At 41.3% G+C, this 121,896-nt stretch overlaps 2 protein-coding genes across 2 annotated transcripts; one reads left to right on the forward strand and one right to left on the reverse strand.

The window, feature by feature from the left end:
* Positions 1 to 32,368: 32,368 nt before the first annotated feature.
* Positions 32,369 to 59,425, forward strand: LOC124623083 (ribonuclease P protein subunit p14). The gene is made up of 3 exons (XM_047148878.1): positions 32,369 to 32,509; positions 32,709 to 32,796; positions 59,077 to 59,425. The coding sequence occupies exons 1-3, from the start codon at positions 32,478 to 32,480 to the stop codon at positions 59,287 to 59,289; spliced, it is 333 nt and encodes a 110-aa protein (XP_047004834.1). The 5' UTR covers positions 32,369 to 32,477; the 3' UTR covers positions 59,290 to 59,425.
* A 6,299-nt stretch (positions 59,426 to 65,724) lies between these two features.
* On the reverse strand, positions 65,725 to 113,544 carry LOC124548134 (tetraspanin-3-like). The gene is made up of 4 exons (XM_047125156.1): positions 113,426 to 113,544; positions 101,994 to 102,074; positions 85,313 to 85,426; positions 65,725 to 65,891 (listed from the first exon to the last, which is right to left on the reverse strand). The coding sequence occupies exons 1-4, from the start codon at positions 113,501 to 113,503 to the stop codon at positions 65,811 to 65,813; spliced, it is 354 nt and encodes a 117-aa protein (XP_046981112.1). The 5' UTR covers positions 113,504 to 113,544; the 3' UTR covers positions 65,725 to 65,810.
* Between the last annotated feature and the right edge of the window lie 8,352 nt (positions 113,545 to 121,896).

The raw sequence follows: 121,896 nt of genomic DNA on the forward strand, positions 1-121,896 counted from the left end.
TCAGGAGAAACAATAATTTCAAGTATTTTCTCTACCTTCTGCTGTGTACGCTGACTTATGATGTCTTCTCATCCTGTGACGAATGACACGTACATTTCGCGGCAATGTAACCCAGTCATAACCGTTTTAATTTGTACATTGTTGATAATCCTGTGGGATTTTTGCTTGCTTAATGCGAAGACCTTGCAAGGAGAGTTGATGAGATTTATAGCATCAACATTCCTATGACCAAAATGCAGGAAGAGAAATTACTGTACAAGAGAGGAGTTCGTTGTTATATTTGGGGACAGCTATTAAGTAAAAAAAAGCAGAAACACTGGATGGGTATCGTTGCCATATAACTGGCAAATTCTGCAGTGCTGAACACAATGCCTACAGTTGAATTACCAACTCCCATGACAACTACCCATTTTCGGCCACAGTTTAAGTGAGTATGATACTTAATTCCTAGTTGTGCTTCCATCTGATTGTGGTCTGAGCAAAGATCAGGTTAGTGTCCCACCCAACAGCACAGAGGTATGCATTAATTCGTTTTCGAGGAGAATCATCAAAAAAATTATGTTGTCCTTCTTGGACTCACCGAGATTCATACACGCACCACTACACAAACTTGGTGAAATGATGGGTGAAGTAGATTTACAACTAACTCGAGCTGCTTTTCCCAGTGATGCTAAGTTCCAGTTTGTAACGGAAAAGTGAGTTTTCCCATACGAATATCTAGACTGGAGGGAGAAATTCAAAGAAAACCACATTGCTCGACATAACCGCATTCTCCAGAAAACTTTCAGGCACTGAAATACTGGAAAGAGAGTAGGGGAATGCACTGAGTGTACGGCAGGAATTCAACGTATCTAATTTAGGGGAACGAGCAAAGCTTTATAAGGCCCCTGGCGTACGCTTCCATGCAGACATTTTCGAAAATTTCTAAAATGTATAACTGGAAACATATCAAGTGGATCTTGCCAATTACTATGCCTTTCCAGAGTTTTCATGGGACGGCCTGATAAAAAAGACATCTGACAACATTAAATTCTTGACAAATGTCGACTTGCTGTTGTTGTTATATGAATCTGAGACTTGCGGGTGGCTTTGCCTATGTATCCACAAGCACACCGAAGCAAATAACCCACCAATACATCAGCAAGTCAGTGAGTCTGGCAATGTAACTTACATCATGTACTTAGTTGTAAACAACGTATAAAGGCATCCTGTGCAGCAGCCTTTACCTGTTGAATGGTTTCTATAGCTGACAGGTATGGAATTCATTTGACTGAATCAAGTCAAAGATGTACCAGAAGATTCTGAAAAGGTAGATGTATGCTCATGAAGCAATGAGTGCAATGGAGAGGAAATGTCCAATTGATTCGTATTTTTGGATTTCTAGGAAACTTTTAATACTGTTCCTCAGAAGTTCAAATTGAGTGCCTACGCAGTAATCGTCTCAGTTGTGCTGCTACATTCGTGATTTCCTTTCAGAAAGGTTACAGTTCATAATAATTGACAGAAAATCATCGAGTAAAATGGAAGTGATATCTGCCGATCCCAATCTGTAAAAATGATTTAGTTGACATTCTGAGCAGCTACCTTAGATCGTTTGCAAATGATGCTCTCTTCTACAATCTAGTAAGTAGCTCAGAATATCAAACCAATTGCAAAGTGATTTAGACGAACTATCTACATTGTGCGAACAAAAAAGAAAACAACTTTATGAAGTAAGACATTTGTCGCATGGTTTCCGCGCTTGTAACTGCCTATTTTACAACCCTGACCTCTCTCGCTACGTTATGCCAACACCATCTGGGGACAACGTTGTGGTGGTGTTAGCTACGCATCGCCCTCTTCCCACAGCAATGAGAAAGCTGATTCGCTCAGTGAAAGTCATCGTAATGTAATTAAACATACGTTGACGAGTACAACTGATATGTAATCTACAGCATTATTTCCAAACTGCTATGGAGTAGACACAAATAAATATACGGTTTGGAAAACGAGAAAATTAATTTTATTTCTTGCGACTACCGCAAAAACGCGAAATATCGACGCATTGCTCCAAACATACATTTTGCATGCACCAAGAACATGCACGGAAAGACGACATATGATAGCCCTGCGAGACACTGACGTTATTAGACGCCCTTAAACAAAATTGAGCTGGTATTAGAAATGAATCGGGCCTAACATTAGTATATTTCGAAAAATGTCACGCATTTTTAATCAAATTTTGAAACCGCGGAGAGGAAGACTGATAATGTACTGCTGACTGCAGCTTGAGAGTATTGTCACGGAAGTAGACTGGAAGCTGCAGTGACCTGCACACAATAATTTTCTCTGTTGTTTTTCTGTGAAATACCTTCCTCTGATGGAAAAATTCTGTCTAATAGTTGAATTACGTTCGTCTTGCCGGGTGGAATCTGAAGTATCTTCACTTCTTTGTTAGGGTGGTTTAATGAACCAGAACGTTTATAACCTGACCACGACTCTGGAAGGAAAAAAGATTTGTTCCCGCAGAACTGAACAAAAGCATGATGCATGAAAACTGTAAGGTTTTCATTTCCCATTTTTCCGACTTCGTTGCGTCTACCACAAGATCATTTGTGTAGAACATTATTCTTTTGACACGTGGTCCAAACGTCCTATTGATTCTTGAAGACATACATCTAGTTTAGGCAGTAATGAACCATCCAGACTAATTATGGGCATTCTAGTTTATGAATGCAGTCGTGGACTGCACAGTCGCTTCTATATATTTTTCCCCTTTGAATGAAAGTGTTCTTTTAGCACACTTTTTTTTAAACCTGACTAGTCTACATTATAAACGTTAAGATTCACTAAAACTAGGGATCTTATGCTTTGCATTCGTAATAAAAGCGTCAATCTTTTCGGCTTGAATACTTCGTGTTCCGACCTGTTTCTCGAAACAAATTTTGTTATTTTTCTTGGAGCAGTTTTATGTGATCTTTTGAAGCGACTGATCTAACTCTGAGAAGCTGTAAATTCTTTAGCGTCTATCGCGTTGGCAATATCTAACGGCCAATCACGTAATGTCGTATCGCTGACACTACATGACTTTTATCTGGCTTCGGTAAATAGCTCAAAAAGTTGCGCAGTTAACTCCATCGCAATTTGCAGTCGACTCTTACGACGGCCAGACTTCGTTTTTCCATCTATCAACAGAACGGATAAAGCGATATTTACTCTGAGCAGTACTGATACGTAGGCGTGTCTTACCACTGTCGTTCAACCGACACATCACCGGTTTTTCTTTGTCTGATAACGTAATTTTAGTTCCAGGTGTTGCTTTCGGAGACAGTTGATGATTATAAGTGGGACTGTCACTCAAAACGTCTCATGAGTACAACTTTCTTCAGTTTCTTCATCGTCTGAGGATTCGTAGTCTAGAATATCAAGTGTTTCAGCCGTTTCTAGCCACATGTGTGCAATGTTTACATGCTCGTTTAGAAGTTGAATTTTCATTTCGTACATCACATCGTCTTAACGCATGTTTTGCTGATGCCTCATTTGGCGTTTGTTGTATGTCTCCAGAGCAAGCAATAAAACATTGACAGGATTCGACAACCCCTGTGAAGGGAGACTTCATTTCGTACATCACATCGTCTTAACGCATGTTTTGTTGATGCCTCATTTGGCGTTTGTTGTATGTCTCCAGAGCAAGCAATAAAACGTTGACAGGATTCGACAACCCCTGTGAAGGGAGACTGAATGTTCAGCGTAAAGTAACTTGAGGGATATAGATGTAAATGTACAGAATATGTTTTACAAATCGAACCAGCATCAGGACGAAATGTTTCGAAATTCAAAGAAAGTGCATCCCAAAGAAAGGAATATTAGTTTCCCTTTTTCACCAAACGTTTGCAGCGATATTCTTCTTTAGTGAACGGTCCGATAACACGCGAACAATGTTCGTCAGACCAACAGCTGGCGACTCGCGGATTCCAGGGCTGGCCAGCCTTCACTTGCTAGCACCAAGCAAGAAAAACAACCGTTTTCGTGTAGGTGACTTTCAGTTCATGTCAGCAGCTACAATTCTGCGCACAGACCTTTTTCACAGTTAACTAACAACGGTAAAAAAAAACGATACTGTTTCATCATGACAAACCCGACCACTCCCTTGTAGGAGGAACAAGTTAAATTTCAGTTACACAATAAAGAACATAAATCTAAAGATTGTCATTTCATCTAAAATCCTAGGAACTACAAATACGTTCAGCTTAAATCGGAATGATCACTTAGGTAATGTTGTGTTGTTGTTGTTGTGGTCTTCAGTCCTGAGACTGGTTTGATGCAGCTCTCCATGCTACTCTATCCTGTGCAAGCTTCTTCATCTCCCAGTACTTAATGCAACCTACATCCTTCTGAATCTGCTTAGTGCATTCATCTCTTGGTCTCCCTCTACGATTTTTACCCTCCACGCTGCCCTCCAATGCTAAATTTGTGATCCCTTGATGCCTCAGAACATGTCCTACCAACCGGTCCCTTCTTCTTGTCAAGTTGTGCCACAAACTTCTCTTCTCCCCAATTCTATACAATACCTCCCCATTAGTTATGTGATCTACCCATCTAATCTTCAGAATTCTTCTGTAGCGCCACATTTCGAAAGCTTCTATTCTCTTCTTGTCCAAACTATTTATCGTCCATGTTTCACTTCCATACATGGCTACACTCCATACAAATACTTTCAGAAACGACTTCCTAACACTTAAATCTATGCTCGATGTTAACAAATTTCTCTTCTTCAGAAACGCTTTCCTTGCCATTGTCAGTCTACATTTATATCCTCTCTACTTCGACCATCATCAGTTATTTTGCTCCCCAAATAGCAAAACTCCTTTACTACTTTAAGTGTCTCATTTCCTAATCTAATTCCCTCAGCATCACCCGACTTAATTCGACTACATTCCATTATCCTCGTTTTGCTTTTGTTGATGTTCATCTTATATCCTCCTTTCAAGACACTGTCCATTCCGTTCAACTGCTCTTCCAAGTCCTTTGCTGTCTCTGACAGAATTACAATGTCATCGGCGAACCTCAAATTTTTATTTCTTCTCCATGGATTGTAATACCTATTCCGAATTTTTCTTTTGTTTCCTTCACTGCTTGCTCAGTATACAGATTGAATAACATTGGGGCGAGGCTACAACCCTGTCTCACTCCCTTCCCAACCACTGCTTCCCTTTCATACCCCTCGACTCTTATAAGTGCCATCTGGTTTCTATACAAATTGTAAATAGCCTTTCGCTCCCTGTATTTTACCCCTGCCACCTTTAGAATTTGAAAGAGAGTATTCCAGTCAACATTGTCAAAAGCTTTCTCTAAGTCTACAAATGCTAGAAACGTAGGTTTGCCTTTCCTTAATCTTTCTTCTAAGATAAGTCGTAAGGTCAGTATTGCCTCACGTGTTCCAATATTTCTACGGAATCCAAACTGATCTTCCACAAGGTCGGCTTCTACTAGTTTTTCCATTTGTCTGTAAAGAATTCGCGTTAGTATTTTGCAGCTGTGGCTTACTAAACTGATTGTTCGGTAATTTTCACATCTGTCAACACCTTCTTTCTTTGGGATTGGAATTACTATATTCTTCTTGAAGTCTGAGAGTATTTCGCCTGTCTCATACATCTTGCTCACCAGATGGTAGAGTTTTGTCAGAACTGGCTCTCCCAAGGCCGTCAGTAGTTCTAATGGAATGTTGTCTATTCCCGGGGCCTTGTTTCGACTCAGGTCTTTCAGTGCTCTGTCAAACTCTTCACGCAGTATCGTATCTCCCATTTCATCTTCATCTACATCCTTTTCCATTTCCATAATATTGTCCTCAAGTACATCGCCCTTGTATAGACCCTCTATACACTCCTTCCACCTTTCTGCTTTCCCTTCTTTGCTTAGAACTGGGTTTCCGTCTGAGCTCTTGATATTCATACAAGTGGCTCTCTTTTCTGCAAAGGTCTCTTTAATTTTCCTGTAGGCAGTATCTATCTTACCCCTAGTGAGATTAGCCTTTACATCCTTACATTTGCCCTCTAGCGATCCCTCAAAATGTTTCAAATGGCTCTGAGCACTATGGGACTTAACATCTGTGGTCATCAGTTCCCTAGAACTTAGAACTACTTAAACCTAACTAACCTAAGGACATCACACACATCCATGCCCGAGGCAGGATTCGAATCTGCGACCGTAGCAGTCGCGCCTAGCGATCCCTGCTTAGTCATTTTGCACTTCCTGTCAATCTCATTTTTGAGGCGTTTGTATTCCTTTTTGCCTGCTTCATTTACTGCATTTTTATATTTTCTCCTTTCATCAATTAAATTAAATATTTCTTCTGTTACCCGAGGATTTCTACTAGCCCTCGTCTTTTTACCTACTTGATCCTCTGCTGCCTTCACTACTTCATCCCTCAGAGCTACCCACTCTTCTTCTACTGTATTTCTTTCCCCCATTTGTGACAATTGTTCCCTTATGCTCTCCTTGAATCTCTGTACAACCTCTGGTTCTTTCAGTTTATCCAGGTCGCATCTCCTTAAATTCCCACCTTTTTGCAGTTTCTTCAGTTTTAATCTACCAGTTTATAACCAATCGATTGTGGTCAGAATCCACATCTGCCCCTGGAAATGTCTTACAATTTAATACCTGATTCCTAAATCTCTGTCTTACCATTATATAATCTATCTGATACCTTCTAGTATTTCCAGGATTCTTCCATGTGTACAACCTTCTTTTATGATTCTTGAACCAAGTGTTAGCTATGATTAAGTTATGCTCTGGGCAAAATTCTACCAGACAGCTTCCTCTTTCATTTCTTTCCCCCAATCCATATTCACCTACTACACTCCTGGAAATTGAAATAAGAACACCGTGAATTCATTGTCCCAGGAAGGGGAAACTTTATTGACTCATTCCTGGGGTCGGATACATCACATGATCACACTGACAGAACCACAGGCACATAGACACAGGCAACAGAGCATGCACAATGTCGGCACTAGTACAGTGTATATCCACCTTTCGCAGCAATGCAGGCTGCTATTCTCCCATGGAGACGATCGTAGAGATGCTGGATGTAGTCCTGTGGAACGGCTTGCCATGCCATTTCCACCTGGCGCCTCAGTTGGACCAGCGTTCGTGCTGGACGTGCAGACCGCGTGAGACGACGCTTCATCCAGTCCCAAACATGCTCAATGGGGGACAGATCCGGAGATTTTGCTGGCCAGGGTAGTTGACTTACACCTTCTAGAGTACGTTGGGTGGCACGGGATACATGCGGGCGTGCATTGTCCTGTTGGAACAGCAAGTTCCCTTGCCTGTCTAGGAATGGTAGAACGATGGGTTCGATGACGGTTTGGATGTACCATGCACTATTCAGTGTCCCCTCGACGATCACCAGTGGTGTACGGCCAGTGTAGGAGATCGCTCCCCACACCATGATGCCGGGTGTTGGCCCTGTGTGCCTCGGTCGTATGCAGTCCTGATTGTGGCGCTCACCTGCACGGCGCCAAACACGCATACGACCATCATTGGCACCAAGGCAGAAGCGACTCTCATCGCTGAAGACGACACGTCTCCATTCGTCCCTCCATTCACGCCTGTCGCGACACCACTGGAGGCGGGCTGCACGATGTTGGGGCGTGAGCGGAAGACGGCCTAACGGTGTGCGGGACCGTAGCCCAGCTTCATGGAGACGGTTGCGAATGGTCCTCGCCGATACCCCAGGAGCAACAGTGTCCCTAATTTGCTGGGAAGTGGCGGTGCGGTCCCCTACGGCACTGCGTAGGATCCTACGGTCTTGGCGTGCATCCGTGCGTCGCTGCGGTCCGGTCCCAGGTCGACGGGCACGTGCACCTTCCGCCGACCACTGGCGACAATATCGATGTACTGTGGAGACCTCACGCCCCACGTGTTGAGCAATTCGGCGGTACGTCCACCCGGCCTCCCGCATGCCCACTATACGCCCTCGCTCAAAGTCCGTCAACTGCACATACGGTTCACGTCCACGCTGTCGCGGCATGCTACCAGTGTTAAAGACTGCGATGGAGCTCCGTATGCCACGGCAAACTGGCTGACACTGACGGCGGCGGTGCACAAATGCTGCGCAGCTAGCGCCATTCGACGGCCAACACCGCGGTTCTTGGTGTGTCCGCTGTGCCGTGCGTGTGATCATTGCTTGTACAGCCCTCTCGCAGTGTCCGGAGCAAGTATGGTGGGTCTGACACACCGGTGTCAATGTGTTCGTTTTTCCTTTTCCAGGAGTGTATGTTTCCTTCTCTCCCTTTTCTTACTCTCGAATTCCAGTCACCCACCACTATTAAATTTTCGTCTCCCTTCACTACCTGAATAATTTCTTTTATCTCATCATACATTTCATCAATTTCTTCATCATCTGCAGAGCTAGTTGGCATATAAACTTGTACAACTGTGGTAGGTGTGGGCTATGTGTCTATCTTAGCCACAATAATGCGTTCACTATGCTGTTTGTAGTAGCTTGCCCGCACTCCCGTTTTTTTTATTCATTATTAAACCTACTCCTGCATTACCCCTATTTGATTTTGTATTTATAACCCTGTATTCACCTGACCAAAAGTCTTGTTCCTCCTGCCACCGAACTTCGCTAATTCCCACTATACCTAACTTTAACCTATCCATTTCCCTTTTTAAGTTTTCTAGCCTACCTGCCCTATTAAGGGATCTGACATTCCACGCTCCGATCCGCAGAATGCCAGTTTTCTTTCTCCTGATAACGACGTCCTCTTGAGTAGTCCCCGCCCGGAGATCCGAATGGGAAGGGGAAGGTGAATCAAAGACTGCGTTTTATCGGCAAAACACTTACAGGACGCAATAGATCCATTAAAGAGACAGCCAACACTACGCTTCCCCATACTCTGATAGAGTACTCGTATTGCTGTGGCATATAGTATCTTCACCAGATAGGACTGAAGGAGGACATTTCACCGAAAAAGTTCAAAGAATGGCAGCTCGTTTCGTGCCATCGCGTAATAGGGGAGAGAGTGAATTTGGAAGGCAACTATTAAAACCAAGGCGTTTTCGTTACAGCGAAATCTTTTCACGATATTTCAGTCTCTAACGTCCTCCACCAAATGCGACTCCCAATAACATAGGGAGGGAAGCTCATCATAGTAAAATAACAGAAATCAGAGCTCGCAACGAGAGACTTAAGCATTATTTATTCCCATGCACTGTTCGAGAGTGGAACGGAAGGGTAATTGTGTGAATATGGCTCAATGAACCCTCTGCCAGGCACTCAAACGTAATTGCACAGTATTCATTTATATAATGAGATTTTCATTCTACAGCGGAGTGAGCGCTGATGTGAAACTTCCTAACAGATTAAAACTGTGTACCGGACCGAGGCTCGAACGCGGGACCTTGGCCTTTCGCGGTCGAGCACTCTACCGACTCTTTTCTTTCTTTTTTTCAATTTGTTCGTTATTGTTCGTTGCGTTTGGTCTGGGCGGACGCCATATGACATCCGTTCAATTTGATTCGTTTATTCCTTTACTCAGTTTTTATTATTATTATTATTATTACAGACGTCAACCGGCCCTCTGAACACGCTGAGCTACTGTGCCGTCTGTCAACTGAGCTACCCAGGCACAATTTACGACCCGTCATCACAGCTTCAATTCCGCCAGTACCTTGTCTCCTACCTCCTAAACTTTACGGAAGGTCTTCTGCGAAACTTGCAGACTAGCTGTCCCGGAAGAAAGGATATTGCGGAGACACGGCTTAGCCACAGCCTGGAGGATGTTTCCAGAATGAGATTTTCACTCTGGAGCGGAGTGTGCGCTGATATATGACATTTACATGTCGGGTAAATGTAGATTTTATGTGAATGCACATACCACTAGTCCGTGTGACGTGCACAGCAATTTACCGCTATGTCCAGAGTGCTGATTTCTGCGAAACAGTTCCCACCCCAAGCTGTTAACAATGCTGTTACGAAAAATAGGGTACATATTACATTATCGTAATTTCCAGCAGCGACTCAAGTTGGGGTTGAATTTCCTACAAGCAGCATTTCTGGTTCAAGGAATGTATTCATATGCACATCAGAGGGAAGTGTTTACAAACCTTCGAATGATGCAGTTTTCAGCAAAACTATAGAAAATTTTAGAGAACATCACGAAATTCACTTACACTATGTCATCAAAAGTATCCGGACACCTGGCTGAAAATGATTTACAAGTTCGTGGTGCCCTCAATCGGTAATGCCGGAATTCAATATGGTGTTGGCCCTTAATGACAGCTTCCGCTCTCGCAGGCACACGTTCAATCAGGTGCTGGAAGGTTTCTTGGGGAATGGCAGCCCATTCTTCACGGAGTGCTGCACTGAGGAGAGGTATCGATGTCGTTTGGTGAGGCCTGGCACGAAGTCGGCGTTCCAAAACATCCCAAAGGTTTTCTGCAGGATTCTTCAGGACTCTGTGCAGGCCAGTCCACTACAGGGATGTTATTGTCGTGTAACCACTCCGCCACAGGCTGCGCATTATAAATAGGTGCTCGATCGTATTTAAAGACGCAATCGCCATCCCCGAATTGCTCTTCAACAGTGGGAAGCAAGAAGGTGCTTGAAACATGAATGTAGGCCTGTGCTGTGTAAGTGCCACACAAAACAACAAGGGGTGCACCCCTCCTCCATGAAAAGCATGACCACACCATAATACCAACGCCTCCGAATTTTACTGTTGGCACTACACATGCTGGCAGATGACGTTCACTGGGTATACGCCATACCCACACCCTGCGATCAGATCGCCACATTGTATACCGTGACTCGTCACTCCACACAACGTTATTCCACTGTCCAGTCGTCCAATGTTTACGCTCCTTACACCAAGCGAGGCGTCGTTTGGCATTCACCGGCGAGATGTGTGGCTTATGAGCAGCCGCTCGACCACGAAATCCAAGTTTTCTCACCTCCCGCCTAACTGTCGTAGTAACTGCAGTGGAGCCTGATGCATGTTGGAATTTCTGTGTGATGGTCTGGATAGACGTCTGCCTATTACACATTACGAACCTCTTCAACTGTTGGCGGTTTCTGTCGGTCAACAGACGAGATCAGCCTGTGCGCTTTTGTGATGTACGTGTCCCTTCAACGTTTCCACTTTACTATCACATCGGAAACAGTGGACCTAGGATGTTTAGGAGTGTGGAAATCTCGCGTACAGACGTATGACGCAAGTGACACGCAATCACCTGACCACATTCGAAGTCCGTGATTTCCACGGAGCCCCCCAAGCTACTCTCTCACTATGTCTAATTTCTACTGAGGTCGTTGATATGGAGTACCTGGCAGTAATGGCAGCACATTTTTAATGGGGCACAATATTCAGTAAAGATTTTGACGGTTTGGAGACGACTGAGTTTTTGATAGAGATCACGAAACCTGTTTATGTGAATATGTGTATATTACACCCGTCTAAACTCCACATCTATCAGTTCCATCATGAGTTGCGAAAACTCATTTCATGGATCCAAAGTTACTGTATAGAGATGCAGACAGCTTCATCTGTTGGGTGAAGTAGTAAAGAGAAGCAATAAAACTGCACCCTGATGCCTTTGATACGTTTGGATATGCAGCGAGTAATCCTTATGGCATGACGCCAGCTAACAATAGTGTTATAAGCTTGATGAAAGATGAATTTGAAGTCTGTATGCACCTACTAGAAAATGTATGCATGCCGTACAGACACAGGTGCTCTCTCTTGGTTAAAGACTACTTGAAGTGTCTGCACAGTGGTGTTGGTGGTGCTGGTGGTGCTTCATATGCCCCTCTACATATGGTGACCAAGTCAGCATTCAGTCACGAAGACATGAGGTGCACACTGTATTACAGCTGAAAATTGGTCTGTTGCGACATGACAACAAGCATACATTTGAGCTGATGAGACCAGAATCCTACCATGACACACTACTCATTTGAGTATGCACGAGTGTTGTATATATGGTGAAAATGTGTGTGTGTGTGTGTGTGTGTGAAGCAGCATGATCTACTTACCATGTTATGCATATATCTGTATTTATGTATATATCTGTGATTTCTGTGATTGTATGTGAGAGTGCATGTACAAGTGTGAAGTGTACTGTTTTGCACACCGTGTGTATGGGTACACAGGGTTATTTGGTAAGCGTGATAGCGTTACGGAGATGTTTAGCAAACTCAAGTGGCAGACTGTGCAAGAGAGGCGCTCTGCATCGTGGTGTAGCTTGCTGTCCAGGTTTCGAGAGGATGCGTTTCTGGATGGGGTATCGAATATATTGCTTCTCCCTACTTATACCTCCCAAGGAGATCACGACTGTACAATTACAGAGATTCGAGTGTGCATGGAGGCTTTCCGGCAGTCGTTCTTCCCACAAACCATATGCGACTGGAACAGGAAAGGGAGGTAATGACGACTGGAACAGGAAAGGGAGGTAATGACAGTGGCATGTAAAGTGGCCTCCACCACATACCGTTGGGTGGCTTGCGGAGTATAAATGTAGATGTAGTTAGATGTACATACTGTGTTTGTGAAACAGGGGGCGCACTATGCTTGTATTGTATGTATTGTTTGCACACTGATTAAGTTTCACTGCTTCTGGCCATAACAAAATGAGATCATATTTAGTTTAATGTTGTGTCTCACAAGGGGACTTGGTTAAAGTGCATAATCTGCATTCCAAAAAACATCTGTCAACTGTGATACAACATTATAAATTGTGCTAGTACTATACTAAACTGTTGGAAGAGGAAAACATAAAAAGGCTTCAACTGTAGAAAACACGTTAACCTGTGAGATATATTTTGTATATATTTCTTTCTGGACATTCTTAAAGTATTTTTTGTAAATATTTTGTATACAGCTTTTTGTATCTTGTTTTTTCTGTGTATGAAGTAGTCCTACTTGTGCTGAAGAACATATTATGTGAAACATAAAGTGAATTAACTACTCCAACATGGGGTACAGATATTCTCTGTAAAAAACATATTATCTGAAATGTTAAATCTATTTTGAAAAAAAGAGATGAAGCAAATAAATACATCTGCACTGCACATCTCTTTTTCTATAAGAATGGGCACATGTACACTATTGAGTGTGTTCAGTTTTACAGTATGCAAACAAACATATGCACAAAATATTCAAGTATACAGTAGGCAGGTACATCTGAATTGCATGTGTCCAAGAAGAGATGCATTTACACTTCATTAAAAGTGTTGAAATATGAACACCTACACTTAGCACCAAACACCTAGGTGAGCAGCAAAGTGGCCTGGCAGGTCTCAGTGCTGTACATGGCTGGCTGACGGCGGAGGTTCTGCCCAGGCCTCTCTTCTGACATGGCACATGACCCAGTAGTGGTCCAGTGGCGAACTATATGCATGGAGACTGCAGATGAGATGATCCCCGATGTGCTATTTGTTTAAATAAACACACAAACTTTCTCACTCTATTCCCTATAGTTTTAAACTTAGGGAAAGTCAGCTCCAAACTTACAGTGAGAACCATGTCAGCTGTTTCAGTGACATAGAGGTGTGAGGGAAACGGTTTAAACACTGAATAACTTGGCTAGCAAGATTTGAAACTTTTGACAAGTGGACCTTAACATCAAGGAAAAACCGATGATTTTTTTGAATTTGCCAACAGTTCTTATGTTTAGGAGAGAATTCTTAACTTGAAGCAATTGACATCTGACAACCATGCAGGCTGCACCAGTATCCCAAATCTGTCATCTTTAGTTCTAACGTCAGATGGTTAGGGAAAACCCAGGAAAATCGACAGCTATGCAGGCTGCACCAGTATCCCACTGAGCACCACCTTGGATTTTCAACTAATAAGAATAGTAGCTTATCTCAGATTTTTTAAATTTCCTATCTCTTTTTTAATTTCCCACATTTTACATATAAGAAAATTTGGCTACTTTGAATTTCTCACCAACTTTGAATTACCCACCAATTTATACAAGGGGCAGTTTGCCTGTGTTAGAGGGGCATAGGGAAATAGGAAATATAGCAACAATGCACTACATCATTGATGAGAAAGGGAGGGGAGAAGAGGGGGGGAGGAAAGGTCGAGACTCTTGTCAATGACGCACCTAGGGCATGAACCGGCTTTGTTCTTGCTCTTTTTCTGTGAGGTGCGCATATTAATTCCTGGATTGCCATTCATGGTCTTTCTTGATCATGGATTTGAAATCAGTATGAAGAAATAGTGTTGAATGGAATTGTCCTTCAGTAATGCTCCTCTTTGCTAGGTAGTCGACTATTTCATTACCTAAAATTCTGTGAAGACCTTTTATCCAGTAACAAGTAGATGTCTATATCATTTTTCCTTGGTTCTTTGATGGTCTCCAATCTTCGATATATCCTAAATATATCTGCCAGACGGCCTGTCGAATTTTGGATTTTGCAATTTCTCCATAACGTTTTGGGAGCTCATGACTATCAGCATGAGCGTAAATGTCTGTGCACCATAGCAAACAGCCACCCTTATGGTCAACAGCCCCTGTATAGAAGGAAGTGCAATCATTTTACAGATGCCATTAGAGTGCTGAAGAAGACATATCCCAATTCCTCTTCTGTTTTAGAACAAGCATATGTTACTCTAGTTCATAACTGATGTGCTTCCCGTTTCTTAAAATGAATGACAAATATACCACTAGCGCTGCATTACAGAAGATTTCATGCCAAGAGCAAGGTAATTTCCAGTCCTGTAGAATTATTGTCAAGGAATTTCGCCATTTCTTGCACTTTCTTACCAGCAGAGCAGTTCAGTTTGTTCTTTTTATGTGAGATTTTTGTGTTCGCCCTGAGAATATAGTCACTGTCTTTATGGAGTTATAAAAAATGTTCAAATGTGTGTGAGATCTGATGGGACTTAACTGCTAAGGTCATCAGTCCCTAAGCTTACACACTACTTAACCTTAATTATCCTAAGGACAAACACACACACCCATGCCCGAGGGAGGACTCGAACCTCCGCCGGGACCAGCCGCACAGTCCAGGACTGCAGTGCCTTAGACCGCTCGGCTAATCCCTCGCGGCTTATGGAGTTAAAATCAGAGATATGATACACAAGGCCATCAATTTGCTTACATCTTAGTCTAAACAACAACAAAATATCAGAAAACACCTATTATCTTAACTTTTACTTCATGTACTGAAGCAATTAAATGGAAATATATATTCATTGAACTGAAAGCTAATTTTGTTTTCAATAGTTCCCCTGACATGTGTTATGCTGTACATAAAATAGAGATTTTTCTCAAAATGCAAATGAAATCGATTTACTAGAGGAATGTCAATAAGATAAAGGAGAAAACAAGGCCCAAGAACCATTTTCTACTCTAACTCAGTACTTCTAAACAAACAGAAGGACTAATTTTAGTACGTATTTCCACTTCTAATGACACACAGGAAAGGGTAAACACCAGCTGTCACCCTCTTATTTTTCGTCACAATCCTCTTCGATGACGGTCCGTCACGATCACTCAACTTACATACTTTCGTCCACGTTGTGAGTTAGTGGATGATGTTTTCCTCTTCCCCTGTACAAAGTATAAATCTTAGATATGATGCGTTTTGAAACAACATATGCTTTGGCCACCTTGGTTAGGGGAGCACCCACCATACGAGCGCCAACAATTTGCCCACGTTCGAAGTCACTTGGCTGCGACATAATGCCCTCACAACCGCACAGAACGCTGTTCTAACCTTACAATTGACGGAATACTTCCAAGCTTATTTTAATCACATCAGCTGACAGTTCATATAATTTTTGGTGCTAAGGTGCATACGATCGTTCTATGTGAAACCCAGACAACGTCTCTGTCCTCAAATTCAGGTGCGTGGTGGGCATTGCTTGTGCATTGTCAAACGTAGTAGCCAGACACGACCCTGTCGGAAAAAGGCGCGCTCAGCTCCTAAACGTTCTAGAGAACCAGCGACACACAAGGAATACGATTTGCTATGTCATATCACTATTGATGGGCGTATCCCTTACAAGATGTAAAAATGATTTGGAAAGTGTTACCCAAAAAACCACAAGTGCATCATCAAAATATAAGTGTATTGATTACAAAACAATAAGGATGTGCAAAGATAAGTCTTACTAAGAAACGACAATTTGCAGCCATATTTATACGATATAAAACACGAAAAATCAGCTGCCAATAAAGAGTTTGAACAAATTCATAGCATCAGATCAGTAAAATATCATCTTTTGACTTAGCCAGATCAGTATATAAGTATGTATGTGCTGTATATGTAATGTGCTGTCCAATAAAGGAATTACAGTAAAAGGTCTCCATATAAATAAATGGTTAGATCTGATTACAGAGTGTGCAAAGGGCGTTCAAAAAGTTTTGCACATTCGGCTCTAATTTTTTTATTTTTTGCAGGAGAAGAATGAATTTTTTGGCGAACATACTGGGAACATTTAGCCATGCATTGAGCCTACTGAATGTAGCCTCCATCAGCTGTGACACATCTGGCCCAATGTGCTTTCCATGACGTAAATGCACTTTGGTAAAATTCTGGGGGTTGCCTACACCATCGCTTGACACAGGAAATAAGGTCTTTCTCACTATCAAATGTTTTACCGCGCAGGTGGGCCTTCAGACGACCAAAGAGGTAAAAATCTGATGGAGCCAGGTCCGGACTGTAGGGTGGACAAGGAGCAATTTTCCAACCCATTTTCCTGATCTTCTCCTGCGTCATAAGGGCTGTATGGATTTGGCATTGTCATGGTGTAGTCTGATGAGCTGATGCTGAATCTGTGGTCTGTGGGTCTTGATGCCACGTTGCAGCTTGTCCAATGTCAAACAGTAACGGTCCTGGTTAATTGTGGAGCCAGGTTCCAAAAAGTCAATGAAACTGATACTACACTGATCCCAGAAGAAGGAGCCATCACCTTTCGGCCTGCTGTTCGTGAAAGTCTTGGTTTCTTCTTCTGAGGGGAACCCGGATGACACCACTCCATGAATTGGGTTTTGCTCTCAGGCTCGGGCAAAAGCAATGATGTTTTATCCTGGGTAATGATGCCATCAAAGCACTGTTTCCACTCTTCACTAAAGGTCTTCATGACACCCTGGCACACATTCTTCCTCATCGTTTTCATTTCTCTTGTCAATAATCTGGGCACCCAACGTGTACAGATTTTTCTGTACCCTAGTGACAGTACCAGTGATACCACACTATCCAATGACAAACGAGTGACTTCAGCAAGCTGACGTGTCGTCACACATCTATCATTTTGTATGATTTGACCAATGGTCTCATTCACATCACTCACTGTCGTTGGAGGTCTGCCACATTGTGGATTGTCCAGTAGAGAGAAATCACCTTCTTTAAACCTCTGCAACCACCACTGGATACTGCTGCGATCCAATTGTAATTTTCATACTTCTGATGTAGTACAGCCACATCTTAAGAACTGTAACACTACCCTTCATTCTATATTCGAATACATGTTTTCTGCAATATCAGTCAAGATCATGTGTGTTGTCTTGTGCAGCTAGTACGCTTGCTTAGTGCTGTCACAGATTAAAAAGATCGAGAGAAGCGTCTTATACTAGGCTTAATGAATGCTACTGTGTTTCGATAATTTCTATTAACTGGAAAACAAAAATAATTCCCAGTCCATAACCACATGTCCTAGTGCAAATTGCTTGGTAATCAGCGAGTATGTTACTCTTCATTTGCACAAGGATCATGATCAAATCTCTGATCTGCTATGCATGTTCTATTCTAATTTCTCACCTACATTCACCATTTGGCTTTACTACTCTTGCATTTGCAAATTATTGGATATGAGGACTGAACGTTATGCTAAACACTGTTTTTCATATGATTCAAACATGATTGAACACCTTTGTTCCATCATAAGTGGGTTTTCTTCAATTCTGTGAGATGTGAACATATTTTAAGAGATGACTGACCTACCGAAATTAGGCTTAAAGATAGTTTTTTATTGTTTTTGTTATTATCTTAATTTTAAATTATATGGTTATGCAGGACCATTTCTACATTGTCATGTACTGGTAGCTTGTCAGCTGCAACCAACGATGTAAATGTGAGCTTGGTTGGCGAGTTAACACATCACTTCATGTTTGCGTAGAGATATTTTGTGCATATATTTGCTATTAGTTACATTTTGCTTTACAAATACTTGTTTCTGCATTCTTATGAGTTATTGTGGACCCACAAAAATTCTACAAAATATGAGTAGTATTTGTGCATGGTTCTCAATAACTCATGAGATCGTGAAAGAAAGAGGATCTGCCAAAGCAAAACATAACATCGCTAGGCAATGAAAACCTTAGAACTCAAATTGGTCAAATTTTACAGGAGAAACAAAAAACTAATTATTGAAATCACATGGGGACCTGATTAGTAAAATGTAGTGGTGTCTGCTACACAATATGGGTCCGATCATTGGTACATAAGACTTTATTGTGCACTTCAAATTATCTGCCTGTTTTTGAAGTTACGAGGTTTTCACAGTTATTTTTTTGGTAGTGATGGAGATCAGAGGCATGTAACGAGTACACAGTTAAAAATTGAAATGAATGAATGTTTAATTTGTTTTAAAAAGTACTCACTTAAACTTTGCATTATTTGTGTATTATGAAACATCTGTAAGGTTATATTATTACAGATATAAAGTGAAATGAATAATTTCACATTGATCAAAATATTGGAATCTGGATGTTAATAAATTACAGTGTTTAAAAAACATAGAAACGATGTTCTTAGCTTTAATTAAACTTTTGTTACTGTAAACATTTGTGCAGTTTATTAACATTTATTATTTTTACTATTACTGCTACTGTCACAATCAGTCGTAAGTGGCTGTAAACAAGTTTATTTTCGGCTGCATTTTTTTAGGCATGGACATGTTCTCTCATTACAAATGTGAGGCAGTGTGTCATAAAATGAACGCACATCCTTAGGAAGGACTAGCTTTAATTGTTGCAAATGCGTAAACTTTTCTGCACTGATCTTTAGTGGTGAACTGTAGAGAGAGGAGGAGGAGGAGGAGATTAGTGTTTAACGTCCCGTCGACAACGAGGTCATTAGAGACGGAGCGCAAGCTCGGGTTAGGAAAGGATGGGGAAGGAAATCGGCCGTGCCCTTTCAAAGGAACCATCCCGGCATTTGCCTGAAGCGGAACTGTAGAGAGGGGCACTGTAAATGAGCTGGGTATGTTTGACATCCTTCTTGTAAGTGGTTCCCACGTATCGCTGAATTTCAATTTATATTCCATTTTTCTGGAGGGATCATACTTGAGACAATGGTTATCAGTCACTGTTGGATCCCCAATCTTGGATCCTGGCCGAATAGACGAATACAACGAGAGTTTATCACAGGACTTGAAAAACGTGTGGTCCAAATAATTGACAACGTAAGGTCTAGGACCTTGTCTTGCGGTAGTACAAACTTCTACATACCAGGATTATAAATGTGTCTGTTTTTTAACTTCCTTTCTATGGTGGAGTGCATAGAATCACATTTCATTTGAATGTGACTTTTCTCCAGAAATTTTTGCACTATTGTAATGACTGGCGAGATGAGCCAGTGCATTACTCATGACTGAGTTTCGATTCTAGTACGTGCATTCGTTGCTATAGAAAAAAGCTTCTGAAACTTTTTGGATGTACGTTTCTATAAAATGCACGAGTGTATTGGTAAATTCTGAAGCTGTTAGTCCACCCTCACTCTAGTGCCAAAGGTAACAATAACCATTGTTACTTTTTAAATCATAGATGGTAAAGTTGTGGACCTTTAGTTTCATCGAATACCTATCAGAACTGTTTGTAAGCAGCTGGGATTTGTCCTCTTTTCTTGCAAAATTCTATATATACCCTATGTAGTTCTGATTTACTCTACCAATTAGGTTCGAAGTAGAGTTTTGTGGAAGAACGACGGCAGTAATGCGATTCCAGTTTTGGCAACTCTGCAAAAAAATCTGACGCTGATTGTCGTCCACCAGAAACTTTCGTAGGTCTGTCCTGCATTTGAGGCCCTTCTCCAAGCGTTCTTCCTGATGCACTAGATGCCTATGTTCTGACACTCCATTCGCCTGAGCACAGAGTATTCAGAAACATAGTCTTGCAGACAGTTTTTCTCTGTCCTTCTATTACAAAATTGTAATATAGTGTGTTAGAACGGTGAGATTTATTAGATTCTAAATTATTTCTGTCTTTTAACTGGAACAGGGTAGAAATGGCTTCACCCCAAGATATATACTGCCAGAAATGATTAAATATTAGCTGTGTCTGCTCTTCTGTAATATCCTTGCAATTCCTGTTCCGATTTAAGGAAGAATGTTTACAAGTACATCGTGGTTTCATTTCCCTCCTACTTCTGCTAATTGTTGGTTTCTTTTTGCCAAACTCATATTTTTGCATTCCTAAATAATCCTGTCCCCTATTACGTTTTTCTTTCCGCAAGCTTTGAAGCGATTGATTGCTTTTCCTTTTACGGCGCTGCTTAGTACTTTTTACTCCCACATCAACTTCGTCATCGTCGTCTTCCGTGCTGTTGTTACTGCTATGGTCATTTTTGTTTTTATCTGGATCATACACATCACTACTGCCACTGGAGATGTCATCCTCGCTGCTGTGTTCGGAAAGACTTTCAAACTCAGAAGTGGAATTCGCCTCTGTATTGGCTTCTTTTTCCGCATTATCTGTAGTGTAAACAATAATGTCATCAATAATATTTAAATAATTTAATCACCTTAACTTTCAAACAAGGATTTTACTTGAAGTTACAGCAATATAAACTACAGTTTACCTTCATTTTGTAGGTCTACTCTTTCTTTTGGTGGAGGTCAAGGAGGAACCTGACTAGAATCTTCCTCCAGTGATTTTGTACGATATGACCCGTTGTCGACTTGTTTCACAAGGTGAAGGGTGCATTTATTCTTTTTACCCATAGCTGAAAACAAAGTAGTTACTGTAGAATGTATAGGATTCTGTTAAGTTCTCGTATGTACCGAGTGCAGTTTGCTTTACGCACGATGAAAAACTCGTAAATCAAAATTGTATTTAACGAGGTCATTATTAATTCTTATATTAAAATACAACACGTAACTATACCTAGAAATACTAACTCATACCTGTTGCAATAAAGCAGTGTTCGGTCTGTCAGTCAAAAATGTTACTATCACATCAAAAAACTTTTAATCTAGGAGAATGTGTTCGCCCTGCACTCTAACAATGGCGATTACCGGAGATGCGAGGTTTACACCACAAACTACATATCGCTGGAGTTGTGAGTTTTTCATTATTGCCGCCCGATGGCGACACCGTACAACTCGAAGAAGGAAGGTTTCAACAGGCTATGTGGCATAATTGTCTACATTTGGTAATGGAGTTACGTGGATTTAATTGTCAGGTGGAGTTATGAGGTTTTCATTGCCTAGCGACGATAAGTAAACGCAAATATGTGCATGAAATGAACAGTGTTCAGCAAAGGCGTTCCTGATTTCAAAAATAAAATCTCAATAACTAAGAGTGACAGACAAGTGCACCAAAATGTATGTTAATTGTGAAAGCTGCAAAAACTTTGCGTAGAAGTTTCGAAATAGTTTGAAAAGCTGCTAACATGTGGCACTGTATGCTTACTGCTTTAGTGGGCATAATTAAACTCCTCATCTGCAAACAGTCCTTGCAGTCATATCACAATATTTTCGAAATGTCCATCAGTAACGTTACGGAAGCGGTGCAAACGAACAATGAAAGTTGCCATCACATCCTGCAGTGTCTTAACGGAAATGGATTCAGATGCCACACAGCTCACCAATTCAATACCGTCCAGCGTGGCAGAATTTATTTATTTATTTATTCCAAGTGATCTGTTGGTACACAGTGTGTTGCAGATGCCGGAAAATATCATTTAACATTGTTAACATATATTAACATAGGCCTACAGTATCCTGATGTATTATATTGCTCAATGTTTTCAATTTAACACAAACAGCAAGATTACTGTTCTAAGTATTCATTTACAGAGTAAAAACAGTGACACAATAAATATGACTTCATGGCTTTGCTAAATTTTATGTTGTCTTCGATGGACTTAATACTAGTGAGAAGATTGTTGAACAGTTGGAGGCCCATGTGGAAAGCTCCTTTTTGTACACAGTTGAGTGTTTGTACAACATGCAGGTTTGAGTTTTTCCTGGTGTTGTGTTCATGTATTTCATTGTTTTTTACAACTCTGGTGTCAGGTGGCACTATGTGGTTTCCGAAAAATTTTAGAGTCTCAAGAATGTAGAGGCAAGGCAGTGTAAGGATTTCCAACTTTCTGAAGATGGGTTTGCAGGAGTCTCTGGGTTTGCTCCCAGTAATAATCCTCATTGCTCTCTCCTGGATTCTGAATGTGCTCAGAGCAGTTGGAGAATTTCCCCAGAATATTACACCATATTTTAGGTGGGCTTTTTATGTAAGCGTAGTATGCACAGGTTAATGTTTTCAGGCTAGCACATGTTTTCAGTACTCTCAATGCATAACAGCCAGTACAGATCCTGGCATTTACCTTTCCTGTATGTGTATTCCATTTCAGGTTATCTTGAACCCACAGACCCAGAAATTTGAAAACAGTGTCGGTATCTATTGACTGGTTATTTACAGTGACAAGTGGCTGAGAGGAATTTGCAATTTGTGTTGTGTGAAAGTTCATAGAAGCTGTCTTTTTGGTGTTGATAGTTAATCTGTTGATTTTAGCCCAGTTGCTGAGTTGTTCAGTGGCCAAGTTCACAGCTTTTTGCACAGCCTCTGTATTGTCCCCTTTGAGGAGTACAGTCCTGTCATCAGCAAATATTATTGTTTTGTGTGCATCAACATTCAGACTCAAGTCATTAATATACAGGAGGAAAGAGTAGGGGTCCCAATACTGAGCCCTGTGGAACACCTTGCATTAGTTTTATTACTTGATAGTTTCTCGGTTAATGAGTTGCTTTGTCTATTAGTATATTTCATGCTGACTCTCTGCATCCGATTGATTAGGAATGTAGCAATCCAGTTGTTTGCAATTCCTTTGATACCATAGTGTTCTAATTTTCCCAGTAATATATTGTGGTCAATAGTGTCAAAAGCCTTTGGCAGATCCAGAAATATTCATGTTATGGGTTGTTTTCTATCTAACAAATCTAATAGCGTATTTATGCAATCATATACTGCAGTTTCAGTAGATTTGTTGCTTCTGAACCCATGTTGTGCTAAACATAGTAAAGCTTTTTTTCTATTAAGTCCATCATTTTTTTGTACATTATTTTTTCAAAAACTTTAGAAAAGCAGGATGAGATTGAGATAGGCCTGTAGTTATTCATACATTTATTATCACCTTTTTTGAAGACAGGAATTACTTTAGAAAGTTTCAGAGCTTCAGGGAAGATACCTGCCTGGAAAGAACAGTCACCGAGGTGAGTTAATGGTTCAACAATTGTGTGTTAACAATTTTTGATTACAGCTGCTGGGATACCATCAATTCCAGCTGAATATGGATTTTTTAACTCTCTGAGGGCTTTTGCAACATCATTTTCAGTGACTTTGGTAATAAAAATTGACTCTGCACATATGTGATATTTTTGGTTTGCTGGTTGGTAATTTGTGTTAGGAATATTTTGGACCAACTTTTCAGCTATGCTCGTAAAGAAATTGTTGAAGGAGTTCACAACAACTTCGGGATTAGATATAGATTCATTGTTGAGTTTGATTTCTATGTTCGTGTGTGAAGCTTTCATTTCCCCTCTTTCCCTTTTTGTGATATTCCACATTGCTTTTACTTTATTGCTAGATTTTGATCAATGTACTCATCATTCTGCACCCTTTTTGCTTGTCTTATCACTCTTCTTAGGATACATGTGTAGTTTTTATAGTATTCTGTTACTTGGGGGGAGTCACCACTTTGTGACTTGACTCCGGGAAACAGTGTCTTTCAATATTCCCCACAAAAAGTAGTCACAAGGACCACGTAGGGCGAATATGTAGGCCACTCAATCATATCGCCAGTAAGCTTACAATCATCCAACGCAATGACTATATTCCTGGAGTATTAATAAAAAAAAAGTTCAAATGTGTGTGAAATCTTATGGGACTTAATTGCTAAGGTCATCAGTCCCTAAGCTTACACACTACTTAACCTAAATTATCCTAAGGACAAACACACACACCTATGCCCGACGGAGGAGTCGAACCTCCAGCGGGACCAGCCGCACTGTCCATGACAGAAGCGCCTTAGACCGGCCGGCTAATCCCGCGCGCGCGTATTCATCAAGAAAGGGAAATACCTGTTCGATGTGATGTGTTCTAGCACCATCCTGCATGACCACTCTGTGACTGGTCAATCCTCCGACACCAGATGTGTGTCGACAAACTGTTCCAAAATTGCACCGTAACGTTCACTGAAAGTTTCTTGCATGAAAAACGGGCCACTAATGCTCTACTGCATATTCCAACCCAAACAATGACCTTGGGAGAATACAGTTGTTTTGCCGGCCGCTGTGGACGAGCGGTTCTAGGCGCTTCAGTCCAGAATCGCACTGCTGCTACAGTCGCAGGTTCGAATCCTGCCTCGAGCATGGATGTGTGTGATGTCCTTAGGTTAGTTAGGTTTAATTAGTTCTAAGTCTAGGGGACTGATGACCTCAGATGTTAAGTCTCATAGTGCTTAGAGCCATTCGAACCATTTTGAAATACAGTTGTTTTGCTTCACGCAAATGGGGATTTTTGGAACCCCAAAATCGCCAGTTTTGTTTACACGACTCCACTGCAGTGCAAATGTTCTTCATCTGTGAACCAGCCCACATCAAATCCTTCATGATCAATCATAGTGAGAATGTAGTAAGCTAAGTCAGCCCTCTGTCGTGCAGCTCGCATAGGTGTGAATGTAAACATGTGTCAGCTTTGTCTCAGTATTTTCTGCATGCTGAAACGCTTCAAACCAGTCTCTGCTGGAGTTCCTCAGATGGGTTTCCTTGGATTTGCTGAATAATTCCAGAAACTGTGGCGACATTTTCAGGAGTAACTACACTTTGCCTGGGGCCAACATTCCTCGACAGATCAACAGTCACACTCCTTGTACATTGGAGTCTGGTGAAGAGCCTGCGTATAGTTTTTGCATCATGTCATTTTGGAACATTAAATCGTATTTGAAAACTACACCTCATTGCCATGTGGCTGTATGCTACACTGTGGTATTCTAGCACTAGAAAACATGTTGCTCAATGGAATACATGAGTTCTACCTCTTCCTTTGGAATGCTAACCATCTTTCAGGTTCAATGGTGTAACTGTTCGTTCTGAGCTGCTGTGCGCTATTTATAGGCACTATGCATTGCGATTACAGTGCCATCTGTTAGCAGCTTTTGGAACTATTTCGAAACTTATGTATAAAATTCTAGGAGCTTTCACAACAAACATGCCATTTATTGTAATTGTCTATCGGTCTTAGTTTTCAGGATATTTCATTTTGAAATTAGGAACACCTTCACTGAACACACCATAGGTATTGTGACCAAACAATTACGTTTAAACGTGGAATGATAAGTTAACTCACCAATCAAATTAACATAAACGTGATTTGTGTATGGATGAAAACGTAACAGTACATGATAATGTACAAATGGTCCTGCAAAACTGTATAATGTAAAATTAAGGTAATACCAAATACAATTTTCATAGATCAGTTATTATTTAAAACATGTTCACATTTCACAGAACACAATCCAGGAAACCATAATACTACTGCTAATGTATAGAGAGAGAATTATTGACTGAAATTCTTTTACAGTAACTTAAAATGTGCTTTCTCACAGTAACACATAGTTTCATATATACTTAGCCAGTAACTATCGAGAATTAAGCATATATTTCTATGGACTTTAACTACTAACATTTCAGTACTACCATTTCAAACTAAAAATAAAGCAGTTGGAAGGGAATATCCATATCTTCCTTGAAGAGGTACATTTAGCAATCTAACATATAGCTGTGACAACTAACTGAAATAATGTACCATACTGTTAATTTTCAAATATAAATTGTCTCAAAAAAGTGCAAGTGATTCATGAACGAGAATATTCTAATTAATGCCTGATGTGGCCTTATAGGCAACATATGAAAATAGATCTAATTGTGCACAGCTCATAGTTAAAGACTCTGAGACAGAGCCACCTGAAAATATACACTGTGAATCATAATTCCACCAACAAACTTTCTGAAACTTTAAGGGAGGCCTTCTGATTTTTTTGATGTAAGGGGCCCATGATCTCTAGTGGCTCATTAGAAAGTAATAATTAATTATGATTAATTCAGTTTGCTATAGCAATCACCCTTGTTTCTGTGAAAATATTTTCACAATAGTGAAGAAGCCTTTAATCCACACATATTATAAAAAAGTATATACAGGGTGTTTCAAAAATGACCGGTATATTTGAAACGGCAATAAAAACTAAACGAGCAGCGATAGAAATACACCGTTTGGTGCAATATGCTTGGGACAACAGTACATTTTCAGGCAGACAAACTTTCGAAATTACAGTAGTTACAATTTTCAACAACAGATGGCGCTGCGGTCTGGGAAACTCTATAGTACGATATTTTCCACATATCCACCATGCGTAGCAATAATAGTCTCTGAATGAAATTACCCGAAACCTTTGACAACGTGTCTGGCGGAATGGCTTCACATGCAGATGAGATGTACTGCTTCAGCTGTTCAATTGTTTCTGGATTCTGGCGGTACACCTGGTCTTTCAAGTGTCCCCACAGAAAGAAGTCACAGGGGTTCATGTCTGGCGAATAGGGAGGCCAATCCACGCCGCCTCCTGTATGTTTCGGATAGCCCAAAGCAATCACACGATCATCGAAATATTCATTCAGGAAATTAAAGATGTCGGCCGTGCGATGTGGCCGGGCACCTTCTTGCATAAACCACGAGGTGTTTGCAGTGTCGTCTAAGGCAGTTTGTACCGCCACAAATTCACGAAGAATGTCCAGATAGCGTGATGCAGTAATCTTTCGGATCTGAAAAATGGGCCAATGATTCCTTTGGAAGAAATGGCGGCCCAGACCAGTACTTTCTGAGGATGCAGGGACGATGGGACTGCAACATCGGGCTTTTCGGTTTCCCGTATGCGCCAGTTCTGTTTATTGACGAAGCCGTCCAGGTAAAAATAAGCTTCGTCAGTAAACCAAATGCTGCCCACATGCATATCGCCGTCATAAATCCTGTGCACTATATCGTTAGCGAATGTCTCTCGTGCAGCAATGGTAGCGGCGCTGAGGGGTTGCCGCGTTTGAATTTTGTATGGATAGAGGTGTAAACTCTGGCGCATGAGATGATACGTGGACGTTGGCGTCATTTGGACCGCAGCTGCAACACGGCGAACGGAAACCCGAGGCCGCTGTTGGATCACCTGCTGCACTAGCTGCGCGTTGCCCTCTGTGGTTGCCGTACGCGGACGCCCTACCTTTCCAGCACGTTCATCCGTCACGTTCCCAGTCCGTTGAAATTTTTCAAACAGATCCTATATAGTATCGCTTTTCAGTCCTTTGGTTACATTAACCCTCCGTTGAAAACTTCGTCTTGTTGCAACAACACTGTGTTCTAGGCAGTGGAATTCCAACACCAGAAAAATCCTCTGTTCTAAGGAATAAACTATGTTGTCTACAGCACACTTGCGCGTTGTGAACAGCACACGCTTACAGCAGAAAGACGACGTACAGAATGGCGCACCCACAGACTGCGTTGTCTTCTATATCTTTCACATCACTTGCAGCGCCATCTGTTGTTGAAAATTGTAACTACTGTAATTTCGAAAGTTTGTCCGCCTGAAAATGTACTATTGTCCCAAGCATATTGCAACAAACTGTGTATTTCTATCGCTGCTCGTTTAGTTTTTATTGCTGTTTCAAATATACCGGTCATTTTTGAAACACCCTGTATGTGTGTGCATGTTTGTGTGTGTGTGTGTGTGTGTGGGTGTGTGTGTGTGTTTCCCATATCCCCTCCTAAACCACTCGATCAATTTCAACCAAACATGATACACATATACCTCACTGTCAGGCGATAATCGCTGTGGGGGTGGAAGCAAAGAAGAATTGTGGCCCATGATGGTTGAATTCCCAGATTTTATTCATCTGGTATTTGAGAATGAGAACATTTAGCGACTTGAAACAAACTTTATGTTCTATCCTCTAGAAGAGGAGGGAGACTAGCTGAAGTGAAACATACACTTTGCAAAAGCAACCATTTATTACAAGAACTAAGCTAAACAGAGCCTCTGAGAGTAACGTCTACGAAACTTGAGAATAGCAATGTACGGAGGAGCAGCGAAGATCAACAACGACACAGTCCCATGAGGCTCCTAACTCATAGGCGGGCTCCTAATGAGCTGTAACGACACAGTCCTATGAGGCTGAGAGCTCGTTGGTAGTCCCAATAAGGAAACCTCAAACCATGCCTTTGTCTAATGTATGACCATAGCAGCAAATTTCTTGTTTAATCATTATTTCATTATCATCATCAATCTATATAAGGTGTTCATTTTAACTGAAGACATTGAAATATCTCGAAAACTACACATTGGAACAAAAAAAGGCTACAATCCGAATTTGTCTCAGAGGAGGTATCCAACGATAGCACACTCGATCCCCCATCCCATCTATGGATTATAAGTGGCCAACCTGTCCATGAAAGTAAGTGTCATGTATCTGCCTGCATGTATATGTGTATTTGAATTTACAGTGTCAAGTTAGTTATTCTGTTTTTTAAAAACTTGGTATTGTATTTTTATTGTCAATATCACATGCAATTTTCTCCTCAAATTTTATATCTATTAATTCACAATTATGTCACAATTGAAACATTAACAAAACTACATAAAATCGATAAGCTGCAGCAGAAGAATAATACCTGCTCTACATACTGCGTTTTTAGCCTGGAGGTAATTAAAGCTGTGCTTCACATTCTGCAACATGAAAAATTTAAATATATTCGTAACTGTTTACACTCAATGAATAAATCTAATTTCCCCTTTATATCTGAGTAACTTACCCACTGTTTTACAAGAAGTATTCAATATCTTCCTGCAGTAGAAACAACAATGTCAAAATAGTAGAATTAAATTTATAGAAGTAAATTAACTAAAGGATTAATTTAATTGAATGAAATGAAAATATTTCTTGTTAGTAAAAACATAGTTTTCATATCTGAGTTATTTATGGATTAATATAACGTAAATATTGAACAGGATAGCATGTAAATGTACTTGCAAATAAGGACATTTGAATTAATGCTGTTAGCTATTATAGCTGTTACTGGATGTACTGTGATTAGTGTCACCAGGAACATTTAATTTAATGTTGTTTTGTGCTTCATGTCAAGACTGTAAATAAACTGTACAGCTGATATGGAATCAACCAAAAGTTGCACAGCTGTTATAGCAGATGCAACTAGATTTCCTTTACAGACATTGAGGCCTTGTAGTGAGAACCAAGACAGTTACATTTAGCATAGGAACTCATGTTTGGAAACGTACTGTTTTCCTGCTACATGCAAAATACCCCAGTACATTTTCAAATCTTCAGCATTTCGGCGCCACTGTGTAGAATACTGATCATCTAATGCCTTGCATCTACTACAGGTTTATTTACATGCCACTCAGTTGAGTCTTCGATCTGCTCAGAGTAGTTTGTACCTGCTATTGTGCTTGTGCTCTTTGTTCATGTGCATAACTGTGAAGTAGTAATCATCCACTACAGTACAGAATGCAAGGTGTATGTACAGTTCATCTCTAGGGTGTTGCTGTTGACTGTGGTGAACTACCTATTTGCAGAAGACGCCAACACAATGTTTTTATATGGCGAAGCTCAGTGCAAACGGAGGGCTGCTCATCAATTGTATGTGGAACAATTTCCACACTGCCAAACACTTCTACAATCCATCTTTTCTAAGGTTCACTAGGTGGGCCTCAGAGACAGTTGCATTCATCACCAGCTTGGCTGACTGTTGTGCTCCATGGTGATGCTGCACACCCAAGTTTGAAGAGGCCATACTCGATGGAGTGGAAGGAGACATGACAATGAGTACCAGAAAAATAGCAAATAGACTGAATGTGGACCACTGCTCTGTCTGGCCTGTTCTGCATGAGCACCAGCTACACCCATACCACCCCAAGAAGGTACATGCAATGCAGCCATGGGATTTTACATCCCAAACCCATTTCTGCAGGTGGTTCTTGCACTGCTGTGTATATGAACCCAACCTCCCATGGCAGATCCTTTTCAAGCATGAAACCAAGTTCATCAGGGAAGGTGACCTCAGTTCCCACAACAGCCAGTTTTAGATGATGGAAACGCTATGCTGTGTGTCCCCATAAGTTTCAGAAATGATGTGGCCTGAACATTTGGCACGATTCATGGATGCATATGTGGTTGGGCCGTACATTTTTCCATTACATCTCACAGGTGCTGCATTCTTGCAGTTCTTTGATGATGTACTGCAAGGGCTCTTGGAAGGTATGCCACTGCGTGTGTGTCAAAACATGTAATTGCAGCATGGTAGTACGCCACCTGTTTTTTTTTTTTTTTTTCAAATGCAGTATGATATCATCTGAACCAATGGTTTGGGCTACAATGGATTGACCATGGTGGCCCAATTGCATGGCCTGCATGGTCTCCCAACCTGAACCCACTATATAAGTACCTGTGGGATCTTGTGAAATCCTTGACTCCTATGGCATACACCTACTCGTATGGGTTACAACTCTGTTAAATTGGGGAGCATATGTACCAGAACATGACACAGAGATATTGTATTTGTGGTGAGGTCAGTGGTCGTTACATCAAGCCCTACTTGTACAACATGCAGTAAGTGTCAGAGAGAAACATATATTGTGGTATTTTGCGTGTAGCAAGAAAGCTGTGGTTCTGTATGTGGTAAATAACCTCAAAGTCTGTAAAGGGAATTTAATCACCCCCTGTGAATCAAACTTAAAAAATATGCATATCTGAATGGTGGCTGGTTGTCAGAATTAATAGACACACAGAAAAATTACAGACCAGTAATAAGTAAACCTGTGATTAAAATATGTGAGCATCTGAATGATAATATGTCAGTCTCAATCATTATGCATAAAGTATAAGATTACACAATAATTTCACACAATGAATTATCTTGTCTAGAAACAGAATAGGAGCAATGAATTAAGAAATGATGTGTCAGTTTGGATTTTAATTTTTTTTCAGTGATTCACTTAGGTTGGATCTACTGAAATGTGATTTTATATTCCTATTTCCATATACTTGAAGCTGATTGCATAAATTTTTTGCTGATTATTTTTCCTTATTGTAACGTTAGCGACCATATTACGTTTGACTGACAATTCCAAATATTATTTTGAAATGTGTAAACGTTAAAAAGAATGTTTGGTACTGGATTTTAAGCTATTTGGATGTCAGTTTACAGACTGAAATCCCTCATGTAAATTCAGTTCGCCTTGATATTGCAGATGGCTTACATATTACTAATTTTTCAAAGAAAGAAAATAAAATATTAACTAGCAACCCACACTAAAACTAAAGTTCGCAGTGTTGTAAACAAAGAGGAAAACGTCACTCAACTCCAAACAAACGTGCAATGATGGAGGTACCGGTACCGTATATGACTTTCCTAAGCATTGACACAGTTCTTATGGTGCATCTATTCCGTCACTTGTTGTTAATATACGTTTTATAATATCAATACTGACCCTTAGACCACCGATTTTGAAGGTTATACAAATTAAATGCTAGATACCATGAACATCCATAATCAGATTTTGAAAATCTCAGTCACTGGCCGTGAATGATTGGTACGTAAAATTGTGCGTAAAAACTGTACCTGCTATATGACTGATTACAAACGGCATATTTTACTGCATTACATCTCTGAATTAAAACAGCAGAGAGGACCTCAGTTAAATTTAATAAAATGGCATGTAAATCCCGTATTAATTATATGAATTAAGATTTACATAAACTGGCCACAGAATCGACTCAAGTGGGACCAACCACATCTGCATGCAAAAGCATCGATTTCTTAGTTTGCTGGGTATGACGCAACTTCATCAAATAATTGTCGATGAATAAGAGACGGCCATGGCTGCAAATACTTTCATCTGTGTGTACCATTAATGCACTAGCGTTAACTGATTCTGGCAGCAGAAGCTTACGCACTTAACAGTTTTTTCTTTCATGAGTTTTTAAAAATGGCGGCGTTTATTTCATCGGTCATCAATTTAAAGAATCGATGAGTGAGAGTATATCGATAGCGTCTTAATTTCACCCTCTGCCCGAAGATCACCACGCTTCCCGCAGTTGGTTAGGAGGAGCGTGAGGTCGGTGAGGGTGGGTGTCAGTTTATAGTTCGTTTCTTTTTTGTTCTGCAATGAAGGAGCGTAGCACCTTTAAAGTAATCTGTTTATAATGAGCGATTATTACTATCTGGATGTTTCATTGTTAGTAAAGTTTCTGTTTTTAGCGTTTGTATGATTCAGAGTTTGGTTACGTTTTGTTAAACCGGCGATGCTCACCGAGCGCGCTTAGAAATTGTTTATACTCTTCTTCTTGTGTATTAATGCTACAATATTCATAAATCTGAAGTTTACAACTTTTGCTATAAATAAAAAAACTTTTTAAACGTCGTTTCTTGCACAGGGAAGTGATACCGGCAGAGAAGGAGAAGGTGTCAGCTGTATATTTTAAAAACCATGTTATGCAGTCCATGAAAATTTTATTTGGAGAGGTACGTATGTGTAACTTGTTTTACTATTTAATGACAGCTAGCAGACTTTCAAGAAGTGCTTCGCCCAAAGCTAGAGTGGTGATTAATTTATTATTCGTTGATAAAATCAAACAGACAGAAATAACTGGCTTCGTTTTTGTCGACTCATTATGAGGATAACGTTATGCTTTTTAGATGATGCAATCGTGTGCGTAACTTAAGACATAGTTCGGAGTGGTGCACAGTGTCGTGCTTTTATAGAAATGACTCGTAACCGGTCTTAATATTTTGCAGTGCATAGAAAAAAAACTTTAATGAAAGCGGTGTTCTTGCTTTTCTGAACATTTACACGTAGGAAACCCATCTGTAATTCAGAGATGTAGTAACAGATCAGTCTACCTGAGCAATGTTTGTTTTCTTTTTCTTTTCTGTATTTTTAGCGGCCGCATACAGGCCAAGTATCATTGAACTCCGCGTTCTTTAAAACACCTAGTGAAGTTGTTTATATCTAAGATAGGAAACCAGTCACTTGATCACATTGCCTGCGAAAACAATTTTTATCTTTTTTTGTCTTATTAGTGCCAGAAAATGATCCGCATTGCCTCTTACGCCTTACCCCAGAAATTAATTTTTTGTTGAAATAATGTGTTGCGAATAATGTTTTCATTAAATATTGCACGAAACCATTCCCTAAACGTTTGCTATGAAAACACTGCTGGTATGTTTATAAACAAGCTGAATTGTAAAGATAATTTCCTCTGAGGGAAGGGGTGGAGGGGCAGTCAAGTAACAAGTTTTTTCATGTTCAGTGTTAACTATGGGAAAGTGTTGTACACTCTTCAGTCAGAAAGCTTGTAGTAAAGAAGGGCTACTCAAGTGTGGAATGATATGACGTGAGAAGTTGCATCAGAAAATATTTTAAAAGGAAATAGAAATGTTGAGGCTTTTTTTATTGACTTGATTTTAAATTATTGTGCTCTAACTTGTGTAATTAACTATAATGTTCTTTGTTTTCAAATCATTATTTTTATAACAGAGGTAATCAGTTTTATACACAGCTAATTCCTTCTCCACCCACTTTTGGTGTTGGCTATCTCATGCCCACCAACCAGCTTCCACCCAAGTGAATGGCCACATCAAACTGTGGTCAAGAGCTCTCTAATGAAGAGCACAGATGAGTTGTCTGTGCAACACAGCCTTCATTCTTGTAATCGTTCTGACATCACTGTCTGCTAGCTCACTGCTCTACCTCCACCCTGCACCAGCAGTTTGGCTTCACTCGTCCAGCACTCATTACCCTCTTCCCTCCATTCTTCCCATTCTCTGGTCTATCAAAAGTATTGATCTGAAAGATATCAAAATTTTCAGTTTTGTTTATTTGCCTGAGCAGCTCAACACCTCTACTGTTCGGCGAGTTATTACATTTATTTCTAAATATTTGCATTCTGCCAATACTTTCCACCACATTTAATCAGTTGTCATGGCTGATTCTTTTATTTCAGTCCATGGTGAGAGTGGCTCATAGTTTGGAATATCTGTGCATTACCTTTCTATAATAGGGACACAACTCATGTGTGCCTTCTGCACCTAAAGAATATTTTGTTACATCTTCTCGGTGATCCTTGAAAAAGATAGTCATTCACAAAATTTGTTAGTTCTTGTTCCTTTGCTGTTATTTTTGTGTTGTTGTAATTGTTTGCCTTTTTGGTTTCTTGTTTTATGACATTCCATGCTGCTTTACTTTTATTTATTGCATTATGTATCATTTTATATCCATAGACAGTACCCTGTAAGCTTTATGTAGGTGTGATGATAATTTGGAAACTTTAGATCAGTACAGTGCTTTTCTTTAGAATGGAGGCACAATATTAGTGTCCATGGGCTATCTAATACCTGCAATTATTGATTTACTTTCTTTAGTCGCTGCTGCTGCAGAATTGGTCTCCGCAACACATAGTTTGAACATTGTGCAGAATTTAGAAAAGTATGTAATTTAGGCTTGCAGAGCATTCCTTTAATTTCCATAGTATTGTCGCATTTTCTGAGCCTACCTGTAGACTTATTATGTTATCTTAATGATTTGAGAAGGCAAGGTCTTTTATATGGGCCGTGATTCACTAAGGACTTAACGCCTCTTTTAATTTGTGAAAAAAGATTTTTTTTTTTTTTTTTTTTTTGCAAATGATAGCATCCTAGGGGGCACATACTTTTGTTACATTATGGAGTCTCAACTCTGGTATCGGTAGAGATATTGAAGCAAGTATGATTTTTTAAATAGAATGGTGTCTCTTGTATCCATTCCAAAAGCACTTGAAAAGGCTAGTACAGTGATATAATGCTTATTAATTTTGAGGTTGAAACTTTGCAAAAACACCAGAAATATCCTAAAATTAAAAGGTAGGTTGGCCAGGGTGGCTGTTGTTATAAACACATTCATGCTATGCTACTTCACTGTATCAAGCCGTTCGACTATTTTCTTGCCTGCACGGCAAAATTAGCAATAAGTGTGGCTTATATTAGCAAGTCATTTCTGCTTAAACATTCCTTGCATGCAGACATGTGCACCAATGAGGAGAAGTATGGCATGCTGGATTTTTACAGCAAATGTCAAAAAAATCCAGTCGAAATGGTATGATGGGGTATTGGAATCTCTATTCTGATCATTGCAGTCCATTGGACCAGACACTGCACAAATTATTAGGTCACTAATATGAGCAAGCAGCTTCAACATCAAACAGAGGATGAGGATGAATACTGCAAATGAAGAAGCTGCTCTGGCTATGACATTCATCAGTCTGCATAGAAACACAAGGCATATTGCCAAGGAATGTGGGATCAGACGGACAAGTGTTATTCACATCTTGCATTGACATAAATTTCATCCTTATCTGTCACTACATTAGGCACTTGGAGGATTGATTTGAAATAACAAATGGAATTTCGTTGATTTCCTCTGGGGTGCCTGGGAGCTGACACCACGTTTTTCCAGTGTGTGGTTTTTACTGACAAAGCAGTGTTTATGCACCATGGTAATGGAAATATACGTAATATGCACTACAAGGCAGCTGAAAACCTATGGTGGCTCCATCAGGCTCAGCTCAACTACTAAAGAACGGAAATATATGGTGCGGCATCATAAAAAATTCAGGATTACAGAAGCGTCTGATTCCACTTGTCTACTTTGACCCATGACATCACCAATATGGTGGAAACAACCATTCTCAACATCTCCAATATGGCACCTATGACATCATTACATAAACAAGACATCAAACACGAAAATACATACAAAACCAACAAACACATCTCCCTCCAAAGATATAATCAAACTAACGGGACCAGCGTGGGAAATTGGGAGGTTTTCAGTGGGGACAAAATAAATATGAAAACACACCCCAAACCACACAAAACGACAACCTAAAACCACCACAAAATTCCCAAAATCCGCTACACTTACAATATCGACAGGAATAGCTCACTTCCCTTCACCTACATAGCTCAACCGCAATTGTTGATACCACAAAATAAAAACCAACTATTCCAAAAATTATAATCACACCACAACTTTCGATACCGTAAAACCAACATCTAAAACAACAATAATTGGAATGGGGTACTTGCCTTGACCTATATAGGTCAGCAGCAGCTCATGATACTGAAACATAACTATGACGACTCACTGGAATTGGACACTTCCCGTGACCTATGTAGGTCAACAGCAGCTCGTGATAGCAAAACACACAGCTACGATGACACATTGAAATCGGTCACTTCCAATTACCTATATAGCTCAAATACAATTGACGATACAAAAAAAATTGAAATCGAGTACTTCCCCTAAGATACACAAATCAACCACAAGTGCCGATGCCAAAATATCAACCACCAACACGTGCAGTAAATAACACTGACCCAACAACACATAAAAACCCTGCGAACAGTAGATCCAAGAAAAGACTACTTACCCCAAAAAAAGTTCCGGTACCACACACACAAACAAACAAAAACCCCAACTCGCATATTCTGCTTGCATACACCGCATTTTACTATCTCCGCGACAAGCCCAAGAAATTGCAGAAACTTAATGACGGACAACATGTCGTCCCCCATTTCAGCCTGCAGATGTGCACTATTAAACTTAGAAGTCATATCCATACCTAACAAAAGAAGCCACAAATTGAATTAAATGACTTGCCGTGCAACAAACAGCAAACCAGTAACATCAAATGACACCACAATAACATAAATACAATGGAAACTTAATTCTTAACTCACTGAAACTAATTTCTGTTCTTCTATAACAGTCACAACCAATAAATGCACACTTCAAGCACCGACACCCAAATGAACCCACACACTACACAATGTGCAGACCATACACACACCACCAGAGAACGCCACAAACCACAAGAAGACGAAATCTACAAACACAACACACTCGTAAACTAAACTCGGCGCCGTCGTGACCACCACACCCTTATGTCACTGGTCAATGCCGACTGGTGGGATTGGGCGCCTCAGTTGACCCAAAAATTCTACTGAGATATCTTGGAAATACGTATGCAAACTTTCTTATGAATGATGCCCCAACTACGCAAGACTATATGCACCATTAAATCGCCACAGCATGCAACGTGATATCATCCAGTGTTCTTTCATCTGTTCGTCTATCTCTCGAACAGTTATTGCAAATATGTATGAAGTTGATGCTGAACAATTTGGGCACATGCTTAAGTAAGAAAAGTATTTATTTTATGGGTGACATGTTGCCAGTCATTCTGAATAAAATGTTAAGTTTATTTCAAGTGTAGTCTGCATAGTTACAATTTCGAATAATTTGTCCAACATCATGTGTTTTGGCTTTTAAGAAGCATTCAGGTGTCTCCAGGCAGAGACAGGTCAGGATGTTTTTCCTCCAAATTTGAGGAAGTTTATACAGCAGTTTTGTCCCCCATTTAAATAGGACTGTTTATCATTTTGAAGTCTGAGCAACTGACTTTTTTGTTTTGGCTTTGACAACATACCTGGATGTGAAATAGTTTTCCTAAATCACATCTCATGCCCCAGAAGCAACACACGCCACAATTTCATATAGAAAAATCATAGCTGATTCTTTATCTGCTATGTAAGAAATGGGAGTTTTATCTTAGTAGGGTAGGCCTGTCTTGCTGGATATAATGGGGGAACCTGGCATGAGAACTCTGCTTAGTGGTATTTATACTGCCACAGCCGACTCTGACCTCATTGCTTTCTGTTTTTAATACATTATTTCAATTCCTTTGTGAAAGATTTCAATGCCAATATTAACAAATCATATGCCACTGTAATTCTCTTTCAAAGAGCTATTGAATGTAGTTATGAAGTATGCAGGTCCATTACAAAAACCATACTTCTTTCAATGTCTCGGTTGAAACCAGATTTCAGAGCATTATCCACACAAAAGCTGGCATGTCTCTCAGGATACTAGCAGTTGCGGAAAACCTCTTTTGATATCTGGAACCTTTCAGGGAATAAAAAGGGTGTTATGTGAGCCACCGTGTATAGAGGCCTATATTGCAGTTTTTGCTGCTGCTATCTGTAAGTGCATGGTCTAAGACTGACAGTACCTTTTTATAACTTCTGTGACAGTGTTTAACACTTGTGTTTTTACGGGTATTCACATACCCACATATAATTATGTAAGTTTTGTGAGATAAGACTCTGCCGAGTTAATTTGTTAAAAATCTTGTCCACAAATGTCTCTTGCCTGCTATAAATGCATCATCCATCCCTTCCTCCCTCTCCTCTTCAGTAATTCTGCAATAACAGCTTGCCATTCTGTAAGATGTGAGCACCGAATGCTGTATTTGACAAGTTATTGTACATCATTTTTAGTAGACTGTACATTTAGATGAAAGATGGACAAGTCTGTGTACATTTCTGGGATATTTATCCTTAAGATTTCTTTTTGTTTGCTGTTACCTGTGGTCATACGCCCAGTGTGGTACATTTTATCTAAAGTGTACCTGTTGCAGAAATCTCTAAATCAGTTAAAACACATGGTTGTCAGAGAAACTTGTTCCCAAGGTGAATCCTAAAAGGACCTGGTTCTTCTGCCCATAAACACAGGGACTGAACCATTCAAGGCCCCATCCCAATCCTCTACACTTAATTAACCCCACTAACCTCACTTTCCCAACACTATTCAGCCATACCTAGCTCCCAGTGGTCTTAAAAAGCACCAGTGCAATGTGTGTCAAATCAGCAGTCGTCCGTATCATTTCCAGCTCCCCTTGAACTCCCTCTACAGCACTGTCGATCCGTGTGCAATCGTGGTACTGGAATAGCTCAACCAGGCACACATTTGTGCCCCCAGTTAAGGGGCTTTAGTGTTCAGGTCACCACCTATGTCATATATCCTCTCACTTTCGAAGCTGTTCCCTGCTCCACTTACTATTAGCATCTGATCATCTTTATTTAAATTTTACATTAAGTCCCTAAACCCTCTATCATCGGATTGGACCTTGCATTTAGCTTGAAAAAGCTAGTGTGCAGATACTGATTCCAATTTCTCTTGTAACTGAGGACCTTTATCTGTGGCATCACTACTACCTTGCAATCACATTTTCATTTCCCTCTAATGAGCATTGTTCCTATTTTTCCTGGTCATGGGCAAAGTCTTCGACAAATATCCTACTTCTGTTGCTGCTTGAGGCTCCTCTTGACTTACCTCCGGCAGCTGGAAGCTGTTTTTGGAACTTGTATGAAGTCGGTCCATATCCCCCACCTTCTGGTCTTCTTACCAGCTTCCAAGTTCCAACCACATATCTTCCACATTCCCTGCTTACATTCTCATTAACTACTTCCTTGCTTCTTCCAACTGTGCCTGAAGAGCACAGATTTTTCTTTCATTCTTCTATATTAAACTATTCCTACTTCACAACTAGCAGCCCCAAGATGGGACATCTGCGACATCCCCAGTGTTCTCCCCGCTACACTTACACCACTGAAACCAGTTACTGTAACCTTCCCTATGACATCTCCCACAGTTCTCACTCATGGTCAATAACAAAAAACTAAAGTCTAATTCCTAGCTAGTAATGTTTTGGGAAGAAAAACAGCCTGCTAAATCTGTCAGATCTAATTTTTTGAAGGTAGTGTTCAATGTGGGCAGGATGCTAGTTCTACCACTATTTGAGAAAAAATAAATCTATTTTTACTTTGCAAGCAAAGTACAGAAGTAACTGGAGTAAAATGTTTGTTTTAGATTTGATAGCCAGCTATGGAACAAAATGTAATTTTTAAATGGTTTATTGTGAAGCAGTAATCTGTCCACTTCTATCATCATCATTACTAATAGCGATTTTGATTTATAAGGACACATACTGTTAGTTCTACAAAGGAAAGTACCCACCTCAAACAGCTGTTTCTGAATAAAAAAAATTAAAATACAGAGAGGTTCATGTTCTACAACCTGTCCAGGTGATTTATCTGTAAAACTGCATTTGTATAAAATTGACATTTGAAAATCAGTGAACCAAAGGCTTCAGAAGCTAAAGTTGTTAAAGAGAAATAAATACTGTGTAACAGATAATTATGATCAGCAGATTCACAAGAGTTACAAATGAGGTATTATTTAGTGAGAATCCTGAACATCATCCATAGAAAGAACATAATGTTACCTTGTACAGTACAGAAGACAGTACAGCCTAGACATTATTGGGAGAAGAAGACATGGGGAGGAGGAGGGGGGGGGGGGGAGAGTGTGTTATGCACATGTTTTAAATTCCAGAACAGGTCAGCTGGTCATCCCATTCCATAGTTGCCAGAAGGTGCATTTTGTGTGAGGGCAATGTAAGACTCTTGGTAAAAGCTTGGATTGTAAGCAAATTACTTCATGTTCCTGAGTTGCAATATTATACAAGTAACTGGTCTACATATAGCAGTTGTTTTACTGATAATCTAAAGCTCATTTGTCTCAGGTTTGATATCAACCACTGTTTTGACTTTGGATAAAACTCATCAGCTATGGCAGCCCAAAACTTATCAGTGTAAAGGGACAACCTTATTCTGCCAATGACTGTGTCAAAAAAGTACAGAGGTATAGATAATGTCCAGGGCATGCTGTTGTCATTTTGATGGGAAACTGATAATCACAGCCAAATAGAATGTTGGTCTGGAGTACATCATTGTATAGAGGCAATTACAGACTGAGAGAAAATTGTAAAAGAAGGTAATTGAAGTGGTTGAAATGTAATATCGGGTGAGGCATAAAGGATGGATGTTAAAAAAAATCGTTACTTGTGTTTAAAAAAAAATGTATTTACAGAATAATAATCAAATGATGCTGCCATTTTATACAATTAATGCTTGAAAACGTCATCTCCCAGGTGACGGCCATTTTCAGCGATGCACTTCACAGGCTGCTCTCAGAAGTTGGCTTCCACTCCCTCCAGCATTGCTCCGTCATTTTGAACATCTTCCTCACGAATTGCTTCCTTCAGTTCTTAAAGTGTATGTAGTTTACGCCCGTTACTTGTGTCTGGAGGTAACCGCATAAAAAATAGTCTCACATGGACAGGTCTGGGGAGTGAGACGGCCAAGAATACAAAAAACAAGTCTGAATAGCTTCCATTGACTTTCTTGCTGTGAGAGTTGTGAGCCTGTCCTGCTGAAACCAAACACACTGGCTAGAAATAAATTTTCTTCTAGTTCAGGTAGGAAGAATTCAGTGATCATCTGTCTATAACGTTCTGAGGTTACAGTTACAGTGCTCCCGTTATCCTCTTAGAAAAAAGTATGGACCAGTAACATTTGTACCAGCTACAGCACACCAAACATGTGGCAGCTACAGCACCCTAGTCAGCCAGCTTGGGACTATGTAATGGTCTCTCATGCATTAGTTTCGGGTTTTCACTGGCCCATTAATGACTGTTCTGCTGATTTACCATGCTGCTTAAATTAAAATGAGCTTCATCACTCATAAACAAACTAATGTCATTTTGATGAAGTATTACCATTTCCTGAGCAAAATTTAGCTGCTGTACATAACCTCTAGGGCTCAGTTGTTGCACCATGGCCATTTTGTAGGTATGAAATCCTAAATCAATATGCAAAATACACCTTACTGTACGATTATTTAGGTGCAGTTCAGCAGAATGTTTCCTAGCAGATCAACCAGGACTATGAAGTATGGCTTGCCAAGCTCTTTCAACATTTTCTGCAGTGCATACTGAGCAAGGAGCCTCTAGCAGTTTTCTATTCATCACTGTTCCTCGTAAACGAAATGATTCAACCCAACGTAAAATTATGTTACAAGTGGGAACACTATCATGTCTCATGAGATTGAAATGGTGATGAAACTCTCACTGAACTGCAATGATAGACTCATTATTATACACAGAACTATCATAAACAAACACACAGTGGTGCACAGTCCATGGCTCCATGACCTCGGTGAAACAAAATGGCAGGAGCTACCAAACACACAGCCACATCAGTCCAAACAACCCTACTACCTGTGTCTGAATACTACCTGTTCTAAAAATGTCCATCCTTTCTCCCTCACCCTGTATTACAGAAAGCTGCTGAAAAATATTTTTGTCATTTATTTATTTAAATCAGAAACAAATGTAGTACGTAGTAATCACCAGTAAAAGCAAATTAAAGAATTATCAACTTCAGTTGCACTTGAAGTCACAGGCAGATTATCTTCTCTGTAAGATGCAGGTCATAGTAGGCAATTTAGTACAAGTTTTGTTGTCTGTGCTTCTCTGCTGTCGCAGGTGGTGATATCCGCAGAGGAGTGCCATTACTGGAGATCACTCCTGGATCTATGCAAAAATTGGCCCATGCCTTTGGAGAACAAATCCACAATCATAGGTTTTCAAACAGACTCAAACCCACCCAGCTATCAGCAAATTTACATGCTGTCCCACATAATAAACTAGTGGTTTGGCCGAATCCATCCATATTATGAATATAACATGTAAGATTACTGCCAACAGATGGTGTCTGCTAATTTTGTACATTTGACTAAAACATATACACCCACACTGAATAGTTAATTGTAAATTTTTTGTGAGATTACAGTTCTTGAAGATACTTACTTAAAATATGTTGTTTGGCAAGTTTAGAAGACATCGTAAAAACATCATAAAATGTTTGTAATTTAAAAGACAGAAGTGCCAATATCCACAGCGTTGCTGTAAACCTGTTGTCCTTGAGGCTTGCTTCCTTTTTCGTGTGATCGCTGTTTTGGAGTTGTGCTGCGAGCCGACCAGTCATCTCCTAACTGTCGCCATAGGAAGAGGACCAGTCATCTTGAACAGCCATATATGACAAATCACCTCTGCAGTAAATAGTTATAAGTACTGAAACGGGCATTATGATTGATTTCATCATTTAGGATTAGAATCAGATATTGCTTTTTGTGACCTAGAGTCTACTTTCAAAGTTCCTTCCCTTCCATCCTATCTAATGTTGACTGTAGTCATTTCATTTAACCCTGCATACAAACCCGTATCATGCCTGCTATTACAGATTTTATGATTGAGCTTGAATTTTAACAAGTTATTTGTACAAAAGCCAATTTTAATATTTGCTTTATGAAAACATCCCATAATTTTCCATGTGAGTTAAAACTACATACCTTTTGTCGTTATTATGTTCTTAGCTGTGACTTCCACTTCTTTTTTAGTTGCTTTTCCACTATCTCATCATAAATTTGCACCACATCTTTGCTCTTGTATGAATTCACCATAGCCAACTGCTTTAAAAACGCTGTTGATTTTGTCCTTCCTGCTGGCTTAGTGGCGATCTTAACAAGCTATGAACCAATGCTGTAAAATATTCGCACTTGTATTGTGGATGGTGACCTGACCATTCATTATCATCTGTACATTAATGTTTTCTGAGTATCTAAATTCATATTTTTTATCATTCTTTACTAATGTTAAATGTAATGTACTAAATGTAGTTGCTCTCCTCAAAGCCCACACCAATTAGTGTTGTCCAATGATGTCAGTGATGCATCCTCAAGTATTATTATTATTATTATTATTATTATTATATATTTAATTTCCGCAGCTAATTCATAACTTCTTCACATTGAAAGCTTGACAATTTATGTATGCTGCCTTCAATCTATCACTAATTCTTTATTTATCTTGTAATGGGGACAAGTGCTGTGAACAATAAAACATGTAGGTGTTTTCTGTATATGTAGCTACATTAGTGAGCATACTTCAGGGATTTGTGGGTTCATTATTGAACATTTGAGCTTTTCATCCTCTGTAAAGTGAAACATACTTTTATTTATATTCTGCTGTATAACCAGGAAATTTCAAATTGATGTACACAGAAAAAATATATAACAATATTTTCCTTATGGAGGAGGAAAAGTTTAAACGTAAAATAATGTACCCACAGCTCCCCGAAATACGGTCACAAATAAATCTACATGAATATGAAAAAGTCTGTACTTTCTATTGTGCATAAAATCTGTTGCCCACATTATAAAATAAATAAATAATGGATTGAAGGTAGCATATACATATCATCACTCTTCCAATATGAAGAACAGTTATGAATTTGCTGAGAAAATTAAAGATACAGTAATATCTGAGGGTGTGTCACTGCCACTGTTGGACATCACTAATTTGTATACAAATATTTCTGTGAAAGAAAAATAGAAATCCTCAAAACACAAAAGTAGCATTAGGAGAAGTCACTGAACTAGTGGTAATGTTTCAATTGATATTGTTCAAAAATCTACCCACCATATGGCGACAGGGGAGGGAGCCATTGGCTCCAAAAGCTTTTAAAAGCTAAACTCTTTTATGTGTGTGTTCCCCTACCACAGCATGGTTTATATTATGTTATCAGTACTTGATTATGTTCGTTGTGATATTATTGTTCAGTTATTTCACATGCAGCAATGAAATTTATTTACAGAAAGATGAGTGAACAGTAACAGTTTAGCTGGAACTCTGCTGATATTTTTATAAATTACTTAGAAAGCAACTTCTTTGCTGAAAATGCCAAAATTACAGAGAAAGTCATACATTACAGGAGATATGAGTATATTATGCAAAGGAGAAAAAAAATTGAAACCATAGAATATAAAATTAATTCTAGGAAAACCACATTAAGTAAAGAATGATGAAAAACTTGAATTTAGCATGTGCCGACCACAAATAACATTGTTTTGCACCATTCCATCATTGGTAAGACCGTATCTGTTCCTTTGTTATTGTTTCAGCAAACACAGTGATAGACTGTGTTATCATACGTCCAAGTGATCAACAGTAATATAAAATAAAAAATGAGCTAGGCCAGAAAAAAATTGCAATTCGTGCAAGAAAATTATCGGAATTACAGTCTAATGGCACATTCCCACAATGAGGCATTTGCCTACAAGATAATGAGTAATCTAATAAGTGGTTGGCTAGGATCTGATACAACAGTGCTGTTTAATCAGTGGAGATCATTACTGTGGGTAGATACCTGTCCATTACAACAGATTGGTGAAGTGAAAATTTGTTTCATTATTGTTTAATTAAACAGTGCTTCAGCACATATTATGCAAGTTTATTTTATTGTTGCTTAATTAAACTAAGGTTCATCTACGATTTAGCTCTTACATGTTTCTCTTGGTAACAAAAAGACAGCTATTCTTTACATGTGTACAAAAGTACTCTGTGCACCCACTGGTGTTACGAAAATCTGTGTGACCACTTGAGGGCTAAGATTGCCGCCAAGGCAGCAGAAAGCAAAAAAAAAAAAAAGAAAAAGTTTTTTAAAGCAAGTGGCTGTGGTGGAGGCATACAGGAGCAAATACATAGTGAAAATTTGTGAGATTAAGAAAAAGAAACTGAAAGAAATAAGTAGAAGTCACATCATAGCCTGAAAGCACTCAATTGCGAACATTAAGCAAAATTTGGACAGCATACATAGGGCTCAAAAGGGACGACCCTTTAACGTCTTAGAGGAACTTGAAATCGATAATCACAAAAAGCAAGATTAAATTCTAATCCTGAATGAGCAGAGTGAAATAAATCATAATGCCTATATTAATGTTACGATTACTTACTAAGATAATGACTGTTGCAAATGAATGTCCAAGGTGATGGGTGTGTGTGTGTGTGTGTGTGTGTGTGTGTGTGTGTGTGTGTGTGTGTGTGCGCGTGCGCGCAGCAGTGGGCAGCTGGAACATATATTTATTTATTTCAAGTTTCTGCTACCAGCCACTTTTTATATAAACCTTTTTATATAAACCTTGAAATAAATAATTATCCCACACAGTCACAGTGCACAAACATAGCCATTATGGCTGAAAATAATTATGGAAACATATATTCTGTGCCTGACATTGGTGAAGGCTCCCTCCTGTCCAGCCCTCTACTCATGGCAGCAGTCACCCCATCACTGGTCAGCTTATGGTACAACACCAAAATAGTGATTACATGATGAAGCAATCCACAACGAAGACATGCTTACAGGAATGTCATGGATATGAACATCGTCCATCTTTCAAATTACAAATATTTTAGGTTGTTTTTCATAATGTCTTTAACTGCGACAAACCACATATTTTAATTGAGTACCTCCAAGAATAGCATTCTCACCAAAAAACAAAAATTGTTATTAAGTTAGTGTTGTATACATTTTATACAAATGTGAGAAGTGCACCAGATGACACCTGTCAGTTGTAGCTGTAGGGACTATATTAGTAATGTGGATTATACCAAACCACTTATTCTTTTCATTAGGGCCTACTTAGGACCACATGACTCATTTTGACACTTAGGCTTTTTTTTTCTTAACCCCAAAAGCTTTAATTTTCTGGCCGTGAGCAAGCTTTCTCTCCTCTGTTACTTCAGTGTACTGATTCCTGTACTTTTTTTGCTGTTGTGGGTCATGAGGGAATATCCCTTGGAGAGTGATCTTCCAGAATTTGGACTGATATTGTGTGGTTTCCAGTAGAATTTAAAATTGTTCCAGGTCTTATTTCACTGTGGTGAAACATTTGTTTTTGGAGGCTTTCCTTCTGTCTGTCATGGTGAAGATCCTGTTTCTGAGTGGATGGGTTCTTGTGTGTCAAATGTCCATAGAAGGCCAGTAACCTTGTCCTTATAGTTGTGACTTCTTGGGTGTGGTCAATGTTGTCTGATCCTGTAGGTGGCATCATCTTCTCTTATTGGTTCTAGTATTCTCCTGAGTATTTTCTGTTCCTTGACCTCTAGTTTCCTGAGTGAACCCTTCCTGTTCATCAAGAGCCATTCAGAGGCACATAATATGGAGGGCTTTACTGCTGAGTTTGTAATGTTTAATATTCTTGAAAATATAAATACTCTTGCAGGAGTGGCACATCTGGTATCTATTGACAGGTTCTCACTCCCATTTACTGAAATCCACCCTCCTAAATGCTTGACTGCTGGAACTTTACGAGTAGTGGTGCCTTTTAGTGGAATTGCAGATGGGGCTTCCCTTATGTTATTAATAAAAGTGTATATATGCTGACTGTCAGTCGTGTCTAGCTCCAATGCTTTAGAGGCTCTGTAGTTGTTGAGTAGCCTCCTCTGTATTGTTGGCTGCAAAGGCTAGGCAGGGTATGTTCAGGTTATCTTTATGTACCCAATCTTCACTTCAGTTTCTGATGGTAGTGTGAGTCGATCCACTTACAGATTTTCCAGTACACAATTGAATAGATAGACAAGAGGCCATCGCTACGCCAAATTCCCTTTCAGTAATGAAACTTTCAGAGAGTTCACATGTAAATTTGGCTTTGGAGGTTCTGTTCCTATTATTATTATTATTATTATTACTATTATTATTATTATTATTATTATTATATCAGTGTGGCTGTATAAATTTAATTCAAATGTGACAGTTGTACTAGACGCCTTATATCACTAGTATTCATAATGTTGATGTGGTGCAGAATGTAAATTTGCAGATAAGTGGGCAGGCTAATCCTGGAACCAATACATTGAGGCACATTCTGGTACATGGCGTGGTGTGGTAACATTTTTTGTTTTCTAGAGTATATGCTGATTAGGTACTTTACTATTTTCTGCAGATCAGTGGATGGTTCATGGTGAATGGAAATGGGTCATTTAAAAATGCGATCAGACTGAAGATAATGCGGTTTGATACCTTCATTCTGGAGTGGGAAGATTAACTCCAAAATGAAGACTGTTGAGTGCCCTCCACACAAACCAATTCTGTTCACACCCAGGTGGGAGGATTTACAAAGGGAGGGGCTGGTTAGAGAGATTCTCAAGTTGAGAAGTCCACAATTTTCTTCCTTGCTATAGCTGCTACCATGTGCATGGCCAAGGTGATCTTCAGGAAACATCTCCTGAAGATAACCGTGGGGCTGCTACATGTGCTCACATAATGGGTGGTTTTCTTGATGAGTCTGATTTGTTCTCTCTGCATTGGCAGCTACTTTACAGTGAATATCTGGTGGTGCTCTACTTGGGAGCTGATCAAGTTTTACAAGTAGCATACATTTCAAATGACATGCAATAAGCCTACACATTTCATTTTGGTCCTTGTCAACTGTAATTGCTCTCCCTGGGGGTCCACAACTCTTTTGTGGATACGTGCGTGGCGAGCACGGGGCCCCGAGCTATTGCAGCCTTCTTTCTCTCCAGGGCTGCATTTCCTTCCTCTTCCCCTCCTTGCTCCTTTCCCGTCGCCCTCTCCTCTCCCTCTCTTGGTGTCCTTGCTTATGTTGGCCCCCGCTATCCTCCTGGTTCTGTTGGTTTTACAATTCAGCTTTGTTGCGTAATCATCTCCTCCTTTTGGCATTCCTTGGTCCCCCTCTGGGGTTTGACCTCCATTACAAAATTTCTCCTCCGTAGTGTGAGCCATTTGGGGAAGAGCACCTCACCTAGTGTCTCCGACGTGCGCCCTCCCAGTACATTCCATCTTTTCTTTCACGTCATTGTCTGATGCTAGGGTGCATAGCCAGCACGTTAACCAGTCCGTGTAGTGGGGTTGCTATGTACCCTTTTGGTTGAGCCCCCTGAACACGCAGGGATCACACTTCTGATACCTGAGCTGTGACCTCCTCATGCATGCCTTGGAGTGGTTGCTCGTCATCCTGGAGCATCGGAACTCCCGGCAATGGCCGCCGTGCCAGACGGCCCTTGCTGTGGCTGGGTGGCGCCCGTGAGGAGAGCCCCTGATCGGAGTGGGTGGTATCAGGGCGGACGCTATGCAAATGAAACGCATACGGGTCCAGAACTCTGGCCGTTCTTCTGCGGCCGTCTCTCTGCGTGGAACTGATTCTTCAAGTGCTGCTTCTCTTGCCCCTCTGGCCTTCCCTTCCATGGCTACCCCCTGGGAAGAGGGTCAGGCCCATCGGCTAGGGGCAAAACCTTTCCCCCCTTATCTAGTTTGCACCAGGACTGATGGAGATACTTTCACCAATACCAAACCTTTATTCTTTGTGGAACACATTGAAGACAAGTTTGGAGAAGTGGAGTCTCTGAGCAAGATGCGGTCAGGTTCGTTGCTGATAAAAACTGCTTCAGCTGCTCAATCTGTGGCCCTTCGTGCCTGTACCCATCTTGGCACAATTCCTGTGTCCATTACCCCCCACCAGTCTCTAAATATGGTACAAGGTGTGATTTTTCACAGGGACCTCATCCTTCAAACTGAAGAACTTCGGGACAATCTCGGACGGCGGGGTGTTCATTTTGTTCGGCGTGTTCAGGAGGGTCCTAAAGACAATTGCATTGATACTGGTGTTTTTATCCTGGCCTTTGAAGGGGATACCCTCCCTGAGAAAGTTAATATTTTGGTTTATCGATGTGATGTGAAGCCGTACATCCCACCTCCTATGAGGTGTTTAAAGTGCTTGCGTTTTGGACACATGTCTTCCCGCTGTTCACAGGCCCCTCTCTGTGGTGACTGTGGACCTCCACTCCATGAGGGGAGTCCCTGTGTTCCCCCTCCTGTGTGTGTAAATTGTCATGGTAGTCATTCTCCACGTTCACCAGATTGCCCAGTATCTAAGAAGGAAAAGAAGATCCAGGAGTATAAGTCCCTCGATCGTTTAACCTACACAGAGGCCCGTAAGAAATATACACGTCTTCACCCTGTGTCCATGACATCTAGTTACGCCTTGGTTACATCTTCACCCCCTTCCTCCCCTTTCCTTACCACCATCCCGGACCCCTCTCCTCCCCCCCTCCCCTGCGGCTCCCACACCTCCTCTGGGCACTGCTCCCCCTCCCCAGCTGGAGAAGTGTCCCACTCCTTCGGCGTCTGCTGGTCAAGGGCACCTCTCACCTCTCCCGGGATGCCCCTTCCCGGCACCTTCCAGGCCAAAGGTCTGCTGCCGCTCGATGACCGCGAGAGCCGCGGTCTGTCGGCCCCCAGGTCGCCCAGTCTCTTTCTGTTCCTGATCTTGCTGCAGCTGGCTCCTTTATGCCACACAGCCCTCCTCGATCTCAGCCTGAAAAGAAGAAGAAACATAAGTCCCGGTACAAAGAGCCTCTGGTGTCACCGGAGGTCCCTTCCCCGACTTCACAACCGGATTGTGACCTGTCGTTCATGGATGTCGCCCCTCCTTGTCGGTGACGGGTGGGGACCCGGCGGTATGACTGGCTTTAGCGTGTTCAGCCCCCATTTAAACCATCGTTCTGTGGTTCTCCAATGGAATTGTAATGGATACTATCGTCACCTTTCGGAATTGAAATCCCTTCTTTCGTCTTACTCTGCAGCTTGTGTGGTTCTCCAGGAATCTCGTTTTACTGATGCTCACTCACCTACCCTCCGTGGGTTCCGTGTTTTGTGTTGAAATCGGGTCGGATCCCTGCGGGCTTCTGGTGGCGTTTGTACGTTGGTCCGTACAGACATTGCTAGCACGTGGATTCCTCTTCATACTGCATTGGAAGCGGTTGCTGTAGGGTCCACTTAGACTCTGCGGTCGCAGTTTGCAATCTTTATCTCCCTCCTGACAGGACTCTTACACCTGCTGCCTTAACTGCCCTTCTTCAGCAACTTCCTCCTCCCTTCCTCCTCCTTGGGGATTTTAATGCTCATCATCCCTTGTGGGGCAGTGCCTTTCCATCTAGACGGGGCCTTCGTATAGACCAATTTATTGCAGACCATGACTTGTGCCTTCTTAATGATGGCTCCCCTACTCATTTCAGTGCCGGTCATGGTACCTTTTCTGCCATTGACCTTTCTCTTTCTTCTCCCTCTCTTCTCCCTTCATTACACTGGTCGCCACACGACGACCTTTGTGATAGAGACCATTTCCCGTTGATCATCTCGCTCCCTTCCCGCTCCCCGATGGACAGGTCATCTCGTTGGTCTTCCCAATGTGCCGATTGGCCTCTATACACTGCACAGGTCGTGTTTTCTCCCTCTTTGTCGTGTTGTATTGATGACGTCCTACGTGACGTGTCTGACGCGATTGTTCGCGCTGCTAGCCTTGCTGTCTCATGCTCATCTGGGCCATTTCGTCGCCGGCAAGTCCCATGGTGGAGTACGGCCATTGCCATCGCCATCCGTGATCGCCGTCGCTTTAAACGCCTCCGCGCTAAAGCCCGTTATTTAATCAAACAGAGCAAGTGGATATGTTGGGAATGATTCGTTTCTTCCCTTGGTTCTACTGTCCCTCTGTCACGGGTATGGGCTACACTTCGCTCTCTCCAAGGTTGCCATCGGCAGTCCACCCTCCCAGGCCTTCACCTCCCAGATGGCCGTTGTACGGACTCATTAGTTCTTGCAGAACATCTTGCGACCCATTTTGCAGTGGCATCAGTATCAGCCTCCTATCCAGCTGCTTTCCTTCACCAAAAACAGTGGGCTGAAGCTTCCATCTTATGTTTCACCCCTTGTGAGTCAGAATCTTACAACAAACCTTTTACTGAATGGGAATTTCTTTCTGCTCTATCTTCTTCTCATGATACTGCCCCTGGCCCAGATTCCATTCATAACCAACTGCTTCAACATCTCAGTGCTCCACAACGACAACATCTTCTTCGGGTGTTTAACTGTGTCTGGCTCCAGGGTGACTTCCCTTCTCAGTGGAGGGATAGCATCGTGGTTCCTGTCCTTAAGCCTGGTAAGAACCCCCAATCTGTTGACAGCTATCAGCCAATTAGTTTGACCAATGTTGTTTGTAAGTTACTCGAACGGATGGTAGCCCGTCGGCTCAATTGGGTCCTCGAATCTCGAGATCTATTGTTCCCTTACCAGTGTGGCTTTCGAGAGGGACGGTCTCCAATCGATCATTTACTTCGCTTGGAATCCGCAGTTTGGCAGGCTTTTTCCCAGCGCCGCCATTTGGTTGCAGTGTTTTTTGACCTTCGCAAGGCCTATGACATGGCCTGGCGCCATCACATCTTACTTACCCTTCATCAGTGGGGTCTTTGGGGCCCACTCCCGATTTTTATCCGCCAGTTCCTGTTCCGTCGGTCATTCAGAGTTCGAGTTGGTACTGTTTTTAGTTCTCCACGGACCCAGGAGACAGGCATCCTACAGGGTTCTGTCTTGAGTGTCCTTCTTTTCCTCATTGCTATTGATGGACTTGTGGCCTCTGTCGGTCCCTTGGTCGCCCCTGCCCTGTATGTGGATGATTTCTGCATTTGGGTTAGTTCCTCCTCGATGGCATCTGCAGAACGACAGCTCCAGGGAGCTATATGGTGTGCCTCTGCATGGACCCTCTCACACGGGTTTCAATTCTCTCCTTCAGAATCACGGGTGGTCCACTTCTGTCGCCGTACTACGATCCACCCTGATCCAGAGCTCTATCTCGATGCGCAACAATTGCCTGTGGTCCCACAGTTTCGTTTCCTGGGTCTTCTTTTCGATAACAAGCTCACTTGGGTGCCCCATATCAGACTCCTGAAGGTAGGATGTTTCCGTAAACTTAATGTCCTTCGCTTCCTTGCCCACTCCTCTTGGGGTGCGGACCGTTCCCTCCTTCTCCGTCTTTATCGTGCTCTTGTTCTGTCTCGCTTGGACTGTGGTTGTCAAGTTTATGGTTCAGCTGCTCCTTCCACACTGCATGTGCTGGATCCAGTCCACCATCGTGGTATCCATTTGGTCACCGGTGCCTTCCCTACTAGCCCTGTTGATAGTCTCCTGGTTGAAGCTGGGATCCCCCCCTTTCTGTTCGGCGGTCCCAGCTTCTGGTGTTTTATGCACTCGCTATCCGTTGCTCTCCTACTCATCCTTCCTATTCTATCCTGTTCCCAGACCATGGACGTCGCCCACCCGACTCCTGCCCACAGGCGGGTTTACCCGGTTGGGCTCCGCCTTGCGTCTCTTTGCCGTGGTTTTCAGCTTCCTTCTTTGTCCTGTCTTCCTCCCACCCCCCCTCCCTCCCCTCCCTTGGTTAGTTCCTCGGCCTCGAATTCGGATGGATCTCCGGCGAGGTCCGAAAGATTCCATCCCCCCGGTTGTGTTCCGCTCCTTTTTCCAGCAAATTTTATGGGAGTTTCGGGATGCTGTTGTTTTTTACACTGATGGCTCTAAATCTGCTGATCATGTGGGGTATGCCTTCACGTCCTCTGTTGGAACGGAAAGTCATCTGCTGTCACCTACATGTGGGGTGTTTACTGCGGAATTGATGGCAATTTCCCAGGCCCTTACCTTTATTAAACAGTCTCAACACAACCGCGTTTTGTTATGTACGGACTCGATGAGTGGCCTTCTTGCTATTGATCGGTGTTTTTCGCACCATCCCTTGGTCTCTGCCATCCATGACCATCTTGCTGATATTCACCGTGCTGCTTGTTCCATTGACTTCCTTTGGGTCCCTGGCCATGTGGGTATCCCGGGTAATGCTCGCTGATCGTTTGGCTGGGGGAGCAGTCACTTACCCCCCGTTTTCTGTAACCCCTCCTGCAGCGGATTTACAGCTTCACATCAAATCCCACTTCGCACAGTCATGGGCCAATTCTTGGGACGCTACTACCCTGTCTAATAAACTTCGTGTGATTAAGGTGACACCAGGCCCGTGGCGTTCTTCCTTTCGCCTCTCCCAAAAGGACGCGACCACACTGTGTCGTTTCCGCATTGGCCATACCAGGCTGACCCACGGTTTTCTTTTGCGTGATGAGCCACCCCCACTTTGTCGTTGTGGAGCCTTCCAGTCAGTAGCCCACATTTTGGTTGAATGCCCCCTTCTTTTGGCTCTGCGTGCTAAGTACAGACTCCCCCACACTTTACCTTTGATGTTGGCTGACTATTCCCGGATGGTCTCTCTGGTTCTTGGTTTCCTCCGGGAAAGTGGTTTTTATTCTCAGTTTTAAGGTTTTTAATCTCTCTCTGGTGTTGGGGCAGGGCGGTGAGTGTTTGGGTGTGTCCCACTGTAAGCCGTGTTTGGGGATTCCCGATTCACCTCCCTGACCGAGATCCTCTTTTCTTCCCCTTTCTCTGTTTTTACCCCCCCTTTTTTTTTTTTTTTTTTTTTTTTTTTTTTTTTTTTTTTTTTTTTTTTTTTTTTTAGGATTGGTTAGTCTCCTTTTCCCATACGTATTTCTACATTCTAGCGGTTGCACCTTTTAAGTCACAGGTGGTCTTGTGGTCTTGCCTATGCTGCTTCAGCATAGTGTTGTGTTCGTTCTCTTGCTGACGTCCCTCATTTTGTTTTTTACCATTGGCAACATTACTGCCCTTTTACATTTTTGCCTTTTTCCCTTTTATTGTTCTGACTTTCATGAGATGTCCCATTAGCGGAATGGACCATATTTGAAACAAGGGACTAATGACCTTGCTGTTTGGTCCCTTAAACCTCAAACAACCAACCAACCAACTATAATTGCATGGATAGATTTGCACCAGACTGGGCACACTTGCTCTGCAGCCCTGTGACGTGTTTCTGGTTTTGTTGTTGTCATGTGGTGTGTGATCAAAAGCCCCAAATGCTATAGGTGACCTTTTGAAGGATAATATTTCTGGCTTCCTCCTTCATTCTTGCATTTTCGCAACACTGCTTGTACTTCAGATTACGACCCAAAGTGGCTCCCAGATATTTTGGATGGTGCAGATTTAATAATTATATCACTTGCCAAGTGATGTTAACTTTGCTACATGCTTGATTTAATTAAGATAAAACACACACAGTTTGGTTTTAGTTGGGTTTGGACGAAGTTGATTTTTAGATTAATAGACACTAAACTCTTTGTGCATCTGTTGGGTGGACTGTAGTATCTAAAATACGAGGGCAGTTCAGTAAGTAATGCAACACATTTTTTGTCTCGGCCAATTTTGGTTGAAAAAACCGGAAATTTCTTGTGGAATATTTTCAAACATTCCCGCTTCGTCTCGTATAGTTTCATTGACTTCCGACAGGTGGCAGCGCTGTACGGAGCTGTTAAAATGGCGTCTGTAACGGATGTGCGTTGCAAACAATGGGCAGTGATCGAGTTTCTTTTGGCGGAAAATCAGGGCATCTCAGATATTCATAGGCGCTTGCAGAATGTCTACGGTGATCTGGCAGTGGACAAAAGCATGGTGAGTCGTTGGGCAAAGCGTGTGTCATCATCGCCGCAAGGTCAAGCAAGACTGTCTGATCTCCCGCGTGCGGGCCGGCCGTGCACAGCTGTGACTCCTGCAATGGCGGAGCGTGCGAAAACACTCGTTCGAGATGATCGACGGATCACGATCAAACAACTCAGTGCTCAACTTGACATCTCTGTTGGTAGTGCTGTCACAATTGTTCACCAGTTGGGATATTCAAAGGTTTGTTCCCGCTGGGTCCCTCGTTGTCTAACCGAACACCATAAAGAGCTATGGAGAACCATCTGTGCGGAATTGCTTGCTTGTCAAGTGGCTGAGGGTGACAATTTCTTGTCAAAGATTGTTACAGGCGATGAAACATGGGTTCATCACTTCGAACCTGAAACAAAACGGCAATCAATGGAGTGGCGCCACACCCACTCCCCTACCAAGAAAAAGTTTAAAGCCATACCCTCAGCCGGTAAAGTCATGGTTACAGTCTTCTGCGACGCTGAAGGGGTTATTTTGTTTGATGTCCTTCCCCATGGTCAAACGATCAACTCTGAAGTGTATTGTGCTACTCTTCAGAAATTGAAGAAACGACTTCAGCGTGTTCGTAGGCACAAAAATCTGAACGAACTTCTCCTTCTTCATGACAACGCAAGACCTCACACAAGTCTTCGCACCCGAGAGGAGCTCACAAAACTTCAGTGGACTGTTCTTCCTCATGCACCCTACAGCCCCGATCTCGCACCGTCGGATTTCCACATGTTTGGCCCAATGAAGGACGCAATCTGTGGGAGGCACTACGCGGATGATGAAGAAGTTATTGATGCAGTACGACGTTGGCTCCGACATCGACCAGTGGAATGGTACCGTGCAGGCATACAGGCCCTCATCTCAAGGTGGCGTCAGGCCGTAGCATTGAATGGAGATTACGTTGAAAAATAGTGTTGTGTAGCTAAAAGATTGGGGAATAACCTGGTGTATTTCAATACTGAATAAAACAACCCCTGTTTCAGAAAAAAAAAATGTGTTGCATTACTTATTGAACTGCCCTCGTAGATTTGTCTTGACTCACTAGTGCCGGATCACTGCTGTAAAGGAAACTCCTTGTTTTCAGCAGAAGTAGTTGTTCATTGGCATAGATGATATATAACATTGGTGAAAGAACACTTCCTTGTGCTAAGCCTTTCTTAGATATCTCCATCAGTTATGTTGACCCTGGAGGTCCACGTAAAATATCCTGGTTTGGAGTGAACTTTGAGTAAGTTTGGTTAAATCATAATCTGTCATTATCCCCTAGCTTTTCTGTGACGCATTGGTGATTGGTAGTGTCACACGTCAATAAAAGCTACTCATGTAGTTCTGCAGGTTTCGGAGTCCCCCTTAGTGAGTTGCTTGAGATTGAAGACTTGAGTCAGATTCTTCGTGTCCTGAAACCTGCTTGTTCTTTTATTAGATTGTGCTGTGCAACGAGAATCAAATGGTTCAGTTACATTCACATGAAAACTTTGAGCAGATGGCGCAACAAAGATATTGAACTGTAGTTTTCTGGCGTACCTGATGATTTTACAGATAGGAATTGCATTTAGTTTCCTCTAGGTTTCAGTGAAATCGTAGGCTTTTACACAGTTTTGAAAAGCGACAAAATCCCGTCTCTTGCTTGATCGCTAAAGTGTTTGATATGCTCCATTCTGATGTCTTCTACCCCTCCTGCTTTGGTAGTTGTGGTTAATGGCTGCATTCAGTTCTTTCATATGAAAAGGCTGTAAGATTTCACTACTTTCCAGTACCCTCGCCCATGAAATTTTGTAATCTGACTTACATATAAGATGATCAGTTTACTGTTACTTGCAAGTTGGCAACTAGTCCTTTTCTCGTTGTTGGATAGCAACTAGGATACTTAAGAAACCTCCAGGGTTTGTGGCTACTCTTGCCCATATGACTCGTACATCAGTTGACACCAAGCATCATCCTTGTTCTTGGATACTGCTGTTAACAGATCTTCTCCAACCTGCAGGACCTTTTCATTAAAAGGATCAATATCAAATAAAATAGTTTCCCAAGTATTCCTAAGTTTCTGAAGTCAGACCTTTAATGTATTGTGGCCTCCAGCCACATAGGATTCAAGTACTGCAGCAGTGCTTCATGACATTCACAAAGTCATCATCTGATTCTGGAATTAATTGAATCATACATATGCTCTTGTACCGTGCAATGGTGGCATTGTTAAAATTATACCTTCTTCGAAAGGGAAATTTCTGTGGTTGGATTGCAAAATATATCCAGCATATAACAGAATGGTGTTGCATGCGAGGATTGCCTGTTCCACTGATTTAATTGGTAAGTGAAATATTTGTTCACAGTGATGAGATCTAGATAACTTACAGTTGTTGAATGATGCTAGAAGTTATTGTGTAGTAGGCTGAGAGTACCCATTCTGCCATAATTCCTCCAATTCTGCCAGTATTTGACTAGCCCAACATAGTATTATGGCTAGTGAAGTGGCAAAGCCCAAACATGATGCACTAATACTGGAAGTTACTGGATTCCACAAATCTAAATCCAGTGCTCAGGGGCTTATAAAGAGATGTTATGGAACAATTACTCATTTGTTCTGTGAGAATTTTTATATTGCCTTCCACTTATATTCCCATGGAGATAATCTGAATATTAGGCTTGATAAAGTGGCCTTGCTATATTGTCAGTGATGATATTCAGTTGCTAGAATTACTCCTCTGTTTTTGGAGTGACAAAAGTTCAAGGCCTTGAGTATCCTGAATTGATATTAAGAACAATTCTGGTATCTAGCTTAGTAGTTCTTCCCTTTTAGATTTAAGACCTTGCATATTGACAGAAGCAGTCACTTTTGGCTTTGGAAAGGACCAGGTTTGTATTAACAATGTTTTCATTAAATTGCTTCTACATTCCCAGTATTCAGTTCGTTACCTGACTTCCTAACCCAGTTACATATGTGGGTGCACCACGTGCAGGAATCAGCTTCACCCTCAACCTTACAATTTTTTTTGAGTTAGTGGCCTGACAAGAAATGAGGTGCACTGCAGAATTGTAGGGGGACAGGAATATATGGGACATACTTATCGACAAGAAGGGACAGGATGATAGAACATAAGACACCAGGGAATAACTTTTATGGTGTTAGATGAAACTTTGCGGGGGAAGAATTGTACAGGAATATAGAATTAAAATGTATCTACAAATAATTGAAGTTGGTTGTAGGTGCTACTCTGAAATGAAGAGTTTGTTTGGCTTCGGAGAGAGAATGTGGTGGACCACATCAGGCCAATCAGAAAACCGATGAACCAATTAAAGAAAAAGGAGAGAGCAAATGGGTGGTATAGGAACTATCAATAGCAGCTGCTGAATTGCCTTAATCAGTGAAGTATTCATTTGCCTTTCAAGACTTCACTTCTTTCAGAACTGTGGGGTAGTGCTTTTGCTGAAAGAAATGCAAAATAAGAAAAAGATAAATTCAAAGGTACTGATATAAGTTAATAGATTATATTTTAGGTGAGGTTTGTTGATTTGGGGAAAAGGTCAATGATCACAATTTTTAGAAAACAAACTGCAAAGGGGTGTTGGTTACCATCCTTTAACGATGCTTCTTAACATTGTAAACTTGTTTTCCGCCCTTCCTGTAACCATGTAAGAAAATAATTATTTTGTGACATTAGGACTGAACACTTAATCTGTTGTATTTTTCTAGGTCTTAACTTTTTCAGAAGATTGATTATACAAATTAAGTAGCTGGTAATGGTATTTTTTTTTTAATATACAAATTTGATTTTAACAGTTACCTGCTTACAGATAAATTTGTTACAGGTTGGTGCAAGCATTCCTGTTGATGTACTGAAGTACGATATTGAAAAACAGCGTGCTGTTCTTCGCTGCCCGGCGGAGTCCTATGTGAAACTACATAGTTCTCTAACTTTACGTGGTGATTACGGTGGCAGTTCGTGTGTTTATAAAGTGCATCAGACCAGTCCATTTCTTCTCTCTCTCCTTTCAAACAGTAGGACATACAGCCATGTGTAAGTCTTTGTTTTAAAAAAGCCTGGCCAAGACTTTGTATAGTTCCTTAACTGTGATTCTTGGTTGTGAAAAATGTCTTACTGTCGTGAAGAAGGCAAAGACAGAATAATATTTGCTACAAAAGAAGATCATAAAGTTCCAAGCAAGGTCCAACTCCCAGCACCTGATCCACAGCCTGGACTTATTCTTCCAGATGGCAGTATCAACTGGAACTGTCCTTGCTTAGGAGGTATGGCAACAGGACCCTGTGGCGTACAGTTCAGAGAAGCTTTTTCCTGCTTTCACTACAGCACTGCTGAACCGAAAGGAAGTGATTGTTATGACGCTTTCAAAGAAATGCAGTCTTGTATGTCAAAGTATCCAGCCCTATATAGCCGTGATGATGACAAAAATGATGATTTAGACCTTGAATCTTTATCGGAGGCCTCCCAGGCAGATACAAGTGACAAACACCCACAGCAAGAAAAAACAAGTGACAAAAAGGCATAGCCATTGCGTTTTGTAGCAGTTTTTGGTAGCATTGCATAATATATGTTGTAAATAATGTAAAGGGTAAATAATGTGAAGGCAGTTGTGTTGGTTTCTCATATGCAGTGAGATAAGAAATTGACTTGCTATAAATGTTTAATTTTTGACACAATGAGGCTGACACCAAATTTGCAGCAGTTTTCAAATATTCATTATACTCATGAGTTTTTTCATGATGTGTTGTACTTAATGCAACATCTGTATTCGTCAGGTCAGTAGAGCATGTGCAAGTATGCTGACTTACTACAATATTGTGTGTGATGTTAAGAAATTGATGCCTTTCGTATTCTGTGCTCATTGTTTCTGACTGTGAACTGAACACCAGTGTGAATGCCAAGTTTGTGTTGTGGAAGAAGCTTCTTGTTCAGTGCCTAATATGAAATAACCCTTCTGATGGGCAAGTTACATTTCACATTCTTGTCATTTGCCCAGAAATAGAGTATTTATAAACAAAGCAGAAAGCCATGCTATTATATGAGAAAACCTTGTTATTAATGTGTAAAACTGTTATTAAACTTGTTGCAGATATTTATATTTCACTGTAAAGACAGTAATAAATAGTCATGTTCGAAAAACTGTTTTTTACTGTAGGTTTTGAAAGGGGAAAAAATCCTGCTGTTGCGGAAATGCTTGAAAACTTGGGTTACTTCACAGATTTTGTTTTACTGAATTTTGTATTTTAATACTCTCCAAAGATACAAAGTAAATAATTTAGATTGTGGTGGCAGAATCAATATGTTGATTCCGTCAGTGTGCTGTTTGTAAGGAAAAGATATGCATACTGGAGAATATTTTGACTTCCTTGTGCTGTGCTGCTGATTTGAGTTTCATGTCAGCATTGTTGTCCTCAACATCTTAATAACTTACCAAGGTTATAAAATTTTTAGAGATGGCAAACATTACTTATAAAACAACTTTAAAAACTTTATTTTGTGGTAGTTACGTCCTCTTCACATACTAGTAAGTGCAGTCTTTGAACAAGTTGGAGGAGTGGCTTTTTGAGACTTCAATTTTTCCACACATTAACAGAATATATGCTTTGATGAATGTTAGTGACAAATTTGTGTACCAGACTGAGACTGAAACTTGGATTTTTGTGTTTTGCAGGCATTATACCACCAAATGTGCTGTTTGCCAGTGTCCCACTGGTTAACTCAATTTCAGTCTGTCTCATTTCCTTACTTACTATTCAGACTTTACTCTGCCCGCCATACATCAGTTTGTCGCAAATGTTTATTGCAGTATATGCTCTACTACAAGGGTCATTTCAAAAATTGTGCACACCGTAAAATTATGATTCCAAAAAAATTCAAAAAAATTATTTGACTTGTTCTCCAGGGAACTTCCATTCTTCACAATAACAACAGTGCAGTGTTTCAGCAAGTCTTGTATCCTTAAGTACCTGCATCAGAAACCTGCTCAATATTTTGAAAACATGTTTTCTCAAGTTTAGGGTACAAATCAGTCCAGTGGGCTCAAGTCAGGAGTGTAGGGTGGATGGGGAAGAATTTTCCAAAAATCTCCTTACTTGTTTCCTATATACAGTCGAGCATTACCATGCAGAATGAGCACTCTAGCTGCCAAAGTGTCAGACCTTCTTGGGCTAATCTTTGATCACAAAACAATTCACAGGAAGTCCATGTACCGGGTGATCAAAAAGTCAGTATGAATTTGAAAACTTAATAAACCATGGAATAATGTAGATAGAGAGGTAAAAATTAATACACATGCTTGGAATGACTTGGGGTTTTATTAGAACCAAAATGCAGGATGGCGCTCCACCCCGTAATGCTAGACGCGTGAAAGATCTCTTGCACAATTATCAACTTTTTAAATTTTTTAGGGTGGTTACAAAGAAACACCACTCCTTCTCCTCCATCCCCCCCCCCCCTCCTCCATGGCAATAAATGTTATTGAAAATTTGTTAGTATTGTGAGGATTAAAGAAAATTAGAACATGTAATAGGTAATGACTTGTAGCAAGTACTCAGAGGCATTTCTCATGGAATCTCAAACTATTTCATTGTTCATTGAGAGGCTAATATGAATTGCTCACACCACAGCTCAGATCCTGGGTATGCTCTTGATAGTAGCTTTAAGAAAACACTTTTTGTAGGACCTTTGCTTAAATAATGAAAAATTGCCAAACAGGACAGACTAAGTAAAACAGAAAGTATGAAGAAACAATGGAGGCTTACATCATTGCAGCTTCTACAAATGATATCTTTGATATGAAGAACCACCTTTTCTACTGCAAAATCAGGACAAAGTGCACCTACCAGGTATCTGAACACTTCTTTACTTTGAAGCTGGTATATGTACAGACACCATTGGTGATCTTACAGCTCTCAAAGAATGACATTATAATGAAATCTAGACGTTCAGCTGCTTACAGGCATTGATAAATATCAACGAGACAGTTGAAAAATGTGTGCCCTGACCGGGACTTGAACCTGGTACCTCCTGCTTACGTGGCAGACACTCTATCCGACTGAGCCACCGAGGACACTAAAAGTGTAGTGTGTGTGGACAGAAAATTGAAAAGTGTGGGTCTCAAGGGGTGAGTGCCAGTCGCACTATCGCCTGTCCTCGTTGGCTCAGTTGGATAGAGCATCTGCCATGTAAGCAGGAAGTCCCGATCGGGGCACATATTTTTCAACTGTCCCCGTTGATATTTATCAATGCCTGCAAGTAGCTAAAGGTCTGGATTTCATTATAATTTCATTCTTTACTTCTGTGTGAAAGCAACTAACAAGTAGCAATATGGTAGATAACCGTCAAAATAAATACAAAAGAACCCTGAAGGCAGTAAGTGTTGTTAGTATCCCATTTGCTTCTAAGAAAAAATTTTCCCTCAGTCACTTACCAATGTGCATTGTGTATAGAGGTAAGCACTGGCCCATTAAAAACTCATTATGTTTATTGTTGTTATGGTCTTCAGTCCTGAGACTGGTTTGATGCAGCTCTCCATGCTACTCTATCCTGTGCAAGCTTTTTCATCTCCCAGTACCTACTGCAACCTACATCCTTCTGAATCTGCGTAGTGTATTCATCTCTTGGTCTCCCTCTACGATTTTTACCCTCCACGCTGCCCTCCAATACTAAATTGGTGATCCCTTGATGCCTCAGAACATGTCCTACCAACCGATCCCTTCTTTTGGTCAAGTTGCGCCACAAACTTCTCTTCTCCCCAATCCTATTCAATACTTCCTCATTAGTTATGTGATCTACCCATCTAATCTTCAGCATTCTTCTGTAGCACCACATTTCGAAAGCTTCTATTCTCTTCTTGTCCAAACTATTTATCGTCCATGTTTCACTTCCATACATGGCTACACTCCATACAAATACTTTCAGAAATGCCTTCCTGACACTTAAATCTATACTCGATGTTAACAAATTTCTCTTCTTCAGAAACGCTTTCCTTGCCATTGCCAGTCTACATTTTATATCCTCTCTACTTCGACCATCATCAGTTATTTTGCTCCCCAAATAGCAAAACTCCTTTACTACTTTAAGTGTCTCATTCCCTAATCTAATTCCCTCATCATCACCCAAGTTAACGTGACTACATTCCATTATCCTCGTTTTGATTTTGTTGATGTTCATCTTATATCCTCCTTTCAAGACACTGTCAACTCCATTCAACTGCTCTTCCAAGTCCTTTGTTGTCTCTGACAGAATTACAATGTCATCGGCGAACCTCAAAGTTTTTATTTCTTCTCCATGAATTTTAATACCTACTCCGAATTTTTCTTTTGTTTCCTTTACTGCTTGCTCAATATACAGATTGAACAACATCGGGGAGAGGCTACAACCCTGTCTTACTCCCTTCCCAACCACTGCTTCCCTTTCATGTCCCTCGACTCTTATAAGTGCCATCTGGTTTCTGTACAAATTGTAAATAGTCTTTCGCTTCCTTGTATTTTACCCCTGCCACCTTTAGAATTCGAAAGAGAGTATTCCAGTCAACATTGTCAAAAGCTTTCTCTAAGTCTACAAATGCTAGGAATGTAGGTTTGCCTTTCCTTAATCTTTGTTCTAAGATAAGTCATAAGGTCAGTATTGCCTCACGTGTTCCAACATTTCTGCGGAATCCAAACTGATCTTCCCCGAGGTCCGCTTCTACCAGTTTTTCCATTCGTCTGTAAATAATTCGTGTTAGTATTTTGCAGCTGTGACATATTAAACTGATAGTTCGGTAATATTCACATCTGTCAACACCTGCTTTCTTTGGGATTGGAATTATTATATTCTTCTTGAAGTCTGAGGGTATTTCGCCATTATGTTTATAAGCCCCTTAAAATCTCCTGAACTTTTTACAAAGGAAGGTTATGAACCACGTACTATTTTGTGTAAAACACTACTTACTAAGAAAATTACCATCTTGTCTTTGATGGACCACGCAGTTTTTCCACCCAGCAGCAGGCAGAGTATTATGCAAGAATATTTTTTCACAACAGTAGGGCTGTCATACTTATCCAGTACAAACTATACAAATTTTCACCTGCACTCTGCACATGGAAAAAAATATATATTACTGTGAGGAAGCCTTAAGAACTGTTAAAATAACTCGCCAGGAATTGTGCTTCTAACTGGAAGAGAGAAAATTCAGTGAGAGGCAAGTACTTCATGGCAGTGTAGAGAAATTCCATAGTCTGAACAACAGCTTTGAAGAAGTGTAGAGCCTTTTCACAACCACTGTCCTGTGTTCTGGGGGAAAAAATGTATTCTGATTACAGTCTTGCTGAAACATCTGTTCTACTATGATGTTAGTGAAGTCTGAAGCTCATGGTCTAGTGGCTAGCATTGCTGCCTCTGAGTCACGGGGTCCTGGCTTCGATTCCCAGCTGGATCAGGCATTTTCTCCACCCAGGGACTGGGTCTTTGTCTTGTCCTGATCATTTCTTCAAAGTGGCAAGACTGGACAGGGGAAAGATTGGGAATTTGAATGGACACTGAGAACCGCGTAGTTGAGCGCCCCACAAACCAAGTGTCATCATCGTTGTCACATTATTCCATAGGGAAGCCTCACTTCATGGTAATATTCAAGATGTTGAAGCATCAGATATGATAATCGTGCAACAGATCTTTGTTTTAGTGTTTCTCAGGCTTGGTCACACTGACTATATCATAATGGATACAAATGATTAATGGAAAATCTCATATAAAGATGTGAAACAAATACTAACAAAGAGACAGAGGGGCTGGCCAGTACTTACCTCAGCTCAGTACAGCCGATAGATGACACAAAACAGAACAGAAAATTTACATTCCTAGCTTTCGAAACTTCATTTCTTCATCAGGGAGGAGAGAGGGGAAAAACCATGCCTCCATCCTTGCTACCCTCCCTGTTTACCTTTTCCTGTCGCTTCATAACCTGGGTCGTGAGTAACTAAATCGACTTTCCCTTCTTGCCTTTTTTCCCCTCTCTCCTCCCTGATGAAGGAACAAAGTTCCGAAAGCTAGGAATGTAAATTTTCTGTTCTGTTTTGTGTCATCTATTGGCTGTACTGAGCTGAGGTAAGTACTGCCCAGCCCCTCTCTCTCTTCATAATGGATACATTCAGTTCCTTTGCAACGCCTTGTAAGCTTTTTTCCCTTTGCTTGTATCTGCTTCTAATCATGTTGCCAAGAAAATACAAAAGTCGTGTAATACATAAAAATACATTAAAAATGGTATTTCAATTAAATAAATGTTCATTATTTATGCTTCATAAATCATTAAAATATACAACACTGGAAATAAATTTATTGCACCACATTACATGTCGTAACAAGGTTACCTTAAATTTGAATGCAAGAATACATTTTCTCAATTGGTGGTTATTCTTTCTTTGCTATTCAAAATTGCATTGAGCACAACTTTGATGCCAGTTGGGGGAAATATGTAAAAAAATTTACTCGGGTATACGTATCACTTGACTTTATTTCTTAGCACCATTGTCACACTTTTTTTCTGGAAATGAGAATCAAGACAAGCCAAGTTCCAACATATTAACTGCTCATTCGAGGAGTTACGGGATGAATATTTCTCTCTGCCGCATACCTCCAAGTTGCAAGCAGCAGCACCAGAGCCTAAAAATGAAAGTATTTTCAAAATTATGTTTCGAAACAAAAAAAAATTCATGGTAGTTTATATTTTCATTTATTTATTATCAGCAGTGTTTAAAGATTAAATTTATTGAATCAAATTTAATGTGTTACATTTTAAACTGATTTTCATGCCACCAGCCTGTCTTTTTCAGAACTGTTTTCCTTCTATTGAACCAACTATTGAGCTGTATTCAAGGTTGTATGCTAGAAGGAAGTCTTCCTCTTGGCAACTGAATATGCAGTGAAATAAGATTCTGACTCTGTGTGTATTGCATCACATACTCAGCTGTATTCAATTCCCCACAGATGAAATGCCACTTTCAAACAAAATGTGCCGTTATGAATATGTCGTTGTCTTACCTGGTTTCCTGATCTTTCAGTGACAAAATTATGTTGTCCTCTAGCATGTTCCGAGGTTTTCCCTAAATATTTGTTGGGGCTCCTGCTTCAGATGTAGTTATATGTTTGCCTGTAGTGCATAATATAGGACCGAATAATGATAATATTATGAAAAGGATAGTTGCTACTAACCATATAAAGTGCGCGTCATTTATGATGGCGGCCGAGTTTAGGTTCGTTCTGCGCATCTAACGTCACAAAACAGTGTCAGCCAATGAACAGAGAACGACGTTGCCAGAGCTCAACTGCAGTGCAGAGCACGGACGAGTGTCTTCAGTTTTAGAAACGTTCAGTCATAAATAAAGTAACTGAACAAAAGCAATGTCTTGATAGCAGACTTTCTTTTATAGAAAGTTTGGAAAAAGCATTCTTAATACCAATTGCCTCATATTCCATTAATTAAACCAAACAAGCAATAAGCCTCCTAATTCAGGCGATAGCAAGGAAAGGTGTTTGTATCATTCTCACTAACCACTTTTTCACAATAAAGAACAGCGTTAATTGTTTATTTCCTATTGTACTTCGACGAAACGTGAGTAATTCATACTCATATCAACAGTGTTTGTCGGTATTTTGCGTATTATTTTAAAGTCCTCCAGAAGTTGTATTACATGATGAGCTGCTTTAGAGTAATGGTTAAAGTGTGTGGCTGCTGGGCGAAAGGTTCCGAGTTCAAACCTTGTTCGGTGCTTAACATTTTCTTTATTTAAAAACAATATCAAAGTGTCTTACTTAATGAATTTTATTCGTTTGAATGTAATTTTTTGAAATTTCTAGTGGCAACTAAAATAGACCATACGGAAAGTATACGCTATGGACTTTTACCTCTGCAAACTCTTCAAAATTTCGTGCATTGGTTTACTACATCTAATGCTGCACAATAACTGCATTGAACATCGAAACAAAATTAAGACATTTATGAGGGGAATGTATCAGTCAAGAAGATCTGTAAAAATCAAATTTTTGGGCCAAATAGTTTTTTGTGAAAACGAATTATAAAGTGTGTCAAAGCAGTCGAAACACTGTGTCTGCACAGGCGAGCAGTGCAATGATGACAAAATCGCGCACAGCGCGGAATGCGGGGAGCACGTCTCTAGCAGCGAAAGGGTTAATGCGGCCGTGGTGGCTTTACTTCATAAACTGCGCACTCCCCCCTAAACGTAAGTTTGCGAACTATGCTATGGCGCTGCTTCTCTTGGTGCGTACAACGCAATGCAGCAATCTCCCGCGTCTTGGCGGCCATGTGCGAACCGCCAAGATAAAAGAATTGAACTATAGTGAAACTGCTGAGCCGCAGATAGGCACAGCAAAAAGACCTTCATCAAAATGAGACCCCCCCCCCCCACACACACACACACACACACACACACACACACACACACACACACACACACACACACACACTGGCTGCTGAGGCCAGACTGCAAGCAGCACTGCATAATGGGAGAAGCAATCTGGATGGTGGGGGTGAGGAGGAGAGTTGTGTGGGGAGGGGATGTAAAGTGCTGCTTGTGGGAATGTACAGGAAGCTAGGTGCTGTCAGTAGGTTAGATGGGTGGGGGACAGCAGATAAGGAAAGAAGTAAAACGGCTGTGCGTGTCTTGGTGGAATAGAGGGCTGTATAGTGCTGGAATGGGAACAGGGCAGGGGGTAGGTGGGTAAAGGACAAAGACTAATGAAGGCTGGGGTCAGGAGGGTTACAGAAACATAGTATATATTCCATAGAGAATTCCCAACTGTGCAATTCAGAAGAGCTGATGTTGGTTGGAGGGATGCAGGTGTCATAGGATGTGAATCAATCATCAAAATGAAAACCATTGTGTTGGGCAACATGATCAGCAAGTAGGTGGTTCAGAAGTTTCTTGCCCACAGTTTGTCAGTGGCCATTTGGGCAGACAGACAGCTTGTTGGTTGTCATGCCCACGTAGAATGCAGCAAAGTGGTTGCAGCTTAGCTTGTAGATCGTGACTGGTTTCACAGGTAGCCCTGCCTTTGATGGGATAAGTGATGCTTGTGACTGGACTGGAGTAGGTGGTGGTAGGTGGATGTATGGGACAGGTCTTGCACCTAGGTCTTATTTCAGAGTGTGATGAGAGGTAATCAAAACCCTGGCAGAGAATGTGATTCATTTGCTCCAATCCTGGGTGGTACTGAGTCATGAGCAGAATGCTCCTCTGTGGCTGGACAGTGGGACTTTGTGACGTGGTGGGAGACTGGAAAAATAAGGCATGCAAGATTTGGTTTCGTACAAGGTTGGGAGGATTATTACAGTCTATGAAGGGTTCAGAGAGACCTCTCAGTATATTTTGAGAGCGATCGCTCGTCACTGCAGATGCGATGATCACGGGTGGCTAGGCTGTATGGAAGGGACTTCTTGGTATAGAAAGGGTGGCAGCTGTCAAAGTGGAGGTGTTACTGGTGGTTAGTAGGTTTGATATGGACGGAGGTTCTGATGTAGCCATCTTTGAGGTGGAGGTCAACATCTGGAAAGGAGGCTTGTTGAGTTGTGTAGGACCAGGTGAAGCAAATGGGGGAGAAGTTGTGGAGGTTCTGGAGGAATGTGGATAGGGTGTCCTCACCCTCAATCCAGATTGCAAAGATGTCATCAATGAATCTGAGTCAGGTGAGGGGTTTAGGATTCTGGGTTTTTAGGAAGGATTCCTCTAGATGGCCCATGAATAGGTTGGCATAGGATGGTGCCATGCGGGGCTCATAGCTGCACCCCAGATATGTTTGTAGGTGATGCTTTCAAAGGAGAAATGATTGTGGGTGAGGATATAGTTGGTCATGATGACTAGAAAGGAGGTTGTAGGTTTGAAATCCATTGGGCGTATGGAAGGGTAGTGTTCAATAACGGGAAAGCCATGGGCTTTATGGATGTTAGTGTGAAGGGAGGTGACAACATTAGTGATGAGCAGGAGATCGTGTAGTAAAGGAACAGGAACTGTGGAGAGTTGGTGGAGAAAATGGTTGATATCTTTCATATAGGAGATTAGGTTGCAGGTAATAGGCTGAAGGTGTTGGTCTACAAAACAGATTCTCTCAGTGGGGGCACAGTAACTTGTCACAGTGGGGCTCCTGGGTGGTGTGTTGTAATAAAAATAAATAAATAAATAAAATAATTATTAAATACATACGCATATTAAAAACATTTAAAGGGGATAATTCAATTGTGTTATTAGAAATGTTCTGTGCTGGTACGAATTTGTAGACTACTGGACTTCTTCTATTACATTTCGATTGTAGATGCAGGCAGTGGACTTAAAGTACACCAGTGCATGCCATAAATGAGAAAATCCCCCTTACCTGGTTTCACTTCACTTGAATAAAAAAATACTTAATACTGGTGCCAAAGTTTTTCTTATTTTGAAATAGGTATGATAAAAAAAACCACTCGTAGTCTGTCGTATTCTAAATGGCACATCTTAACAGAACCTCTACATGCAAGAGAGTAAGAAACAAATTTACGTACAAAAAAAATGAATGATGTTCTTTCATTTGTCTGCACCTTACCATGCATTCATAGTTAACGTCTTTGCTATTGCTTATGGTCGATCGGTGTTTCATTTTTATTTTTAATAAATTTTAGCTCTGATGTCCTGGGGGTCTTTCACCATGTACCTACACTATTGCCCTCACACTGTACATTGACATGTTTACATTTGCTGATAGGGTCAATGCCCTTTACTTGTCGGCTTCCGTTTTATTTACTGGAATGGTTATGTCGGCTTATCCTATGTATGTTAGAGCTCTACAAGAAATTAAAAGATTGTGCACATAATATGATAGTCCATTACATATTTGAATTTAGTGCGCTAACACTAATGTTCGGTTTGCTTCATTGTCACTGCCGGGTTTCGCGCTTGCACACTGGCAGATTTGGCGGCAAGAACTAGTCACCAACGGTCAACATGTCAGCTGCTACTATCGCATGTGCGTGCACTCGTTTTCTTAGTGTTGATGTCACATTGAGTGTCATACTTTCACCTGAGTGTCACATATTAAATAATTGCCGTGGCGTTCGTCTTCATTCTGGATGCACTAGATGTATGCTTATTGTTCAGAATCCGACGCTGTGGCAGATCATCTCCATTTTTACAGCCCAGGCATTATTATTACCCATCGTATTTGCATTTTCAGCGGAGAGAACCCCAACCAACAGTATCCGTCAATGAGGTAAGTACTGGCTCAAACAACTATATTTCACTTGTTAATGTGTCTAGCGTTGTGAGCCACAATACTCAGAAATTATTTCATTGCACACGCTTGTTCATGTTGCGCCACTTGACCATCCACTTGTTGAAACACACAAATAGCCACCCAAAACATAATATGCTTAAACTTCTCTTCGTTCACATTACATACACATTATCATGATACAATACAAGCATATCATACATTTATGCTTCATTTTATAGGTAGCTTTTTATCACTTATGGGAGCTCGTTTCTTCCATAGATAGAGGAGGGAGAAAAACATTGGAAAGAGGACTAAAACGTTATGCATTGCTGGCCTAACTATGCTTGATGCTGCCGCCTTTGTTTGGGAGGGAAGAAAGGAAATACTCATCTACTGATTCAAGGATTTATGAGGAAATGTTACTCATACAGTCATGTTGCCAAGGAACTTTCGCTTCACGGAAATAATGTGTACTGACTAATCATTCACGTGATATCACGTTGTTTCTTCATGTGCTAATGGTTCAAATGGCTCTGAACACTATGCGACTTAAACTTCTGTGGTCATCAGTCGCCTAGAACTTAGAACTAATTAAACCTAACTAACCTAAGGACATCACGCACATCCATGCCCGAGGCAGGATTCGAACCTGCGACCGTAGCGGTTGCTCAGTTCCAGACTGTAGCGCGTAGAACCGCATGGCCACTCAGGCCGACCATGTGCTAATGCTATTTACTTCGATTCACATGTAGCTTAGTGTGAAATATGGCGTTTTAACGATTGTAGACTTATCTTTCTCAAATACCTGGAAATGTCATTATTCAAGCTTTTATGTGACACGATAAAAATTAATTGTTTTTTGCAAAATCTCATGCTTAAATGTTTGTGTACTATGCAGCGAATACGTACTGATAATTATATCGTGGAGATACACTGTGATGATACATTTTTCATTTGCCTTATGATCTTTGCAGAAATATCCTTATAATTAAATTTTTTAGTTGGTGTGGCCCGTTTCTTCATTTGGTACCTGCTACTCTTAATGTAATTCTCTTCTTCTGTGCCATGATGGTACACTGGTCGCTGAAAGAAAAAAGCTTAAAACTAATTGCATCACGTAGCTCAGTGGCCACTGATACTTCTGTTTGCAGATATTTCCATACTTTGTTTAAATTCACAGACATTTGTTTATTCTGTTACCCATTATGATCATGTATTCTGCAAAGAAAATTATGTGACATTCCTTACAGTATTTTGTCATATGTCCTTAACTTACAAATCTTGTATAATTTTTCATAATGCTTTCTTTTGCTTGTAAATATGTTGTATATAGCTTAGTATTTAATTAAATCTCTGTGTACGTATATCAATAGGTTCTCTAGTTCTTAGACAGTAGATGTATTTGCATAGTATTTCCACTTACTTTGTATTTAAGTTAGGTACTTGTACATATTGCATTCCTGTTTAGTTGCGCCTTCCACCAGTCTGTCGCGCATGCGCACAAGTCAATACCACCTCTCCTACTACTGACATTGGCTCATATTGTTGAGGGCGGACAGCTGAGCCATAAGCTAATTTTGTTTATACCTTTGTTTCACATTAAGCAGTGTATTACTTACCATTGCTGTTAATTTTATGCCTATGTGTACAAATCAAAAGAATTAATTATGACTATACAGATTACTTTATCTTAAAATACATTTCACAAGAAAAATTACACTTTAGAGTTATGTACAGTATGTACAAATATCCAGTATGTACAAATATCTTGTGATAGAAAGAAAAAATGCTACCTAGCTTCATCGTTCTATAAAAGCTTTTATATCTTTGTGAGGGTGGAGACCCTTGTCTCTCCCTGTTTTCGGACGGACTATCCTGTACATCCCAGGGTATGGTATTTTGGAAATTATATATGGCCCCAAATAGAGTAATTGCCACTTCTTATTCAGTTTGCCAAATTTTGTCGATTTGTCCATAAGAGGACTCGTTCTTAAAAAAAATTGTGCAACACGTTTCAGTTTCTTATTATAAATTTTCTTTCAATACATGGCATGGTTTCCTAGTGTAACCATGGCTTGTATGATTTTGTTGTGTAGTGTCATTTCTGTAATGGGTACCTTTGGTGTGGGCGACTCCCACTCATTTGTCTGTTTTGTCTGAACATCAATTTATTAGGTGTGAAACCTGTTGAAGAATGTGGAAGGTTATTGACAACTTGCATGAAGAGAGTTACGTACTCTACCCATTGGATGTGTTTGTGAGGAGTGTACATCCTAATAAACCAGTTAAATTATTTAAAGACTCATTCTACTGGGCTTGCTTCTGCGTGAAAAAAGCTTACTAATATGTGCTCTATGCCCTGTGAGCTCATAAATTGTTTCAACTTTTGCCCAACTAAATATGAAGCATTATAAGTTAATAGTACCTTTGGTTTACCTATTTTTCTCAAATAGTCTTTTTCTGATTTTGTGGCTGTTGCATTTTTAATGGGACAAATTTTGATATGTTTCAAGAAAATATCGTATAGTCTGTTATGTATGTTACTCCTCCTTTAATTCTTTGATATGGACCAGCTATGTCCAGGGATACTATATCTAAAGGTTTTTAGTACTGGATGTAGCTCAGTATATTTTGACACATTGGACTGTTTTGATTTTTGACATATTGCACATTTTCTTAATACCTGTAGGACTCTGCCTTCTCAAATTTGGAAAATAACAAAGTGTTGCAATTTTTTCAGTACATTTACAGACTCCATAATGTCCCCATCCTTCATGTGTATGTCTTAAAAATCCGTCGACATATTTTTCAGGAAAACACACACACACACACACACACACACACACACACACACACACACACGAACACACGAACACACCACTGGTCAGATTTTTCATGTTTCCTATGAAACAAAATGCCCTTGTACTCCTGATACCATTTACTGACCTTTCCACCTTCGTCCTGCTTACGGTTTTGCATGGCTTTACTCCATCTGCGATCTTTCTGTTGTACAACTTTCATTTGCTTACAAAACTTATGGTAATCAGACTGTTGTGTTGTACCTTGCACTAATAACATTCTGAGTTCTACATCCTGCTCTGTTAATTCACCAAATTCCTCTAAGTCTTGTGATAACCTGTACAAAGGGCCTGCAATAACATTCTGACGTCCTTTAATATAAATGATCTTGAAATTGAATTCTAGTGAATATAGACACCACCTAGCTAATCTGTGGTGCAATAGTTTACGTGTTAAAAGAAATGACAGTGACCGATGGTCACAGTAAACTTTGGTATGCTTGCCCCACAAAAAATATTCAAACCTTTTATATGCCCATATTACTGCTAAACTTTCCAATTCTGACACAGGGTACGATCTTCCTGCTTCTGATAATGTGCAACTAGCAAAACTGATGACCTTGGGTAATTCCTTACCTTCTCGCATCTGAGACAAGCATGCAAAGTATCCACGTGGGCTACCATATTTGCCGTTGAATGGTGCGGGGTTGAAAAACTCGCATCTGAGTCTTTTTTTGCAATGCCTCAGACCAGTATTTGTTGAGGGAAAACTCATTCAAGTTGGATATAAGTGTTGCAGCATTTGGCCACTTCAGTTGTCAGCCCGTAAAAGAATGTCACCTTGCGTATATCCCACAATAAATCTGATTTTCTGTACTTCCGTCCAGTTGCGTGGAAATGCATGACAAAAAGCACTGATAAATACTACAGGATTCATTCTTTTACCTTTGGTAGTGAACGTAGTAAACTGTCGATGTCTCAGCAAACCTTCATCTGCAAAAATAATTGATAGATACCTGGCATTTTCAGTCTTATTTATGTTGTTATTGTATTTACCTGTAATTCTGGTGGGTAATTGTTCAGGTATTGGAGTTGTTGGGTATGCTTACATTTTGCACTCTACAGCTGTCACTAGTACCTGCTGTGGGACTCGTGACAATTTTTGGATAAATACCAGCAGGTTATGGTTTGTTCACTGTAGCATGTGTATTATTTACATGCATATTTTGAGATACGGTAATATTTCCTTCTGAAAGAGTGCGGATCCTATTTTCTGCAGCTTGTAGGTTAATGTTTATCTTGTTCACTATTTCATTTTCTTTTTTCTGAATAGCCTTTTCTACTACATCTGTGTATAACATGCAATTGGGTACTAACTTCTCTGCAATGGTGTTACCCTTATCTAATGTACCTGCTTCAGCTTGTCTAATGATATCACTCAGATTTTCATTGATGTCTCTCTCCTTCTTAGCAAATACTGAGTCAACTTCTAATGTTGCTACCTTTAAAGTAAGCTCTTCTACAGCTACAGGTACACTTTCATAGTCTTTAGTTTGTTAATGACAGTGGTTACCTTTTTTACTGTTGAGACGAGCTGGTTTTGTGTGGCTTCAGTATTTGTGTTTGCATCTGTGATTTTCTTTATCTGTTGCTCTACTAGATCATTATGGTCGTTAAAAGAATCTACCTTCTGTCTGAACTTCATATCATCATTAACTGCAGAAAGTACTTCATGCTTTACCTGTTTTTTCGTATCATTCAATTTTTCATCGATTTGGAAAATTTTTGGCTAAGCCATTGAATTTCTGTGAGACCATGTCTTCCAAATCCTTGATCCTTGAATACTTGTTTTTGTCCTTATTTCATTATATTTAGATTATGTGTGACAGTGTTCAGATTGTGTGTCAATTTATTAATTTTGCCATTCATATCTTGTTTCATATCACTGAAATTTGTGTTGATGCTACCTAATTTCGTGTTTGTTAGATAATAACTGCCATAGCAGTGTGTCAGTTGTAATACTGTGGTGGTTGTCAACTGTAACTTTCAAGTTAATGTTTTTGTTGTAACCAATTGGTGTTTATGACGTGTTGTCAAAATTCATATTGGAATCGCTCTCCAGTGTTTCCTTCATGAGTGTTATGTAGGTCTGGGAGATGTGTGGCATCAATTGTAAGCATTGTGTCATCAAGGTTATTCTGCTGTGGAGCGTGGCTATCATTTGTCACACCTTCGACACTCATCTCTGATCTACTTAAACTTTCTGCTGTTGGCGTGCATGGTGCTTGAACTTAAATTGTTCGATCACGCAATTCTACACCACCTTGGCTGATTTCGTTTTCACTGTCGCTATCAACAACGGGCATGTATTTTTTGGCCTTGTTATATGAATGTGCAAGAAATAAAATTTTAACAAAAGTATAAAAATTTCACATGCTAGTTATTACACTTGACTGTTGTAATTTACATGATTTCAAAGACTGTTTTACGTCTATCATTATACGCAAACTATTGTGTCACAATTCTTTATGTTTTACAGACAATGTGTATCCCACTGAAATTTCCTGTAAATTATTCAGAATAAAATTCAAGGAAAGGAATAATGAGGAAAAGGTTTCTGTCTACATCAAAAGAGGCACTACCAAGTGTAACCATGGAAGCAACTTGCGTAGCCGTCCTACCTCTGCTGTGCTAAACAAAACAGTTCACTGTGGAAAACTTTATGTAACCTGCGTCCAATTCTTATTACTTTCCATAATTTCTCCTCAATTTTTGCCTTTCTGCTTTACTTGCTCCCCCTCGTGATTCATGCAAACAGAAAATACAGAGAATTAGTTTTTATGATTCATAACAATGTCATAGAAATTTCTTACGATAACAATAGTTAGCAAACCCTACTCGCAACTGGTGCCTTGAAATCCTGGCACACAGCTCAACAGTTGTGTTGTAATGTAAATAAATAAAATAATTATTAAATACATATGCATATGAAAAACATTTAAAAGGGATAATTCAATTGCGTTATTAGAAATGTTCTGTGCTTGTAAGAATTTTTAGGCTCTTGGACTTCTCTTACATTTCAATTGTGGATGCAGGTAGCGGACTTAAAGTACACCAGTGCATGCCATAAATAAGAAAATCCTCCTTACTTGGTTTCACTTCACTTGAATAAAAACTACTTAATACTGGTATCAAAGTTTTTCTTATTTTGAAATATGTATGATACAAAACACTTGTAGCCTGTTATATTCCAAACGGCACTTCTTAACAGAACCAGAGAGTCAGAAACAAAATCATATACAAAAAATAATGATGTTTTTTCATTTTTCTGCACCTTACCGCACTTTCATAATTAATGTCTTTGCCTTCGCTTATGGTCGATCGGTGTTTCATTTTTGTGTTTAATAAATTTTAACTTTAAGGTATCCTAGGGGTCTTTCATCAAGTGCCTGCACCTAATCAGTGGCTGGGTTTATAGAAGTATGAAGAGAGTTGGAGTGTGGGGATTGGAGAGAGGTGGACTCTGGGTAGAGGTTCTGGGATGGGCCAAAGGATTTGAGCAGAGACTAGGGATCCTGCTGGATTTATGGAAGGGGGTCATTGTGGCACTGTTTATTGGTGGATGAATCTGACAGCTGGCAAAGAGTTTCTGTCAGGTAATCGTTGTGATTTGAAACAACAGTGGTGGAGCCTTTGTCAGCAGGTAGGATTATAAGGTCTAGATCAGTTTTTATATGGTGGATAGCAGTTCTTTCTGCAGGTGTAGGGTTATAATCTCATGCTTGATTATACTAAGTGGTGCTATACAACGTATGTCCATGATGGTATTGTAAGCTGTAATAGAAGTTGCCTTGTCGATTTTAAAATAACAACTATGTACACACACATTATTGCGCTGATTATAAGTGTTCACATTATCACCACTTTACAACTGACAGATCTAAGCATAAACATTCTTAGTGATACATAAGTACATCAGATGGCTCAGTGGCAGTACAAATCGATACTATCACCTCACATTAGATAAGGCATGGATCTACTGCTCCATATAATTATGTATATGTAAACTATCATCAAAACATATAAGCTAAGTTGGTGTACTAAATTTTTAAAAAACTGTCTGTAAAACAATGTGCAACTTTCATAAAACATAACTTAGGCTAAAGCTTTTTATATCACTTTAGAAAATTCTTAAAAACATTTTATAAACATTCTTAACAATTCTTTGCCAAGTTTTCCTTTTATGTAAAATCACAACCAATGTGACAACCTATAACCACTTAAAAGCTCTTTATGTACAGCTAAAGGTATCGCAAGTAGATTGATTTTAGTACATCTAGGAGTAGCTTGATATCTACAGGCACAGGTACGATATTACATCAAGAATACATTCAAGGTGTGTGTACCAACAGTGGAGCTGTTTAATGTTTGTGCTTTTGTTGTCCTTTACAATGTTTACATGAGCTTATCCAAAAGAATACGTTACTGGAGGTCCAGTGGGGGATCTTAAATTGAGCCTATGATCTGTCATTACCAGCTGTCTCTTATGTGTGGCTGTGCTAAAACAAATATGTTTAGATGACTAATGTCAAAATGCCATCATGTAACAGAACATGGCCAGTGTCCGAATCATCATAATTTTAAAAATATTTGTTATACAATAAATCCATAAGGCATTTTTCATAAAGAATTACTTTATATGCCAATCTTTATCTAAAAAACTTTTTCTAAAAATAGTTCTAAATTTTTTAACAATGCTTACTGACAAATTACATAAAATGAAACCAAAAAAAAATCTTATGTATGCCTTGTAATGCCATTTGTAAGCTAGTTTTATTATGTCCATAATTACTAGGAATTAAAGGTGCAGTTTATACATTATGATAATTTTCATCTGGAAAATATACACTGTACCTATTTTCCAATGGAGCAACAATTAATATTTTGCATTTCTGTTAGCAACCAACCTGTTTGTGCTATGTTGTACACGACAATATGTTGTTCAGCATCTAGGTGAGAGCTCGTTACCTGATGTCTACCTGCAGTTCAGTCACCTGATGTCCAAATGAAATCTCTTCCATTGTTTGATCTGATCAAACACATGATTTTAGCAATCCTGGCAGTTGAAAATTTATTCAATGTTCACAATACTATAGATCAACCCCTTGCTGATGATGTCAGAACTGTATAAATGTGAACTGGTTGTAAACGGTACTTCTAACCTTTTCACTGGTTGTCACCTGGAGCTGAATTTGTGAGAAAGATCTGACACTATTTTTGTATTTGGTACTCCTGAACACTGAAATTATATCAGAATATAAAACTGTCTTGACAATTCATGTTACAAAACAGGATCATTCAGTTATTGCAAGCGGTAGTGCTTACAATTCTAGCCTCTCATAATGAAATGCAGTAAGTCATTCCGTCACCCAAGTTTCTTTCTCTCGCTTACATAGATCTTCACATGATGTAGGCAGATCATCAGGGCTGTTGCAAACAGGTAGCAAATTGATTGACCACTTAGTGTAACGATGAACAAATTCCAAATTGATAAAAGGATGACTCTTGGCATGCTGCAATTAAATGGTTGCTAATAGTGACAATAGAATAAAACAGTGTGGCGCTGTGCAGCCAGCTTGATGTAAACACTTTTTGTTTTTAATTCTTCAAAAGTGTTTGAATCAAAGCATACCCATGGTCCCATATTGTTTTATGCAGGCATGGAGCAATGCAAAAGAAAGAAAATAATTAAAGTTATAGTAATTGCAACAACAGAATGCTTCTAGGCCATTTTCTGAGCCTTCAACAAACAAGATGTTATCAAGAATTGAAACAGACAGTGCCCTGAATGGTACTCAGACCTCTAAGTTGTTGTGATTTTTTTCGTTTCCAGATACTGGTGCAAATTTTACACACTAGGACAGGAAATATTCCTTGGATAATTATTCTTCCATTAATCTGTTAATTGTCGCATAACTAATAGCACCCAGAACAATTCTAATAGTCAAAAAACACATATTTTTAAATTTTTTTGTTTATCCTTTGCCTTTGGTCATATTCATACAATTCTTGTAATCTTGATGCAGGAATGAAATATAGATGAATTATTTATGAGATGAAATCTGCAATTGTAGCAACTCTGATATACAATTTAATGAAGAATATTTCCTTTTTTTACGTGTGTAGTTACAAAGTACAGGAGACAATTTTTTATTGTGATCGGATAGATATATAAATAAGCAAACACATGCTAAAAAAATTTAAGACTGTGGAAGTAGACCACTTTAATGCAGGAAAATATTCCTCAGATAATCCAACAAAAGTATTATAGAATATCTAAACTAAAGCTAAACTTTCAGATTATTTGGTAGAATAAAAATAGTGTTCCAGGAATAATGGTTTTAAATTAGGTCTAAGTGTTCTACCAAGTTGCTTGATTTTATTTCTTGTGGAGCACTATTATGCAGTTTTTTTTTACCCATGTACTTAATATTATCAACATAGGTTTTGATTTTATAGGTTATTATTTGTAGCTGACTTCTTGTTCTTGCTACAGCAATGACTATCTTTCTTTTTACGGGGTGCTATTGGAAAGTTTTAAGAATGGTTCTGCTACTGCTTATTGGTTTGGCAGGCAGGTACACGGAGGGTGAGGAGTGGGTCATTGCCTTGTCCTTAAATGCCCTCTGACAGGAAACTGCGTTTCCTATACTCAGTTCATTGTGGCAGCTGGTTGAGTACGGATCTGTTAGAGCTTGTTGCCATATTCTGTCAGTGTGAAAATGGACATAAAAATGGAGCAAAGAATTTGTGTGAAATTTTGTTTTAAAACTGAGAAATCAGCTTCTAAGACTTATGAACCATTAAAAACAGCTTTTGGAGATAATGGTGTGAGCCAGTCAAATATTTTTGTCTGGTTCAATAGATTTAAAAATGGCTGCAAATCATTTGAAGGTGAACCACAGTCCAACTGTCCTTCCACCTCAAAAAAACGAATGAAACTGTTGTGAAATTTCATGACTAAGTGCACTCTGATTGAATTAGGGCTGGTGAGCTTAATTTAAGTTGCTATGCAATTCAGTTAGTTTTAACTGAAGATCTGAACATGTGTCGAGTGACCACAAATTCATTCCAAAAGTGTTGTCAGGTGACCAGAGGCAATAACGACTCGAAGTGTGCCAAGAACTGATTACTCGGACTAAAAATGACTCAGATTTGTTAAATAAGGTAATTACAGGTGACGAATTATGGGTATATGGACTTGATCCTGCAACCAAAGTGCAGTCTTCGTAGTGGAAGACTCCAGGTTCACCACAACCAAAAAAAACACGCAAAGTCGCTTGAAGGTGAAGACAATGTTGATGATTTTTTTTTCGAGTCTACCAGTATTGTGCATCATGAATTTACCCCTGGAGGACAGACAATTAACCAGGAATACTACAAATGTATCTTCGAGTGTTTTTGCGAAAAGGTGTGGAAGAAAAGGCCTGCATCGAGGAAAGACAGGAGTTGGGTGCTACACCATGACAATGCTCCAGCTCATCGTGCCTTCTCGATCATTGAGTTTTTGACCAAATTCAAAATTCCTGTGTTTCCACAACTGCCATATTCCCCTGTTTCCTAAACTGAAATTTTCACTGAAAGAGAAGCAATTAGACTCAATTCAAGCATCCAGGCAAATATGGAGTGTGTTCTTAACACACTTCAGGAAAAAAAATTCCAAAAGTGGAAACACTTTTGGAGTTGGTGTGTTCAGTCAGAAGGGAACTATTTTGAAGGAGATGCATCACAGTGCATGTAAGTACCACTATTGTACAATTACAAGCCCCTTCTTAAAACTTTCCAATCACTCCTCGTATGTTGTGTGCAAATTCTCTCCCCCTTCCTCCGTGTTCTGGTCCTGTAAGGAGAGCAAGAAGAATGAATGTTTAAATGCCTCTGTGTATGCTGTAAGTAATCTAATCTTGTCTTCACAGTCACTGTGGGAACAATACATAGTGGGTTGTAGTATATTCTTAAAGTCATCGTTTAAAGCAGGTTCTTGAAATTTTGTAAATAGGCTTTCTAGGGATAGTATACATCTATCTTCAACAATGGCTCGAACAAACCTGCGATCATTTGTGCTAATCTTCTCTGTATATGTTCAATATTGCCTTTTACTCCTGTTTGGTACAGGTCCCACAGTTCAGCAATATTCTAGGGTGGGTCACGTGATTTGTAAACAATCTTCTTTGTAGACTAATTGCATTTCCCTAAATTCTACCAAGAAACACTAATCTGCTATCTGCTTTACCTACAACAGCCTATGTGATGGTTTCATTTCATATCCCTAAAAAGTGGTACACCAAGGTACTTTTACTAGTTGACAGATTCCAAATATGACTTGTTGATACTGTAGTCATATGACATTACTTTTTCATTATGTTGAGTTCACAGCTTTACATTTTTGAACATTTAAAGCAAGTTGCCAATCTTTGCACCACTTTGAAATCTTACCAAGATCTGACAGATTATTTATGCAACTTCTTTCAGGCAGTACTTCACTGTAGATAACTTTGTCATCCACAATAAGTGTGAGGTTACTATTGATCTTATCCACAATGTCAATAATATTTAACATGGACAGAAAGGGTCTCCAACCGACTTCCCTGAGGCTACTTGAAGTTACTTCTGCACCTACTGATGGTTCTCCATCCAAGATAACATGTTGTGTCTTCCCTTCCAAAATGTTTGCAATCCAGTCACAAATTTCACTTGACATCCCATACAGTTGTACCTTTATGATAAGTGTAGATGTGGTACCGAGTCAAAAGCTTTTCAAAAATGGAGAAGTACTGCACCTATCTGACTGCCTTGATTCATGCCTTTCAGGAAGTAATGTGAGAAAAGTAAGAGTTGGCTTCACATGATTGATGTTTTCAGATTCCATTCTTGTTGGCATGGAGGAGGTCATTCAGTTTGAGATATCATAATACGTTTGAGCTCAGGATACATTATAAGATTCTACAACAATTGAATATTAAGGGTATTGGATGGTAGTATTGTGGATCACTTCTTCTACCCTATGCTTTCTTCAGACAACTGTGCATTGTTTTTTGTTCAAGGGAACTACAGTAGGTTAGTTAGAAGGATTAACTCAGCCACAAATTCAGCAAAGAACCTGACAGAGATTCCATTATGCCCTGGAGCTTTGTTCAGTTTTTGCAATTTAAACTGTTTCTCAACACCACTAGCACTAGTATCTGTATCACTCATTTTGCAATGGTGCAAGAATTAAATTGGGGACAGTACCCCAAGATTTTCATTTGTAAAGGAACATTTGAAAAATAATTCAACATTTCTGCTTTTGCTCAGCTACCCTCAATTTCAGTCCCTGTCTCATCTGCTAGTGTCTAGACACTAATTTTGGTACCGCTTACAGCTGTTACAAATGACCAGAATTTCTTTCGATTCCATGAGAGGTCCTACTTTAGTTGCAGAGGGCTTCACACATTGCTCTCTTGGCAGACAAATACGTGTCATTCAGCATCTCCCTGTATCTAGCCTTATGTCTTGCTTTACACCTGTTATGCAGTAGCCTCTTTCTTTGAGTGACTGTGGAGAGTCCATCCCATCATGAACTGTTCTACAGGGTACAAATCTATCAAGCGCATGTTCAACTATTCCAAATGTGTTCACAGTTCTGCATACCATTCTCAAGAACTAAATGTTTAGAATTCTTTACAGGCATAGGACACAACTGCCACTTAACCGAGTTTGCTGAAAATATGCCCTTCGTTCTATCCAATGTATTTCCATCATGAGTAATTTTTTCTAGATCATTCTCAAAGAATGCATATAGTAATGTTTTGCATGACATTTTGTCATGCCCACCAGTTGAAAACTGTAATTTTCCCACTTGATAGATGATTCAAGCCTCTCCAGTGATGCCAGTATGAACAGGGAACATACACACTAGTGAACTTACATGTTCTCAAAAGTTTCTAGAGGTGAATCTGATGGTCAATGGAAGGACCCAATTATAAGTTCATGCAGACACTTGATACGACGTCTTTCCAAAATAATCACATATGTAGTTTCAGTTTCTATCTCGGTGGATTTAATTTTTCTGTGTACTGTGACAAATACACTACATCCATTTACCATTAACCTATCCTTTCGATATACTCTTAGATTTCTTTCCAAATATCTCACTGCAGTCAACTGTGGGTTTTAACCAGCTCTCTGTACCTAATAAAATGTGAACTCCACAGATTTATAGAACTGCTTCAAACTCTGGCACTTTGTTGTGAATGCTCCAGCAGTTAACAAATCACCCCCTACAGTCATTTTTGTGGATCTAATACTGACATTTCTGGGTCCCCTATAAACTACCAATATCTGGGTTGGCTGGAGAATAGCCCAGCCAAAAAATAAATAAAGTATAAAAAAGGAGTGTGCTACCGGTGTAGCAACTAGTGATGTGCAGAACTTACTCAGTATTTTATGAATGTGGTCTACAAGAGAATGTTAATCTGTTTTTCATAGCATAACTTGGTAGCTGCCTAGCAGTTCTGATTTCTCAACAGAGAAAACCTTACGTGATTTCACAAACCATTCCTGGTTGACTGATTTGTTGTATTCCATATATCCCATGATGAAAGGAAATCTTCAAGAATGTGGGACAACTTAGGGTATACAATAACAAAGTGAAGTGGCTGTCGCATACTGTATGCATATAGACATAGTTACAAATGTGAGTAGGTAAGTTCTACTCAGTTGCTTGTTAGTCTGTTTTATAGAAACTGCATGCAGTGACTGCTTTTGCCTGTTAGTGTATAACTTGACTCATCCCACATCCTTGAAGGTTCTCCATCATGATGGGATTTACAGAGAATGATGTGAGAGTATTTATTCAAGTCATAATGATAATCTCACATTACAATATTTCAAACAAGCAAAATAATGCAGCTGGTGCTACAAATAAACACTAATAGTTATACATCAAATGGAACATGATGTGTAAAATGTTTTACAGCCCACCTGGACAATAAACTAAAATGCACGTAGAGAAACTAATCAAGAAACTCGGGTGGAGATATTTTGATCTACGCATCCCCAATACAGGAAAAAATTTTTCCAAGTAGACTTTCATCTATTTTTCCAGGGTTCTAAGTAATGTCTAACATAAACCAAGAAACTGAGACTCCCCCTACAGTCAAAAGAAACTTGAAAACTTATCTTAGTAGGCACTCCATCTATAATTCACCTGGTTATCTAGATTCAAGGATTGAAGATTCCTGCTAGCAGCAAGATAAATAAATGAGTTTCTTTTCTTATGACATAGAAAACTATTTTAGATAAATGTTATTTTGGCCATGTAGATATTACACTGGCACCAGGAGATAAACGGCAGCTATTTGATATAACTGAGGTAGCAGTAACTTTTTCAATCTAAAAGCTTTACCATTCATTTTACTGTGATAAATCTAGCTTCATTCCACATCCCTGAATGTTCTTCCTCCACAATGGAATATCATGAATGAAAAAATCCTGGGGAATAGCATTCTGTGCATTTCCAGCAGTCTTATTAGTGGCTGCTTGTTTAGTATCTATCTGTAGAAGCCAAGTTATTTGTTTCTTGTCAGTCTTTGAGAGTATGAGAGAGGTTTAATGTTTTCATTTACTTTTATGTGAAAAAGTTAGATTTGTGTTATTCTTTCTTAGTCTTCAGATATAGTGTCTCCAGTCACTATTGCTCATCAAACACACTCCTGTTTCACCACAGTGAATATTAATCTATTCCTGCTTTCAGTAATATGAAGAACCTCTCACCGCCTCAAGTGTAACAAGTTATGAATTATTTTTTATTTATTCAGTTTTTATCTGTAGAAGCTATAAGACTGTTCAGAATTATACTTTTTTAAAATAAAATTTGAGTTTAACATCCTGTTTCTATTATCTTCTGCCATGCAGTTAATTATATATGTTCTGTTGTCATGATTGGGGGCTTTAACATACAAAACAAAGACAAAAAATGAAATTTACCAGAGTAGTGATGGCTACAGAAATAAATCCACACAGGAAAGAAGCTGTTGCTGCTAAGTCCAATGCTGCCACATCCAGGCAGCCTTGGGCAAAGTATGATGTAGAGGAGCAATTCTGAAAATAAATGGTTAAAATCTTTTTTAAGTTTTGCTCAACATCTTTGCTAAAAGATGTCATTATGTACAATACCAAAAAGCTGCTATAAAGCTCAGCTTTGATTAAACTAGTTTCAACTATTTTGTCTACATGTGGCAGAGCTTTTGTTCTGAATTCTTGCTTTCCATTTGAATTATGAGTTTAGTTTCCATATCTGCTGTATTTGTGAGTGCATGTGTATGCCATGTATGTGTATATAAATAAATTGCACGCTGTATCAGCATGAGCCAGTCAGTAGAGGCTACCTGCAGGAAGTGTGCACATGGCACAGTCACCATTGCACCATCTACTGGCGAATCACACCTATATACACACAGAGCAGTGCTGACTCACCCTCTTTGTGTTCTTTTAGTCAGTCTGTACTGCTCACATCAGTTGTTTTGTGTATCGCTTATGTTGACCTTCTGTATGATTCTTTTGTCTTGTTACGTGTGTGAAGGCACAAGAGGCTTATTTCCATTATTACCAGAGATTTATGAATAAAGCCATATTTGTGTTACTTTGATCAGTTTCATGTATTTCTTGGTTACTACACAACTGGCAATGAGTTTGGAATGGTTTCCATGTGTGCAGTTTCATTAGATTGGGTCATTATGGATGCCATGCTACTAGCTCTGATTGAACAGCTCACATCAGTTATGATCGCTTTGTTGGCTTCCATTAACAGATAGGGTACCATTCCACCAGTCTATCCACCCACTTCCTCCATGTGATGATTAAGCTGAGGATTGGGAAGCTTATGAAAGAAGATTCAGACAAAATTTTATGGCTCTTGATGTGACAGACTCGAACTTGTGCAAAGCCTCTTTCCTCTCGTGTATTTCACCTAAGGTGTATTGATTGCTACGTCAGCTTGTCTCTTTACAAGAACTGGTAGCTCTTACTTTTGATCACGTGCGGTTTATTGTCCAAGAAGGATCGTATACAAACAGGTGTCGTGGCAGCACAAGTTGAATTTTACTGATGTCACACGAAACCAAACCAGTCGTGCAGGGCCTGGGCAGTGAACTTCACGGCCTTAGCTGTAAGTGTCAGTTCATTACTGATGCTCACGACGACTCTTACGCAGACCCTATCAAGTGGGATGTAATTATCTGTTAAGCTCCACATAAGGAAGTGAGACAGAAGGCTTTACTATGTGAACCCCCACGTCCCCCTCCATTGTCAGGAGTTTGGCAAATAGTACAGTCTTTTGAAGTTCCTCGGGCAGCAGGTCACCAAATTGAAGAGTGGGCCGAGATGATAGTAGTGTCACAAGATGTGCCCACTAGTATGACAAACAGCTTCAGCATGTTCTAAGCACTGAGGTACTTTTAATGCCTGCCAGAAGAAAGACCACATCACCTCCCTGTGTCATTCACTAAAGGTTTCTCAGGATATGGATGTGTATATAAACTGTGTGACTCCAGTGCTCGTGACTTCTCCCAAGCTGTTTATCGAGTTAAGTGATTTTCGCCAAGTGCTCTGGCTACAGGTTGGCAGGTGCTGCAGTGACATTATTGAATTGTCAAATCTGTGTGAGTTTAGACTTGCCACCGTTGAGACTGGTCATACAGAAGCTGGTCAGTTATAATGAACAGAACATTGCACTGTGGGACAATTTATACGGCTTCTGCCTCTTATAAGTCAGTGGTTTGTTGCATTACTATTTGGCGATTGCTGGTGCTGGTGTTGAGAACTTGTTTGGAGTGGATGAGTTTCAGGCATTTGGATTTTCTATCAGCAACACAGTTCACTTTGTGTCCAATCAGGTACCATATTCTCTATTGGAAACACTGTATGGGAAGTTTTCAAACTTGTTTTCAAAATGTATATGGTGTACCATGAATTTTTCTGCTCATATTTCTTTTAAATCCACAGCTCAGCCCCATTTTTGTCATGCATGTCCTGTTTCTGTCGAAATTGAAGGATCAAGCGAAAGCACTGGATGGTCTCCAGTCTCTAGGGGTGGTGCATCCTGTTATGGCTAATACATGGTTGTCTCAACTGGTTGTAGTTCAGAAGCAGTTGCAGAAACTTTGCCTCTGTGGCGACTTCAATGTGCAGTTGATCATGGATACATATCGTCTCCCACACCAGGAGGAACTGTTGGCGAAAATATCAGGTGGCCAGTACTGTTCCAAAATTGGTTTGTCTGGAGCATATCTGCAGGTTCCTGTGAACAAAAAGGTCTCTTAATATTTGCACCTCCCTTTTGGTGTGGTCAATGCCACTGCTATTTTCTAATGCTTTCTAGAGCAATTGACTGTGCCTGCCCCATGTTGCATTAATTATCTGGATGATATTGTTCAAAGGGCTCCTCCATGGCTGATTTCTTGAAAAATTTACACACCTTGTTTTCTTACAGTCCACAGACTTATGATGTAACCTTGCAAAATCTAGGTTTTTTCAAACTTCTATTATTTATTTGGGGTTCGAGTTCTCACAGGATGGGGTTCACCCTCTGCCAAACCACATCTTCTCCACTGTGATGTCTAGGCTTTGATCCTCATACACAAAGGAACTACAGGCCTTCCTAGGGAAAACAGCCTACTACCATAAATTTCTGCCAGGAGTGGCCACATTCGCCCACCTGTTGCATGCCTTGTTACTCAAGAACGTATCTTTTTGCTGGAGCCTGGATTGCGAAAATGCCTTTGAAATTTTGAAATCCAAACTACTCTCAGTCCCTTCTTTAGCTATGTTCTCCCTGGCCCAGCACATAGTTTTGGTGAATGACAGTTCACAGTATGGCCTCAGTGCGGTCCTAGTGCATTGACATGCCAACAGCTCTGAGCAACCTGTTGCTTTTGCCTCTAAATTGCTCACTCCAGCCAGCAGCATTACTCTCAAGTGGAAAAAAAGGCTCTTGCTGTAGTCTATCCTCTCCAGAAATTTCATTGTTTTTTTTGTATGGCTCCAAGTTTCACCCAATTACTGACCATAAACCCTTAGTTTTCTTGTTTAATGCTGACATTTCCCTATGTGACAATGCAGCACACCACCTACAATGCTGGGCGCTGTTCTTGTCTTTTTACAATTATGAAATCCATTTTTGACCTACATGTAAATGTGCCAGCATAAATGCCTTGTCCAGCTTACGTGTGGGTCCTAATCCTTATTTTAAATGTGAATAATTGCTTTGCATCCTTCTTGATACTGAAACTCATGCTGTGGTCAAATGTTTCCCAATTAGAGCCTGCATATAGTAGCGCCATTACCGTCAACACAGTTTTCCTACAGGGAGTTCGGTTAGTTCAAGAGGGCTCACCATAATAAACTGCTGGGTAAGGCTTTGAACCCCTTGCATAACCATTTTTCCTTACGGTATCAACTCTCCGTTTTTTGATGTGTTTTGCTGCTATCCACAGGAAACCTCTCTCAAAGAGTAGTCATTCCCACCATGTTAGGCTCTAGGTTCTATGCCTTCTCCACTAGGGCGATTAGGAAGTTTTGTACACTAAACTGTTAGCTAGGAGACATGATTTTTGGCCTGGTATTGATGGCAAAATTATCTGTTTTGTCATGGCTTGTGATCAGTGTGGCCAGCGATAGGCAGCTCCCTGGGCATCTCTGTACATCAGCCATGGGAATGCATTCATGTACACTGTTCTTGAATTCCCATCGGTTCTTGGTTGTGGATGCATTTTCCCAGTTTCCTTACATTCTCTCGTGTGCGTCGACATTGGCTGGGATCCCAATTCGTATGCATTTGAAGTTTTTTTTTATTGGACGGTTGCCTTGTACCTTAATTTCCAATCACGGGTCTCAGTTTGTTTTGCACAGCTTTCAATTGCTTTGTTCTTGTCACTGCATTTGTCATGTTACAGCTCCACCATTCCACCCTCAATCAAATGGTGAGGCAAAATGACTAGTGCGTATGTTCAAGTCCCAAATGGAAAAGTTTGTTGCGGATTCTTCACCAGATGACGCTCTTCTCCATTTTCTGAGTACCTATTGCTTCATGTCTATGGGGGAGTGGAGCCTGGCCAAGTTGCTTCACAGCCAGCAGCCACACATGCTCCTCCACCTTCTGTTGTCTGAACTGTACCTGCCACAGTAGGGTTCATTTGGCCACTTCACGTCAGGATTGCCAGTGTGGGTGCAAGGGTTTGGTCGGTGGCCCAAGTGGACACCAGCCACCGTTGTCTATCATCACGGAGTCCATCTTTGTGATGTTCATATGGCCGACAGGCTGGTGACGTGCCACTTTGATCAGTTTCACCACCAGAAGCTATAGCTTTGCAGGCTTCGTAATCACAGCCCACCTCACCAACCTCCACCTCCCTCCACCTCAAGCCCGTCGTCACCTGCTGTAGAGGTGCTGGTGTCAGTCCTCCTCCAGCCTTGGCTACTTGCCACAGTCTGCTGTTCCACACAGGTTGTCTCCACTGGCCCCCTCGCCATCATCACCTCAACATCCCTGTCCAGCCCCGTCTCCTCTGCACTGAGGCATGCCTGCCAATGACAACGCAGAGATGGCAATGACACTCTCCTGCCCTGTGCTGTTATCAGGTGATGTGTGAACCCACCACCCTCAGGCATGACGGAGTCTCCGCACATTCCGACCCTATGCTCTGATGCCTGCCTGGCTTATCATCCTGCCACCGCCATCAGCACTGGCTGCTGCCACCCGATATCTGATGGATGTGTGTCTCAGTGAACCGCTGGCATCTCCTGCATCGCCTGGATGCCCTCTTTGGATGAGGGAGAAGTGTGCTATATCCTGCTGCTATAGTCGAACCCGTGAGCAATGGCAGTTGGCAAGGCAAGGACAAGGATTACAGTGATGATGATTCCAAGTGATAGTTGCAGTATGCGGATGTGCCTGCTTTCTTGAAGAAGGCATATGTTCTGCAAATGACATCTCTCACTTGCTCATGTGGAATGTATCACTTACCAACACTATCAGCAATGGCAACTCGCAACAAATAGTATAAAAATTCATTAATCAACCCACCACAATCATGTTTAATGCTCACATTAGCTACAGCACTGAGAGCAGATCACTCAGAACACTACTGAATGCTCATGACGTGTGACTCTAACTATAGTGCTTGTGAGTGTGAGTGGGTGAATGTTGTGTCACCGCGTTTGTGTACTTAAATCAACTGCCAACTGTATCCACACAGGCTGGCCACTAGAGGCCACCTGTAGGAAGTGTGCACATTGGATGGTCTCTGCCGCGTAGTCTACCAGCGACTCACGCCCATATACACACAGAGCAGCACTGATTCACCTTCACTATGTTCTTCTAGTTTGTACTGCCTCACACCAGTTGTTCTGGGTATCAATTATGTTGCACCTCCTGAACGATTCTTTTTTCTTGTTGCATGTCAAGTCACAAGAGTCTTATTTCCATTATTGTTCAGAGGTTTATTAATACAGCCATATTTGTGTTATTTGGATTGGTTTCATGTATTACTTCATTATTACAATGTCAGTCTTCCTTAGCTTGAAGAAAGAGACCAATACTGCTACTTTGAAAGACGACATTGTCACATATTAATAAATGTCAGTCTAGTTAAAATCAATCTGGACCACACATTCACAACTCAGCCAAAATGGTGTTGTGAGGCTTGATTTTTTTTCTTTTATTATGATAATACAATTCAAAAAGTAAGTGTTGCTAGTAGGTAATGTAGAGATGCATGCTGCATTAACATACCTGTCAATGTTTTAAAAGGGCTATCCATAAAACTCTCATGCAACAAAAAATCTAATGATTTTCAACATGCCCCAGACTGACAAAAATAATAATACTTCTGGGCTACAGAATACAATAATTCAAGCTTTAAACAGGATACTTCAATGAAATCACCATCATACTTACATGATAGGCCAATGATGAATATAACAATCAAGAAAAAATCCATGTTAAACAGCAGCAGGTGTGGTGAATATTGGATATTGGTTTGGAGCAAACATAACAGGCCTTCCTTGATAAATTAAGCAAGAATGCCATAACTGAAAAAGGCTTTATGCAATACAACTTGTTTAATGTAACACAGGCAAGAAATAATATAATAAACACTGCAAATCAATGTTAGTAAGACTATAAAGTTATAGTTGAGGGCTTTTTAGCTTCCTGCAAGTCTTCAGAAAATGTTCTGTCATAACAGGGACCGAATTCTTGGTCTTCAGAATAGAAATAGACTCCAGAGATTCATTGGACATGGATGAGCTGACCCTGTTCTATTATTCTTCACAAGGTTGGGAACACATTCACATTCAGGATTGCAGTGGGGTGTGGTGAGAATAGTGAGCATTACTTTAAAAATTCAGTTATACTTAAGAAGTCCATCGGCTCCACGAATTCTTGACATTTGTGCCCCACTGGAATCACTTGCGGCTCCTTGATTTGCAGCCAAAGTATCATCAACCTGAAGAGCTGTGAATTGTCTTGGAAGCTCATTCACCAGCTCATCTGTAGTTTCATTCTCTTCCTTGAATAACATGGTAGGAAACTTTTCCAAGAAAAAATGAATGGAAGAAAACTGTGTGTCTTCAATTTTGTCCAACCTAGCAACTTGAGCATGCTTGAGTGAAAACTTGTTGATGATGTAGTCACAGGCAGTATGAAAGTGGATTCTCACCCTGATGAAAAGAAGACAGATTTATCAGAGTCCTGGACATCATTCACTATGTTCGAAGTCTGAATGCCAATAACTAACTATTTATCACTTATTTGATTTTGAATCAAGATGTTCTCAACTTCAAGCAGTGAGGAGCTTTTGACAATTTTGGGCTTGACAAACTTCATGAACAACCGCTTTAGCAAATCCATTAGAAGTTCCAATAAAAAGTGAACTTGTGGGGGGAAAAGTCTGAAGGGCAACATTCAGTTTGTCAAATACAGGAATAGTCATATGAAAGAAAGTGCAAAAGGCCTTGCTCAAGTTTGAGGACAGGAACAGAAACAATTTTTCCTCATGTGTTGTAGGAGAAGTCTTCCTTTTTAGGATGAGTTTGTCACATTTGGAAGAATATGCTATTCTTTTTTGGGCATGTGTAACAGCAGACTCAAGAATTCTCTTCTTCTGATACTCTCTGGATCCGCTTTGTTCAACTCTAGGTATTCTGAAAGATGTCAGGCTTAAGTTTTGGGTGCATAATATTACTTCCTCCTTGAAGAAAGAAAGAAGCAGACCCCACTTGTCCAGTTGTCTATCCAAACATCCACCTAAAGATAACCACCTAATACATACATGCTTCAGAATTTTCTTTGTCTCTTCAGTGTGCATAACTAATGTGCTTAATACACTTCACATGATTACTTAAATCATTTCTTCCAAGATGTGCAATATTAGTATGTCACTCGCATACCATGCAAAAGGCAAATTTTTCTCCCTTTCATGATTTTAGTATGCATGGAAAATCAACAGAATGTAATTCTTTAAATATCTGAAATTAGGTATTGTTTTCTGTTAGATTTATTCTTGATTCCTACAATACAAATATAGTATATGAAAATGTGCAAGAACAAATGTCTTGATATATAGTGAAACATCAAAAGAAACCTGGATCACTGAACATCACATAAAATTATAACATTAACACTCAAGGCAGTCAAACACTTCATTGAAACATGTCAAATCACACAGTCTTAAACCAATTAAATGGACATGACACCAAACTCGTGAACAAAGAATATGCATATGGTAAAAAACACACGCCCATGTGGAACGAATGTAATTAGTCTACATATGGCCAAAGAATATCGATTAAATCACAACAAATGAACAGAGTGGAACAAAGACTTTGCAGAGTAGAGCCTGTCGACACACAAGATTCACATGGAAGAACTGTTATCCCGGATTTAAATTCAGTTCCAATGATGACACAAACATCACACCCCCCCCTGCGGGTCCGGGGATTAGAATAGGCCCGCGGTATTCCTGCCTGTCGTAAGAGGCGACTAAAAGGAGTCCATCCCCCTCACGGGGGTAGTTCGCGCCTGCGTCCGGAGACGGACGGTTCCACGACCTATCGTCGTGGTCCTTTTGGTTTTTTCACTTCTCGTTTCTTCCTTCCTTTTGTTGGTTCCTTTCTTTGCTCTTCTCCACCTCACTGTCTTCCTTACTCTTTCCCTTGCCTTCTCCTTGCCTTTTTCTCCTTGCCTTCTCATTGCCTTTTTCTCCTTGCCTTCTCATTGCCTTCTTCTCCTTGCCTTCTCATTGCCTTCTTCTCCTTGCCTTCTTATTGCCTTCTTCCCCTTGCTTTCTCATTGCCTTCTTCTCCTTGCCTTCTCTGGTCTCCGCCTCGGCGTTTGAGACAGTCTGTCCTCTTTCTCCCTCTCTCTCTTCTTTTTCCTCTTCTTCCTTCCTCCCTGTGCGTGTCTGAAGGCCGACCCACGCGTTCGCACGCGTAGCCGGTGACGGGGTAACGCGTAAGTCCCCGCCCTGGGTAGACATGTAAGGCACGCGCGTACCCCCTGGTAAAGGCCAGGCCCGGGGAGGGGTGATTGCCTGAGCTGATACCTTCTGACCATGCCGATTGGTCCCTCCGTCTGTTTCTCGGGAGGTGTGACCTGAGGTGTAAACATTCACCTAAGGCGGGAGTGCCCTCTGAGAGGGTCCCCACAAGGAAGGAGCGCGCCATCGGAGACGCTGGCAATCATGGGGGATTCCTCCGCAATGGATTCTACTCCATCTCTTTCGACTTCGACCCAAAAACGGAAACGTGACCAGCCAACAGTGACAAAAGTACTACCGCCTGCCCCACAGTTCCTCGTAGTTTCTCGAACTGAGGACGGAAAGGATTTTTCCTCTGTCAACCCTTTCGTTATTCAGAAGGGCGTAGATGCCATAGCCGGATCTGTCAAATCCTGTACCAGGTTGCGTAACGGCACCTTATTACTGGAAACTGAGAATGCCTTTCAGGCACAAAAACTGCTTCGGGCCACCCTCCTGTACACGTTCCCTGTCCGGGTGGAGGCCCACCGAACTTTGAATTCGTCTCGTGGTGTGGTCTATACTGACTCCCTCGACGGATTGACTGACGAGGAGCTTCAATCATTCCTCGCTGAGCAGGGCGTGACGGCTGTCCATAGGGTCATGAAAAAGGTCAACAATGACCTTGTACCGACCCGGACAATTTTCTTGACCTTCGATAGTGTTAAGCTGCCATCGCGCATCAAGGCGGGCTACGAGGTTATTTCTGTTCGCCCCTATATCCCGACACCTACGCGCTGCTACCAGTGTCAGCGTTTCAATCACACTCGACAGTCTTGTTCCAATGCGGCTAAATGTGTCACCTGTGGCAGGGATGCCCATGAGGGTGACTGTCCACCTCCGTCTCCTCGTTGTGTGAACTGTCAGGGTGACCATGCAGCATCCTCCCGCGACTGTCCTGTCTATAAGGAAGAACGCTGTATCCAGGAAATTCGGGTCAAAGAGAAAGTGTCCACCTCGGCTGCTCGCAAGCTATTGGCTAGTAGGAAGCCCACGCTGCTCCCAGCGGGGAAATACAGTACTGTCCTCGCCTCTCCTCGGACTACCCGGGAGGTAGCAACCCAGACATGCGATCTGACCTTCAGCACCACGGTCGTCCGTTCGGCCAGTGCTAAGATCGCGCGGTCGACGTCTCCTCTTCCTCCCATCACCCCACAGACACGAGCACCTTCTTCAGCTTCTGCTAAAACGAAGACACCGAAGTCAGATGCACGGGCCTTCAAGAAGGAACCATCCCGTGCAGACTTCCTCCGTACCTCGACCTCACAGCCTTCGACCGGTACTTCCACTACACGTCCTTCCAAAAAGGCGCATAGGAAGCACAGTTCTCCTTCCCCGCCCCGGCGCATTTCTTCTCTTGCGCCACCCAGCGGCTGCCGCCCCAGGCCGTCATCCGTTTCGCCTGGCCGCACCGCTGGTCGCCGTACATCTGGCCGTTCACTGGCGGAGGAAGCTCCCCCTCCCGGCCATCCTCCCGAGATGGCCGATGAACCTATAGACCCAATGGACGATGACTGTCCGCCTACTGATAGCGGCGGCAGTGCTCGCTCGAAGCCAGGCCCTAAGCGGCCTTCGAGGTGACCACTTCTCTCATCTTTCTTTTCTTACGATGGCACTTATTCACTGGAATATTCGCAGCATTCGCTCCAACCGAGAGGACTTGAAGTTGCTGCTCCGCTTGCACCGTCCGCTTGTCGTAGCCCTCCAGGAAACGAAGCTACGCCCATGCGATCAAATTGCCTTGGCACACTACACCTCTGTGCGTTTTGACCTACCCCCTGTGGTAGGTATCCCAGCTCATGGAGGGGTTATGTTGCTGGTCCGGGATGATATTTACTACGATCCCATCACGTTGCACACCGGCCTGCAGGCAGTTGCCATCCGCATTACTCTCCCCACTTTTACGTTTTCCTTTTGTACCGTTTACACTCCATCGTCATCTGCCGTTACCAGGGCAGACGTGATGCAACTTATTGCTCAGCTACCTGCACCATTTTTGTTAACTGGAGACTTCAATGCCCACCATCCCCTTTGGGGCTCTTCAGCATCCTGCCCGAGGGGCTCCTTGTTAGCAGACCTTTTAAACCAGCTCGATCTTGTCTGCCTCAATACTGGCGCCCCTACTTTTCTTTCGGACACATCTCACACCTATTCCCATTTAGACCTCTCTATATGTACTCCCCAACTTGCACGCCGGTTTGAGTGGTATGCACTTTCTGATACATATTCGAGCGACCATTTCCCGTGTGTTATCCATCTCCTGCAGCATACTCCCTCTCCGTGCTCCTCTCGTTGGACCATCTCCAAGGCAGACTGGGAGCTCTTCTCTTCCAGGGCTACCTTTCAGGATCAAACCTTCACAAGCTGCGATCGTCAGGTCGCACACCTCACGGAAGTCATTCTCGCTGCTGCTGAATATTCCATCCCTCACCCTACTTCTTCTCCACGTCGCGTACCGGTCCCCTGGTGGACCGCAGCATGTAGAGATGCTTTACGTGCTCGTCGACGTGCTTTACGCACCTTTAAGCGCCACCCTACAGTGGCGAATTGTATTAATTATAAACGATTACGTGCTCAGTGTCGTCGTATTATTAAAGAAAGCAAGAAAGCCAGCTGGGCTGCTTTCACAAGCACCTTCAACAGTTCTACCCCTTCTTCTGTTGTCTGGGGTAGCCTGCGCCGGCTATCTGGCACTAAGGTCCACTCCCCAGTTTCTGGCTTGAAGGTCGCGAATGAAGTCCTTGTGGCCCCTGAGGCTGTCTCCAATGCCTTCGGCCGCTTTTTCGCCGAGGTTTCGAGCTCCGCTCATTACCACCCTGCCTTCCTCCCCCGCAAACAGGCAGAGGAGGCTAGGCCACCTGACTTCCGCTCCTCGAATTGTGAAAGTTATAATGCCCCATTCACCATGCGGGAACTCGAAACCGCACTTGGCCGATCACGGTCCTCCGCTCCAGGGCCTGATTCTATTCATATTCAGATGCTGAAGAACCTTTCTCCTGCGGGTAAAGGTTTTCTTCTTCGTACATACAATCGCATCTGGATTGAGGGACATGTTCCCGCATGCTGGCGCGAGTCTATTGTTGTCCCGATTCCTAAGCCGGGGAAGGACAAGCACTTGCCTTCCAGTTATCGACCTATCTCGCTTACCAGCTGTGTCTGTAAAGTGATGGAGCGAATGGTTAACTCTCGATTGGTTTGGCTGCTCGAGTCTCGACGCCTACTTACCAATGTACAATGTGGATTTCGAAGGCGCCGCTCTGCTGTTGACCATCTGGTTACTTTGTCGACCTTCATTATGAATAACTTCTTGCGGAAGCGCCCGACCGCGGCTGTGTTCTTTGATTTGGAGAAGGCTTACGACACCTGTTGGAGGGCGGGCATTCTCCGCACCATGCATACATGGGGCTTTCGCGGTCGCCTCCCTCTTTTTATTCATTCCTTTTTAATGGATCGACAGTTTCGGGTACGTGTGGGTTCTGTCCTGTCCGACACCTTTCGCCAGGAGAATGGGGTGCCACAGGGCTCAGTTTTGAGCGTCGCTCTCTTCGCCATCGCGATCAATCCAATAATGGATTGCCTCCCAGCTGATGTATCAGGCTCCCTTTTCGTGGACGATTTTACCATCTATTGCAGCGCGCACAGTGCACGTGTCCTGGAGCGCTGTCTTCAGCGTTCTCTTGACCGTCTTTACTCCTGGAGTGTCGCCAATGGCTTCCGTTTTTCTGCCGAGAAGACGGTCTGTATTAACTTCTGGCGCTACAAAGAGTTTCTCCCACCGTCCTTACGACTCGGTCCCGTTGCTCTCCCACTCGTGGAGACAATCAAATTTTTAGGCCTTACCTTTGACAGGAAACTTAGCTGGTCTCCACATGTGTCATATTTAGCCGCCCGTTGTACCCGTTCTTTAAATGTCCTCCGTGTTCTCAGTGGTATGTCGTGGGGAGCGGATCGAACCGTCCTACTTCGTCTATATCGGTCGATCGTCCGCTCCAAGCTGGATTATGGGAGCTTCGTATACTCCTCTGCACGGCCATCCATCTTACGCCGCCTCAACTCCATACAACATCGGGGTTTACGACTTGCGATCGGAGCATTTTATACCAGTCCCGTAGAGAGTCTTCATGCTGACGCTGGCGAATTGCCACTCACCTACCGGCGCGATATACTGCTTTGTCGGTATGCCTGTCGGCTACTGTCAATGCCCGACCATCCGTCTTATCGTTCCTTTTTTGACGACTCTCTTGACCTTCAATACGGGTTGTATGTCTCTGCCTTGCTACCCCCTGGAGTTCGCTTTCGTCGCCTCCTTCAACACCTTCATTTTTCACTCCCTGCAACCTTTCGAGTGGGCGAGAGCCGCACGCCACCTTGGCTCCAGGCTCAGGTCCGCGTTCACCTCGACCTCAGCTCGCTCCCAAAAGAGGTCACCCCCGGTTCGATCTACCACTCCCGTTTTTTGGAACTTCGTTCGAAGTTCATCAACATGACTTTCATTTATACAGATGGATCTAAGACCAATGACGGGGTCGGGTGTTCCTTTATTGTCGAGGCACAAAGTTTCAAATACCGGCTCCATGGCCATTGTTCGGTCTTCACAGCTGAGCTCTTTGCCCTCTACCAGGCTGTTCTTTACATCTGCCGCCACCGACATTCTGCTTATGTCATCTGCTCAGATTCCCTGAGCGCCATCCAGAGCCTCAGTGATCCGTACCCGGTTCACCCTTTCGTACACCGGATCCAACGCTCTCTTCAGCAGCTGGTGGACGTCGGTACGCCGGTTAGCTTTATGTGGGTTCCTGGCCATGTCGGTATCCCTGGGAACGAAGCTGCAGATGCCGCGGCCAAGGCTGCGGTCCTCCAGCCTCGGACAGCTTCTTGTTGTGTCCCTTCGTCCGATTTTAGCAGGGTCATTTGTCGGCGCGTTGTGTCGCTGTGGCATGCCGATTGGGCTGCACTTACCGACAACAAGCTTCGGGCCTTAAAACCTCTTCCTGTGGCTTGGACGTCCTCCTCACGCCCTTCTCGGCGGGAGGAGGTCGTTTTAGCAAGGTTAAGAATTGGACACTGCCGGTTCAGCCATCGCCATCTGCTGACGGCTGCGCCGGCGCCGTTCTGCCCATGTGGGCACTTGCTGACGGTTAGACACATTTTAATGTCCTGTCCTGATCTTAACACACTGCGCCTCGATCTTAACCTGCCTAATACTTTCGATGCCATTTTAGCGGATGACCCACGAGCAGCTGCTCGTGTTCTTTGTTTTATCAATTTGACACACCTCGCTAAGGACATTTGATGATGTTTTTTAATCCTATGCCTGTCAGTCTGTCTTTTATTGTGTTTTCCCTTTTAGTTGTTGTTGTCAACTTGTGCCTCGCGGTGCATTCTTAGAGTAGTCAGGGCGCTAATGACCATTGAAGTTGTGCGCCCGAAAACCACAAAAAAACCACAAAACAAACATCACACAGTTAAAAGTACCAATCATATCAAAGAATGAATTATTGACTATTGTAGACTTGCCTTCAACTGACACAAACAATCAATTGTACGGAAGTGGAGTGATTATTGAATGTCAATGTTTCAAATTTTTGTCTGCAGTGTCGTAAAATGCTGCAATTTCCATAAATTTTATGGGTAAACCATAAAAGTTGGCAGGTTTGCTTTAAGTGAGAGACAGAAAAACAAACATATGTAACAGAGAACGGTCAAGAGTGAAAGACATAATTATGAATGTAGTGAAAATGAAACAGAGGCAGATGTATGGCCTGTTTAAGGCCCAGGCGGCTGCTATGGATGCCAGAGCGCAAAGTCTTTTTGGAGGTTGTATCAATCAGAGTTTTAAAAAGAAACGAAAATTTGTCCTGGGAGTGCAAAAAAGCACTTTATCTATGAATCTTTTGCTGTAGGTGGAGCAGAATGCTGTCTTAAGGTAAAGATGTTCTACCTGATTGTTGATACAGCTATACGCTCACTAAAGATTTATTCTTATGGACAATCATAGTAAGAGGCTCAGCTTTTAATTTGGCATTTATGATCTGTACACAGTATGATGGAAAATTAAAAGCCACATGCGCAGTTCTTGAGACTGTGATCAGTGACAGTGATGAATGTTAATGTGTGTGAAGAAACTAAATACTGAAGTTTTGATCTTGGCGCCTATTCTTCCTGCTGGAAGTTCTCCTCAAGTTCATTATCTTATATTACAAAAAAACAATTTTACTAACATTTTCCTCAAATGCTTTGTAAGTTTACAAAGTATTCTGACTTTACCTATATCTGTAGCAAGTCGGGTAGTGTTCAAAAGTCAAATTTATGAAGACATATTGCAGTTCAACACTTTCTCAAGAACAGTCATGTGGACTGTCGACCTCAGCCATTGAAAGCAGTCTCTTGAAGTAAGTAGTTCCAGGTTTGATTTTGAAAGATTTTTCTAGGTTAAAGGACAGAAAAATTTCAATATGTCTTTATACAAGACAAAATAAGTGCTTCTTTATTGACCATCACAATTCCTATTGTATTTACTGGGTGGTCATAATTAAACTTCCCTATTTAACATGTTGTAACATGGAAACTAATTACCATACAAGTACTAAACTTGGTAGTGTTAACGCCAAGGACATGGGGAAGAGAAATAATGCAGAATCAGTTCAATTGAAACACTTTTAATATACTGCTATCATACATCGTACCATTACATACCAGTAGCATTACTGCTACAAAATGGGCTCAATATGGTGCCCATCAGTGTCCAGAAGAGTCTTAAAGCACATGATTGCATTCTGCACAGGAGAACGAAGCATGTCCATAGGTATGCTGGTTCCCTCTCTTGATATGCTGTGCTTCAGATTAGCACATGTGTGAATGTTCCTCTCGTAAACTCTGTCCTTCAGGTAGCCCCCACAACCAGAAATCATAGGTAGTGAGAGCGGATGATCATGCTGGACAGGCCTTTGGAAATGATCGGCTGATAATTTGATTGTTTTGAAATGTGTTTTAGAGAAGCAGGTGAACTTCATGAACAATGTGCAGTGGGCCCCCATTCTGCATGAAAACTGTTGAGTTCAATGTGTCTGTCTCCTGTAGGGTGGGTATGACATGCTGTACAAAAAAGAACATGTATCCCTGAAACCACACCATACAGTGACACATTCATGATACAAAGGAACTTCATGCACAGTGAATTGAGGTGAAGATCCCCACACTCAGCAATTCTGTGTGTTCACCTCACTTGTCAGAGAAAAATGAGCTTTGCCTGTCCATAGGATGGTCCAGAGCTAGTCCTCATCAACTTCAATCCTTGCTAGAAAGTGTTGAGTGAAGTCAACATGTTTTTTGTGTGTTCTGTGGTGCAAGCTGCTGTATGAATCTTATACGGATACCATTTGAGAATGGTTCGAAGCACCTTCCGTACAGTGGACCATGAATGTTCAACTGTTGTGACACAGCACACACTCTGCCTGACAATTGGGAATTGCACGCAGCATTGTCTGCCATAGCAACAGTGATTTCATCAACCACCTGTGGTGCAACCGGTCATTGACCTCTTCCCAGTGCGATGCCCAGTTCTCCAATTGATTCGAACTTTCCATCAAGCCCTGCACAGCAGGTAGAGAAGAGGACTCTTCTGTAATCCTTTCAGCTGGCAATATTCTCAAAGTGCAGCTGCAGCATTACTGTTGTTTTGACAATAGAGCTTCACCAATAATGCCCTGCTCCTTTTGTCCAAGCTCAAGTTGACATGTCAACAAGTGCACTGCAACTGGTCAGGTGTGTGAGACTCTGAATCATGATAAATGACCACGGCACCTGGTGGCCACAGTTGGACCTGGATGGTGGTGCTATTACCCACAGAAATCGTGCACCACATGCTCTGGACATTAATGCTACCAAGTTTGGTAGTCATCCAGTAATTACTTTCTATGTTATAACATGTTAAAAAGGGAAAGTTTAATTATAACCACCTGATATTTCCTAGCATTATATTAAATCAAAGAGACTGAGCTTAAAGAGCTATGAAGTATATTTATATGGTTAATTCTACTTTTCTATCACTTAAAATTTTAAATCAATTCTTTAATGCCATCAGCTTCACTTACTTCTGTTGCAAGACAGGAACAAGGGACAGAATCTTGAACATTCAGCCAATCACTGTAATTGTCTACACCACAGCACTGCAACTAAGACAAATTTTTAAGTCAAAGACAAAACGAGGCAGATGTAGGACTGAATAAAACTGCTAAACAGCACAGATATCTAATTCACAGTGTTGTATATAACTGGGTGCATATCTGTATATGACATATATTACAGCTAGCAATAAAGTGCCTAAAACTTCAATAACAATCAGAGGTTCAAGAAAACACCTCAGCTTTAAACAAATAATTAAATGTTTGCTATAGGCATGGGACTGGGTCTTGGCCTGGAAAATGACTTTGAAATACTGGATTGCTATCTGTACTATGGAACTGGCAGTCCCTAACAATTTTCTTAATTGAGAACAGAATTTTAAATGTGATTTTGAAACTATTATAACAAACACTTATGAGTACAACACATTAATGCCACACAAAACATTGGTTTGAAGGGAGTTGTTGCATTAATCTGTAATAAATAAATATGTTAAGTTGTCAAAAATAAAGTCTCTGCTACATGAGACTGCTAACAAGTAATTATAGCATTGTCTGTTTCTATATAGGGTGATGTCTGCTTGTGTCTGTATGTGTGGATGGATATGTGCGTGTGTGCGAGTGTATACCTGTCCTTTTTTCCCCCTAAGGTAAGTCTTTCCGCTCCCGGGATTGGAATGACTCCTTACCCTCTCCCTTAAAACCCACTTCCTTTCGTCTTCCCCTCTCCTTCCCTCTTTCCTGATGAGGCAACAGTTTGTTGCGAAAGCTTGAATTTTGTGTGTGTGTTTGTGTTTGTTTGTGTGTCTATCGACCTGCCAGCGCTTTTGTTCGGTAAGTCACCTCATCTTTGTTTTTATATATAATTTTTCCCACGTGGAATGTTTCCTTCCATTATATCTATATAGGGTGAGCATTAATAAAACCAACAAACTGCAGGGATGGATTCCTGAATGGAAATGGAGGAAAAAAGTTCTAATGAAGATGTGTCTGGAAATGGACAGTGTGTGTACAACAAGAACAAGTTCTCCCAGAGCACAGTACAGAGCTGCATTGCATACACTTCGCAACAGTTGTTCAAAGGGGCCTCCACGGGATTGCGGGTGATAGGGATAACAAGAGCTGTCATACAGGATATATGTAATTTTACTTTGGCTCACAATGTGTTGGCAGGCCACTTGCCTGGAGCTTGTACTAGAGTTCATCTAGATATGCTGTAGAACCTGGTCCTCCAAATCTGGTATACGCTCAGTCTACAGCCTACCTGCATGTTCGTCTCTCTGAAAGGACCCATGATCGCACAAGCCCCCTAGAAGGTTCTGAAAAGTTGTGTGATGTGGTTGGTGTCTGTGAGGGTAGTTGTTTTGGTGCCTCTTGACCGTTTCTATCTGCTTGACTATACACAAACACCATCTTGGTTTGTTTTCAACTTGAATACTAGACCAGTATGCTGTGTAAACCACACAGCCTGCAACGCACAAGGAATGCATGGTAAGCAATCAGAGGCACTTTATTTGTCAGTGCCAACTACCGTGGCAATGATGCACTTCTGGACAAACGTTATAGGACCTTTTTTCCTCCATTTCCAGTCAGGAATCCGACCTTTGTCGGTTTTATTAATATTCACCCTGTATAGCATCAAACATGCAAATGAGAAAAAGGCAAAAAAGAGCTAGCTTTAGATGTGTAACTTCCTTCAGGTGACAAAAGAGAAGAAATGGTTGGAAGAAATGGAAACATTCATTTATTAAATAGGAAAGTTGCCCAGGGTTCCTAGTGAAGGGAGCCTCATCCATGTGTTGTATTTCATAGGCAAGTCTCCTTTATCATTGTTTTATTCCTCTGTCTTGCCCTGGGGTTGTTAAGATCCTAAAATTTTATTTGTTTGCAGGAATTGTCAGATATGCATTTAAACTATGGAGCAGGAGGATGTAGTGCTTGGAGAACTGATTAAATGCACAGAGAAAAGTTTCACAACAGCTGCCACCATAATTAGAAAAAATTTATCACCATAGAGGCAAACTTACAAGAAATTGTGTTTTTCAGGCCACAGAAATATAGCCAGGGTTCTTGACAAAAAGTTGTTTCTACATTAGAATTTGAGGAGATGATATTGGATCATGCTGAAGATTTATCAGTGTTCACTGTGAAATGTACACTTCAAAGAAGCCAGTGAAGAGAGTTTTGGCAGAGCAGCAATGGCATCCCATCATAAAATGTGTGTGCAAGCAAAGGGAACATATGATTTTGAGCCCAGAGATCCATTGTAATGGGTGGACTGAGATTGGAAGTCATCACTTTGGACAATTTCTATGAATTCAAGTTGTTGCTGTAAACTCAACTGGTTGCTAGAGGATGTGGTGGTTTATGACAAAAAACTAAATATCCATTTGTAACTAACAGTTCTCTATATCAATGCAATGTTTCAGACACTTGTAACTCATTTCTATGGCTCCCCTTGTAATTCCTCCCTTCCACCATCCCATTACAGTTCTTGAAGACATGATGAGACGTGAGTGTAACTCTATACATGTACACACCATTGGTGGCTATCTAAATGATTAGAGTTATAATTCTCTGTGACAGGTAGTGCATACGAGTTGTTCATGTGTAGTGTTGTTACCAGGCCTGGTATGGTATATATAGGTTGTGAACGGCATCAGATGTTGAATGATCGCTGAAGGACACGAAGATTAAGCATACATGTGTGAGACAGTGTTACAAGCCCCTGACAGTTTGAAAGGGGTAAAATTGTGGGTCTCCATTTGGCTGGCTGGTTGAATTGTATAAAATGCAGATATATGGGGTATTCAGAAGTGACAGTGGCCCAGTAGAAGGCATGGGAATGTGAGGGCAGGCAAACTCTGCATCGAAGTTCCAGTGGACCCTGTCTGACCATCACAAGGCATGGTGGCTGTGGCTGTACTGTGAACCAAGCACATTGTAATCCCTTCACGTATGCATTTGACATCCAAAAATAGGTAATGCACTCCCTCCAACACTCTATATCAAGTTGCACCACTGGTCAGATACTAGAAGCATCCAGACAAGAGAATTACTGTCCCATCCTTGGGCTGCTGTTAACACTAAAACACAAACACCTGCACTTGAATTGGGGCCATGACCAGGAAACATGAACTACTGATGAATGGCATCACATTGGATGACCATCATTGGCTGATATGGTGGTTACCTGAGGAGAGATCCAATTTTTCCACTTAGGCAAGTGGCACTACTACTGGTGTCATAGTTTTGAGGTGCCATCTGGTATGACTTCTGGTCACAGCTAATAGTGACTGAGCGAACTTTGAAGCACAATGACACATCACGGACATGCTGTGCCCTCAAGTGTTATCTCTCATGTGACAGGATCATGGTGCCATTTTTCAACAGGACACTGCACGTCCACACACAGCACGTGTATTATGAACAGTTTGCATTATTTTGAGATATTCCAGTAGCCACCAGTTCACCAGATATGTCCCCAATAGAATATTTGTGGGAGTATCCGGGATACTGAGGACCAATTACAACAGTTGTGGGTCAGCTTGCCTCAGGAGAGGATGTAACAGCTTTATGGCACCCTTCCCAACTGAATTACTGCGTTTATCCAGGCCAGGGTGTTGCAACATTATACTGATAATTAGGCTCATACTGCGTAGTTCCTTGTAAATTTGACTCAATTTTTTAATCTCTGAAATGACATCACAATCTCTGTCAAGCCATGAAATTTCATTTTGTTTCCTCCACACCTTTCGTGTGCTTCACGTTTTTGCTCGGCTCGCATATATGCCCAAACATTCTCCCTTCAGAATGAGATTTTCACTCTGCAGCGGAGTGTGCACGATACGAAACTTCCTAGCAGATTAAAACTGTGTGCCAGACCGAGACTCGAACTCGGGACCTTGCCTTTCACGGGCAAGTACCAACTGAGCTACCCTAGCACGACTCATGCCCCGTCCTCACAGCTTTGCTTCTGCCAGTACCTCGTTTCCTACCTTCCAAACTTAACAGAAGCTCTCCTACAAACCTTTCATTCTCCCTTCAGTTTATTATGTCCTTTACTAAGTACTTTTTACTGTTTAACATTTGCAGGACATCTTTATTGATCACTTAATCAATTGTTTCATTTTTAGCTTGCCCATCGTCCACATTTTGCACCTGTACAGAACTGTGCTCCAAATGTATCATATCATGATTTTTTTTTCTTTTCCAGTGTTAACAGCTGTTCATTTATATAGAAAGCCCTTTTGTCCTCGGCACTAAAGTTTTCTTGTGTCTTCCTTCTTTATCTATTTTGCTTATGAGAGAGAGAAATTCATCCACCTCTTTGAAAGTCTTGTCCAGGTGAACAGGTAACTGTCCAGCATGTCCACCTGTTGTGCACACCGTTACCATAGTTTCATTTTTGCTAGTTTGTATACCATAACCATCAGCTAACACATGTGGGGTTTAAGCATTCAATTGCTGGTCCCTTTCAGTGACCATCAATATATTGTTGCAAACCGTATTGTTCAATGGTGGCTCACGACTAACATGACTTGAGGATTTACATAAAAGTTCAAGATAAGTACAAAGTTGATTTTCTTTTCAAAAATAAGCTGGCGAATCCTACTTCTTTTATTTCCGAAACTTTCAACAAATCTCTTAGAACTATATACAGTTTCAAACATAACTACAAACACAATATACTACACAGTTAGAATGAAAAACAGTGTCAAAGATATGGACACTTATAACACTTTTTCTACTCTCACAACACAGCTCATCCTGTCCATGGCCAAGAACAGTACAGGTGTGCCACAGGAGCTTGCCAATTAGAGACTCATCACCACTGTTCTACTAACTGCCCATTCAAAGCCAGATGCCAGACAAGACATAATCGAAGTTTTAACTGTCTCGTAGAATAAAATACTTCTCACTTCCGAATCATGGCATGCTCTGATTATGAAGTCACATTATAAACTCCCTGGACACAATTCCTTTCGGCCCCCTTACTAGAACACTCTGCTCGCTTTGGTGTGCTGTGGTCAGTAAAGAACTGGTACCAGGCAGTCATGTGACCCGCCAGCACTGACGTAAGTCATGGCTGGAAAGTGGTGCATACATATCAGCAGGGTGTATGCGGCTCACGTCAACTGAGAAATCATGGGAAAACGTGGGAACTTTTTCATCCGGAAAAAAGTGGAATTTTTTTAAAATTCCATTAACATTTCATTTAGTTGTCTGTTCAATTTTTGCAATTTTGACTGGTAAGAACATACTCTAATAATGAATTTTACTTTAGCATGCTACTGTGTCAATAAGATATAAATAAGATAATAACACCAAAATAAAACTTTAGTTGTAAAAAAAAAAAAAGCATCATTTACAACAACAAAACATAGTGCACCACAAGCGCCTGTTGACAGCAAAACGAGTCAATGACTAGGGCGAAGACTATGTAATACTTTATAACAATAAGCCACCTTCGATGACCGTGATGCCAAAACTATTTACATTTCTAACAGGTCGCGAATAAATATTGTGATTGGTGGTCTGAGGAGCATTACTTGGTTGGTTGGTTTGTTGGGGGAAGGAGACCAGACAGCGAGGTCATCGGTCTCATCGGATTAGGGAAGGAAGTCAGCCGTGCCCTTTGAAAGGAACCATCCTGGCATTTGCCTGGAGCGATTTAGGGAAACCACGGAAAACCTAAATCAGGATGGCCGGACGCGGGATTGAACCGTTGTCCTCCCGAATGTGAGTCCAGTGTCTAACCACTGTGCCACCTCGCTCGGTGGAAGCATTACTTTCAATGAAAATTTCCTTTTACGCAAACTGAATTATGTTATGTGTGAAACTGCCCAATGAATTTCTTAAATAACACAGTGTTTGATTCCTCTTCAAAATTGAAACACTTTGAGAACCATCCACTTCAAAAAATTTCAGGCCCAGAAGACCAGCCATTTATACCATTACTTAAAATGTTACTGGCACATTTGTGTTTGGTATATGTTAAAGGGAAACACACACTAAAAAATACCAAGCTTCAATGTTAGTTTTTCATATTTCCTTAAGGTATTTCATAGATTACAAATTATGCTATAACAGTGGCAAAAAGTTTGACTTGAGCAATTTCACACGTAATTGGCTTTTGTATGGAAAAGTCAAAGTTCTCGGTGGAACATGTACTCAGCCATGTACAGGTAACTCACGAAATGTTCGCTGCACAGCAGTGAAATTTATAATAGTGATTGTCAGAAATATATAGCTGTTGCGATTGAAGCTGTGCTCTTAGGATCCTGCCTAACTGCACTATCGGGGGAAAAAAAACGCAAAAAATTTTTGATGACCAATATTATATGTGAAAGCTTAGCTTCTTATAGTTACACTGGATGTATATTAATTTAAATCATTAACTTTTCGTGTTTGTGTGTTCATGCTACTTAACAGTGATGTTGCTATCGGCTGACTATTGTACATCACTTGCCCTATTTTTGTTGTTGTTGTTGTTGTTGTTGTTGTTGTGGTCTTCAGTCCTGAGACTGGTTTGATGCAGCTCTCCATGCTACTCTATCCTGTGCAAGTGCTTCATCTCCCAGTATGTACTGCAGCCTACATCCTTCTGAATCTGCTTAGTGTATTCATCTCTTGGCCTCCCTCTGCAATTTTTACCCTCCACGCTGCCCTCCAATACTAAATTGGTGATCCCTTGATGCCTCAGAACATGTCCTACCAACCGATCCCTTCTTCTAGTCAAGTTGTGCCACAAACTCCTCTTCTCCCCAATCCTATTCAATACCTCCTCATTAGTTGTGTGATCTACCCATCTAATCTTCAGCATTCTTCTGTAACACCACATTTCGAAAGCTTCTATTCTCTTCTTGTCCAAATTATTTATCGTCCATGTTTCAGTTCCATACAAGGCTACACTCCATACAAATACTTTCAGAAACGACTTCCTGGCACTTAAATCTATACTCGATGTTAACAGATTTCTCTTCTTCAGAAACGCTTTCTTTGCCATTGCCAGTCTACATTTTATATCCTCTCTACTTCGACCATCATCAGTTATTTTGCTCCCCAAATAGCAAAACTCCTTTACTACTTTAAGTGTCTCATTCCCTAATCTAATTCCCTCATCATCACCCAAGTTAACGTGACTACATTCCATTATCCTCGTTTTGATTTTGTTGATGTTCATCTTATATCCTCCTTTCAAGACACTGTCAACTCCATTCAACTGCTCTTCCAAGTCCTTTGCTGTCTCTGACAGGATTAAAATGTCATTGGCGAACCTTAAAGTTTTTGTTTCTTCTCCATGGATTTTAATACCTACTGCAAATTTTTCTTTTGTTTCTTTTATTGCTTGCTCAATATACAGATTGAATAACATTGGGGAGACGCAACAACCCTGTCTCGTTCCCTTCCCAACCACTACTTCCCTTTCATGTCCCTCGACTCTTATAACTGCCACCTGGTTTCTGTACAAATTGTAAATAGCCTTTTGCTCCCTGTATTTTACCCCTGCCACCTTCAGAATTTGAAAGAGAGTATTCCAGTCAACACTGTCAAAAGCTTTCTCTAAGTCTACAAATGCTAGAAACGTTTTTGCCTTTTCTTAGTCTAGCTTCTAAGATAAGTTGTAAGGTCAGTATTGCCTCACCTGTTCCAGTATTTCTAAGGAATCCAAACTGATCTTCCCCGAGGTCCGCTTCTACCAGTTTTTCCATTCGTCTGTAAAGAATTGGCGTTAGTAATTTTCAGCCATGCCTTATTAAACTGATAGTTCGGTAATTTTCTTATCTGTCGACATCTGCTTAGAGTTTTGTCAGGACTGGCTTTCCCAAGGCTGTCTAATGGAATGTTGTCTACTCCCAGGGCCTTGTTTCGACTTAGGTCTTTCAGTGCTCTGTCAAACTCTTCACACAGTATCATATCTCCCATTTCATCTTCATCTACATCCTCTTCCAACTCCATAATATTGCCCTCAGGTACCTCGCCCTTGTATAGACCATCTATATACTCCTTCCGTCTTCCTGCTTTCCCTTCTTTGCTTAGAACTGGGTTTCCATTTGAGCTCTTGATATTCATGCAAGTGGTTCTCTTTTCTCCAAAGGTCTCTTTGATTTTCCTGTAGGCAGTATCTATCTTACCCCTCATGAGATAAGCCTCTACATCCCTACATTTGTCCTCTAGCCGTCCCTGCTTAGCCATTTTGCTTTTCCTGTCGATCTCATTTTTGAGACGTATGTATTCCTTTTTGCCTGCTACATTTACTGCATTTTTATATTTTCTCCTTTCATAAATTAAATTCAATATTTCTTCTGTCACCCAAGGATTTCTACTAGCCCTCGTATTTTTACCTACTTGATCCTCTGCTGCCTTCACTATCACTCGTCCTATGCTCTAAATGTCTGCTGTCACTGGCTGGCGAGATCACGTGACTTATGATTGGCAGCGTATTTATATGTTCGTAACATGATAATATGCAGTGCATGTGTTGCCGCACATCATAGATCTTTCCAAAATGCATTGTTTTTGCTGGCTTTCGTTTTCCAAAGTGCTGGGAAGTTCTACACCTGTGTATAAAACCTTTACCATTCAAAGGATGGATAAGTTTTTGTAGCTCCAAGGGAATGTATAGTGTCACTTAACACAGAAAAAAAGTACTTTTACCTGGGGTATAGTGTACTTTCACATAGGAAAAAGTGTATTTGTAACTGGGAAATCCGGGAATTTTTTTTCCTGTGTGCATATACACCTTGATCAGTGAGTTGTATGGAACCAGTCCACTTGGGTGGATGTGAAAGCAGGACAGAATGGCACAGAAGAGTTATCTTCTTTGTGCATGTTACCACACTGTTTTGCAGTTGCCTGATTTATTGCTGTAACAATGTGGACTATCGAAAGTGTCTACAAGGAATGTTGTGCAACATGCAGTCCTGTAACAAAACCTAAGAACAGTGGTAGTAAAAAGATCCTAACCGACAGGGACCAGACACAAGTTTCACACTCTAACAGTGGTACTCAGTTTTAAGCCCAACAGGAATTGCTGCTGTCTCTGAACGCAGGGTCCTCTCAGTTTCTGAACAAACACCGCAAAGGTAAACGCTTATAATGGACATTTGGAGTCAGGTATGGCACCACACAAAATGCCATGCTCACTGCCGCACATAAAGTTGCACATCTTTACTAGGCCAACCAGCACAAACATTTGACTGTAGCATATTGGAAGTGTGTAGCGTGCTGCTATTTGTCATGATTTAGTCTCTTTGTTAAAAGATGCAAACTGTCAAATACACTGATGACCGAATGATGTATAACCTGCATTGTACAGAGGATGTACTCTTGCTGAAGGTGTTTCTCATACCATGACTTGGGCCCCCTGACTCAGGCTACCACGAATATGAATCAAGACCTTTATTTCAACATCTTTGAAGACCAAGCATTTCCCTTTCATCTAAATCTTCAGCATGAATATGCTGTGGAAACTCCCGAGTTTCAACCGAGCGAGGTGGCGCAGTGGCTAGCACACTGGACTCGCATTCGGGAGGATAACGGTTCAATCCCGTGTCCGGCCATCCTGATTTAGGTTTTCCGTGATTTCCCGAAATCGCTCCAGGCAAATGCCGGGATGATTCCTTCGAAAGGGCTTGGCCTACTTCCTTTCCTAATCCGATGAGACCGATGACCTTGCTGTCTGGTCCCCTCCCTCAAACCAACCCAACCCAACCCAACTCCTGAGTTTCAAGATGACAACATCTGGGTTCACAGGACTGCACACATAGATTCCCGGTTCTATTGCATCTTGAATGGTCCACTAGAACACCAAATCTTAGTCCCATAGAAAATGTATGGGATTGTTTGGAACATTTGTTGAAACATACCAACAACAGTTTGGTAGCTCTATGTGATGTAACCATCAGCTAGTAGTTTGAACTGGACATTGCATATCTGAAGAAACTTGTGGATTCTGCCCATCACCACAGACCATTGTTAGAACTAGAGGTGGTGTTACTCGGTGTTAGCATGGTATCTCCTGGCAGTGATCAATTTTCTGCCCAGTGTACAAATACTTATTGCATTAGATTGATGCAGAACTTCATAGCGTTTTTCCATAAGTTTAATAAATGTAACAGATACACTTAACAGAGAATTTACTCATTAACACTGTACTCTCCTTCACTATTTGCAACAGTCTGTCAACACCAGGGTAACTTCTCGATTTTACGGTTGTAGAAATCATGTGGTTTTGTGGTGAAGAACTCATTGAACCATGTTCAGAGTGCATTTTGACCCAGAAAGAATGCTCATTGAAGCTTGCTCCATCGAGGGGGGAGTATTAGGTGAATAAGGTGAGTGCAGAATGACTTTCCAACCCAACTCCTGTATAGTGTTTTTTGTCAGTATAGCAGATTACAGGTAGGAGTTACTTTGGAATAGGATCACTGCTCACAGCCTTCCTGATCACTGTTCTTGGACTGCATCTCAAGACATCTCTGTTGTTGACAATTAATGTCAGCAGTGATGGTTACACTTCAGGGGAGCAATTCGTAGTGCACTGTATCGCACCGTTCCACCAGATGCATAACATTATCTTTTGTGGATGCGCATAGGTCTTTGTATGGGGTGTTGCTGCTTTGTTTGGGCTCAACCACTCTTTACTTTTCCTTATGTTAGCATAAAGACACTATTTCTCGTCACCAGTAACGATTTAGGATAGGAATGGTCAGTGTTGTTCACAAGCCGACTGACGACGAGCAAGCAGAGACGGACATATGCAACTACCGATTTTTTCTGATTTTGGCTTAGAGCGTGCTGTACCCATACACCCAACTTTCGAACCTTCCCCATTGCCTGTAAACGTCGCCCAATTGTGGAATGATCAAAGTTCATAACATTTTCCAGCTCTCGAGTACACTGAAGTGGATCATTCTGGATTAATGCGTGTCAACGATCTTCATCAAACATCGAAGGAGAGGGTCACGATCCTTCTTAAAAAGAAAAAAAAGAAACATTTTCTTGCCATGCCCTGTCCAATGATATTATTCCCGTATAAGGAGGAAATGTATCTGCCTGTCTCCAATGCTGTCACCCCTCTATTGAACTCAAACAGAATAATATGTCAGAAATGTCCGATTTCTCCACATGTGCTGCATTTTATAGCAACTCCATTCGCTTCCTCTATATGACAAAATGTCACTCAGATAGCATCAGTGAACTATAGATAAAAATGACAATCTATAAATAAACCGTTAGCAACCGGAGTACCAACATGCAAAACAAGAACGTTACGAACTTGTGCACGAACCTAATACAATAATATGACATGGAAATATGTGGCGTGTTCATGTGCGAATCTGTTTCAGATGCCGCCAGCATCGTGTAGATTTTCTGCCCGCGAACCGTAGGCCTACCGATCTCTGCAAACTGTCCCAAGAGTGCCGGAGGTCTGCGGAGTATCGGCTGAGGGCAGCGCGCATGACGGCGCCCATCGAGTCCCTGGCGGCGCCGGGCACCAGCACGAGGCCGCTGGGCAGCGGGGCGGCGGGGGGCGGCAGGCTGGTGGCGCCGTGGGCGGCGGGCACGAACGCCAGCGCCGCGCGCTGCTCCACTGTCTGCCACGCGCCGCCCACCAGCATCACCAGCGCCAGGCTCGCCAGCGACAGGATCTGCAACGTCACGGAGCGGAACGTCTCTGACGATTCTCGGGAAGAACGTTTTGTTTTCGTGACACACAGCGAAGGTTGCATCAGGACTCTTCACATTTTTCTTACGAGTGTTCTCACACAAAATATACCAAATATACGAAAGCGCAAAACGATTTAGGATTTACAATACCAGGATAAAGAAAAAGCTTGCAGTATTTGTAAGTTAGAACATAAGCAGATAAATACTGTTTTCTAATGAAAAACCAACTAACATCGAAAAAGTCAGCTCGGTTGACAGAAAAAATACCATTTTTGGACGTTGAATAAAAATCTCTCGGTGTACATGCCGCGTCAATTCAGGATAAAACTCCGAGCTTTCGACCACTACCTCCATTGTCGTCGTCAGGGCTAAAAAACTATTGTAAACAATTTTTTTTCTTCGGGCTGGCAGCAGCATATGCGCTGCTCTTCAGCCGAAAGACAGAACAAACAATAGAAGACATTTAAAAATATACAAAGGAGAAAACATGGTAAACATAGATATAAAAAAAGGGGAACATCATGGAAGGCAATAGACAAAAAAGGGGCGACTGTAAAATGGAGATAAAAACCATAAAAAAGTAGCGCGCACAAAAAACCACATACTGGGACAATTAAAAGAACACAAGGCACAGTATGACCGGTGCATGAAAGTGTCGACGGATGGCGTAGCCCATAACAAACACTGACAGTGACACTAAGTACAAGGCCAGCACACAATTAAAATCACACCTCTTGACACACAGGAGAAACAGCACTAAACACAATACTGACGTGGCACACTGACGATGATCAAAATGGAGGATCTGCCAGGCACAAGGAGATGAGGGAGACCGGAAGATGGGAGGGAGGGGAAGAGAGTTGGGTGGGGAGCGCGCTGAAGAGGGCCAGGTAGGGAGGGATGTGCGAAGGAAAGAAGCTAGGATGGGGTGCAGGTTCTCAGGGGGGGAAGGAGGAAAATCCGCTATGGGAGAAGGACGGGAGAGGAAAAAGGGGGCCCTGGGGAGGGCGGGGAACAAGGCCAGGTTATAGTTGGAAGGAAGGGTAGATCTCACGGCGAAGTTCGTCATCCGGGAGTCGTAAACTAGCGAGGCTCCCACTTTTATATGCAAAGGACGGCTTATGATTGGCTGGAATATGTCATAGCAACAGCGATATGGCTCGTAGTGAAGTGGTGCCCTCTACTTCCATAGATGCAGTTTCTATCCCGCGTTGCTTGTAGCACCATCCCTTGAATCAGGAGGTAAAGTGCGGGAAGTTTTCCTCTGCGATTTTTCTTTATCCAATGCACCGTTGGACCTTCTGAGGCCTGTTCTGGCAAGAGTTTTAGTTTGAGATGCTTTTACTGCTTTATCTTGTTTGTCCTGCAGAGACAAAATCTGCACTGAGATTTTTATTCAAGAAATACGTCGCGAAATACTTGTAGCCATATTTTTGGACGTTATTTGCCAGCGGTACAGTGCAGATTTTGTATCTGCGACACGTAAGCATACCGATCTCTGTAGGACAAACAGGATAATGCAATAAAACCATCTCAAACTATAACTCTTGCGAGAACAGGTCTCAGAAGGTCCAACGATGCTGACCGACCACTGTGTCAGTCCTTGCTGATAGGTGTCACTGGATGCGGAAATGTTGAGGCAAGTGAGCATACTGCTCTTGCAGCCGTTATCAGCTTCCGCGACCAGAGACCCAACTTCTCAATTGACCTCACAAGGACTGAGTGCACCCCCCTTCCAACAACGCTCGGCAGGCCCGGACAGCTACCCACCCAAGTGCAAGTCTAGCTCGATAGCACTTATCTTTGTTGATCTGGCAGCAAATAGGTGTCTACGTACGACCTACTAAATATTGTTTCATGTGTTTGCGTCCATATATTTTATCGAAGAAAATGTCAATGTTCTGAAATATGTGGACGACACTTTCAATTCCTAGGAAAATTGAAAATTTATCATAGGACTCTTGTCAATAACATCGGTCACAAATTTTGCTTTGAGCATTAATTTAATCTGCTATCATGGCTACTGCCATAATTCTGATACTACATTCATGCTTTTTGTAAGACGGGCTGCCTCTCCTGGACACACACTCACCATTCACAACTGGGCTGAGTGACGAGGCTTTGTATAGATATCCATCTAGTGTGATCGCATCACCATTTCACACTGACATTCCGTCTCATTCCACGAAGGTCCATTATGGCCCATCGTCCAGGCCTGGACAAGGTCCTTGTCTTTGGCGGGAAATCGTGAGCTAACCCAGGAACGACTCACGATCCGCCTTACGGGTTTACTCTATCCCGCGGGAGAAAGGACACTGCTGACAGTGGGTTAGCCACGGCGCATGGAAGTTTTATGGAGTGTACGCTGTGAAACTTCCTGGTAGTTGCAAGCTGTGAGGAAGAGTGCGGGCCGGCCGGTGTGGCCGTGCGGTTAAAGGCGCTTCGGTCTGGAACCGCGTGACTGCTACGGTCGCAGGTTCGATTCCTGCCTCGGGCATGGATATGTGTGATGTCCTTAGGTTAGTTAGGTTTAATTAGTTCTAAGTTCTAGGCGACTGATGACCTCAGAAGTTAAGTCGCATAGTGCTCAGAGCCATTTGAAGAGTGCGGTTTGTACTTGATATAGTTCAGTCAGTAAGAGTAGCGTCCACAGAAGTCAAGGTTCCATCCATCACACAGCTTAGTTTGTTAGGAGTTTTCACAACAGTGTAAATTGTATTACAGGGTGGAAGATTAATGCAGGGAAGGCTAGAATTTAACTTTCTGGCAAATCGAGGTTCCCAATGTGAGACCACAAGCTCAGTTGGAAGTGGATAGAGCAAGAAAGTGACCGTGGCCTTTCTGAGGGAACTGTTCCAGCACTCGACTGGTTAATTTCAGGAAAAGTAAATTAAAGGACACCCACGAGTCAGGATGATTAAATGAACACTACTTCTCTCAAATACGTGTCCAGTGCCAGTAACACAACACTACACCACCTTGTTAGGTAAAATGTTTGCAAGAAGACGATCTAGATGAGTTGTCGTCGTTCAAAAAGAGATAGTGTTTCTATAATTTCAGACTTAGTAAGGCGATCGGGGCATCAAGGTCTGAGTACGAAGTCTCTTCGTCAGGGAAGTACTGTAAAGCAGATTGTTGTTTGGTTGCATTTTTTATAGTCTCCAGACATCACACACTCAGCCAGTTTCTAATATAAGAGGTAGTCCTAATGTTTCAATTATTAACTCGAAAAATTAAGTATTTTTAACTATTTTTTTTGGTTCCAGGCACATGTCTATAGTCCTGGTATACACTGAAATTCCCAAGCCACGGTGCCGAAGCACGATTCCAGAGGGGCCCGAACATAAAGGCATTTGAAGGGAACAATGCTGCATTAACCCATGCTGGTTCGGTATTAGGTTGGTGTATAAGTTCGTAGCGTTGTCCGTAAGTTTAATAAACACAACAGATACACATAACAGAGACATAAAGCAGCAATAATATATTCTCTTGCATTATTTGCAACAGTCTGTCAAGGCTGAGGTAAATTTTCGTTTCTGCGACTGTAGAAATCACGTGGTTTTGGGCGAAAAACACGTCGAGCTCTGTTCTGAGTGTATGTTCGTCCGGAAATGAAGTTCCTCGAAAGTTGTTCGGTAGGGAGTGGAGAGAATCTGAGGCGAAAGATCAGGTGAATAAGGTGGATGCGGAATGACTTTCCAACCCAACTCCTGTATATTGTTTTTTGTCAGTTTAACAGAATGCAGGCGGGCATTACCGTGGAGTAGCATCACTTCACGCAGTCTTCCTGGTCGTTGTTCTTGGGTTGGGTCTGCAAGACGTTTCAGTTGTTGACAATAAGAGTCAGCAGTGATGGTTATATATCAGGGAAGCAATTCGTAGTATACTACACCGTTGTTGTTCCACCAGATGCATAACATTATCTTTTGTGGATGCGCACAAGTCTTTGTACGGGGAGTCGCTCTTCCTTTCTTTTCCTTATGTTAGCATGAAGACACCATTTCTCGACAGCAATAACGATAGATGGTAGGAATGGTCGGTGTTGTTCACGAGCCAATTGGTGACGAGCAGTCAGTGATCATTTACGGCCACCCGCCGATTTTTGTCTTTTTGGCTTAAGGAATACTATCTACATCTACATTTATACTCCGCAAGCCACCCAACGGTGTGTGGCGGAGGGCACTTTACGTGCCACTGTCATTACCTCCCTTTCCTGTTCAGGTCGCATATGGTTCGCGGGAAGAACGACTGCCGGAAAGCCTCCGTGCGCGCTCGAATCTCTCTAATTTTACATTCGTGATCTCCTCGGGAGGTATAAGTAGGGGGAAGCAATATATTCGATACCTCATCCAGAAACGCACCCTCTCGAAACCTGGACAGCAAGCTACACCGCGATGCAGAGCGCCTCTCCTGCAAAGTCTGCCACTTGAGTTTGCTAAACATCTCCGTAACGCTATCACGCTTACCAAATAACCCTGTGACGAAACGCGCCGCTCTTCTTTGGATCTTCTCTATCTCCTCTGTCAACCCGACCTGGTACGGATCCCACACTGATGAGCAATACTCAGGTATAGGTCGAACGAGTGTTTTGTAAGCCACTTCCTTTGTTGATGGACTACGTTTTCTAAGGACTCTCCCAATGAATCTCAACCTGGCACCCGCCTTACCAACAATTAATTTTATATGATCATTCCACTTGAAATCGTTCCGTACGCATACTCCCAGATATTTTACAGAAGTAACTGCTACCAGTGTTTGTTCCGCTATCATATAATCATACAATAAAGGATCCTTCTTTCTATGTATTCGCAATACATTACATTTGTCTATGTTAAGGGTCAGTTGCCACTCCCTGCACCAAGTGCCTATCCGCTGCAGATCTTACTGCATTTCGCTGCAATTTTCTAATGCTGCAACTTCTCTGTATACTACTGCATCATCCGCGAAAAGTCGCATGGAACTTCCGACACTATCTATTAGGTCATTTACATATATTGCGAAAAGCAATGGTCCCATAACACTCCCCTATGGCATCCCAGAGGTTACTTTAACGTCTGTAGACGTCTCTCCATTGAGAACAACATGCTGTGTTCTGTTTGCTAAAAACTCTGCAATCCAGCTACACAGCTGGTCTGATATTCCGTAGGCTCTTACTTTGTTTATCAGGCGACAGTGCGGAACTGTATCGAACGCCTTCCGGAAGTCAATGCTATACCAACGCATCCGATTTTTGAACCTACCGCAATGCATGAAAATGTCGCAGGATGGTGGAATGATCACAGCTCATTACATTTGCCAGGTCTCGAGTACACTGCTTCCTGAACGTCGCTAATGTCAAAACGATCCTCCTTAAAACGAGAAAACCATTTTCTTGCCTTGCTCTGTCCAGTGGCATTATGTTCTTACACGGCGCAAATGTTTCTGGCTGCCTCCGCTAACGTCACTCCTCTATTGAACTCAAACAGAAGAGTTTGTAGGAAGCGTTAGGATTTCTTGGCTCCCCATTTTCTTGCGTTCACAGGGCCAGTCACTACACCAAATAACAAAATGACAATGTATAAACTCCGATAGTAGCAGTGAACTACAACAAAAAAATGACAATTGATAATTAAACCCATAGGAACCAGAAAACCGACACGCAAAACAAAAACGCTACGAACTTATGCATCAATCTAATAGGAGAATACAGCAGTGTGTATTGTTTTGTGCATTAAACCGGGGACCTAGAAACGATGGAGAGACTTCGTCCCGCCGTAGCCCTCAGTGGTACTCAACCCCACAACAGGCCACAGCAGTCCACCCGCCCCATCGCTGCCCCACACCGAACCCAGGGTAATTGTGCGGTTCAGCACCAAGTGGACACCCCCTCCCCCCTTCCCTCATACCAGACGAGTGTAATCCCAAATGTTTGCATGGTAGAGCAATTATGATGTACGCGTGCGTGGAGACAGTGTTTGCGCAGCAATCGTCGACATAGTGTAACTGAGACAGAATAAGGGGAACCAGCCCACATTTTCCGAGGTAGATGGAAAACAGCCTTAAAACCCATCGACAGGCCGGCCGGCACACCGGACCTCGACACTAATCCCCGGGGCGGATTCGTGCCGGGGACCGGCACGCCTTCCCGCTCGGGAATACGGCAGTAATGTACCATCATACCCTGGCGGGCCAAAATATTATGATCTCAGCCACAGCGAGATTGAATGCCGTCTGGTGGCGTTGCGGGCACGTAGCATGGGAAGGAAAGAATATAAGTACAGCACAGACGAATGGGGAATCATTCTGCGACGAAATGGGCCACCAAATGTGGAATACCTTGACATAAGTGAAGTTGACAAAGGACAAGTTGTTATTGCCCAGCACCTGGGATTGCGCATCGGGGAACAGCGAAGCTGATTGGCTGTTCGTGTGCTACTGTCGTCAGCATCTGTACACAGTGGTTGAAAGATGGCGAAACCACAAATAGGCGACAAAATGTAGGACGCCCATGACTCATCTCAGAATATGGAGGTCGCAGGCTTGCCCGTTCTGTAAACCAGTATAGGAAGCGGTATATGGCAGATTTAACGAAGAGTAAAATGCTGGTGCAGGCAAAAGTATTTCGAAGCTCACCGTTCAGCGAACGGCTGAAAGCAAGGGGAAACTACAGCCGTAATTTTTCCCGAGGGCATGCAGCTTTACTGTATGATTACATGATGATGGTGTCCTCTTGGGTAAAATATTCCGGAGGTAAAATAGTCCCCCATTCGGATCTCCGGGCGGGGACTACTCAAGAGGATGTCGTTATCAGGAGAAAGAAAACTGGCGTTCTACGGATCGGAGCGTGGAATGTCAGATCCCTTAATCGGGCAGGTAGGTTAGAAAATTTAAAAAGGGAAATGGATAGGTTGAAGTTAGATATAGTGGGAATTAGTGAAGTTCGGTGGCAGGAGGAACAAGACTTCTGGTCAGGTGACTACAGGGTTATAAACACAAAATCAAATAGGGGTAATGCAGGAGTAGGTTTAATAATGAATAGGAAAATAGGAATGCGGGTAAGCTACTACAAACAGCATAGTGAACGCATTGTTGTGGCCAAGATAGATACGAAGCCCACGCCTACTACAGTAGTACAAGTTTATATGCCAACTAGCTCTGCAGATGACGAAGAAATTGAAGAAATGTATGATGAAATAAAAGAAATTATTCAGATTGTGAAGGGAAACGAAAATTTAATAGTCATGGGTGACTGGAATTCGAGTGTAGGAAAAGGGAGAGAAGGAAACATAGTAGGTGAATATGGATTGGGGGACAGAAATGAAAGAGGAAGCCGCCTGGTCGAATTTTGCACAGAGCACAACATAATCATAACAAACACTTGGTTTAAGAATCATGAAAGAAGGTTGTATACATGGAAGAACCCTGGAGATACTAAAAGGTATCAGATAGATTATATAATGGTAAGACAGAGATTTAGGAACCAGGTTTTAAATTGTAAGACATTTCCAGGGGCAGATGTGGACTCTGACCACAATCTATTGGTTATGACCTGTAGATTAAAACTGAAGAAACTGCAGAAAGGTGGGAATTTAAGGAGATGGGACCTGGGTAAACTAAAAGAACCAGAGGTTGTACAGAGATTCAGGGAGAGCATAAGGGAGCAATTGACAGGAATGGGGGAAATAAATACAGTAGAAGAAGAATGGGTAGCTTTGAGGGAGGAAGTAGTGAAGGCAGCAGAGGATCAAGTAGGTAAAAAGACGAGGGCTAGTAGAAATCCTTGGGTAACAGAAGAAATATTGAATTTAATTGATGAAAGGAGAAAATATAAAAATGCAGTAAGTGAAACAGGCAAAAAGGAATACAAACGTCTCAAAAATGAGATCGACAGGAAGTGCAAAATGGCTAAGCAGGGATGGCTAGAGGACAAATGTAAGGATGTAGAGGCCTATCTCACTAGGGGTAAGATAGATACCGCCTACAGGAAAATTAAAGAGACCTTTGGAGATAAGAGAACGACTTGTATGAATATCAAGAGCTCAGATGGAAACCCAGTTCTAAGCAAAGAAGGGAAAGCAGAAAGGTGGAAGGAGTATATAGAGGGTCTATACAAGGGCGATGTACTTGAGGATAATATTATGGAAATGGAAGAGGATGTAGATGAAGATGAAATGGGAGATAAGATACTGCATGAAGAGTTTGACAGAGCACTGAGAGA

This window comes from Schistocerca americana, chromosome 1 (genome assembly GCF_021461395.2).
Source record: "Schistocerca americana isolate TAMUIC-IGC-003095 chromosome 1, iqSchAmer2.1, whole genome shotgun sequence".
NCBI lineage: Eukaryota > Metazoa > Arthropoda > Insecta > Orthoptera > Acrididae > Schistocerca > Schistocerca americana.

Bases quoted from the DNA above. Each gene is read 5' to 3' on its own strand.
- LOC124623083 (XM_047148878.1), top strand. From the start codon at position 32,478: ATGAGCGATTATTACTATCTGGATGTTTCATT. The intron at 32,510-32,708 runs GTTAGTAAAGTT...TTTCTTGCACAG, and splicing joins TACTATCTGGATGTTTCATT to GGAAGTGATACCGGCAGAGA. The intron at 32,797-59,076 runs GTACGTATGTGT...AATTTGTTACAG, and splicing joins TGAAAATTTTATTTGGAGAG to GTTGGTGCAAGCATTCCTGT.
- LOC124548134 (XM_047125156.1), bottom strand. From the start codon at position 113,503: ATGGGCGCCGTCATGCGCGCTGCCCTCAGCCGATACTCCGCAGACCTC. The intron at 102,075-113,425 runs GTAGGCCTACGG...AATTTGTCTTAG, and splicing joins GGGACAGTTTGCAGAGATCG to TTGCAGTGCTGTGGTGTAGA. The intron at 85,427-101,993 runs GTAAGTGAAGCT...ATTTATTTTCAG, and splicing joins GTTCCTGTCTTGCAACAGAA to AATTGCTCCTCTACATCATA.